Source organism: Mus caroli, unplaced genomic scaffold, assembly GCF_978045245.1.
Source record: "Mus caroli unplaced genomic scaffold, Mus_caroli_1 scaffold_6, whole genome shotgun sequence".
NCBI lineage: Eukaryota > Metazoa > Chordata > Mammalia > Rodentia > Muridae > Mus > Mus caroli.
The window spans coordinates 129,988,173-130,132,351 of record NW_028227261.1 but is presented as its reverse complement, the minus strand read 5'-3'; the positions used below and the strand labels follow the sequence as shown (position 1 = coordinate 130,132,351).

The 144,179-nt window shown below is 38.2% G+C and overlaps 1 protein-coding gene across 1 annotated transcript; it reads left to right on the top strand.

Moving 5' to 3' along the window:
- Window positions 1-34,252: 34,252 nt before the first annotated feature.
- On the top strand, window positions 34,253-138,736 carry Mms22l (MMS22 like, DNA repair protein). Its single transcript, XM_021160342.3, has 24 exons — window positions 34,253-34,823; window positions 35,581-35,706; window positions 37,470-37,519; window positions 40,131-40,218; window positions 40,315-40,495; window positions 42,708-42,798; window positions 44,680-44,810; window positions 45,746-45,859; window positions 54,351-54,527; window positions 57,396-57,458; window positions 61,971-62,090; window positions 65,880-66,106; window positions 68,878-69,387; window positions 107,394-107,587; window positions 112,466-112,616; window positions 115,913-116,061; window positions 116,952-117,094; window positions 122,027-122,186; window positions 124,038-124,207; window positions 126,926-127,137; window positions 132,091-132,254; window positions 134,750-134,846; window positions 136,139-136,306; window positions 138,484-138,736. The coding sequence occupies exons 1-24, from the start codon at window positions 34,666-34,668 to the stop codon at window positions 138,563-138,565; spliced, it is 3,726 nt and encodes a 1,241-aa protein (XP_021016001.1). The 5' UTR covers window positions 34,253-34,665; the 3' UTR covers window positions 138,566-138,736.
- The last annotated feature ends 5,443 nt before the right edge of the window (window positions 138,737-144,179 follow it).

The window sequence follows — 144,179 nt, the reverse complement described above, 5'->3', positions numbered from 1 at the left end:
AGAACTCTTGGTGATACCCATTTCCTAATTTTAAAGTTATCTACATAGGAGATGTCTTAATATTCACTGCTCATTTTTACTTTGTCTGCTATTTAAAAAAAATCTTTGCAAGCTTTTTATTCTGTCAGAATTAATTTGTCTATTCCTAAACAAAAATTCAAATCTTGTGTTAAAAAAAATTTTCCATCAGTCTTCAACATCGTGTCTGCCTGCATGTCACCAAGCTTCCCACCATGACAATAAATTAAACTTCTGAAACTAAGAAAGCCCAGTTAAATGCTTTCTTTTACAAGTTGTGGTTTGTCTTCATAGCAATAGAACACTGACTAAGTCAGCAAGACAGAGCATTGAATATGACTATCAGTCAAGAATTCATGGTCTAATTTCTAAAGTGTGGTAATGGTTGTCTTCATTTTGGACTTTTTGTCTCTATAGTTCCCCCTTGAGAGATCATCCGGGTCAAATTATTGGCAAGGGATAAACATCTTACTCTAGAACTTCTTTAGAGTAAATGGGACATGGGATATGGAAGCTAGTTTGTAAGACCATGAGGTATAAAAGTCCTGAGCTGCATTTTGTAGAAGATCATTGTTATCACAGGAGGTAAAGGACAGGATTATGACATTACTAAGAAATTGAGATGCCTTCTCTAGTGGAAGACAGGTGAGCTGATCTTAATGATTCACTGAAATGACGTCTTTTGAATCTTAATGATGTGTAACACTAAATAATACCAACCATACCAGATGGCTAAATAAGCAAGGGCCAAAGATACAAAATAGAATTAAATCAAGAAGAAAACAATAAAGGTAACGTGAGCATTCTAGATCTATTATAATTTTAATCTGTTTAGTTATAGAAGAAATTAACCCACTTAGATATTGAATGAGTTAAGTGAAAACACATAACACAAAAATTGCACTAGAGTAAGAAGAGTGGTCTTCTGTGGCCACACTCATCTAAACAGGGCTTTGGTCTAGTCGGCCATCACTGGAAAGAGAGGCCCATTGGACACGCAAACTCTATATGCCCCAGTACAGGGGAACGCCAGGGCCAAGAAGTGGGAGTGGGTGGGTAGGAGAGTGGGGGGGGGGTATGGTGGACTTTTGGGATAGCATTGGAAATGTAATTGAGGAAAATACGTAATAAAAAATATTTTAAAAATAAATAAATAAATAAATGAGTTCAAAAAAAAGAAAAGAAAAGAAAAGGAAAGAAAAGAAAAGAAAAGAAAAGAAAAGAAAAGAAAAGAAAAGAAAAAGAAAATCCTCAGTGAGAAGAAAAATGGCAACAGCAGGCTTGCTATGAAGAAAAAGTTTTATCTATTAAGAAAGAGAGCAGGAAAGGAAACCTCTTGTTTGCATTGGGAAGAATTTGAACATTACTATTTTGTACATGAGGAAAAAGAGACCTATTTAATCAGCCCACCCAGCTTTCCAGTGACATTGTGGGGTCTTCTGGAAGTCTAAGACTCATAGTGAAGAGGTTTGTTTTGAAGACTAGGGTAAAGTACAGGAAGTAGGTCAACTTTAACGCTGAGTGTGACAGTCCACACTGGGATGGAAATATTTTTAACACTAGATTTGAATTTTTATTTGAGAATAGATAAATTAATTCTGACAGAATAAAAAGCTTGCAAAGATTTTTTTAAAAGAGCAGACAAGGTAAAAATGACCCGCGGATATTAAGGCATTTCCTCTGCATATAACTTTAAAATTAGGAAATGAATATCATCAACTTATAGATTTGCATAGTTGTTGCTGACCCCTAAGGTCTCTTTCAAAGAGAAAGTGTAAATTCTCAATTGGTTTACTGCCTCTTTTAAATCTTATATTTTGGATTTTTTTTTTTTTTTTTTTTAGAAAATAAAGTTTGATCTTGTACAAGTGAACACGTAATTTTCTGGAGTTTAGCAGCCATTGGAGTATGTAGTAAGGTATGGTGGTTTAAGTGGCTAAAGTTGGTTTCTTGGAATGACTGCTATCTTTGTTTGGATTATTATTACTTTGATAACACCATGACCAAAGTAACCTGGGAAGGAAAGGTTTTATTTGAATTACATTTCCATATCACTGTTCATCATTGAAGGAAGTCAGGAGAGGAATTCAAGCAGGCCTGGAACCTAGAGGAAGAAACTGAAGCAGAGGTCCCAGAGAGGTGTTGCTTACTGGTGTGCTCCTCATGGGTTGCTCAGCCTACTTTCTTATAGAACCCAGGAGTACCAGCCCAAGAATGGCCCCACCCTCAATGAGCTGGGCTTTTCCTCATAAATCACTAATTAAGATAATGCTCCCAAATGCTTGCCTTATGAAGACATTTTCTCAGTTAAAGCTCCCTTCTCTCTGATGACTCTAGCTTGTGTCAAATTGACATAAAACTAGCCAGCATCCCAAAGGTTCTGTAGTTTGACTTATGAACCCAGTAACTATTCCCAGAGCATCACCCTGTCTTTCAGCCACATACAGTTAAAACTTAGGCATACAGTTAGAACTTAGACAAGATGGACGAGCCCTAAGAAAAACTTTTAGCACCTTTTAAAGTGTTTGGAAGGATCTTTTGGACTTGAGGATCTATTCAAACTTTGTGAGTTCCTGACCGTGGATTCTTTCCTTAAAAGCCTGGTAAAGAGGTATAGCTATCTGTGGTGGTTTGCATATGCTTAACTCGGGGAATGGCACTATTGGGGGTGTGGTCTTGTTGGAATAAGTGTGGCCTTGTTGTAGGTGTAGGCTTTAAGACCCTCATCCTAGCTGCCTGAAAGCCAGTTTTCACATAGTGTGAGCTTCAAAGCAAGTAGAAGTTAACCATTGTGGTAGAATGAAATGTAAAGGAAAGCACCTTAAGGATTAGAACTAAAGTCATATTAAAGAAAATCTGAATGAGGAGAGTATGAGAATTAAGAACTACTGGATGGAGTGGGTCATTTATCAGACTAATCTCTATTTGTTAGGGCTTTACTAACACTAAGAATGGAAGTATTACATGTATTAAAATTTTCAATCAATAACACTTGCTTCCTAAGTCTTTGAATTATAAAGATTAGTTCTTTTCTGTCTTAAGTAAGAAATGACAAAAATAAATGCAAATATTTTTAAAACCTGTTAATTAATAAATGGACTAATTAATTGAACAGTTAATTCCCAAAAATATACAAATGGTTGGTAAGTGTTTTACAATGTTCAACATCTCTAGCCATCACAAACATGCAATTTAAAACTATTTTGAGAGTCTATCTCACCTCAGTCAGAATGGTTACCATCCAGACAATAATTGACAACAAATGCTAGAGAGGGCATGGGGAGAGAAGCTATTATCTGATAAGAGTGTGATCTAGTATAATTATTGTGTAAATCAGTGTGGCTGTGTCTTACAAATAAATAACATTAGAACTAACATATGATGCCCTCCTAGGTCTATACCAAAGGACTCCGATTATATCTATATCCAACAGATAGATATTATTATCATTTTTTTTCATAATGGGAAGAAATGGGATAAGCCTAGATGCCCAATAATAAATAAGTTGATAGTGAGAAAGTAGGGCATCTACAACATGGACTTTTATTCAATCTTAAAGATAAATTTTGTAGGAAAATGGGTGGAGTTGAAAAACTGACTACCTGCTATAAAGTCAAAAGTGTCAAAGTTCCTATCTCCTTGTACTAAGGTCAAGTCTAAGTGGATCAAGGAACTTCACATAAAACCAGAGACACTGAAACTTATAGAGAAGAAAGTGGGAAAAAGCCTTGAAGATATGGGCACAGGGGAAAAATTCTTGAATAGAACAGCAATGGCTTGTGCTGTAAGATCAAGAATTGACAAGTGGGACCTCATGAAACTGCAAAGCTTCTGCAAGGCAAAAGACACCATCAATAAGACAAAAAAACCACCAACAGATTGGGAAAGGATCTTTACCTATCCTAAATCAGATAAGGGACTAATATCCAATATAAATAAAGAACTCAAGAAGGTGGACTCCAGAAAGTCAAATAACCCCATTAAAAAATGGGGCTCAGAACTGAACAAAGAATTCTGACCTGAAGAATACCGAACGGCAGAGAAGCACCTGAAAAAATGTTCAACATCCTTAATCATCAGGGAAATGCAAATCAAAACAACCCTGAGATTCCACCTCACACCAGTCAGAATGGCTAAGATCAAAAATTCAGGTGACAGCAGATGCTGGCTAGGATGTGGAGAAAGAGGAACACTCCTCCATTGTTGGTGGGATTGCAAGCTTGTACAACCACTCTGGAAATCAGTCTGGCGGTTCCTCAGAAAATTGGACATAGTACTACTGGAGGATCCAGCAATACCTCTCCTGGGCATATATCCAGAAGATGTCCCAACCGGTAAGAAGGACACATGCTCCACTATGTTCATAGCAGCCCTATTTATAATAGCCAGAAGCTGGAAAGAACCCAGATGTCCCTCAACAGAGAAATGGATACAGAAATTATGGTACATTTACACAATGGAGTACTACTCAGCTATTAAAAAGAATGAATTTATGAAATTCCTAGCCAAATGGATGGACCTGGAGGGCATCATCTTGAGTGAGGTAACACAATCACAAAGGAACTCACACAATATGTATTCACTGATAAGTGGATATTAGCCCAAAACTTAGGATACCCAAGATATAAGATACAATTTGCTAAATGCATGAAACTCAAGAAGAATGAAGACCAAAATGTGGACACTGTGCCCCTTCTTAGAATTGGGAACAAAACACCCAGGGAAGGAGTTACAGAGACAAAGTTTGGAGCTGTGATGAAAGGATGGACCATCTAGAGACTGCCGTATCCAGGGATCCATCCCATAATCAGCTTCTAAACGCTGACACCATTGCATACACTAGCAAGATTTTGCTGAAAGGACCCAAATATAGCTGTCTCTTGTGAGACTATGCAGGGGCCTAGCAAACACAGGAGTGGATGCTCACAGTCAGCTATTGGATGTATCACAGGGCTCCCAATGGAGAAGCTAGAGAAAGTACCCAAGGAGCTAAAGGGATCTGCAAACCTATAGTTGGAACAACATGATGAACTAACCAGTACCCCGGAGCTCTTGTCTCTAGCTGCATATGTATCGAAAGATGGCCTAGTCGGCCATCAATGGAAAGAGAGGCCCATTGGACTTGCAAACTTTATATGCCCCAATATAGGGGAATGCCAGGGCCAAAAGAATGGGAATGGGTGGGTAGGGAAGTGGGGGGGTGCTATGGGGGACTTTTGGGATAGCATTGGAAATGTAATTGAGGAAAATATGTAATAAAAAATATTAAAAATTTAAAAAAATTAAAATAAATAAATAAATAAAAGTCACTGTATTTCGGCCAAAAAAAAAAAAAAAATTCCCCACATTTTAACAATGAGAACATGACTACGTGATTGACAACCTGACTCAGTGACTTGTGATGCCTCATTCAAACATTTAAAGCCTAAGACCTAACAACCCATTTTGCCTGACCCCAAATGGGTCAACTGACACAAACTGCAGCTAAAATACATACTAATCAACAAGACAGAAGTTAGTGTGCCCTCTCAGATATGAACCTGTACAAGCATCTCATGGGGGAAGTTTAAATAACTACCTCTTTTCTGCTCAAAAAACTTCTAGTCCCCTTTGGTCATATGTTACAATTATTTCTGCAGCAGCTCACCAGCTGGGGATTGCTGTATCATTATTTTATTAATGACTGCCTAATATTTTCTTTTTCTGCTGCTGCTGCTGTTTTATAAATCCATTTACAACACACCTGTAAATGGTTTGTCACTTCTCACACACATTGCATTTTAGTGATCTCTATGGTAAAAAGTTAAAAGAAATGTTTTTAGGCATACACCAAGTGATGATTGATTTTTATGACTCAGACAAACTTCTTGATTTACCCTTAAAGTGCCTCTGCAGATTTTTTTGTGGAGAAATGCTTAGTTACTACTCTAATTTGCTTGCTTGGTTTTGGTCTAAGTTATTTATATTTTATTCTTTTACACATATATATTATTATATTATCTTATATTCTTATATATTCAGACATATATAAATTCATATATATGTATCTATATACACAATTATTCTGGCTATAATTTTAACTGTTTATGTGTATTTAGAAATTTATAGATTTCTTTTTTCCAACTTGTTGGAATATAAATATTTATATTATTCCCTGTACTAATCAACATGGAGTTTATTAGGGTCTGTTGCTGAAACTTCTTTTCTAATTTCTAATTTTATTAATTTGGGTCTTCTCTTTTTTTCATTAGTAAGTTTGCTTAGATGTTGTTCAATCTTGTTAATACTTTCAGAGAACTAACACCTTGATGAATTATAAGTAACATTCTTTTAGTTTCCATTAATCTGATTTGGGGAGGTGGGTTCGTTTTCTTTGGTATCTGCTATATTTTGGTTTTGTCTCGTTTTGCTTTTCTAAAGACTAACAGTACATTATTATGTTATTTTTTGTGATTTCTCTACATACTAAGAATAAAAGAAAATTTTTAAATGTTCCAAAGAGAAAGTGGGGAATATGCTGAAGTTATTGTAACAGGAAAGGACCCTAATAGCACAGGCACTAAAATTAAGAATCAATAACTGGCCTCATAAAACTAAAAATATTCTTTAATTTAAATGAAAAGGCAGCACACAGAATGGAAAAAATCTCCAGAACTAAATATCAAGAAAACAATCAACTCAGTTAAAAGGTGGGGTGTGAAAAGACACTGTCAATAAGACAAAAGGGCCACCAACACATTGGGAAAGGATTTTTACCAATCCTAAATCTGATAGGGGTCTAATATCCAGTATATACAAAGAACTCAAGAAGCTGGACTCCAGAAATTCAAATAACCCCATTAAAAATGGGGTACAGAGATAAACAAAGAATTCTCAATGGAGGAAACTGAAGGGCTGAAAAGCACATGAAAAAATGTTCAACATCCTTAATCATCAGGGAAATGCAAATCAAAACAACTTTGAGATTCCACCTCACACCAGTCAGAATGGCTAAAAACAAAAATTCAGGTGACAGCAGATGCTGGCAAGGATGTGAAGAAAGAGGAATACTCCTTCATTGCTGGTGGGATTGCAAGCTTGTATAACCACTCTGGAAATCAGTCTGGTGGTTCCTCAGAAAATTGGACATAGTACTACCGGAGGATCCAGCAATACCTCTCCTGGGCATATACCCAGAATATGTTCCAACTGGTAATAAGGACACATGCTCCACTATGTTCATAGCAGCCTTATTTATAATAGCCAGAAGCTGGAAAGAACCCAGATGTCCCTCAACAGAGGAATGGATACAGAAAATGTGATACATTTACACAATACAGTACTACTTAGCTTTTAAAAACAATGAATTTATTAAATTCTTGGGCAAATGGGTGTATCTGGAGGATATCATCCTTAGTAAGGTAACCTTATCACAAAAGAAGTCACTTGATATGCACTCACTGATAAGTGCATATTAGCCCAGAAAGTTAGAATACCCAAGATACCACTTACAAAACACAAGAAAATCAAGAAGGAAGACCAGCGTGTGGATACTTCATTCCTTCTTAGAATTGGGAACAAAATACCCATGGAAGGAGTTAGAGACAAAGTTTGGAGCTAAGACGAAAGGATGGACCATCCAGAGACTACCGCACCCTGGGATCCATCCCATAATCTGCCACCAAACCCAGACACTATTGCATATGCCAGCAAGATTTTGCTGAAAGGACCCTGATATAGCTGGTGTCTTGTGTGAGGCTGTGCAGTGCTGGCAAATACAAAAGTGGATGCTCACAGTCATCTATAGGATGGAACACAGAACCCACAATGGAGGAGCTAGAGAAAGTACCCAAGGAGCTGAAGGTGTCTGCAACCCTATAGGTGGAACAACAATATGAACTAATCAGTACCCCCATAGCTCATGTCTCTAGCTGCATATGTAGCAGAAGATGGCCTAGTCGGCCATCATTGGGAAGAGAGGCCCCTAGGTCTTGCAAACTTTATATGTCCCAGTACAGGGGAATGCCAGGGCCAAGAAGTGGGAGTGGGTGGGTAGGGGAGCAGGGTGGGGAGTGCATATAGGGACCTTTCGGGATAGCATTTGAAATGTAAATAAAGAAAATATCTAATAAAAAAAGAACAAGGAAAAAAGTGAGGCATGGAACTAAATTGATGTCTTCATTAGGAAATATAAATGACTGAGAAACATTTTTTTTAAATGTTCAACATCCTTAGCCATCAGGGAAGTGTGAATAAAACTACTTTAAGATTTTATTTTATTCTAGTAAGAATGGCTAAGATTTAAAAAAAAAAAAAGACAGATGCTGGGTAGATGTGAGGAAGGGGGGAGGAGGAAACTACTGTGATAGTGCAAACTGCTGAAGGTAGTAGGGAGAGCACAGGCTTATGGTCCTCAATTCCATTCCATTGATCTGATTTTTATGCCTCTGTGTGTTAGTGTGGGGGCGTCCAGATACTGTGGGTAGTGCCTAAGAAGGTTGGGTAAAGCAAACCAGTAAATGGTATTGCTTCATGGTCTCTGCATCAGATTCTGATTTCAAGTTCCTGCTTTGAATTCTTTCCCTGACTTCCTCTGATGATGAATGTGGAAGTCTCCTTACATTGCTTTTGGTCAGAGTATTTTATCACAGCAATAAAAACCCTAAGATAGGGGGCTTTCAAGGGAGGAGAGATAGAAAGCAGTAGCATAAAGTCTTTAAAAAGCCTCTGAGAGAGAGAGAGAGAGAGAGAGACAGAGACAGAGACACAGAGACACAGAGACACAGAGACACAGAGACACAGAGACACAGACAGAGAGAATTTAATGAAGAGCCCCTATAATAAAGAAGACAGTGCTACAGGCTAACAAATTAAGAAGCTCGGTGCCAGGAATAGGTTACCTCTTTTGGAGATGTTTGTCAATGAGGTTTAATAGACTTCCAAATATTGCAGGCTATTGCCAATGCAATTGATTACCTTGCTAACCTTGATGGCATCATCCTATTGTTAAAAGCAGCACACACTTGAGTCGTAGAGAATATCAAGCTGCTAGTCATCTGGATGCTTCATCTCTACTGGCTAGCTTCAACAATGCTACCAGGTGTGGTGCATGCTACTTGAGGAGAACATCATCATTCTTACCTAGTTGTGAGCCACAGGAGCTAGAATAAAGTGGCTTGGCAAGACATGACAACTGGTGTAATAGTGGCACAAACATCATGGGAGTAACCAACCTCTTTCTGATTGGATCTAAGACTCACTCCATGAGATGAAACCCATACTTGTCAAACAAAGAACCTGAGGCTAGAAAGGTCATTGGTCTTGGAGAAAAAGCTACTAGTAATCTGCTAAATGAACATAGTATTAAAAGAACTCACATTGACTTGTTATTATGCACATAGATTTAGTGCATCTATCAACCTTCATCACAGAAGTTTCTATTTGCAATACATAGCAATTAAAACAGAGACCCAGAACTTGGCAAGAGGGAAAGAAAAAAAAAAGGATGCAGAATGTTCAACTGTAAATGGGGTATCTATAACACGGTCTCTTCTTCCAAAGTTCAGAAATCATTGCAGAAGAGTGGGTAGAAAGACTAAGAGCCAGAGACAGTGCATGTACAAGAAAATAGTGTCCTCCAGGTACAAGGAAGCTACACATATGAACTCACAGTGATGATGACAGCAAGCACAAGCTTTGAGCAAGATCAATCTAGAATATATCTTAGCACAGAATGGAAGGTAGAGTGTTAGAAGACCCTACTACTAAGATTGAAATCCACCATGTCCAAATAAATTCTCTGAGCTTGGCACAAAATGGAGGAGTCTTCAAGCTGCTTCCTGTGTTCTGCCTGATCTTATCTGGAGATTATGTCTAGGTACAGGTGCCTGGCCTTATCTACAGGATGACCCTGCAAGAGCTGCATGGTTCAGCACATAATTCCCAACTTGCTGATGATGATAAGTGGGTACTGTGTTATGATCAATCAGGCCTACTAGCCTGTAACCCCAAAAAAACTCTGAGGAAAGTCTCAAAGCCCATGGCCCAAATTACAGGTTCAACTTCTCTCCCATAAGAACCTGCCTGGCAGGATCTTGGAATTCTTCATGTAAATGGAACATTCCTAGACCTCTGTCCTAGCCAATAATGTTCATGTGCTTTGGAAATCTCCACCCACTCCATGAGACCTATATTCACCCTGAATAAAGTTGAGCTGTTTTACTGAAGTTAATCCCAGAAGTCAATCTGTCAGTACTCACAATGTCTGAAACCCACCTCTCCACTCCCACAGGGAGAAGGGAGGATCATAATAGACAGGAAGATCTTTCCATACACAAGGAGGTTTTGAAACTGATAGCTGCTATGAGAGGGAAAGTAAGTTGTCTTTAAAGAATTTTGCTCCTGGTAAGTTGATCATGCTCCAGTGGAAAGCTGGACATCCAATATTATATGGGAAGCACATCTTGAACTTGGTGGATGAGAAAAGTAGAGGACACAAATCTGGGTAGACATGGCCTGGGGTGTTGCGGCCTGTCCGCAGTCTACAACACGAACGGTTCAACTGAGAATGGCAGTTCGAGCTGAAAAGAGAGGAATCTAGACGAGGCGGAAGAAAGAATGGGGCTAAGATGATTTTATGTTTAAAGCCCACCTTTTTAATTTTAACATTTAGTTATAAAGGAAGGGGGAGGGAACCCAATTTTCCGCCAAGTAACTCGGGATCTAGTAACAGGACAAACACGTGTGTGCCTCCAAACAGCTAAGCCAACAGGGTCCAACAGTGGGCATGGCAGCACGAATGAGCAGGAAACTCCACCCTTGAACAAGCAGGTTCAAGCAGGTGGAAAAAGGGAGACCACACTGGGGGAAGACCAAGAGGAGTCAGGAGAGAGGTAAATATGATCAAAACACATTGTACTCAATTTGCAGAACATTCTTTTTAAAAACTTGAAGTCACATGCCCCACCACCACCACCACCACCACAGAAGCTATGGCTTAAGCTTGAGTCTGAGCTTACCAGCAATTAGGATTCCTCCATTGTTTCTGCTTTAAGTCCCTTCCTTCTTGAATTTCTGTCCTGATTTTCCTCAGTGATGAACCATAACTGAAATAAGTCCTTTCTTCCCCTTAGGTGCTATGGTTAAAGTGTTTTATCACAGCAAAACCAGAACTCTAACTATAATACATATTGTGTTTTCTGTCAATGCTTCTTTCTTCTTAGAGGAGAGCCCACCCTCTGTGTACATTATATATTTCAAGACATGGCACCGAATTCTGTCATAAACTTTGTGATTCCTGTAGCACTGCCTTGTTGTGGCAGGGGTATGAGTGTTACGTCTTTTGCCTATGACATGTTTGCTCTCTCTAAAGTCTGTATGTCTTGGAAATCTATTGCTTATATACGGAAGCAGCAACTGTTCCCCACTGTGCTCAAATACTCAAATACTTGGTTTGAAAGAGTCTCTTTTTTAGAGTCTTTTTTTTTTTCCTTCTTATTTGGTTCTCTGATTCACTGGTTCACCCTGAGGCAACCTACAAATCTGACATCTTACCCCTGAGGGAAGCTACTTCTGAGAATTAGACAGACACCTTCTATTTTTTACTTGGCAATTACAAAACATAAAAGAGAAATGAATTTAAGTTTTTTGGACACAGAGGTGTTATGTAAGGAAGAGATATCATACAGATAGTAATAAGAATATTAATAACAGTGTAGAAGAATATAAGCAAACCCCATCATGAAGGGAATGAAACATGAGTTTGAGGCATCAGTTTCTCTTCTTGTACAACATCTAATCCTTTCCATAAGTAAACAACACAGTTTTCCATTCAGAGAACTATATTTTCTTAATTCTTAATTGTCTGGGGGAGATTGTCAGTTAAGACTGTTTATTCTCATGCCATTTCAGATGTGTGCAGACTGTTTTGTATCTGGGTGTCTAATCTTTGTCTTCTCTGGACTATGTGGATGAAGGATCATGTTAGGCTATACCTAACAAAAGACACACTAATACTGATGAAAAGTGGTGAGCAAAGAAAGAAGTCTGTGTATAATATGTGATAGCTACCACCACAAACAAGCAAAGAAGCCTTCACAAAATAATTTTAACTGTGCAGTACTCTGTTCAGAGAGAGTTTTCAAAATGATAGAGCAGATCCAAGTTGGTAATCACTAATTAAAAGTGAACATGTGTGTAATAATCATTTCCTGTTGTTGTGATTAAAGAACCCCAACAAAAAGCTAGGTAGTGAAGCAATGGGCTCATTTTAGATTAACGTGCAAGGGACATGGCAGAGAGACGGACGCCATTCTTGAAGTCAGGAAGTCAGAGAGAACACATTTTATCCACAGAAGGAGAGAAAGAGAACAGGGATGGCAGGCTATACAACTTCAAATCTTGCCTGCACTAGCAAAGTTCCCTCACTTAAACATCCATAATCTTCCCAAACGGTGCCACCATACAGCATCACCAACTAGGAACCAAATGTTCAAATGCATTAGCTTATGAGAGACATTTCTCACTTAAACCACCATAAAGGACATCTTATAAAACGTCCAGTTTAGAGGGGAGTTCTCAACCGTTATTTATCTTCAGCATCTAGGGTGGCCTTGAGTTTCTGATCTCAATACCATTTACTCCAAAGAGAGCCTTTCAAGGCTGAGAGTATCTTTTTTAAAATGAAGTTTGTTTTACAAGTGCAAGTGTTTTGCATATGTAGATATATAATGTTTTGCTGAAGCAGACACAGATAAAAGCATGTTTTGGTAAAGCAAGCACATGAAAAGACATGTGATAAAGGATTCTTTGCTAGTGACACACATGTATTTGTCCACCTTATATTGAGTAGTTGAGCTCCATTGGTCAGGACTCTATAGAGAAAAATGCACTGAAATTTTCAGGTGCTATGCTGGAGGCTTCCTACATCTTCCGTGGTCTCTCGCCAGTTGGCAGAGTGATGTCAGCTGGTACAAACTCATGTGTAGTTTTGCTAAGACAGACTCACCTGCTGAGGCAAGACACATGGTGAGGCAAGACCCGCAGAGGACACGTGATACTTGGAGGGAGTACAAATAAGACTCAAAGGTGAGTGATGGAGACTGGATTTGCTGGCATAGCTAGCTTGCAATGCTTCTTGGTTTTGCATCTTTGCTTCATTGAGAGAGGCACAGCTGAGAAGTTCTGGTGTCCCTGGTGGTCCTAATTCCTCCTTTGACTCATGACAATTAGGCTGAGGCCTAGCTGTTCCTGCTAGGTCATGCCTCCACTACTGCTATCTTGACACTACTGATCTGAACCGTTGGTATATCTGTGAAGTGTTTGCGAGTGGATCTAGCTGCCTCTGCTGACTCCTATGAACCGAACTGCTGATTTCCTGACAAAACAGATGGGATTTGCTCCAAAGAACAGGTCCAGTTCTCTGTATTTTAATAACCTTTTTTTTCCCCACAACCTCTAGTGGGTGGTGGGCTGTGAGGAAAGTTAAATCATTTAAGAACCATAATTAAAAGTAGGTCTTTGAAAAATTAAAGAGGTAGATATCTATCTATCTATCTATCTATCTATCTATCTATCTATCTATCTATCTATCTCACATGTGTGCCTGGTATCTGTGGAGGCCAAAGAGGGCATCAGATTTCCTAGGACTTGAGTTATAGACAGCTTTGAGCAACCATGTGAGTGCTGTGAACCAAACCCAGGTCCTCTGAAAGAGCAGCTAGTGGTTTTAACCATTGGGCAATCTCTACAGGTCCAAGAGCAGTAGAAACTCCTAGGATTCCATGAGGATGACCCGAGTGAGGACTCCAAGTAGTGGAGGATTTGGAGCCTGGCCCAGCCATTCTCTGTAACCAGGCAAGGATTTCAGTGATGGCACTGGGATACCAACACAACCACAATACCTACAATCCATCCGACCTGCAAGATGTGCTGGGGCAAAGGAGATGCAGAACTTGGCAGTGTCCAACCAATGGCTGGTTTAATTTGAGCCACAAGAGTGAACTCATGCCCAAAACTGACTGAACAACCAGGAGCTGGAAGTTAAATATCCCAGAAACCTGAGACAGGGAAAACAAATCAATAAAATTAGTCCTAGTCATCTTCTTATATACTCATAGATCAGTACCTAGCTCAGTTGTCATCAGAGAGGTTTCTGCACAGCAGATTGCAGAGACCCACAGCCAATCATTAGGTGGAAAGAGAGCCCAGATTGGATATTCCTTCCCTTTGAGCTCAGGAAACCTGGAGGAAAGGGGGAAGAAGAATTGTAGGAGGCAGAGTGGTTGGGAACACCTGGAGAACACACCTCACAGAATCAACTAAGTAGGGCTCCTATGAGCTGACATCACTGAATCAGCAGCAATCATGGATCTGAAAGGCTCTGCTCCACCTCTGTACATATGCTGTGTTTCTTTAGCTCGGTGTTTTTGTGGGATTCCTATGAGTGTTGCCTTCACTTATGTATGTCACATATGGGCCCGGTATCTGTGGAAGTCAGAAGAGGGCATCAGATGCCCTGGAACTGGAATTATAGACGGTTGTGATGTGCCATGAAAGTGCTGTGAACCTAACTCAGGTCTTTTGCAAGAGCAGCAAGTGGCGTTAACACTGAGATATATCTCCAGACCCAAGAGCAGCTTATGCCCGTGGGTATAAACAGAGATTAAGAAGGTGGTTGGAGTGTATATCAATTTAGTTAAGAAATTTAGTAAGAAATTCCCTACTTAAGTCATCCCCCAGGAACAGTTTGTCAACAGAACTCATAGGACCAGGCACATTTCCCTCCTGTGTTGTGGATCTCAAATGGGAGCAGAGGGTAGTCATTTACTCCCAACAGAGTGGTACTGTTGCACAGGTGTTCACATCTTGCCTGGCAGGTTTAGTTTGGTTTTGTTGTTTTGTTTCTCAATAAGGTCCAAGGCTGAGTAAGATCACTGATGTCATTTCCCCACTATGAGCCTTCATATTCATAACATCTGGGGCTTTAAAAACTAGCCATCAGGGAGGAAGTTTCCATTCGGTTCCAGGTTGCTTTCTCTTACCTTATGGCCAAGGTGTGTGCTTTCTTTGGCAGGAGTGTCTTGTCTTCTAGTTCTGGTGGGCAGCTAAGAGCATGATTGAGAATCGCTATTATTTAATGCAGAGGTTCTGCCCTGACCTGCTTAGCAGGAGTTGCCGCATCAGCTATTTTTGCTATCACAGCACTTGGCGGAATTACCCTTCCTCTCTGAGTTGGGAGTTCCACTTTTGGCTTGATAAGAGAGGCCTGTGCTGAGAAATGGAAACCTATAACATTGGCTGCTGGCATGAGGTGATTTACGTCATCAGTCATGTCTCAATCAATCCTCCAAAAAGGCGATACCTCCTAATAATGCCAGTCTCTATGAGTCTATAAAGGCTATTTCATTCAAATCACTGTAGCCATGTGATCTAAAATGGGAATTATTTTTCCCTTTCTCATTTGTACCCCTTTTGTTTCTACCTTTTGTTGTAGTGCTCTGAGACTTTGATCACTATATTAACTAAGAATGGAGAGAATAGCATCCTCCTTTTTCTCTAGGCAATGCTCTAAAAATTTTCCCAAATACTATAATGTTGGCTATAGATTTTCTATATATATATAGCCTTTATTATGTTGTTGTGTTCTTTCTGTTATTAGTTTCTTTGGGTTGTTCACAATCTTTTTTAGATTGATTTTATGCACAAGATTGTTTTGCCTGAATATATATATATATATATATATATATATATATATATATATGTGTGTGTGTGTGTGTGTGTGTGTGTGTGTGTGTATGTGTGTGTGTGTGTGTGTGTGCGCGCGTGCGCACTATGTGCATACCTTGTGCCTATGGAAGTCAGAGAGAGCATCAAATTCCCTAGAACTGGGAAACTGGGGACAGTTGTGAGCCAACATGTATGTGCCTAAGATGCATGTGCTCTTAACTGCTTAGCCATCCCTCTAGGCCCTCCTCTTTCGGATGAACTTTTCTGAAATCTTTTCATGGATTGATTGAGATGATCATTTCTGTTATTCTGACTACTGATGTGTTCCATTACACTTATTCATTTTCTTATGTTGAATTAGTCTTACATTCAGGAATGGGACCAACTAGGCTGTGGTATATAACTCTGTGTTTTTGAGCTTGGTTTGCAAGAATTTTACTGAGAATTTTGGTGTCACTATTCACCAGGGAAATTAGTCAATAGTTTTCTTTACTGTGTCCTTATCTGGTTTTGGTATCAGAGTAATGCTGACATTGTAGAATGGATGTGGTGGTATTTTTTCCCTTTTTGTTTTAGGTTAGTGCTGTGACTATCCTCTTTGCCAAGCAACTGTCATCTTGATCAAGAATGTTCCTTAAAAAGGAATATCACAGCCAGTCCCGAGCTACATTGGATGCAAACTCAATGGATTGTCCCAAGGTCACCCAGAGGACTCTCCACACTGCAGGCACCCTAGCACACCCAGGATCTTAGAATTACCGAGGAGAGTCAGCCTCCAGAAAGGGCTCTGACCCTGGGATTCAGGTGAGAGTCTTATATCCAGGGTCTCTCAGAGACCAGTTCACATAGGACAGTGCTTAGACCCAGCATAAGCAACAGAGCTTCTTGGACAGGGTACCTTTAGGCCTTCATGTTCAGCCAAGAGGTAGATCTGAGCTCCAGACCTCTATGCACCTTCCCTGAAAGAGGAGAGCTTGCCTGCAGAGAGTGCTCTGACCACTGGACTCAGAACAGAGTTGGACTCCCAGGATTGCTGACAGAGGCTAACAGAATCACAGGAGGAAAAAGCTCCAGCCAGAGACAGCTAGAACATCTAACACCAGAGATTACCAGATGGCAAAAGGCAAACATAAGAATCTTACTAACAGAAACCAAGAACACGTGGCATCATCAGAACACAGTACACTCACAACAGTGAGTCCTGGATACCCCAACACACCCGAAAAGCAAGATTCAGATTTAAAATCATACCTCATAATTCTGATAAAGGATTTTAAGAAGGGCATTAATAACTCACTTAAAGAAATACAAGCTAACACTGCTAAACAGGTAGAAGACCTTAAAGAGGAAACACAAAAATCCCTTAAAGAATTACAGGAAAACACAACCAACCAGGTGATAGAATTGAACAAAATCATCCAAGATCTAAATATGAAGTAGAAACAATAAAGAAAACCCAAAGGGAGACAACTCTGGAGATAGAAATCCTAGGAAAGAAATCAGGAACCATAGATGCAAGCATAAGAAACAGAATACAAGAGATGGAAGAGAGAATCTCAGGTGCAGAAGATTCCACAGAGGACATGGACACAACAATCAAAGAAAATGCAAAATGCAAAAAGATCCTAACTCAAAACATCCAGGAAATTCAGGACACAATGAGAAGACCACAGCTAAGAATAATAGGTGTAGATGAGAATGAAGCTATTCAAATTAAAGGACCAGTAAATATCTTCAACAAAATTATAGAAGAAAACTTCCCTAATCTCAAGAAAGAGATGTCCATGAACATACAAGAAGCCTACTGAACTCCAAATAGACTGGACCAGAAAAGAAATTCCTCCCAACACATAATAATCAGAACAACAAAAGCACTAAATAAAGAGAGAATATTAAAAACAGTAAGGGAAAAAGGTCAAGTAACATAAAAAGGCAGGCCTATAAGAATTACACCAGACTTCTCACCAGAGACTATGAAAGCCAGAAGATCCTGGACAGATGTTATACAGACCCTAAGAGAACACAAATGTGAGCCAAGGCTACTATACCCAACAAAACTCTCAATTACCATAGATGGAGAAATCAAAGTATTCCATGACAAAACCAAATTCACACAATATCTTTCCATGAATCCAGCCCTTCAAGAATCCCAACTCTAACAACAAAAATAACAGGAAGCAACAATTAATCCCAGCACTTGGGAGGCAGAGGCAAGCAGATTTCTGAGTTTGAAGCCTGTCTGGTCTACAAAGTGAGTTCCAGGACAGCCAGGACTACAAAGAGAAATCATATCTTGAAAAACCAAAAAAAAAAAAAAAGGGGGGGGGGGAACAGCAATTACTTTAACTTAATATATCTTAAATTCAATGGACTCAATACCCAAATAAAAAGACATATACTAACAGACTGACTACATAAACAGGATGCAACATTTTGCTGCATACAAGAAACTCACCTCAGGGAAAATTGAGCATATAATCGGTCACAAAAAAAAAGGCCTCAACAGATACAAAAATATTGAAATTATCCCATGCATCCTATCATATCACCACGGACTAAGGCTGATCTTCAATAACAATATGAATAATAGAAAGCCAACATTCACATAGAAGCTGAACAACCCTCTACTCAATGATAACTTGGTCAAGGGTGAAATAAAGAAAGAAATTAAAGACTGTTTAGAGTTTAATGAAATACTCAATGATAACTTGGTCAAGGGTGAAATAAAGAAAGAAATTAAAGACTTGTTAGAGTTTAATGAAAATGAAGCCACAACATACGCAAATGTATGGGACATAGTGAAAGCAGTACTAAGAGGAAAACTCATAGCTCTGAGTACCACCAAAAAGAAACTAGACTGAGCATACACTAGCAACTTGACAGCACACCTGAAAGCTATAGAACAAAAGGAAGCAAATTTACTCAAGAGAAATAGACCGCAGGAAATAATCAAACTTAGGGTTGAAATCAATGAAGTGGAAACAAAAAGAACTATTCAAAGAATCAACCAACCCAGGAGCTGGTTCTTTGACAAAATGAACAAGATAGATAAAGCCTTAGCCAGACCAACTAGAGGGCACAGGGACATTATCCTAATTAACAAAATCAGAAATGAAAAAGGAGACATAACAACAGAACTTGAGGAAATCCAAAACATCCTCAGATCCTACTACAAAACGCTATGCTTAACAAAACTGGAAAACCTGGATTAAATTAATAATTTCCTAGTACCAAAGTTAAATCAGGATCAGATTTACAATCTAAACAGTCCCTTTTCCCCTAAAGATATAGAAGCAGTCACTAATTGTCTCCCAACCAAAAAAAGACCAGGACAAGATGGGTTTAATGCAGATTCTAACAGGCCTTCAAAGAAGACCTAATTCCAATTCTCCTCAAACTATTCCACAAAATAGAAATAGAAGGTACTCTAATTCAATTCATTCTATGAAGCCATAATTATTCTGATGACTAAACCACACAAACACCCAACAAAGAAAGAGAACTTCAGACCAATTTCCCTTATGAATATCATGATATGCAAAAATACTCAGTAAAATTCTCACAAGCCAAATCCAAGAACACATCAAAATGATCATCCATCATCCAGGGATGCAGGGATGGTTTAAAATGCAGAAATCCATCAATGTAATCCACTATATTAACAAATTCAAAAACCACATGATCATCTCGTTAGATAAGGAGAAAGCATTTGACAAAATCCAATACCCATTCATGATAAAAAGTCTTCGAAAGATCAGGAATTCAAGGCCCATACCTAAACATAATAAAAGCAATATATAGCAAACCAGTAGCCAACATCAAACTAAATGGAGAGAAACTTGAAGCAATCCCAGTAAAATCAGGGACCAGACAAGGCGGCCCACTTTCTCCCTACCTATTCAATATAGTACTTGAAGTTCTAGCAAAATTAATTAGAGAACAAAAGGAGATCAAAGGAATACAAATTGGAAAGGAAGATGTCAAAATATCACTATTTGCAGGTGATATGATAGTATATATAAGTGACCCGAAAAATTCCACCAGAGAACTCCTAAACCTGATAAACAGCTTCCGTGCAGTAGTAAGATATAAAATTAACTCAAACAAATCAGTGACTTTCTCTACACAAAGGATAAGCAGGCTGAGAAAGAAATTAGGGAAACATCCTTCACAATAGTCACAAATAATATAAAATACCTTGGTGTGATGCGTAACTAAGGAAGTGAAAGAACTGTATGATAAGAACTTCAAGTCTCTGAAGGAAGAAATTGAAGAAGATCTGAGAATATGGAAAAAATCTCCCATGCTCATGGATTGGAAGGATTCTGTGATGGTTTGTATATCCTTGGACCAGGGAGTGGCACCATCCCTGGTGTGGCCTTGTTGGAATAGGTGTGACCTGGTTGGAATGGGTGTGTCACTGTGGGTGTGGGTATAAGATCCTCACCCTAGTTGCCTGGAAGTCAGTCTTCCACTAGCAGCCTTTGGATGAAGACATAGAACTCTCAGCTCCTCCTGCGCCATGCCTGCCTGGATACTGCCATGCTCCCACCTTGATGATAATGGACTGAACCTCTGAACCTGTAAGCCAGCCCCAATTAAATGTTGTTTTTTTTATAAGATTTGCCTTGGTCATAGTGTCTGTTCACAGCAGTAAAACCCTAACTAATACAGAAGTTGGTACTGGGAGTGGGGTATTGCTGTGATAGGCCTGACCATGCTTTTATTTGAAAGAATGTGGATTTTGGGACTTTGGATTTGGAAAGCAGTGGAATGCTTTAAATGGGGCTTAATGGGTCATCCTAGTAGGAATATGGAAGATTTTGTTGCTGGGAGTGATTTGAACTGTGTTGACCTTGCCCAAGAGATTTCAAAGGAGAAGAATTTCAGAATGTGGCATAAGGACTGGTTTTGTGGTATTTTGGTGAAGAATGTGGCTACTTTTTACCCTTGTCTGAAAAGTTTGCCTGAGGCTAAGGTGAAGAGACTTGGATTAATTGCATTGACAAAAGAAGTTTCAAAAAAGCCCAACAGAGACTTTGTTCTCTGGTTAAGTCTTATGAAGAAAAGTTTGAACAAGCATAGCAAGCTTAGAAAGGAAAAATATAAAATATATGGTTTGAGTATTAAAGGAGTACCAGGAAGTGAAATGGAGCAAATTCTTGTGTTCTAGGAGATAAAGATTAAGGGAGTGGGTCCTTGGGGCAAGATCCTACCCAGCTAAATTAGATCCAGGCATGGTGGTACACACTTTTAATCCCATGAGACAAGCATGCTGATCTCTACATTCAAGGTCAATCTACAGAGCAAGAACCAGGATAGCCAAGCTTAGGCAGTGAAGGATTTAGAAAACATAAAGCTAGTGATAATGTAATAATACAAGGGGATCATGTTCTAGTTCCTGTAAGCAGCAGAACTCGGCAGCTTCAGCCATGTGCCTCTGGCTCTAGAGTTAAGAATGGAAGGAACTACTGGGAAAATTGATGCTGGTTAGCTGGAGCTAAGGAATTAGCGGTGATTAAGAAGAGACCAGCATCACTGAGGTGAAATCTTCTGGAAATTGTTTTCTGGGAGCACAAAGAAGCTGTGTTCCAGAGATACCCAAGGTTGTACCTCATGCTGCGGCTGGACTTGGTAATGTGTAAGAGTCTCTCAGGTGGTACTGCTTGTGAAGGAATGAAGGGATCATGGAGAGAAGCTGAGGCTTAGCACTGTGAGAGGCCAGGGAAGCCCATTGGAGAAGGTGAAGCCTCAGCTGTAGTTGATGGCCCAGGATTGAAGGGGTCATGCAAAGGATTTGAGGCTTGGCACCCTGAAGAGAGCCTATGAGAGGCTATTGGTGAAGCCTAGTTGGAGTGGAACACCCCAGTGTATTGAAGATGTCAGTACCATGGGATGATCACCAAGAACAGCAGCTGTAATGGAGTGGATCAACCTGAGCATAGAGTGCTACAGAGGACAGAGATGGAGAAGTGATGCCAGCCCTTATGAGGAGTCCAAAAGATCAAGTGGAATCCCAGACATTGAAAGAAGAAGCTGTAACATTGAAACTGCCTTGGAGACTCAAAGATGTTAAAGATGCCAGAGCCATGGGATACATGCTGAGGAAAGCTGCTAACAGGGAGTGGAACCAGCCCAGGAGGAAGCAGTTTGTTGCAGTCAAAAAAGATGAAAAAGGAGTGGAGATCTGAAGATCACTTTGACATCAGCCATGGAGATGCAGAGTTTGGAGTTTGCCCAGCTGGTTTCCTGCCTTGCTTTGGGGATTACAGTTAATTAAGGTGAATGAATCTCAGAAGAAAGCTTGAACTTTGTACTTTTAACATTGTTGCAACTGCTATAGACTATGAGGACTTTGAAAGTTGCACTAAATGCATTTTGCATTATGCTATGTTTAAGTTAAGTATGGCCCCCATAGACTCATGTTTTTGAACAAGTCTATGGGGACCAGGGAGTGGAATGTGATGGTTTGTATATCCTTGGACCAGGGAGTGGCACCATCCCTGGTGTGGCCTTGTTGGAATAGGTGTGACCTGGTTGGAATGGGTGTGTCACTGTGGGTGTGGGTATAAGATCCTCACCCTAGTTGCCTGGAAGTCAGTCTTCCACTAGCAGCCTTTGGATGAAGACATAGAACTCTCAGCTCCTCCTGCGCCATGCCTGCCTGGATACTGCCATGCTCCCACCTTGATGATAATGGACTGAACCTCTGAACCTGTAAGCCAGCCCCAATTAAATGTTGTTTTTTTATAAGACTTGCCTTGGTCATAGTGTCTGTTCACAGCAGTAAAACCCTAACTAATACAGAAGTATATAGTAAAAATGGCTATCTTGCCAAAAGCAATCTACAGATTCAATGCAATCCCCATCAAAACTCCAACTCAATTCTTCACGGAGTTAGACAGGGCAATTTGCAAATTCATCTGGAATAGCAACAAACCTAGGATAGCAAAAACTATTCTCAACAATAAAAGAACCTCTGGTGGAATTACCATGCCTGACCTCAAGCTGTACTACAGAGCAATTGTGGTAAAAAACTGGTACTGTACTGGTACAGCGACAGACATGTAGATCAATGGAATAGAATTGAAGACCCAGAAATGAATGCACACACCTATGGTCATTTGATCTTTGACAAGGGAGGTAAATCCATCCAGTGGAAAAAAAAACAGCATTTTCAACAATTGATGCTGGCTTAACTGGCGAATATCATGTAGAAGAATGTGAATTGGTCCATTCTTATCTCCTTGTGTAGGCAGCCGATGCCTAAAAGATGGCGCTGGTCTCTGGTACACCATCACTGTAAACAACATCACTGCACAGGCGCTAGCCAGAATCTGGAGCCAACCCCTCCCGAGAGGGTGCATGCAAATTAAGGTGCCCGCAGACTGACCAACCCCAGGAGGACAAAAAGGTTTTCCCTGTGCTGGGGTGTATATAAGGAGTCCTCCCTGGGTGCCTGGGGTTCCCGTAGCATCAAGGCGTTCCCACAATAAAGCTGTTGAGAAGAATCCGACCCTGTTGCGTTTTCCTTGCCAGACGAGGTGGGCACAACAAATTGGTGGCCAGCAAGGGGACCCGAGGATCTCATGGATTCAGAACTCTTCAGCTGAGGAATGGCAGTACTGGTAAGTCTCCCAAATTGATTAAAAGGGGGGATATGTTTTTCTCGCCTATGTACCCAGTGTGGGTAGCTCTTATCATTGTTGTTTCATTTTTGTAATTTCTGGCCTCTGCTTTTGTTTGATAGAAGCAGTTAAGGCAGGTCAGAAAATTCTTACGGAACAACAAGAAAGTATGTCAGAGGAAGATACGAAACGCATAAGCAAAAGAAAGAAAAGGGGCAAAAAAAAAAAAAAGATGCCGGGGGTGGTGGCACATGCCTTTAATCCCAGCACTCGGGAGGCAGAGGCAGGCGGATTTCTGAGTTCAAGGCCAGCCTGGTCTACAAAGTGAGTTCCAGGACAGCCAGGGCTATACAGAGAAACCCTGTCTCGAAAAACCAAAAAAAAAAAAAAAAAAAAAAAAGAGAGAGAGAGAGAGAGAGAGAAAAGGAGAAGGGAGAAAAGGCAAATACCAAAGGAAAAGGAAATAATGAGAAAGAAAAGGAAATAGCAAAAATATACCCCTCATTAAAAGACTTAACAATAAATTCAGCAAGTTCTGACTCCAGTGACTCAGATGAGGAAGTTGACCTAGAAGAAGAGGCAGCTCAGTATGAGAGGGATAGGTATGATCCAGAATGGTCATACAAAACCAATCCTTTTAAAAAGGGGGAGTCGGCTGGCAAAAGAGTAAAATCGAAAGTGCCGACCACTCCACCTTTTAACCCTGAGTATACAGGAAAAAAGGAATCCACAAAAGCTGGTAAACAAGATACCTTATTTTGCCCAGAGGTTTGGAAGGAAGTTGGACTGACTTTCCCTGTCTTCTTAGATGGCCAGGGACGACAGTATCATGAGCCAATAGATTTTAAAACTATTAAGCAACTGGCTGAGTCAGTCTGTACATACGGGTTGAGTGCAGCTTTTGTAGTTGCACAGGTCGAGGCGCTTGCTAGATATTGCCTCACCCCGGGGGACTGGAATAATATTACTCAGGCTTGTTTGTCGTCCAGACAGTATTTAGACTGGAAGTCCTTGTCCTATGAATATGCAAACAGTCAGGCAGCAGCAAATTTAGCCACAGGACAAGATCCTCAGAGACATTGAGATGCAGGATTTAGGACATTTTGCTTTAGATCAAACAAATTATCCTGAAGCAGTCTATGCCCAAATAAATGAGGTAGCTACTAAAGCCTGGAAGGCATTGCCGAACAAAGGCACAGTCTCAGGCAATCTTACGAAAATCTTGCAGGGTCCCACAGAACCATTTTCAGATTTTGTAGCATGCCTCATTGAAGCAGCCACTAGAATTTTTGAAGACCCAGATACAGCTATGCCTTTGGTGAAGTAGCTAGTATATGAGCAATGTACTAAAGAATGCAGAGCAGCCATTATACCCTATAAACATAAAGGTTTAGAAGTATGGATGAAGGTTTGCAGAGAACTAGGGGGGCTGTTAACCAATGCAGGCCTAGCAGCAGCGGTAGTGCAGTTGGGCAAGTTTAGCAATGATGCTTATTATAAGTGTGGCCAAAGAGGACATTTTAGAAGAAACTGCCCTGAAAATGAAAAACGGGCCCCATTAGATAAACCTAGACAGCCAGGCTTATGCCATAAATGTAGGAAGGGAAAACAGTGGGCTAATGAATGCAGATATACAAAGGATATAGAAGGCCGACCATTACAAGCAGGATATGGTGGCACCAGGCCAAAAAACGGACAATGGGGCCCACATCCCCAGGGCCCTCAAATATATGGGGCTCTTCAGAAAGACCAGAAGAAACCTTGGCCGTCTCTCCATCATCCGAGAGACCACGGAGAGCCACTACTGACTCCATAGGATTGGACCTCCACTCCACCACCAGACTCGTATTAACCCCACAGATGGGGGTAGAGCCCATATATACAGATTTTAAAGGCCCCTTCCCAAAGATACTGTAGGACTACTGCTTGGTCGCTCATCTTCTGCCTTAAAAGGATTACAAATTATCCCTGGAGTGATTGATCCAGATTATACAGGGGTTGTGAAAATCTTAGTGGCCTCCCCCACTTTTGGCATTTCAGCTATCTCCAGTGGCATTTCAGCTATCTCCCCAGGAGATAGAATTGCTCAATTATTACTGTTGCCAAGTTTGCATATTTTCCAGCAAATAATAAAATAAGAGGAGAGAGTGGACTAGGTTCTACAGGTTCTCGGTTCACTTCCTTATCAATGGAATTAGGAGATCGCCCCATGTTAACTTTGGAGATTGAAGGACGATCCTTTCTGGGGTCGTTAGACAGAGGTGCAGATCGCAGTATTATCTCCACTCCACTCATGATTGGCCATCAAAGTGGCCCTTGCAAACATCATCTCAAATCCCCCGTAGTCTAGGTTATGAGACTGCTCCCCTTATAAGTGCTAAGGAATTGACTTGGAAAAATGAGGAAGGTAAGTCAGGGAAGTTTTTTCCTTATATTGTGGATATTCCTGTGACCCTATGGGGTAGGGATGTCTTAACCAAAATGGATCTTAGACTAACTAATGAGTATTCCCCCACAAGCCCGAGAAATTATGTCTAGTATGGGCTACACTCCAGGAAAAGGGTTAGGAAAGTCATTACAAGGCATGACTATGCCAGTGCCTGCAAAGTTCAAACAAGATAAAAAGGGATTGGGTTTTTCCTAGGGGGCATTGAGGGTGGTATACCCATTACTTGGAAAACAGAGCAGCCTGTATGGGTTCCTCAATGGCCTCTTTACTCTGAAAAATTAGTAGCTGCCAGAGAATTAGTAGAGGAACAATTGAAATTAGGACATATTAAACCTTCCCAGTCACCTTGGAATACACCCATATTTGTGATTAAGAAAAAATCAGGCAAATGGAGGCTCCTGCATGATCTTCAAGCCATTAATAATCAAATGCAGATTATGGGCCCCATACAGAGGGATCTGCTCCTACTTTCTAGTTTGCCCAAAGAGTGGCCTATTATAATCATTGATATTAAGGATTGTTTTTTCTCTATTCCCCTTGCATTGTGTGATAGCGAGTGCTTTGCCTTTACTCTTCCTTCTGTGAATAATAAAGAGCCTGATAAACGGTATCAGTGGATAGTTTTACCTCAAGGGATGGCAAACAGTCCTACTATGTGTCAGGTTTTTGTAGGAGAAGCCCTACAACCTGTCTGTGATGCATTTCTAAAATTAAGGCTAGTATATTATATAGATGATGTCCTTCTTGCCGCAAAGAATAAAAAAAGTTTAGATGAAGCCTATATTAAGTTAGTAAAAAATTAGAAATGAAACAATTATTTATAGCTCCTCATAAAGTTCAAATGGGAAATTCAGGAGAGTTCTTGGGTGCTTGAATTACTTCACATTTTATTACACCTCAAAAGATAGAATTACGTAAAGATCATTTGAAAACATTGAATGATTTTCAGAAGTTGTTGGGAGATATAAATTGGATTCATCCATATATGAGGCTATCAAATTTTGAATTAATCCCTCTTTTTACTATATTGAAGGGCGATCCACAGCTTTCGTCACCTCGTGCTCTCACCACTGAAGCCCGAGTAGCATTAGAAAAGGTAGAAAGGTGTTTAGAAAAGGCCAAGTTGTATAGATAGAAAGAAGGAGAGAACATCTTCCTATGCGTTTTGAAGACATTCCGTCAACCAACAGGAGTGTTGTGGCAGTCAGGTCCTCTATTGTGGATTTATCCTCATGTGTCTTCCAATAAAACCCTTGAATATTATCCCATTGCTGAAGCTCAATTAGTGATTTTGGGCATTAAAACATGTATTTAACATTTTGGAGCACCCCCTCAGAAAATCATTACACCTTATAATGCTAATCAAATACAGATCCTAAGTTCTTTGATAGATGATTGGGCCCTATTACGCTGTAGTTTTGATGGGGAATTAGATAATCATTATCCCAAAGATCCTTTGCTACAATTTTTTAGTGAACATCCGGTGATTTTCCCCCAAAGTCACAGCATCTAAACCCATATTGGGTGCATTGAATATTTATACAGATCGTTCTATAATTCTCAAAAACCCGTTCTTTTTCAATAAAATCCTGGCACCCCACAACTTACTGAATGTAAAATTGTGTTGGAAGTATTCAAAGCTTTTAAGGAATCTTTTAATCTAGTCTCTGATTCGACTTATGTAGTGCATTAGAAATTGCAGGACCTATTAGACCCACCAGCCCTGTGTGCACCATCTTATTAGAGTTACAAAAATTGATTTGGAAAAGAACACATACATTCTTTATTCAACTTATTCAAGCTCACTGTACCTTGCCAGGCCCTATGGCTGAAAGAAATGCCTTAGTGGACGCTAGCACTCGCATGGAATTTATTTTTCATGCCACCCCACTGGAGCTTGCAAAAGATTTTCATCAATTGTATCATGTTCCTGCTGCCACACTTCAGCAGAAATTTGATATCTCTCGAGCCTCAGCACGAGATGTGGTGTTACAATGCCCACACTGTGTACAATTTCACCACCCTCCTCATGTTGATATTAACCCTCATGGATTGATCCCTTTAAAACTGTGGCAAATGGATGTTACTCATGTCTCAGCATTTGGAAGATTAAAATATGTTCATGTTTCAATTGACACCTGTTCAGGTGTCATTTTTGCCTCCCCCATGTCCGGTGAGAAATCCCACAACATGGTTGGCCATTGCCTAGAAGCCTGGGCAGCTTGGGTAAAGCCAGATAGTTTAAAAACTGATAATAGCCCTGCATATACATCAAAACCATTCCAAACCTTTTGCAAAATAATGCAGGTTAGTCACTCTACTGGCCTTCCCTACAATCCACAGGGCCAAGGCATTGTGGAAAGAGCACATCAAACCTTAAAAGAACTCTTACAAAAACAAAAAGGGGGAATCGCCGATGGTCGGCCACCCAAAGAACAATTATCTTTAGCCCTCTTTACTTTAAATTTTTAAATTCTGGACGAACATGGTCGTTCGGCTGCAGATAGGCATGCCATGACGTCGCCTATCCTTAAACAGGTTGTCAAATGGAAAGATGTCCTAACTGGAAAATGGTATGGCCCAGATCCTGTTATTTCAAGAACCAGGGGAGCTGTTTGTGTTTTTCCACAGGGTCAAGAACACCCGATTTGGGTACCAGAGAGGCTGGCGCGAAAATTGCTCCTCCCAACAGAGATATAGATTGTAATAGTTCTGGAAGGACATGTTTTTTAACAGAATGTTGGCAGGGTATACTGATGTGGTTGGGAAACTTCCCACCTTTGTGCTTATAGTAGATTTTGAAATATTTGCCACCTATGCCCATTGGTGCTACTCACTGAGTGGTCCAATTTGAACCTCTTTTCCTCAAATCTTTGCTTCTGTTTGAGAATGAGTTCATTCACCAAGAAATTAGGATAGAGATGGTCAATATTGTCCACAACATAATTACACTTGGGACATCTATTATTGTCCTCCAAACTCTGATGAATACACTTGTAGCAAAAGCTGAGGCCACATTTTGTTATGTATGCCTCCTCAGTCATATCAAAGCAGATGGGGCTATCTCTTATTTAATAGACTTAGTTCAAGAACAGGTTGAAGAATTGTATAAAGTTGTACAAGCTAATTTCTCTCAGTCTCTTGAACAGAGTTGCCTCTTATCTGATTACCTTAAAGGAAATTGGTCGGCTAAAGTGGAACATTTGTCCAGAAAGCTGCTCCTCCAGATTGCCAAACTCAACAGCACTCAACTGGACCCTGTCACCTTGGGGGACTTCACCTCCTGGATCACCAATGCCTTCTCATTCTTTAAGCAACAGGCGGGAATGTTGGCCTGGGGGGGGGGGCAGTGGTCCTCCTGGGTTGTTTCTTTTGTATCTGGCTATTGTGTCAACTCAAATGAGAGCATGCTCAGTATAAGGCAGTGGTGTACCAAGCATTGATGGTGATTAAAGATGGCGCATCTCCCAATGTTTAGCTGGCCTCTTTAAAAAATTAAGAATTTGCCCTAGGTCGTCTGGCAGTTGTAATCACACAGATCCACGGTATCCAGTGATGGGCAACTTTCCTTATGCACAGACCAACCTAAGACTCGGGGCCTGGAGGTGATAGGGTAACCCTATGACGGGTAAGGCTGTGACATGAAAGGATTGACCTAAGACAGGAGCCGTGGCTGATGTACAGACTTGCCCAGATCTAGTCCAGCATCACATTATTAAACAAAAAATGGGGAGATGTAGGCAGCCGATGCCTAAAAGATGGCGCCAGTCTCCAGTACACCGTCACTGTAAACAACACCACTGCACAGGCACTAGCCCGAACCTGGTGCCAACCCCTCCTGAGCGAGTGCATGCAAATTAAGGTGCTGGCAGACTGACCAATCCCAGGAGGACACAAAGCTTTTCCCTGTGCTGGGGTGTACATAAGGAGTCCTACCTGGGTTCCCGGGGTTCCCGTAGCATCAAGGCATTCCTGCAATAAAGCTGTTGAAAAGAATCCGACCATGTTGCATTTTCCTTGCCGGATGAGGTGGGCACAACATCCTTGTACAAAGCTTGTGGATCAAGAGTCTCCACATAGAACCAGAGACACTAAAACTTACAGAGGAAAAAGTGTGGAAAAGCCTTGAATATTTGGGCACAGGGGGAAAATTCCTGAACAGCAATGGTTCGTGCTGTAAGATCGAGATTTGACAAATGGGATCTAATAAAATTGCAAAGCTTCTGTAAGGCAAAAGACACTGTCAATAAGACTAAAAGGCCACCAACAGATTGGGAAAGGATCTTTACCAATCCTAAATCAGATAGGGGACTGATATCCAATATATACAAAGAACTCAAGAAGCTGGACTCCAGAAAATCAAATAACCCCATTTAAAAATGGGGTACAGAGCTAAACAAAGAATTCTCTACTGAGGAATACTGAGTAGCTGAGAAGTACCTGAAAAATTGTTCAGCATCCTTAATCATCAGAGAAATGCAAATCAAAACAACCCTGAGATTCCACCTCACACCAGTCAGAATGGCTAAGATCAAAAATTCAGATGACAGCAGATGCTGGTGAGGATGCGGAGAAAGAGGAACACTCCTTCATTGTTGGTGGGATTGCAAGCGTGTACCACCACTCTGGAAATCAGTCTGGCGGTTCCTCAGAAAATTGGACATAGTAGTACTGGAGGATCCTGCAATACCTCTCCTGGGCATATATCCAGAAGATGTCCCAACTGGTAAGGAGGACACATGCTCCACTACGTTCATAGCAGCCTTATTTATAATAGCCAGAAGCTGGAAAGAACCCAGATGCCCCTCAACAGAGGAATGGATACAGAAAATGTGGTACCTTTAACCAATGGAGTACTACTCAACTATTAAAAAGAATGAATTTATGAAATTCCTAGGCAAATGGATGGACCTGGAGGGCATCATCCTGAGTGAGGTAACACAATCACAAAGGAACTCACACAATATGTACTCACTGATAAGTGGATATTAGCCCAAAAACTTAGGATACCCAAGATATAAGATACAATTTGCTAAATGCATGAAACTCAAGAAGAATGAAAACTGAAGTGTGGACACTGAGCCCCTTCTTAGAATTGAGAACAAAACACTCATGGAAGGAGTTACAGAGACAAAGTTTGGAGCTGTGACGAAAGGATGGACCATCTAGAGACTGCCATATCCAGGGATCCATCCCATAATCAGCTTCCAAACGCTGACACCATTGCATACACTAGCAAGATTTTGCTGAAAGGACCCAGATATAGCTGTCTCTTGTGAGACTAGGCCAGGGCCTAGCAAACACAGAAGTGGATGCTCACAGTCAGGTATTGGATGGATCACAGGGCCCACAATGGAGGAGCTAGAGAAAGTACCCAAGGAGCTAAAGGGATCTGCAACCCTATAGGTGGAACAACATTATGAACTAACCAGTACCCCCGGAGAAAGATGATCCAAATTACTGTTTTAGATTTCAGAGCTTTCATATCATCCTTAAGATATTTTGTAATTTTTTTTGATAGCTTGTACTATCAAACATATACCAAGGAATTTTTACATTTCATCTTTGCTCACTGCAGCCTTGTGTTAATACTTTAAAACACCCTCATCCTTTGAATTTCTGTAAAGTCTATACTGATAACTCTAATCCTTAAATTTGTTTTTTGGTGTGTACTTATAGGATTATGTGCTTGCGTTGTTTTATGTGGGCATAGGAATGTATGTATGGAGGCCAGAGGCCAACCTCAGGTGTCATTAGTCAAGTGGTTACTATATAAAGTCATTAGTCAAGAGATGGCCCTTATTTTTGAGACAGGGTGTTTCTTTGGGACCTGGGGCTCAGAGTAGCCTAGGCTAGCTAGCAGGAGTGTCCCTAGGATGCCTCCTGCCTCTGCCTTCCCAGTGTGAATACTACAATCATATACTCTTGCACCTAGCTTTGTGTGTGTGTGATGAAGGCAGCAATGAGGTCTTCATGAAGCAAGCACTTTACTAAGCCATCACCCTAGTCTCTTTTTTACTGGCAATTCATGTCTCTTTCTCCTTCTCCTTCTCCTTCTCCTTCTCCTCCTTCTCCTTCTCCTTCTCCTTTCCCCCCTCCTCCTCTTCCTCAACTTCCTCCTCCTCTTCCTCCTCCTTCTTTTCTTCTTCTTCTCCCATCTCTACTGCCATTTCGTTTTGATTACTTGGTCAGTCTAGTTAGATGGTTTGTTAACTGCATGTTGATGCTTTTGAAGAATCATTTTGTTTCATTTATTTCCTTTTTTGCTGGTTCTATCCTTTTTTATTTTTTTATATCTTTGGTTTGAATTAACTTAACTTCCAATATTTCAAAATGGATGTTTGCATCATTGAATTCTTCCCCTTCTAATGAAAGAAGCTCCCAATTTCACTGTAATTACACAATATACTTTGTATGTTTTCAACCTCTTTTAGCTTTTGAGAATGAAATGCAGAGACATATATGCTCTACAAATATTCTACCACTATACTTCACTGGTAGCCTTCAATCCTTTTTAAATAGATAAAATTTGTTTCATGATTCTGAATATAATCTGTTTTCATGTTCCATGTTTTCTTTTTAATTGTATAATTTTACTGTTAGCTTAGTCATATGCATCAATTAGATTCAACTGGGAGCTAGTACTATTCAAATCTTTTATAGCCGTATTAATTTTCTATTGTCAATTATTATCAATTACAGAGACAGTTCAATTTTCTACTTAAGATTGTTAGGCGGATGTGGTGCGATTGCTTGTAGTCTAAGCTACTTGAGAGGTTAACACAAGAAGACTAGGAAATTGGAGGCAGCTGGACAAAATACCAGCATTTCATCTTTACAAAACAATATTATTTGAATATTTCTGTTGTAACAGTATTATTTGTTATATTAATAAATATATAATAGCTATTTCTATCTATGGAAACTTATATTTAATTAAGTTCTTAACATTTCTATATCTTGTCAAAATTAAGATAAAAATAATTACAATTTTGTCTGATTCAAGGAACAGTCTATAACTCCTCTTTAGTTCTTTTCATTTCTGACCTGGACTACATACACTTGATAGGCTACACCCTTGCTTTGCCCTTCGGTTTGTTTAGGCCGACAGGAGTGAAACATGGGATGTGGTTTACTCCTTTCAGTGTTTTTCCTACTTGGCTGTGGTGGGACAGTTGTTGTATTTGTCTATTGTGTGACGATCAGTTAGGTGACTGCATCCTACAGGCACAGGTCTCTCTAGTAATCCGTGTTGAACCTTACTTTTCTGCTCAAGAATGATAATCAAGAATGATATCAAGAATGATAATTGTCTCTATTAGCTGTGGGTGCCTAGTCATCACATTTTGGGGTCCAGTAACCATGGACACACCTTTGTAAATGACCATTTCAGTAAGTTTCACCTTAATTCTCCTCTGTCATTTCTTTAGTTCTTCCCACTCCATGATGCACATAAGTTGAATTCACATAATTAACATCAGGTATTTAAACAAGCACAACAGACAAGAGTGTACTGGAATGTTGATGGGAGGAAGAAAAATGGCCGTGTGGTAAATTGTCTTAATTGCAGTGCCAACGCTAGGTATTCTCATATTCAGAAAACATACTCTTGACATCACTGTGGAAGAGACTTCATGATATAATACTCATCACCAATTATCATCAGCAGTCAACATAAAAAAGCATCAGGTCTCAGAGTACCTCAACTGAGCTGCACAAATACATCTACTACAGTAGCCCTACACTGCAGTGGGATTTTTTTTTTTTTTTTTTGCTTCATCCCACATGTCATTTGAAAATATGTTGTATTTTATGTAACATCTAAGAGTTAGGGTAGGTTCCCTATGAACTGGATGCCCGCAAGTCAAGCCATATAATTAAATGCAGCAGGCATTTGAATCCCCATGCCCCCCACCCCCATCTCAAGACAGTAATATTCGAGTCAACTTTAAAGAACACTTTAATAAGGAAAATGGATGGGAAAATATTTTTACAAAATTGTAACTCTTGTCCAGAGTTACAATGTATTGCAAAGGGAGCAAAAGTTGTTATGTCTGAGGAAAAAAAAGCCATCTGACTTAGTCAATGTGTCCCTTGTGTTCTGGGTCACTGCTGCCGAGCAGAAGGCATCCAACACAGGAAAGCCGGGGTGGGCCCCAGGGCAGGAAGAGGGTGGCCGGGCTGCGGGAGGCCGAGGCAGGCGCGGGGCCTGAAGCTGACCCCCGCCGTTCGCAGACCCGACTCCCAGGCTTCTGCCAAGAGCTGGCCACCTCGCAAACTCTCAACAGTACGGAGAACCGTGAAGAGCGAATCCCTGGACTTGTCCGGACCGACGGGCTCTCGCGAGATCTCGGGCCGCGCCAGTGAGGACTCGCGAGAGGGCGGCGCCAGAGGCGGGGCACGCCGTGGCGGGAATTTCGCCTGCTTCCGGTTTCCTCTGGTCGGCGCCGCGTTCCGCGTTCTAGGCTTGCGGGGGTCTGCGGTTTTTCCGCGCGCTCGCCCGCCCGGAACGCCGCGCTGGGACGGAGGGAGACAGAGGGAGGCGGCAGGGCTGCGTGCTCCATCCCGGGCCGTGCGGGGAAATCAGCCTGAGGAGGTGCGCGAGGGCCTCAGAACCCACGGCAGCCCGGAGGGAGCGAGGGCGGCGTTGGAAGTCTTGGCGGCTCCGGCGCCTGCGGGACGCCCGGAAGATTCTGGACCTGTTGCCTTCAGCTTCTCTGCTTTCACGTTGGTTTCCCCGGGTGCTGAGGGCACATTTTGGATCTCCGAGGTAGCTCCTTACTTTCAGCCTTTTGCAGCTTGTCTTCCGAGCCTTAACGGTAACTCCCCGGAACCGCGGTGGCATTGCAGAGCAGGATGTAAATAATGGATGGCTGTTCAGCAGCGTCGACCTTCTTGACTGACAGCTTAGAGCTGGAGCTGGGGACAGAGTGGTGCAAACCCCCCTGCTTTTCTTGCGCTTTTGACAACAGAGAAGGAAAATTCTCTGGAGAGTCCTACCTTGCCAGTGGCGCCCTTAAGCGGTAGGTAAAACAAACAAACAAAAAAACCCCCAAAAAACCGAATTGAAGGTCCCCACTCCCAGCAATGTTGATTATCACTAAGGTCTAAACGTAGGTGCTCAGCAAGCCTCGTTTTACATACGTTTAGTATATAGAAGAACTTTCTGGATAATTGATAATCTCTTAGGAGTGGGTAGCTGGATATTTACTTAGACTGGTTTCAGAGCAGCCTAGTCTTTTAGAACTTGTATTTCCTTTTAAGGGCAATAGTTATCTATAAGTTTTCAGTAGTTTATAAGTAGAACCTGACAGTTTTTGTTGCACGGGTTCTTTCCATCCCAAAGCATCGGCATACAGAATTCATAGACACATTAGTCGAATGAATATAACAATAAAATTGCTGTTCTTGAATTATTTAGGTAATGCCCTTTGAGGAAAGTTCATTAAAGAAAACCATTTTTTGTTGATTGTATGATTATACCTTGTTAATAACCTTAAACCACATTAGGTATCTATATGATGTCATTCTTCCTAATTCGGAATATTTGGTGTTGTGAAAACCCATTTTCTTGTCCAAAGATAAAATACTGTGACCTCAGACCACTTTGTATATTGCTTAGACTCCATTTAGATTTTCCTTTTGGACACAATGTAAGGTGTCAAGTAACCCCTTGCCCCGCCCCGCCCCCCACCCCCCTAAACACACACACACATATGCGTGTCATCATGGCATGTATAGTCTGGATTCAAATGATTTAAGTCATTGTTTTCATTACAGGTTAATTTTAAATCTTGATCCATTACCAACTAATTTTGAAGAGGATACAGTAGAACTATTTGGCTTCCAATGGGTTACAGAAACAGCGCTAGTCTATTCCTGTAGAGAGCTCTTTCATTTATTCAGGTATGTATGTGTCTATTTTTAACTCTAATGCTGTCTAGTTTTATATTGCTGCTTTTTCCACTACTGATTACAAAAGCAGGGAAATTGCTCATTTTGTTGCTTTGTTGGTGGTCTTACCAGGAAACACTCAAGCAGTTATGACTGATAAATAATGGTTTTAAGGAGTTGTTTATATTGCTTATATTGATAAACAAAATCCTTATCAATATATATGTGAGTGTGGGCACACATATGTAATTCTAGAGATCAAATCTAGGCTATTGTAAATGATAGGCAAGCATCGTACTACTGAGCACTGAATACCTGCACTGTGTATAATGTACATATTCTCCATATAACATATTGTATATGCGTTGTTTTTGTTTCTAAGACAGGGTCTCAGCTCTAGCCAATGTGTAGCCTAGGTCAATGACCTAAAACTTACACAGCCATCCTTTCTTAGTCTGTGATGCTGGAATTACAAGCATGAACCATCATAGATAAAGATTTGAACTACATTCCATGAACCCTCATAAAGAGATGTCAGTGTATCTTTGATGTAGTATATGCTGTCAATGTTTTTTTCTTTGTAGGTCAACACAATCATGTTTGAATGTTTTGAGTATCTGTATGTATTGTATACTACATGCATGTGTGGTGCCCTGGAGGTCAGAAGAGGGCATGGAATTAGAATTATGGATGGTTGTGGGCTACTACCATACATGCTGGGGACCAAATGCAAGTCCTCTGCGAGAGCAAAAAGTGCTCTTAACTGCTGAGCCATCTCTCCAGCCTTGTGTTATTTATTGAGAGAACAAACTGAGCAATTTTTCTGTAATTCTAAACATTGTAGTTGTAGTGAAATGGGTCTTTAAGAAAGTTTCAAGGCAAGTAGGAATGATGAAATGGGATTACCATCAGGAATTAAAACGAGGCATCCTAATATATATATATATATATATATATATATATATATATATATATATATATATATATATATATATATATAAATTTATGTATCTGTTTTAGTTTGCTTTTTGTCACTGTGATTAAAGACCATGACAAAATGCAACTTGTGGAGAAAAGGGTTTATTTGGCTTACTGGTTTCACTTCATCATCAGGAGAAGCCAAAGTGGAGCCTAGATGTAGAAACTGAAGCATAGACCACGAAGGAATGCCACCTTCTGACTTGTTCCCCATTGTTTGCTCAGCCTGATATATTATCTAGGACCAACTGCCCAGGGGTGACACCATCCCCAGTAAGCTGGGCTTCCCATATCATATACAATCATGAATCAAGAAAAGGTCCTTAAACTTTGCTATAGGCAAGCTGATGGAGGCGCTTTCTCAAGTTAGGGTCTTCTCTACAGGTAACTATTTTGTATCAAGGTAACTAGGTATTAATAAGGACAGTAATCCTTTTCATTTTCTGAACCACTATATAAGCTGTATGATACAATTTAACATAAAACTTAACCCTAGAATGTTTTATATATCTTAAGTTTACTGAAGATAGAAATATCTCATTGATATTGAAGCCTGATTTTCAAATAGTTTCTGAGATCTATCTTTTATAGATACTTTGTAAGTTTAGACATAATTGTATTTTTATGTATTGTGTATTTTAAAATTTACTATGTCTGAAGCTGACTTTTAATAAACATTACAAAGTGAATTATAACAAAGATGAATTGTTCCAGGAGTGCTAGAAACACAGGTCATATAATTGCTATGTGCTTTATACATTATGCTAAAGTTTACTCTCTCACATTTTTAAAATCAGGCAACAGATATTTAACTTGGAGTCCTTGGTACAAGTCAGCTGTGATTTTGGTAAGTGTAATATATATTATTTCTTTGGAGGTGAGGAGTTGGTTGGCGAACATATGCACAAGATAAAGGAGTTAACAGACCTCTTAGGACTCTTGATCTTCTTTTCCTGGTTTCTAATTCTGTTTCCTTTTGACATTTAATGGATTGCTGATTTAGAGGAGTAGTGCAAGTGCCTTGTGAAGGAACTTGAACAGCACTGTTTTTATTGTAGGCCAGCTGCTTCTCCTTGTAAGAATTTTAGTGCAATGTAGTATTTGGAGTCCTGACTTTGTAGTCAGCCTAGGTTTTAAACTCAGCTAATAATGTGTTTCATACGTAACAGTTCCTATTTTATTGATTAGTTTTTGTACAGTTTAAATGCCATGATGCATGCTTAGTGTTTATCTGTGTCTATCATAATGACTAATAAATAGAGATCGGCTGGAATATGTTTTTAGTCAAATAGGTTTATTAATTTATCAAAACATTGAGTAAATACACATGCACTTGCTGATTTGTGTAAGATGTAATAGCTATGGGGCTTTATTCTGGATTGGATATTGTTAAAGAGCGAAGGCAGTTAGATGAGCCAGCCACAGAAAGGAAGGAAGGAAGGCTGGTAGGGTTTTCAGTAATTAAACTGGGCTTCATAGCATGAAGACAAAGATGTTGCCTGTGGTCTATGATTGCATAGCATCTTATTTCTGTGTTCAGACATGACTATAAAGGGTTGACAATAACCACAGAGTAGTCCTATCTTATTTTATATTTAATGAAAATTGTTTATTTTCTGGCATCATAGTTCTAGCTGTTATCACCTGCTAGTTGTTTGTCTTGTTTTCATTTGGTGTTAGGAGTAAATACAGATTTTCATTGTTTTATTTTATTTCTAGTGGGACTATTTCATGCCAGAATGCAAAGTACTTACTGCCTGGTGCAGAGAGTTCTTGTTCTATCCCTTAAGTTCTTAGGTTTACTTTCAGTTGAGGCAGAGTTGACCCAAATATATGGGGTATGTGTTTAATCACTATTATATATAGCCTTGGTGACTGGTGACTTGTCCATCACTTTTTTTTTTTTTTTTTTTTTTTTAAATGGTGTTTTGAGACAGGGTTTCTCTGTGTAGCCCTGGCTGACCTGGAACTCACCCTTTAAACCAGGCTGACCTCGAACTCAGAAATCTGCCTGCCTCTGCCTCCCAAGCGCTGGGATTAAAGGTGTGCGCCACCACCACCCGGCCCATCACTTTTTTTATTGATCTGTTTTTATTGCTTGATTTTCTTTTGGTTCTGTGATACATTTTTCTGTTTATTTGAATATCTACTAATGTTACATAATGATATATGCTATGGATTTATTTCAACTTTCACCTCGCTAGTTGTTTTTTAGTTCTGACTTGCTATTTAATATTTTTATTCTATTACATCTTTCTGGAGTTTGTTTTCAATTTTGTGAGGGCTTCTACAAGCAGCCTAGGAAGAATCCTGGCAAACTTTTCTGATGTGTGGGAATTTATGTTTTTCAATTCTGCTAATTAAGAACTTGAACTGTCCTAACTGGTGTGCAGTTTTATAGAGTTGTTTCTAATGTTCTTTAGTCTAAGGCAGTGTGATCCTGCTTTTGGGATCCTTTTTTTCTAACTTTGATTAGTTGTTTTGCATATAGTAGCAATGTATATAATTCTTGGTGATGTGAATGATAAAAAATTGGGCAAAAAGAGTGTCAGGGATAGCCAGTCGTGGTGGTACATGCCTTTAATCCCAGCACTCGGGAGGCAGAGGCAGGCGGATTCTGAGTTCGAGGCCAACCTGGTCTACAAAGTGAGTTCCAGGACAGCCAGGGCTATACAGAAAAACCAAAAAAAAAAAAAAAAAAAAAAAAAGTGCCAGGGATGAGTTTAGGAGAATTATTGAAAGGTTATTTCATATAAAATAATTATAAGGAGTTTTGATTTCAGTATAAGTATAGTTGGTGGCCTTTTTATTCATTTTGACTTGAGAGCAACAAGAATTACTTCACAGGGCGAGAGAAATAGTCCTTACGCAGGTACTACTCTTGTGGAAGAGTATATGTCTCTACTGTACACCAATTTTGGGCAGCTCACAACCACCTGTCACTCCAGCATTAGGGGCCTCTGATGCTCTCCCAGGGTATACGCATGTACCCACACACAGTCATACAATTAAATTAAAAATGGTATCTTAAAGCCTGGCAGTAGTGGCACACGCCTTTAGTCCCAACACTTGGGAGGCAGAGGCAGGCAGATTGCTGAGTTCAAGGGCAGCCTGATCTACAGAGTGAGTTCCAGGACAGCCAGGGCTACACAGAGAAACCCTGTCTCGAAAAACAAACAAACAACAAAACAAAACATAAAAAATGGTATCTTAAAGAATTCATATTTTAAGCAAATTTTGCAAACAGATTTTAGCAAGGTGAAACAAAATCCTACCATGGGTTCTATTGTGGTATGAGACTAGAGAAGGTAGGCATTTCAAGGTATATTTGTTTTAAGCTTAGTAAAAACTTTGTTTTAACTTATCAGGTAGATTTTTAAGTTAAGCCTTTAAGAAATTTTGGCCATTGCTCTCTGACAGTATTTAAGCTCTCCTTGATAGTATCTGTTTCCTTTTAGGGAAAATAGCCACCTTGCACGCCAAAGCAGACAGTATTAGGCAACAATGTGTAGTGTTTCTTCACTACATTAAAGTTTTCATCTTCAGGTAGGATAACAGATGAGTATTTTTACCATTTCATTGATATCTGTGTGTATATTCGCACAGACTCTTGTGTATTTATTCTTTCTAATGACTTTTTAGGTGTGTGAAAGTACGAGAAGCAGAGAGCCCCAGTGTCCCTGTGCATCCCTATGAGGCTTTGGAAGGCCAGCTTCCCTCCATGTTGGTTGATGAGCTCCGTGGATTACTTCTGTACATTGGACACCTAGCTGAGCTTCCCAGTGTTCCTGTAGGAGCATTTGTAAATCAAAACCAGATTAAGGTTTGATTAGTTTATTGTTTAAATTAGCCAGCTTTCTTCTCCCCCAAGAAAAAGTATTATTCAAGAATAAGAAGAATTGGTACATGTGTGGCATGAAATGAAGCTCTGATCTGCTTATTAGTTATGTCTTTTTACTATATATATGTATGTGCCTTACCTCAGTCTCTCTAGTTACAAGAGATATGGGAAGAATTAAATGATTGGTGTGCCTTAAGTGTGTAAAACACTACCCTGTATCAATAGCTGTTCTCCATTCAACAGTGTAAATGCTTAGATTTTTCAAATAAAAATTAACATGTTTGAAATTTCTGTCATTCTCATTGATAAAGGTTTAGGCAAATGTCATTTATATGTTACAGTAAAATTTAAGAAAGAAAGTTTATTGCTCTTTAATTGTTTTTAAAGACAGTGTCTTATGAATCTGAGGTTGGCCTCAGGATGGCCTTGAACTTCTGATCCTTCTGCTTTTTCCTTCCCCTGTCCCCCAAGTGTTGAGCTTACGGAACAAGTTTATGAAATGCTGGAAATTCAGTCTTTCTCTGAGATTTTTGTGGACATTTTAATTTGGTAGACTTGAAGAACTAGTTTATTTGAGGTCTATAAGATATATATTAAATCAGGAGAACTTATTCTTAAAACATAAAATACCAAAATACTATTCTGCAATGAATTTTTTTTTTTTTTTTTTTTTTTTTTTTTTTTTTTGGTTTTTCGAGACAGGGTTCCTCTGTGTAGCCTTGGCTGTCCTGGAACTCACTTTGTAGACCAGAAATCCGCCTGCCTCTGCCTCCCAAGAGCTGGGATTAAAGATGTGCGCCACCACCGCCAGGCATGAAATAATTTTTTAAAAACATAAGATTTTTATATATAGCATATCATCTTACATATGGAGAGCATTTTAGCTAGTATTTCCGGCTGAGCATCCAAAATATTTGCATTAGAGATATTACTTATTAGATATTATATATTACAAATAGTTTCCTCTATTTCTTTGTTTTGTTTTTTTTTCCCCACCAATTAACCTGAATTTTCCAGATGATTGAGGGGTGTGTGTGTGTGTATGAGTGTGTCTGATGATATTTGTTGATTCTCTCTTTTATGACATGTTATTTATGCTGTTAAAAAGCACTTTAGTTTCTACATTCATAACTGCCATTCATTTCTTTTAAAAATATGTAGGAGGCAAGGTGCTAAAGAGATGCCTCAGAGGTTTAAGAGCTTGAGGTGCTCCTCCAGTAGACCTGGGTGTGAGTCCCAGCGACCACATGACGGCTCACAAGCATCTGTAACTCCAGTTCCAGGGACTCTGATGCCCCTTTTGGTCTCCAGGGTCACTAAGCATGCACATGGAGCATATGAATACATGCAAGCAAAACACTTGTCTACACTATAATTTAAAAAATTATGTAGGGAAATAGGAAATCTGCTAGTTTCTGTAAATGGACGTGAACACTACTAATGGGTTACATTTCCCTCATTGATTTGAGATGTCATGTTTATTTATCTCTTCCCTGTTCTGCTTGTTTTCTCTCCCCGGTCCACTATGGTATTGGTCTAGCATTTTAGTTTGTTTGTAATGACAAGGAAGAATTTTTGTCATTTTTTTTTTCTATGTTTTTCAGTGAAGCTTGTTAATGTAACTTTTTACAGTAATTGACAGGTGGTAACCCAGTGCACCTAAGAACTAAAAATTCAGAGTTTTGATTTCAATAGACTTGTTTGAATGCTTAATCATGGATTGAGAGATTAAATTCTTTAACTTTGTGAAGATGACCTTATGGGTTGGTTTGATAATCTGAAGTTCACTTTTTAAATCTCTTATTATTCCTATGCACTCACTATATATATATGTATGTATGTATGTGTATCACTTTAATATGCACTTTTCTTAGATAAGTTCTAAAGCGAAAACTATATCTTAAAGATTTCTTTGCAGCCCTGTGGCTAAGTAGAATCAGCAGTTGGTTGGAAGGAGTCTGTTCTGTCCAGGCTTTTCAGCCATCTCAAGTGTGTGCCTGTATCAAACCAGAAAGAAAAAAAATGTATCCTTTTAAGGATCTCCAGTGAAAGAATTCTCTAGTCAAAGACAAGTTTTTTCCTGAAATTTTGAATAGTTAACTTGGTTGTTTATCTGTGTGCATGGAGTTCTGTGTTGTGTAAAATACCTAGTGAAGTATGAGTTTTAATTCACACTTTATAATGTCATTTACAGCTCTTCCCTCCATCATGGCATTTATTTCATCTCTATTTAGACACCCACTGGCTGGTGTTGGAAATACTGCATATGCTGGGAGAAAAATTGAGTGAGTTTATGAATTTCTGTCTTAATTCTTTTTAAAAATCCTAAGGATTGATTGATTGGTTGATTCTTTTTTAAAAATCTTAAGATTGAACTATTAATTGGTTGATTGATTGATTCATAATTCTATAATGGAATTCATCAGTTGAGTATGCTGGCATATGGTGGTCTATAATCCCAGCTCATAGGAAGCTGAGATAGGAGGATCATGAGGCCACCCTGGATTATATGCTGAATTCTGGGTCAGCCTGAACTATGTAGTAAGACCCCGTTCAAAAGAAAATAAACAATTCTATTGCATTATAAGTATTTAGTGATGTTTAAAAAAAAGTAGATAAGAAGTGTTTGTTTATGCCTCTCTTTCACCCAAGGTGTCCATGTATCATTTAGCAGATTGGGGGTGCGTGCATGTGTGTGTGTGCTGAGACAAGGTCTTTGGGGGTTGGTGGGTTTTTTCTGTGTAGTTCTGGCTATCCTGGGACTCCCTGGGTAGATCAGACTTGCCTCAAACTCACAGATATTTGCCTCCCAACTGCTACATTTAAAGGTATGTAGCACAGCTGTCTGGCTGAGACAAAGTCTCTTACTGACTTAACCAGGATATGTCATTTTTGGCTAAACTGATTGACCAACAAGCCCCCAGAGTCTTCCTTCCCTACCATTGGATTATAGGTCCATGTTGGCCTTTGCTTGGGTGTTGGGGATCAGAACTAGGGTTTTTGTAGTGATGTAGCAGAATTTTAACCACTAAGATACTTCCCCAGCTCCCATTTAGCAGCTTTTCAGAGATCTATTTGTGAAAGTACCTGTGGTTCAGGTTTTCTAAGGTTTTCTTCAGATCGACTACACTTATTTAGCCATGTCTGTCTTTTAACAATAGTTTTTGGTTATTTTTAAATATTGTAAATAATATTTCCCAGAAAACACTCGTATATACAGCTCTAATCTGTATACATGTTCGATAATGTATTTTCTTAGACATAGAACGGAGCATTGAAGTTTTGACATTAATTATAGACTATGGATTATTTTCTTATATCTTTCAGATTCTTGCCAGTAATGGATTTATGTTGCTAATACATGGAAAGAGATACCAAATGGGTTTTTTTTTTTTTTTTTTGGCTTTTTGGTTATCAATTAATATCAACATCTTTATATAATTTTAATTTTCTGTTGTTTGCCTTGTCTTTTATTTTTGCAAATTTTCTTACTTTCTTTTAGAAGCTTGTATATATGGATAATAATCTTATATTTCAGATGCTGTGATATATTTTGTTCATTTGGTCTTTTTTAACTTGAGAAAAGAGTTTCACTTAACTATTTATTTACCCCTGGCTGACCTCAATATGTAGACCAGGCTGTCCTGGAGCTCAAAAGATCCACCTGCCTCTGGAGTGCTGAGATTAAAGACATGTGCTACCATACCCAGCAACTGCTGTGTTTCTGTTGTTGTTGTTTTGTTTTGATTTTGTTTTTTAAATTTTGCTGTTGGCATTTTAGTTTCCAAAGACAAGTGGTAACCATACCAGCATCAGTTAAAAAAAACAAAACAAAACAAAACTACAGTTTTAGCTTCTTTGTTCTTAGAGTTTTAGATGAGTACTTTTTTTGTCTTTTTCTTTTATTTTAAAGTGACAGCAATAATACTTTTCAAATATGGTCTCATTAATATAAAAGAAGTTAATTAAACTGAATATAGAACTGGAAAATTTTTTTTTAGGTAATACGTGGACCCAAAATTGGTTATTCTCAAATTTAATTTACTTTAAAAAAAATCCTAAAATTGTATTTTACTTTAGAAGAATCTGAAGAAGTAAAATAATTTTTTTTCTTGTGAGAGTTAATACAACCTGAGGTTTTAAAATAGAATTTATTTTATTTGCAGAACAAGTTGTTTATGGTCGTCAGTTTATTGGTCAGGCAGGTGACAATTTAACCAATGTCAGCCTCTTTGAAGAACATTGTGAACATCTTTTCTGTGACTTAATATGCCTGTCACTCAACAGATTTGACAAGGTAATGCTTTAAGAGTTATTAATGTGTTAATGACAATAATCCTTAATACATGTGGTTTAATACATAAGAATTTAAAATATGTTTGTTAATGTTTCTCTTGTTTTGTATTTGGTTACTAATATCTGGGAGCTAGATGTGGCAAGAATTTTGATATAAATATCCCAGTAGGCTGGAATTCATCTTACATGTTAATTTTTAAAGTGGTTCATTAAAATAGTAAGTACACATTAATGAGTATTACATATTAATAATGCGTTTTGGTAAGTATATACACTACATAATGCTCAAATCAGGTTAAATAGTTGAAAAATGTTTATCATTGTGGTAAAAACATTCAGACTGCTTTGTTTTAGCTTTTCAAAATACCTTTAAAAATATATAGTATGTAACTATCTATTCTCGCTGTATATACATCAGTGTCCTGGAACTGTTATCCCTGCCTAGTTGTAGGTTAAAACATGTTTACTTTGTTGTATATTAAATGTGAGTTTATTTTTAAATTTCTATCAGGTGTGTGTAAGTGTGTGTGTGTGTGTGTGTGTTAGTATGTGTATGTTAGTGTGTTAGATGAAACAGATACAATTAAGTAAACTGAGTGAGGTTCATTCCACCTTATACTCAAAACAGGTGTTGAATAATAATGTTAGGCTAGAAGGTACTTGCACCAATGTCCTTTCTACTTTCTTTATCTGCTATTACACTCCTGGGCCTATTTTAGTAGTTGTGACAGCTTATGTCTAACAGAATCTTAAAGCGTACTGATTGGCCGATGCTTAGGAAGTTTTCTTTTTTGTTTCTTTAGCTGAAAATGTGGTTGTAAAGGCAATATTTTTAAAAAGTTAGTGAAATGATACTTTTCTTAAATTGAGGAAATATTTTAACTCTTTATAGCAGTCATCTCTGTGGCATGTGAATAGCTCTGCTTCTTTTTGTAGGTTGTGCCTTCAGAAGCACTACTGATTAGTCACTACCCATGCTCCTGTGTTAAAGAATTATGGGCTCTACTTATTCATCTTTTAGACCACAGAAGTAAATGGTCTGTCGCAGAGGTAAGTTGGAAAATTGCTATTTACTTGTTGTGACTAGTTTATATGTTGAATTCCATATGTAGGAGAATGGCTGCCCACAGCATAGAATATTCTGCTGTCTTAGCCTGTATCTTCCAGAGAGTGGGCATCAGTGGAATAAATAAGGACGTTATAAGAGATTGACTAACATAGTTATAGAAGCTGGTCCTGGGATGTATGTGACAAACTGGTGACCCAGGAGAACTGTCTATATAAGTTTCAGTCTGTCCTAAAAGCCTGAGAGCCAGCAGATCTATTCTCATTCCACATTTGAAGGGAGGGGGAAAAAAATCACTACACCAACTTAAAGAAGTCTTTCTTGATCTGCATAGCAGCTTTTTAATTTCAGTAACATGCCTGGTTAAGTGGAGGGATTCGCACACATTAAGGAGGGCAATCCACTTTACTGAGTCTACTAATTTAAATGTTAACTTCAGAAAATGTAAAAGTATATATCCAGTATAACATTTAATCTGCTATCTGGGGATTTGTGCCTGATTAAGTTGACACAACAAATATTTTGTATTATTTATGTGTGTGTGTGTGTGTGTGTGTGTGTACAGATAGTAGAATGAGGAAGAATCCTGAAGTAATGATTTCCCTAATATATTGTGAAATGAAATGAGCAGAATGTAAAAGATGGTAGTAAATCATCTTTTATGTAAGAAACCAGAGAAAAGGGTGTGTGAGCACATGTACTGCTGTACTCAAAGAAATACTGGAATGGCAAGAAGCCATGCGCCTTGGTGAATTAAAACCATAAATTGCTGGGTGCTAATGTAGAAGTTTATCAGCAGTGGGGCAGCAATAGCCAGAGATAGATCTGCTCTATCTATCTCTGCCTAGTGGCTCGCTCTGCACTAGGGAGCCTGAGGAGTTATTTTCAGAGAGCTCTTTGAAAGTGAAGCTGAAATTCCAGACCTCACCTCAGAAAAGCATTTCAAGATGAGTCAGTATGAAGCAGAGTTAGAGGTTTTTCTGTTGTTTGTTTTGTTTTAAGATTATAATTATATTACTTCTTAACGCCAGGCCTTCTTAACTACCCCCTAACTGTGCCCCCCCCCCCATTCAGATTCACAGCTTCTTTTTCTTTAGTGTTGTTTCATATTTGTGTGTGTTGGTACTTTTCTCTGGGGAAGTTTTTTTTCCCACTATTACCGTTCCTTAGTTGCCCGTAGTTCTTTTTGTTGGGTTGAATCCTCTTGAACTTTCCTCCTTCCACATTAGTATGTCTCTTGCTGTCATCTACCATGTTGATGACAATGCATGGGTGTAGCTTCTCTGACACAGCAAAATTCCTGTTTCTCTCACTCTTGACAATCTTCATCACCACCATCCCCTTCTGAAAAGATCCCTGATCTTTAGGCGCATTCATTTGTTGTAGATGTTATCAGATTGGACTGGGCTCCATCACTTTGCATTTTTTCAGTAGTGTTTTTCTGGCAATAGTCTACATTTGTTGGAATGATAAGTTTCTTCAGCAGGAGTGAGAAATAGATGTATCTGTCGGTATAAGAACAGTTTTAGAATGTAGTTAAGTATTAACTATGGGGAAACTGTAGTTTTGTCTTTGATTTTTGACTACACTAGCCCAGAGAAGTTGGGTTTCCAGTACCAGGTGTCACTTCCTTCTGAGTGGGTCTTAAGTCCAATTTGAGAGCGTTGGTTACTGCCAGCATCAGTACTACACCCTTTGGTTATCATCCCTGTTGGTTGTTGTAGTACGTAGTTGCCATTGCTAGTAGAACTGTTGGTTGCTTCCTTGTGTTGGAAACTAGCATGGAACCTTCAGGTACCATGGAAGCTAGTCCTTAGGGAGGAGGCTTCCGGGTTAGATTGACCTGGGGTCTTTTGGACCCTGTGCCTCAAGTGTGTCGTGTCTTCAGTTTTAAAGGTGTATCTTTGGTGGGGAAGCAACCAAAAGAGGGCTTCTCATGTCTGTCATTGAGTTTTTTGTTTTGTTTTGTTTGGTTAGATATTGTTAGTCAAGATTCTCTAGAGATACAGAATTCATAAAATGAGTCTCATATAAGAGTGGGGTTGATTAGAGTGGCTTACAGGTTATAGTTAAGCTGTGACAACAATTGCTGTCACCTGATATGTCCATGAATCCAGTAGTGTTCAGCCCAAGAGTCTGGATGCCTGTCTCAGCTGGTTTTCAGTATATTCCAGAGCTCTTAATACAAGTGAAGGAAGAAACTTGCCAGCGAGAATGAGGGCAAGCAGGCAACGAACAAGAGCTTCTATTTTTCTCATGTTTATAGAGGTGCTGCCAGAAGGTTGGCCCATGTGTAATGTAGATCCTACCCTTTCAAATGCTTCACTTAAGAAAAATCCCTCACGGCTGGGCATGGTGGCTCACGCCTTTAATCCCAGCACTTGGGAGGCAGAGGCAGGCGGATTTCTGAGTTCGAGGCCAGCCTGGTCTACAAAGTTGAGTTCCAGGACAGCCAGAGCTATACAGAGAAACCTTGTCTCGGAAAAAAAAAAAAAATCCCTCACAGGTTTACCCAGATGCTTAGGTTTTAGTTAATTCTAGATGTTGACAACTGAGAATAGACATCACATGTCTACCCTTGTGATTTTGACATATAATCATATCTCCTTATGTTATGTTTAATTTCCAAATGAAAACAATAACAAGGTCATAATTATGTCTAATATGATATAACTAGCGATATACAACCACAAACACATTACATGTTTTAGAATAGGTGACAGTGTTCCTTGAGGGACATTTAGTATATTAAAACTTGAAATTGATAACCAGTGATGTTCTCTCAATTAATGTTACATTACATGGTAAAGACATCAGGAAATAAAATACAAATACCTGTGCAAACACATTCTTAACAAAATATTGTAGCATGGACTTTGGCTACATAGCTTTATGTTCTTAGTGGGTTGCGCTTCCAGCCACCTGCCCCACCCGCCACTCTTTGGATGCAAGAATGAAAGACACACACACATTAGCTTATTTGTGAAATGCCTTCGCTTCTCAAAGGCTGGGCAGTTCTAATCCTCCCACGGCTAGCATACTTTTTCCCTTTGGTACTCTGGGCAGCCCTTTGGGGAGCCGCTTTTCCTTTCCAACTACATTTTGGATGATCTTTCCTCTTCAGCTCTAAATCTGATCCCTCCTCCCCCCTCTCACCACCCCTAGTCATGGCAATTCTTCTCTCTCCTCCCCTGCATCCTCACTTGCGAAGATCTAAGAGTCCTGTTCCCTTTTTCCAGCCTTGGCTGTTGTCATCTTTATTGATTGATCAAAAAACCAATTGGGGACAAGGTCCTTCAGTGTTTGGACTTGAAGATTTCCCATTAAATCTGTAGACCAGGATAGTCTAGAACTCACAGAGATCACAGAGACCTGCCTCTGTCTCCCGTGTTCAGGGATTTAAGGCATGGGCTACCACCATCCGACTGTTTTTTTACTTTTTTTTTTTTTTAAATGCCTTAATTCTTTGAAGTTTATTATTTTAGATATTACGTCTTGGGATTTATCAAGGATATGAAGATCATTGGCAAATGTTTTTACAGGACTCTTGGATCTGGAGCAGAGACTGACTTTTCTAAGAAAAAAATGTTTTTTTCCTGAAAGATCTGAGATGTGGACTTGTTTTGTTTTGTTTTGTTTTTTGTTATTTCTGTATCTGATATGAACAGAGAAGGGTAGGTAGAAGAAAGGATATGTGGGTCATGTTAAGTCTAGAGGTTGACTATGGCTTAGGGGAATAGTGTCAAACAGATATAGACTAGGCTGGTTTGCAAGATCCAGATGTGGTCTAGGCCTGAATTTGGGTTTAAATCTGAGCATTTTGAGGAACAGGAGGAAGGTAGGATCATGTGAACTGACCGGGCTAGACATGGAGAAGGGTGTGTTGGATCTGTCTGAGTGGGTAGATTGAAATGTGCCGTGGAAGGGGCCTGGGAGTGGTGTGGGGAAGTGTAGTCAAGGTAGATCTTGGTGGAAGGAGGCTTCAGGGTTGCTTATGGTACAGGCAGCGTGGCTAGATTAGGTTTGAGCACTGGAAAGGGACCCACGCTCTATCTGGGCATTGTGGAAGGGAAGGATGTTCAGGATAGAGTTAAGTGGTGTTTAGTAGTTTGTTCTGTTGTAAGCATAGGCATTAGGAAGAGACACTTAGCCAAAGTCTACAAGTCACCCAAGAGCATAAGTGTGATCTTCTCAAGAGCAAGTAACCCTTAAGTATCTTAATAGCTATGTATGTATGATTTTTTAGACTTTGATATTACATCTCAATGGGTTGTAAAAGCAGCTTAAATGAGCTAAGGGTAGTTCTAAATGTGCATCCTTAATTTAAATGAGTTGATACAGTAAGTAGTTCCAGATGTGCTTCTACGAGATTACTGCTTTTAGAGTAAAACTCAAAGACACAGGGCTGGAAGTGGAATTAAGAAGTATGTTGTTACAGTAAGTACAACCTCAAGTTTCTAATTGTTGCTACTTCATAACTGTAATTTTTCTACTGTTAAGAATTGTAATGTCAAATATCCATGTTTTCTGATGGCCTTAGGCGACCCCAGTCATTTGACTCTCCAGAGGGGTCACGACCAATAGGTTGAAAACACCAATTTACATAGTTTTGTGAAATTCCCAGAAAACTGCAGGTTTATGTATGGGGAAGTCCAAAGCTGTACTCAAACATAAAACTTATTAAACTTTGTTCTTTTCTATTTTACCTTTCTTAACTTGAAATACCTCTACCAAAAAAGAAATATTGTCTCTATATTGGAAATATTCATAGCAATGTTAACCATGTTGGAACTTTTAAAATATTTCTATTTATTCTTTGAGTATTTCATATAATATAAATTTGAGCATATTCTTTCCTCTTCCCAAATTCCTTCCAGATCCCTTCCCACCTTCCTACTCATCCAACTTCATGTTCTTTATCTTAAAAAAAAAAGGTACACACACACTACCACCACCACCACCACAAGAGATCAATTTGCATTTTTTTACTCCTCCAAGCATGGGGCCTGCTCTTGAGTGCAGTTGATATACAGTGGTATTCGGCATGGGACTTTGTGTTGATTTGCTCTCCTCCGTGCTGGAATTCTGTCAGGCATGGGCTTGCACAGGCCTTGTTAATGCCGTCAGTGTCTGTTGTGCTGATTGCTTGACTCTAAACTGGCAGCAATCCTCAACCACGAATGAAGGTCTTTTTTTTTCCCCCCCCCTCATGTTTCCTTACTTTTCCATGTCTTTCTCCCCTGCTTCAAAACAATTTTAGTGTGGCTTTTCATATATCTCTAATTTTAGAATAATGTTATTGTTTCCTATGCACAAAAGTAAATGTGTTTAGAAAGTGACTGAACAGAACATAGAATTGAAAACATATTTCAGATGAATAAAAACACGGTACAGAGGTTGAAAATAATAATCTAGATAATGTTAGACTATGCCAATTTGACCATGTACTTTTACTGCTAAACAAAAATTTATAAAGAACTATAAACAACAGGATTTCACTAGTTAACCCAGGCTACCTTGGACATTGTCCTCTAGCTGCCTTAGCATTCTGATTACAGGTGTGGACCACCATGCCAGGCTAACTATCAAATCGTTTTTAGGACATTTTTTTCCTTTCTTTTTTTTTCACATTGTTATTTGAGAATTGGCAATTTTAGACCTATTTATAGACTGAAACTGAGGGAATCTTAAATGTATTGTGGGTAATATGATTCAAGTTTGTCACATAATTGGAAAAGGGTAAGCTAGTGTAAGCCATGAAATGATAAATTAGAATAGAGCTAGATATGGATGTGTGTTTGTGTACATACATTTCCTATCTTTTTCACTAGAAGTATCCAATTCTAAGTAAAATGGCGCAGATTGCTGGTATATACAGATTGGTTCCAAAAACAACCACTTTCTAGTGAACACCAGCGAGACTTGGAAAAATAGGTGGTTTGAGACAGGTCCATGAAAGGTGAAACTGAGCCAGAAACATCTTATGCCAGATATTGTTTGCTCAAAGCATGATGGGACATGTCTGAAGAATACAACACAAATAAATATTGTCTATATATTAAACCTGGGATTTCTATAAGACATAGTTGAAAAGGGTTGTAATCTATACAGTACCTATGCTGTACAAGTAGGGAGAAGGGATTCTTTTCTGGTAAATAGAAGTCAGGAAAGCATCAGAAAAGCAGTTAGTGTAGTTGTTTTAAATAAGATTCTTCACTGGTTGCTTAGCATAATAAACAAAAGTGAGATGAAGATAAGTTACGTCCAATTTTGTATTGGTTTGGTTTCTGTTTGCTGAGACAAAAATAGCAACATGGGTGACTGTGACGGTCTCTAAATTGCCTTCCTTCTACCTAAGTCTCTGAAATAGTAAATATGTTGCCATTACTTTGGAGCTTAAAATAAAATAGGATATGTTAGTAGTTTTATAAATATCTCCACATAGTATTTATCACTTACCAAGAAGGAAATAATCATAGATCTAAACAATCTGGAAAATATCACCTTAGCCACATAGTCAAAGTTAACCAGTAGTAGGATAAACTGATACCATGTACCTCTCATAAGATGCAGTGAAAGAATAAGAATGTTTGTGTGGCTTTCTTGCTCCAAATGTGAGGTCATCATGAAGAGACACCAGTCATCAATTGCTTTAAAGCACCAATGTTATGCATAGTGAAACTTAAGAAACTGGTGTAAGAGAGCCTGAAGTGACATGCTAACTTCAGCCAGCTTAGGAGTGTTTTCATAATGGTACCAAGGGAGACTTTGAGTACGGGCTGTGTATAATATAAAAGAGAGAAACACCAGTAGGAAATAAGGAAGCATTTCTTGGAGTAGGAAAAGGAGAGGAGTCAAACACAAAAAATAAAATAGTAGGAGAATAGTTTTCTATTTTTAATGAAAACTAATCAAATCAAGAAACACAAAGAACCTGCTTAATATAACTAAAGAAAAAGGCACCTGGTGTATTAAAGTGAAGTCAAGGGGTTAAAAAACAAAGAGATTAAAAAAGTAAGAAATATGCAGTGAAATTAGGGGCTGAGTGTGACATAGAGTGCTTGGATCCACTCCTTAGCATCACACATATCGAAAAAGTAAGCATTTGATGGCTAGCTGACTTTTTAGCAGCCTAGGAATCAATTCAGTGGAATTACTCTCTAATTGTAGTCAAACAAACAAAATTACTCATCAGCTTAAAAACCTCAACCAACAAAGGCAAAATAAAGCTGTTTCCAGTAGAATAACATTTAAAAAAAATGCTACAAGGGGAAAAGTGGGAAAGGACTGAAGTGTAGAAAAAAATATACAGGAAACAGTAAATAAGTGTGGACTATATAGTAGGTTTAAGGCCAGCCTGGCAACTTAACCAGGCCCTGCCTCAAAATGAAGGAAAAAAAAAAAAAAACATTTAAAAAGCTTGAATAGAGCTTACTGATAGGGCATGTACTTGGCAAAGACAAATTCTTAGGTTTAATTCCCTGAAAAACAAACTCTCAAATCACAGTAATATTAGCATATAAACTGGGTTGGGCATGAATGAGTTAGTTCTAAGAATGCAGTTATGTTTAAGAACAAAATAGTTGCTTTTCTTTTATAAGACATTTAAATTTATCCTGTTATTTATTTTTTTTCTATTTTTTATTAGATATTTTCTTCATTTACATTTCAAATGTTATCCTGAAAGTCCCCTATACCCTCCCCCCGCCCTGCTACCCTACTCACCCACTCCCACTTCTTGGCCCTGGCATTCTCCTGTACTGGGGCATATAAAGTTTGTAATACCAAGGGGCCTCTCTTCCCAATGATGGCTGACTAGGCCATCTTCTGCTACATATACAGCTAGAGACATGAGCTCTGGGGATACTGGTTAGTTCATATTGTTGTCCACCTATAGAGTTGCAGACACCTTCAGCTCCTTAGACAAAGTTTGGAGCTAAGACGAAAGGATGGACCATCCAGAGACTACCCCACCTGGGGATCCATCCCATAATCAGCCACCAAACACAGACACTATAGCACATGCCAGAAAGATTTTGCTGAAGGGACCCTGATATAGCTGTCTCTTGTGAGGCTATGCCAGTGCCTGGCAAATACAGAAGTGGATGCTCACAGTCAGCTATTGGATGGAGCTAGAGAAAGTATCCTGTTATTTTTAAGGTCATCATTAAATAGATTAGTAAAAAGTATATGCAACTGAAAAGAAAACATTCGTAAATACAATAAGTTTGCAAAGAGAACTACAGTATAAAGTTATTAACATAGTTAAGTTTTATAAATCATCTGTAAGGTAAAAGACACACACTTTCAGAACATTCTGTAGAGTGTTCATAAAAGATACCTTTAAAGCATAAAATACATCAGTGTTCATAATTGATGCTCTGTTTTGTGTATTTTAATAGGAAATACTTGAAGTCAAAGGTCATTAGAATAGTGTCATAATTTAACTGAATTATGTTCTTTTTGTTTCTATAGTCATTTTGGAATTGGTTGAATAAACTACTTAAAGCACTTTTTGAAAAGTCAAGTGACCAACGAAGATCTTCTGTTTCTCTAACCCAGGCCAAGGATCCATTAGGCTTTAGTTGGTGGATTAGTGTTCATGTAGCATCATTGTACCAGATTGATCGCCATGGTGTGTCAGACGAAACGGTAAGATTTATATATGCTCAGGTCGCAGGGGAATGATTTTCTTTTTGTTTTGTTTTTTCTCTATATAGTGTTTCTATAAACACCTCCTAATCTTGAAGAATTGAAAGTTAATGGTTTTATTGTTTGATAAATGAAAAGCAATTTGTAGAGGACTTGGTCTTCAGTCCTGTCTCTGCTCATAAGTACTTGTATGACTTTCAGTAAAACTTTTCTGATCCACTGTTTCCTTATGGGAAAAATCATGGTTTGCATTGCTCCAAAGTTTGCTTCTAGCCATAAATTCTCTGAGAGTGTCTAAGGGGAATCATATGTCTCCCAGAAATGAATCAGTGGGTTTTGTAGGTAATGTGTTGAGAGTGTTTCTTTTGGGGCTGAAGAGAGAAGTCAGTGATAAAGAGCACACACTGCTCTAATCGAAGACCCCAGTTTTGTTCCCTGCACCTACACTCAGAGGGTCTCTGCTGCTTGTTACTTTAGCTTCAGGGAATCTTCTGTCTTCTTAGGGCCTGCTGCAGGCAACTGCAATTGTGTACAACCCGCACACATATAAAAATATTTCTTTTGCATAACATTTCTTGAGGTACCTGCTTTTCTCAGTTTACCCTATTTAACAAAACTATCAAGTTTGCTTCAAAGAAGAAGACAGATTTTTATCTATTGTATGTATTATTTTGTTGGAAACATTCTTTTATGGTATTACACTTCCTTGTGACAGAAACCACCTAGTAAATATATTTATTTGTAACCCTATTTGAGGTTTGTGGTTTCTATATGTGTATAATTTCTGCCATTCTCAGAAAATAGAATTATACCAACATACCAGTGCTATAAGCTTGGACTTCTGAGTCTGAGGCAGGAGGATTGACACGAGTTCAAGGCTAGCTTAGGCTTCATTATGAATTCCAGGCCAGCTTAGCATACATAGTGAGTACCAGGTCAGCCTGGATTATGGAATAAGTCCTGTCTCAAAACTCAGCCCTCCAAATGAAACAGGCATGTTTCTAGGCCTCACCTCTGTAGGTCCTTGCTGATATATAATAGATACTCAAATTTTAGCAGTTGTCATAATTCTTTTTATGACCCATTTATTAAGTACTTTTCTGGAATAGGATGCTAATGTTTAATGTATTTTAATTATTGGAATATTACAGAAACATTAAGGGAATTAAAAAATTGCCTGTAATTCTCAAGTTGTAAGCATTTTTATTGCTCTTCCTGTTCAACTTTAATTCTTCTAAGAACACACTCCTTATTTTAATCAGTACATATAAATGTGGTAATTTGTCAAGTATTTCTAAGTTGTGATATATATTACATATATATTAGGCATTACAATTGGTGTTGATAAGAGGATTTATATAAAATACATTGTACTTTGCTTCAGGGAATATATGATTAGTTTATTAATGCTTATTGGAACTGTGATAACACTTTGTAGTGAGTGCTATATTTCAGTAGTGGTTGTTTACTTCTGGATAGTCCATGTGTTGTCCTGTCATTGCCATCACAGTATGTAATGCATTGGAAGATTTAATTTTGGCAAATTGTTTTAGCCTTCTGTCTTGTGGGCTTCAGGCCTGCTTACGGTAGGGTTGTTTCCTTGATTAAGTTAAAAATTATCAAGTTGGAAGCTTCCTGGAAGTGACATACTGCCACTCACATAGGTACTGGTAGTCTATTGGCAAGCATTTTATCTACAGTAGGGGAGGAAATTATATAAATGCTTCATTCCAAGGGTTAGAGGTCATAAAAGGCTACCTTAGTTGGTCACTACTATTGTTACTGTATTTCTTTTAGTAAGGAAGTACTGGTATGCAGCTAGCACCTTACGTGAAGCATTTTAAAAACATGGATAGTGAATATATCTTCTATTAATTAGAGCTCATATTTATAAATATAGTTATCTGTCAGTCTGATAGGAGTCTGTACCTTGATTGATTGATTGGCTGATTGACTGATTGAGATGGCCTTCCTAATAGCCCTGGCTGGCCTGGAACATGATTAGATCAGCCTCCCCTTGAACTCAAGAAATCTGCCTCCTGACTGCTAATATCAAAGGGGAGTACACCACAAACTATTGTAGTTTTATTTTGTGGGGGGACTCTAGCTTTGCGTTTTGAAATTTAAAAACTTTTCATACATTTTTCTGCATTAGAAATTATGTGATTTTTTTTTTTTTAACGTGCTTTTCATTGCTTCTGGCTTTGACTAGTGCCCACATATCTCAGTCTCTAAGAACTGAGAGAACATCCATCCTCCAGGCTTTCCTGTTAGAAAAGTGACATTTTGTGAACCTTTTTAAAGTCCACTGTAGCTTTCTTCCTTGCTGCATAGAGTCATGCATAGAATTAGAATTGCCAGATAGATGACCATTTGCCAGATGAAAGCATTATCCAGATTGGAGCAAAAAAGAAAATCCTTCCGACACATAATAATCAAAACACCAAATGTACAGAACAAAGAATATCAAGTTTTCTGTTTATGTAAAACTACATATTTTAATAAGGTAGATTATATTTGGGATATTACAAATGTAAGAAGGAGAGTAAGAAAGACTGTCATGTAACCTTAAAAATACATAATTGTTATATCATTTTTTTCCGGTTAGATGATATGTAACAGCAAATTAAGTATTTAAAATATGTGTAAGCCTATAGACATACTATTATAAAATATGTCCAGTATGGTTTCTATTAGATTAGAACAACTAGATTTATTTTTTTCCAGGTATATCAGCTAAGATGTTACTGAAAGAAATAAAAGACATTGCAAAGGTATTTTAATGATAGAATTTTACACTTGTATCATCATTTTAAATATGTACATAATCAAGAGTAATTGTTCAACATAGCTGCATTCTCTTTTCAGAAACAGATGGAATCCAATTGGAGCTTTATAGAAGAACTTTTGAAACAGTCCGTCACTATTCAGGTATGCAGCTAAAGCGAGGCAGTGCATGACTTCTGCATCTTATAGTGTAAATTTTATTTACAAGAGCTAAGTAAATATAAAATGATTTAAATGATAATTTATTACAAATCTGAGATTCTTTGAAGGGTCAACTAAGTAATTCATATTAAATCCTTTAAAGATTTTTATTTTTATCACTGAATTTGTCAGTTAAAGGACAAAGATAATTATCTTAGTTGGTGACTTTGAAAGAATGTATTCAAAATAAGTGGAAGATGCTTTGGAGTTATAAGCCATTCCTTGACTGTATGATAGCAAGCCAGGCGACATGATAAAGGAGATAGTTGGTGGTATTGGAAATGCAGCTCTATCCTCCTCACAGCAGGAAGGTGACTTGCCTTGCTGAGCAATTTGTCTTACAGGCTTGAATCGTATTCTCACTGATAAGGTCCTCGTTTCTGAGCACTCATTTCATACCTTATCATTTTTCTTTCCGCAGAGCTGTTAATGTAGTGCTTCATGGCCCAGAGGTCAGACTTGACCTCCTTTAAAATAGTTTTAAATGCACTGTTCATCTCATCTTTAAATATGTTGTAGCTCTGTAAAGTTCTATAATGTAAGTAACCCTTTATGGAAGGTTATAGTGTGGAATATTTTTTAATTTGGGGAATAAATTGCTTTTCTGTTAGTGAAGCTTATTTAAAACTGGAATTGACATAAATATTATAATGTAAAAATATGGCTTTGTGTGCATGTGCTTATAGAAGTGATACACACACACACATATGAAAATACCTAAGAATTCTTTGTATTCATTTTTTTGCCTGTAATTCCTCATCACAGTATTCAGAGGGAAATAGCAAAAATACTACAGAACACAGAGGTGTTTTCCACACCTGTCTGGAAACTATATGAGAAGATTCAGATCCCAAACCTCACATTTTCTAGCTAGCTGGCCAAACCTACAAAAACTGCTTAACCCTTTTTAGCCTATGTCTCTTAGAGGTAAAATGTAAACACAAGCAACATCGTGACCTAAGATTATCAGCACAAGACTATCATTAGCATTAACTACATTTTGTTATTCGCCAAAGAGAAATATCACTGTTAGCTTAAAAGATCACAACAAATGTAATAAGATTTACAATTTGACTTGTTAAGCACACACAGTTTAGTTGCCCACAAGGCCTTAAACCTGGTCTGGCAAATTATGGCATGCTACTCAACTTGGAATTGTAACTGAAAGCCAGACATATTAAATCTGGGCATGTGTCATAGGACAAACATTTGATAATGAAGTACTAAATGTTTTAGTTTAGTCACTATATGGAGATGTTAATTTAAGGACAAATTATCTATAACTATGGGTATTCATAACTGGCTAGATTTCTCTATACATAATTATCCAAAATCAATTTAAGATTTATTTGTAAACTAACTGGCAACTTACTACAGCATGCTTGACTAGATCTAACTTTGGGAATGACAGCATTTAACTTCAACAGCTCTGTCAAGATCTTTCTGCTCAAGAAGCATTATTATTGCATCTTGGTTTGCTCAAGTCACTGAAACCTCAGGCTAGGTAGACTGAGATGGTTGATCATCCAGCCTGTTTTTAAGGATTACATATCTTAAATCTTAAAAATACATTCAACTGGCACCATTAAAATGTTAGTGTACCTGTGAAAGTACATGTATCTGAAACTCAAGACTAGCGAAGGGGACCTAGAGAAATGAAAGAGCACACACTTAACCAGCAAGTCTTGAGTCTAATCCTTACATGTCAAAGTCTTAAATTAAAGAGAGTCAACATCTAAAGAGAAAAGGGTATGTGAGACATTCATTAATATATTAATTAAGGTATTAATTAAAAGCATATTTCTATGGAAAGGAGTTTAATGACAAATTGTCTCCTGTTGTCCCTTATCAATATGTGTGTGTCTATGTAACAAATAGTCTATGAAAAGACCTCAAAATTCTGTAAATTCAGTTTTATGGAGAATGTTTAACTATTAAATACAACAAAATAGGGAGGAAAGGCTAGGAGAAGAAAGTTCCAAGCACACTTGTAATTACAGCTTTACTAGGAGACTGAAGCTTAGAGTTTCTGATGCTGATGTCAAAACTGTTACTAAACACTAACACTAGCTAGACTTTACTGAAGTTAGTTGTACTTGGTTTGCACAAGCTATGAGTCATTAAAAATGAATTTAATTTTGAGTGGGGAAATTCAGAAGGGAGGGATGACAAAAATACAATATTCATAAAATTTTAAGAAAAAGAATGATTTAGTATCTTATACAAATAACAATGGCCAGTGTAAGGTATATTTCTTATTTCATCACTACTCCCTGATATCCTATATTCCTGAATTTAAAAATATATAAGAAGTGTTTTAGGTTACTAAACCAACATACTATAAGACAGAAAAAGGCAATTAAAATTATATAGGAAATATGAAACAAAAATACTTTTATAGTGGTTAGGGAAATATTTTAAAATAAAACTCTTAAGCTCCTGGTATTCTAGCAGACATCCCTGGTATTCTAGCAGACATCTAGCTCGTAACTGGTAAGGTTCATGAAATAACTAGAAACATTTATGTATATGTACAGTTAACACAGTGTATGTACCTTCAGTCATTTACAGTGTTTTTAGATATTCAGCTTTTTGATATGGAGAATGGCTTAGTTTTCATATATATATGAAAACTACATATATATATATATATATATATATATATATATATATATATATATATATATATATATATATATATGTCTGTTTTGTGGTTATGATCTTAAGTGAATATGCCTACTGTGTATTCCTATCATGCTGTGTTATTGTTGCCTTAATTGTCGGAAACTAAAGACCAACAATTCTGTTCTATCTGCAGTTTAGTTGATATACACATATTTTTTCTTTTTCAAGATTAACTTCACTTTTTACCTTTTAAAAAGGTTTACCTTTTATCCCAGTGTATGTTTGTGTTTGTTTATGTTTACTATGTGCATGCAAGTGTGTACAGATACCAGGGAGACTACTGGAGTTAAGGCAGCTGTGAGTTACCTTCTGCTTGTGCTGGGAGCTGAACCCAGCTTGTCTCCAAGGGCAGTGTGGACTCCTAAGCACTGAGGCTTCGTGCTTAATTGCTTACACAATTAATTGCTTAATTGTGTAAATGAACCGCATTGTCTGTATCCATTCTTCTGACGTGGGGCATCTAAGTTGTTTCCAGCTTCTGGCTATCACAAATAAGGCCACTATGAACATAGTAGAACATGTGCCCCTGTGGCATGGTGGGGCATCTTTTGGGTATATTCCCAAGAGTGGTATAACTGGGTCTTCAGGTAGATCTATTTCCAATTTTCTTAGGAACCTTCAGATTGATTTCCAGAGTGGTTGTACCAGTTTGCAATTACACCAACAATGAAAGAGTGTTCCTCTTTTTCCACATCCTCTCCAACCTGTCCCGTCACCTGAGGTTTTGATTTTAGCCAATCTGATTGGTGTAAGGTGGAGTCTCAGGGTCATTTTGATTTGCATTTCTGTGATCACTACACAGACTTTGAACATTTTTTTAGGTGCTTTAGCCATTCGAGATTTCTCAGTTGTGAATTCTTGGTTTAGCTCCATACCCTATATTTTGATTGGGTTGTTTGGTTTTTTGGTGATTAACTTCTTGAGTTCTTTATATATTTTTGATATTAGCCCTCTCAGATGTGGGGCTACTAAAGATTTTTTCCCAATCTATAGGTTGCTGATTTGTCTTACCAACTATGTCCTTTACTATGTCCTTTGCTTTACAGAAGTTTTCCAGTTCCATGAGGTCCCATTTAGCATAAGCCATTGGAGTTCTATTTAGGAAATTGCCCCATATGCCAATGATTTCAAGGCTCTTTCCGACTTTCTCTTCTGTTATACTGAGTATATCTGGTTTTATGTTGAGGTTCTTGATCCATTTGGACTTGAGCTTTGTACAAAGTGACAAATGTGGGTCTGTTTTCATTCTTCTACATACAGACAGCCAGTTAGACAAGCACCATATATTGAAGACACTTTCCTTTTGCCGTTGTATATTTTTGTTGTCTTTGTCAAGTGACCATAAGTGTGTAGTTTTATTTCTGGGTCTTCAGTTCTATTCCATTGATCCACATGTCTGTCTCTGTACCTAAATTCTTAAGATGACCCAGCTTTCTGGATTTTTGTACATTTTAATTACTATATCATTTCACATTCCTTTAGTTATATTTCCTTTTTTGTTCTTTGGGTTCCTAATATCAGTTTTCAGACATCTATTCTGTTTGGTTTTAAGTAACTGAATGATAAACTTTCCATTATCTGAATATCCTAGTGGTCTCCAGAGTTTTGTTCATGTCCAGTTAGATCTTGTATTCTGAAGGTTGTGAAAGGCCATGATTTGATGATGCGCATTCTTCCTCTTTTCAGTGGTAGGTTGTTCTGTGCATTATCAAATGATTATCATGTTAGCAGAACAATCTACTGCTTTATGACTTCAGGTTTATTTTTTAGGATAGTATACTAGAAGAACAATTACGAATGCATCTTCATTGTTGTTTGACACTTTGTGATTTCTGGGAGCCAAATATTTCAGTTGTCACCACTTTATGGGAGTACTATTCTAAGAACCTGGTAAGTAAACAGAATATGGATTTGCTATAAAAATTTGAAATTTAATAATATTTGACAAGCATTTTACGATTTAATTTTGAGAAATGTGAATTTTTTAAATACTAATTTTTGTTTGGAGTAGGATGTAGCTTGCAAGTATTTTATCTTTCATAAACATTGTCTATAGAAAACTGGCATATGGAATCAGCATTTGGTGTCTTTTCTCTTTTGAATGGGTAAGCAAAGTGACCAGAAGTATAGGATCATACAAATTAACAATCTTTATTTATAAATTAAAAAATAAAATTTAAACTTGAGCATTTAAAATTTTTAGATTTTTATTTATCCGTATGGGTATTTTCTCTGCATATAAGTTTGTGCATCATGTGTGTGCAGTTTCTTCAGAGGCCAGAGAGGCCATCAGATCCTCTGGGACTAGAGTTAGAGATGGTGTGAGTCACCATGTGGATGCTGGGAATTGAACTTGGGTCCTTTGGAAGATCAGACAGTACTCTCTTAACTACTGGGCCATCTCCAGCTCCCCTCACTTATTATAATATCATAATACTTAGGCTTTGACACAAATAATATTCACTGTTCACAATAAGAATCTTTGTACCTGAGTAGTCTTTAAGCTAACTAATAGCTATATTCATATATACACTGGTAAGGAAAAAAATAAAATAGCATGTAACAAGGCAGAGGTTTTTTTATCCTTCTAGGTGAACATAGAAGATTGTGATCTTTTAACTTGGCCTTTAAGTCTTTCTAGTCTCAGCTGGGTCTGGGCTGAAGGTGCAGTATAGACAGATACAGGTGTGGTATAGACAGATACATGAAGATCAAGGATTCCTCTTTTGGTGCTTCTGAAGGTGGTAATAGAATGACTTGGAGAGATGGAACATGAGTCTGATAGAATGGTAGCCTGAAGGGCTGAGGATTGAATTCTAGTTAATTCAGAAAGTATTAGAAACCTCCAATGTGACATCAAATATGTTTGACAATGTGGTTTATGTAGATAAATGAGGTACAGGTGAATTAGTAGTAGTAATGTACACAAATAATGTGAGTAAAAGAAATTGGATTTAGAAAGGAGAGGAATAATTAGGGAAATAAAAAGTTTGAAGACATTTAAAAACCTCAGTTACTTTTGTGAGTAAGACAAATGGGTTTAGGATGTTTGAATTTTGGGATAAATAAGATAACTTCTTTCTCAGGGTAGAACATGGCAATGGAAATACCATATTTTATTTGTACTTAGAGCTTATTAAATTAGAAAGTTTTGTGTGAAATATATAGTATAGGATGATTGGAAAGATGACAGATTTTGCAACAAAATGTGTCTAAGGTTAGTTAGGAGTTTTCTGTCACAGAAGGCTTGAGAAATAGTTAACAGAATGTCATAATCCAAGCTTAAGTAACACCATTGCCCAGAGAGTGAAAATTCCAACATAACAAAAGAAATGAAATATAGCATGAAATAACTAAATTCTAATAAACTGATCTATTAAGAAGTGCTGCAATTTTACAAAATCACCATCTTCTATGTTTAAGGAAATGGAGCATATAGACGATGGGCATTAGTGTTTGTTAAAACAAATTGGAAGAATCTGTTGGGAATCACTGGTTGCTGGCCAATCTGCCAGGAATCTGTCTGATCAACCTTTACATCACAGAAAGTGTGTGTCTTTTCATGAACTGCAGGAGGAGCTATTCAGTACTACTAGTGATAAGTTCCAGCCAAAACCTTTAATGTGATCAAGCTCTTTCCTGATATGATAGGTATCAAGTGAAGATGTGAGAATAAATCAGAATGCACTGTATATGTGTCTGAAATGGTCAAAGAACAAAATCAATGAAATAAAAAAGAATGTTAAGTGACCTTAAAGAGATACAAACAAGAGAAATTGTACAACTACTGACTTCCCCCTCCCCCCCCCCCACACAAAATGTATATGCTTGGTTGACCTTTGTACATGCATATTCATTGTAGTACTATGTGCAATCCTCAAGTTATAGAATTAGCTATGAATGTCCATAAGAAGAAATGCTGATTTCTCTGCCCCCATCTCTAGTTGCAATCTGGACATGGCATTGTAATGCTTATTCTAAGAATCTCTGACTCAAAGTTGTATAAACCTATTTATTCTCTGATTTGTCAATAAAAGCTGATCAGCCAATGACTGAGCAGGGGAGAGAATAGGTCTGGACTTTGATCCTAGTGGAAGGGGGACAAGGAGGGAACAGAAAGACAGAGAGAGGTTGGGGTGGGAGGTGGGGGTAGGGGTGAAGAGAACATTCAGCCAAGTCTAGGAGACACCATGGGAACATCCCTGGAGCGGAGCAGGGAGAGCCAGACCAATACTGAAATGCAAATATCTTAGGGATTTTGTCTGGGAGGTAGCCATATTAGCTCAGAGGATTAGAATAGATTATAAACTGCTCAGATATTATGATGTAAACCTTATTAAATAAATCTTTATAGTCTGTGACTCATTTGGGAGCTAGCCAGTATAAAGAAAAAAATTACCATGTTTAAAATATCACTAACCCAAAGACATTTGAAAACTTTGAATAGAAAGCCAAATCAAACAGACCATTTCAAAAAGGGAAAATAAACAATTGAAAAGATGCAAGAATAATCTTATATACACCTTCTATGTAAAATCACATGAAAAAGCTGGATAGAGGAATTTAATGTATATACACAATCAAGTTTACTCGACCATAAGGAACAACATTTCTATACTTTGGAAGTACCATTATGGTAGAAGAAAGAAGCTAGGCTTAGACAAATGTCTCCTATGTTCTATCATAAAATGAATCTAAATTTATCTAAAACAAGGTATCAAGGCCAGGCATGGTGACAAATGCCTTTATCCCAGCCCTTGAGGTGAAGGCAATCAATCTTTGTGAGTTTGAGGACAGCCTGGTCTATATAGTGAGTTCTAGGACAGCCAGGGCTACATAGAGAAATTCTGTATTAGAAAAAACAAAAAAGAAAAACAAAAAGACAAGGCATCAAATTAAAAGGAATTTTAGGGATAACAAAAGTAACTAGTCAGAATGGATGTAAAGAGAACTGAGTATGTGACAGAACACCTGTATGGTGGTTTAAATGAGAAATATCTTCAATATTCTCAGCCATTCAAATACTAGTATCCAGTTGGTGACTGTTTCAATAGGGTTAGAAGGTGAGGTCTTGCTGGATGAAGTTTGCTACTAGGGGCATGTTTTGAGAATTCAAAGAAAAGCACCATTCTCAGGTTTTTGTTTTTTTTTTTTTTTTTTTTTTCTAATTCCTGTTTGTGGTTTGGGCTCTTAGTGCTCGGCAGTGCCAGCCATCTTGCTTGCTTGCTGTGACACTTCTCTGCCATGTTCCCTAGAACCATAAGCCAAGTAAGACTTCCTTTCCACAAGTTGTCTAGTGTTTGTCACAGTGATAGAGTTGTAAATACAACATGCTATACATGTATGAAAATATCATAATGAAACCCATTGTTTTGTATAATGAAGATCTATATTCAGTGTTCGTTATCAAAAAAATTAAGTTACATAACAAAAACATTGAGAAACATGGAAAAAATAGGTTTTAGGGAACATAGCTTCATTGGACAAATCACCTGGTAAAAATACATTTTCGGAAAAATACAAAATGTAAGGACCCCTTCATGTTCTCTGTTTTTATGTAATTAAAAAAATGGGGGTATATATGGTAATTACAGTCTAATAAAATATATTTATAATTACAACAGGTCAGACTTTTATGAGCTAATTGGTGTTTTCAGCTTTCGTTTGTTTTTCATTTAGAATAGCTCCTTCAGTATTTCCTGGCTTCCTTTGAAAGGCCTTACCAATATTATTAAGCCTCCACTGTCGATGCTTACCGTGGTGAGGAACTGCTGTTGTGATAAACAAGACCCTGACCTCTATAAATCCAGCAGCAGTTACATCATTTTTCTTTGTATTCTGGCAAAAGTTGTTAAGAAAGCAATGAGAACCAGTGGCCCTCACCCTTGGAAACAAGTTAAAGGAAGGTACGTGCTATATAATATCTCTTCGTCATGAGTATTCACCAGTACATTTGACTGGTGAATTAATTTATGATTGGAGTTTTTGCACATTTAAAGTGTATTCCTTAACCTATGATGCCATTTTTTTGTCTTGTCAATATGTTATAAAGAGGAACAATATTAATATTCATAAATTAGAGGGTTCCAGTTTCTAACTCATCTAATTATTACTGAAAATTGCAATTCTGTGTATTAAATACCAGAGTATTCGGAACAGTTTTGGCTATAGTTAATTGTAATATTATATAATCCTTTGCTTTAGTTATTGAAAGTGATAGAATTCTATTTTTTAATTTTTAAAAATCATTTTATGGTACAGTGGTAGCTATTAGGTTCATGTTTGTTTTTTTTTTAGAAAAATATTTTTATTACTATCTTACTGTTATTCATTTATGTGTACATGTGTGAATGTCTGTATGTGCCTGAGGGTAGGGCATCCTTTGGAGCTGAATTAACAAGCAGCTGTGAGCTGCTGATGTAGGTTCTGGGAAGAGAACTCTCATCCTATGTAAGAGCAATATATTTTCTTAACCACTGAGTCATCTTTCCAGCCCCAATAAGGTTTTCTTTTGTTGATGTTGTTTTGGGTTTTTTTGAGAATGGGTTTCTTAGTGTAGCCCCCGGCTATACTGTAACTTACTCTGTAGACTAGGCTAGCCTGGAACTCACAGAAATTCATGTGCCTCTGCTTCCGTCACCCAGAAAATTGTTTAAACTTTTTGTGTTCTTTGAATCCAGGTATTTCAATGTTGCTTCCTTAAATGAGACTTGACCAGAACCTAATAGAACCAAATAGCTCTAATGGGGACTGTGCCTACTTTTCATTCTGGTTTGGTGTTCTCTCTCTCTCTCTCTTTCTCTCTCTCTCTCTCTCTCTCTTCTGTGTGTGTGATTGCATCCGCACATGCACATTCTCTACTTTTGAGGGTTTTTTTTTTTTTAATGAATATAATCTATTTTCGGTTTCTATGACTTCATGGAAACCCTCCTTTTAAGCCTTTGTCATGCAGTATAGTACTATCTGATACTTGCTTGTTTTGTTTGGTAAGAACTTTGGGGGAAAAATATTCTTGTTTCTGACATAAAGTTTTCAAAAATTGTTTAATGAGCTAAGTGTGGTAATATGCCCCTCTAGCATGTGGGAAGTATGCCATGAGAATTGTTATCTCATGATCACCCTTAGCTACATAGAAAGCTCAGGACCATCTAGACTGGATGAAAAACTTCTCAAACATAAATACTTCTATGAAAACTCCAATACCTTTAACTCCACTAATTAAGAAAATTATTATAATAAACCTGATAACATTAATAAGCCAATATTATATACTAACCACTGTAGTGATGATAATAAAAGAGAAGGAGAATTAAACAAGTCTTTACTTGTGGAGCATATTAATTCTTATATAGTTTCATTATATATGAACATACAATCTCTTGTATGCTTTAATTATTTATGTTCAAACAACCAAGTATAGAAACTACGAAACTTAGCAGTCTATGAGTAAGAAGTCAAGATGACTTGCTTTCCAGTTCTAAGCCCCTGAATGTTGAGGGAAATATACCTGAGCTGTTAGGTACAAAGCTGTTAGGCTTTGATGAGTTATTACATTTCTTAATGGTTGGCTTAGATTTTTGAGCGCATATACTTTACAGCTAAGTAAAAATTTCGTAGCTCCTCAAATTGTTGTAAAGTGCAAAATATAACCAGGTTTTTCTAAAGCGTAGATAGGAAAATACTGAAGAAAAGTTATGAAAAGTCAAAATTCCTATAGGAGCACTTGAAATTGTCCTTAAAAGAGTTTTCTGATGTTGAGACAAATGCCTGAGGTAATCAATGTTTACATAGGAAATGGTTGTTTTGGCTCTCGGTTTTAGAGTTTCAGTCCGTGAATTATTAACGCTGTTATGTTGGTTGAGGTATCGCATCCTCTTGAGAACACATCACAGAGCAACAACCACTTAACTTGCTGTCAGGGAACAGAAATAAAACATGACAGGAGGTTGGTGTATCAGTGCCCTAGTGCTACTTGGCCTCTCTCCTATAAATGCCGCTACCTCCCAGGGTTCTTCACTATTGAACAAATCTCAGGCATTTGTGGACAGTTTGAGATTCAAACTATAACTTATATTCTTTCTTATTGCCAAGAAGGAAAATGATGGAAATTCAAAGGCAAAGGAAAAGAGCATTTCTACCATCTTTGAGAAAAGCTCCTGAATCCCATGATTCAACCATAATGGTTTACTGTGTCAGTGGGCAATGGGAAGTAGACGGCAACATCAAACAATGAAGAGTTAACTTAAAATTTGACCCAGGGAAATGGCTCAGTGGATAAAGGATAGGAATTAGAATTTTTGTCATCTGGGTAAACTCTAGGTAGATGCAGAAACTGACACAGTCTTAGCCCTAGAAGAGCATGAAGTGGAGCAAGCTGGGTACTAGACTAGCTGAAAGATAAAACTCTATGTTCAGTGAGAAGTACTATCTCAAAGTGGGATGCAGTTGAGGAAGACCGTGATGCCAACATTAGACCTCTCTATGTATGTGCACAGAAGCACTTTCTACACGTGGGCTCTCATGTGGGTACACATGCATGCACCACACACACACACACACACACACACAATTAGCCAAAACTTTATAATAATACTGTGTTACAAATATCGGACGAAGATATCTTTAAATGGTAGATGTTAGTTAATGAAATAATCTTACCAATTTTCATGTTTTGTAGAATATATTCTAAATTTCACCAAAAAAGAATGGAAGAACTAACTGAAGTTGGCCTACAGAACTTTTTCAGCCTTTTTCTACTGTTAGCAGCTGTTGCAGAGATAGAAGATGTAGCAAGCCATGTTTTAGACCTCCTTCGTTTCCTCAGGCCTGCCTCCATGTCATCTCATGGAGCCCTTGTTTGGAAGGGTCAGATGGCATTTCTCCTGATGTATGCCCAGAAAAACTTGGACATTGGTGTTTGGGCTGAGAAACTGTCATGTGAATTCCAAGAGAAAGCAAAGGAATTCTTGGTATCTAAGAATGATGAAATGGTACAGAGACATGCTCTATGGACACTGCTTTGCATCTATATTGATGGTGTTCAAGAAGTATTTGAGACCAGCAGTTGCTTGTATCCTTCTCATGAGCATCTTCTCAATGATGGATTTAGCATGTTACTGCCAGCCTGTCGAGAATCTGAACTTAGGACAGTGCTGAACTTTCTACAAGCTGTTCTGGCGAGAATCAGGTATGTTTTCTAACAAAGTAGTGATAAGCTTCACTTTTCACATACTTATATGGTGCAAGTGTAGAAGAGTTTGTTTTACTGCTACATTGGCATAAATCATTAGTTTTTCAAACACTTAAATTTTTTATGCAGACACAAACAACAAAAGTGAACTGAGAGCAGCCTGGTGCGATTCTGGAGCCCTGCATTTAGACCTTCCTTCTGTGTTACCTCTCTGTAAAGTGTTAATTACCAAAAAAGGAATGTTAGTCTGAGCAAGATCATGAGTTCAAATTTTATGTGGCTTTTATAGAAATCTGTGGAATGTTGTTCCCATGGGGAGATATGGGCTATTATGTACTATTTTATTTTAATTTAGTATTTTTTACTAGTGTGTGTGTGTGTGTGTGTGTGTGTGTGTGTGTAATGCATGAGTGTGAGTGGATATACACATCTTAATGGCAAATATAGGAGAGAGCACAGCCCCTACTCCCCAAACCCCACGCAACCAGACCTCTAAACTCCCTAGGGCCTCCAGTCTCGTGAGGGTTAGGTGCATCTTCTCTGACCGAACCCAGGCCCAGCAGTCCTCTGCTGTGTATGTGTTGGGGGCCTCATATCAGTTGGTGTATGCTGCTTGGTTGGTGGCCCAGTGTCTGGGAGATCTCGGGGGTCCAGGTTAATTGACACTGCTGGTCCTATTAAAAGGTCTCCCTCCAAGGCTTCTTCCAGCTTTTCCCTAATTCAACCAAAGTAAATGATATTTATCAAAATGTTTGTCTGATTTATTGATGTCATATCATTTACCTCAGTGTCATTTTTGTGATTGACACAAAATTTTGTTCTTTAAAATTAAATTAGTAAATTATCTTAGCATTAACGCCAATCTAAAGGTTATAAAAAAGCTGCTTAAAAGTACCTTATGAATGTGGGTCTGTTGACGGAGACCACGCTGTTAGGAATTCAGATTTGATGGTAAGAACTGCAGGGGAAAAGTTCACCCTACAGTGTGGACTCCATGTAAGGTGAAGCAAGTTTACTTCTGTGTTAGTAAATTTTCTTAACTGGTTCTAGCTTGACTTTGACGTTTGCTGTTCTTGGAACAGAGCATGTGTCTGTGTGTCTGTGCATGTGTATGCTGTTTATTTTTTAGACCAGCCTATGAAAAAGGGACAAATTATATTGGTAACATATAATTTTGTATACATATGTATATTTTTTACTCTTTTGTAAAATTTCTTTTTAAAAATCTGACGTGTATGTGCATATGAATGCAGGTGTCAGTGGAGACCAGAGGGGTCCAGGAAGCCTAAGAGAGCATCAGATCCCCTGAGCTGGAGTTAACAAGGAATTGTGAGCTATCAGATGTGGATGCTAGGAACCAATCTTGGATCCTCTGGGAAGCATTCTTAACCACTGAGTCACAACTGTGACTGAGAACAAATGCCACAAAGAACTTAACATCTTACAAAATTGATGTCAAAAATAGAGCTTTGAGGGGATTCTGAGGTCAGTGGGAACAGAGTGAAGCAGCTGTGTACAGGTCTTTTAATGCTGTTACACTTTAGATTTGTTAACTTGTAAACTCTGACTCTTGGATAGTAATTTGGTCACATCGACATTAAAACTAATCGCAGCTTATGTAAAAGACTATGACTTGGATGTTTTTTTTTGTTTGTTTGTTTTTTTGTTTGTTTTTTTTTTTTTTTTTTTTGGTTTTTTTTCGAGACAGGGTTTCTCTTTATAGCTCTGGCTATCCTGGAGCTCACTTTGTAGACCAGGCTGGCCTCGAACTCAGAAATCCACCTGCCTCTGCCTCCCGAGTGCTGGGATTAAAGGCATGCGCCACCACGCCCGGCAACTTGGATGTTTTTATTTTAGCATTTGAAAGATAAATATTGGCAGCATAGACAGGCATTTTTTTTTTTTTTTTTGGAATATTTTGGTGGAAGTCCCCAGAAATCATACAGAAGTGTTTACTTTAAAAGGAAAGGGTGGGACTTTTTTTAAAAGTCCTCTGGTTATCAGAACATCGTGGTTTGTTCCTGATTTCTTAATCCAAAATCTATATTTTTTTGTTGAAGATCATTTTGTAGCCTACTCATAGCCTGTTTACTAAAAAAAATATAGAAAAGCTCAGAACGTTTTGGATAGTTTTTAAAAATTAAAGCAGAGGCACCTGCTCTCTCTGCTTTAGAGTTGAGAACAAAGCTAAATTCTTTGACTTTTGATTTAGGTAGGGAAGGTGGATTACATAGATTGATGATATTTATTCTTGGCTGCATCCCTGGCCAAGGAAAAGGATGAAATACTTTACCTTCACAATCTCCTCTGTTTTCAAATTCAGATGGGAATAAGGTATCAGCCCTTGCATAAATGTATGTGCAGTTGTGTGTATGTGCAATGTGAGTGTGTGCGGTGTGGATGTTGAATAAGTAACTGTTTAATAATTGTATGATAAAACTATAGAATTAAGACTACTGATTAAAGGGTGAAGCAGCTTCTAGGCTGTTAAGAAATAATAACTTCATATGCCACTTTCTGCTAACTGATGATGATGGCTCACCAGAATGTTCTTTATTGCTGATTAAGGGGCGTTGTGAAGACACTGACTTGGTTATGTTAACTAAATACCTGTTTAAAACTCCGAATGTCAAGTAGGTTTATCAGTCATCTTTAGCATTTTACATTTTCTTTATGAAATCACATTTCTAGTTTTCACTTTCTGTTATTTGAGGTTAATATAAAAATGGCAGTCTTTCATTTGTGGTTAGGTGTAGCTGAAAGCTTTTCTTTAATTATATCCATTCGGCCTGCTATAGCTAAGGGTCTGTCAGCATTTCCATTATAAACCTCTATTTTCAGGTTTTATAACATAGCTATGAAAATTAGCTCTGGGCAAAAACTTGACACATAAGGCCTCATGGGATTCTCCCTCCTCCTCATCCCCCTTTTTCATTTTTACTGATGTAAGGGTGAGTGGTTTCAAAATGCCTTTTGGCACCTGCAAATATCATTTTGAGCTAAAAAAGAAACAATAAATTTTTAGGCTTTGTAGTTGTTTGTTCTAACACTTAAGGGAAATTGTGGACTTATGAATTTAAGCTAAATGGATATTGATCAACTGACATACTATTTTATATTAAACAAGAGCCTAGTATCAAAGAAGTCTAAGGGTATTGAAGTACTTGCCTAAAACACTAACTGTTGAGTCTAAAAGTATATAGCTTAAAGGGAATGTACATTTTTTGTAATATGGCTTATGTACAACTTCTTAGAAGACTAAGCCTCTCTTTCCCGACTTCTTTCCCCTTTCTCCCCATGAGGTTTTTTAACTGTCTTGATAGAGAAGAAGGAGGAGTGTGTGACTAAACACGTGTATACATGCATACGTGAGTTCAGATACATACTTTTTTTGTTGTCTTTTTTTATTCTTGTTCTAGATTTTTTTTTTTTGCATTTTTTTAATTAGGTATTTTCTTCATTTACATTTCCAATGCAATCCCAAAACTTCCCCCATACCCTCCACCCCCCTCCCCTACCCACCCACTCCCACTTCTTGGCCCTGGCGTTTCCCTGTACTGAGGCATATAAAGTTTGCAAGACCAATGGGCCTCTCTTTCCACTGATAGCCGACTAGGCTATTATTTCTGTCAAATATTTTCTACATTTAATACTTCATTTTACTGGTGTGATATCATTTATTCTAAACAAGTTTTTTTTTTTTTTTTTTTTTTTTTCCTTTGGGGAGAAAACTAAGGGTGCCTGATTAGGAAAGTAGGTAGTACAAGAGGAGGTACTCTCTTGAGGGTCTGCTGTGCCATATACTATGCATGCTGATTCAGAAAAGTAAGGTGAACACTCTGGACAGCATGCAGGCTTCTTCCTATCATTAGTGTGTATTAATGAGGATGGATGGTAGCTAGAATTACTGAAAAGTCGTTTAGTACAAGTAAACTTTTAAAATAAACTGAATCATTTCTGTTTGCCCCAAATGCCACTGGTGTTTCATCATATATACCACTATGTAAATTTGAGGACAGTGTTATAATTGGGGAGAGAGCACAAAAGAGTGTTTCACAGAGAAGTATATTACCAGACTTTATATTTGAGAAATTAAGTCAAGATATGTTGCTTACTCAAGTCAGCCATCTCCCATGCAGCCTTGGTTGCTTCAGAGGTACAGTTATCTCTAAGTTATATCTAAGGAATGTAATATAAATATTAGTATTTAGGGAATGTATAAAACATAAACTATATACATACATTTTTATGTCATTAAATACTTCATATATAGTATTTTGATCTTATGGGGCTACAATTCTGCACTACACATATCTTACATATTTTATAAATTCATGTAGTAATACAAACTACATTCTATTAGCTTAGCAATCTTTGCTTTTTTGGAATTTTACTGCAGTTATGTACTTTTTCATATGTAGGTATTAGTGTCTGGATCATTTATTGTCAATAAGGTTTGCTATAATGCATTTTTCTACATCAGAATAAAATGGTGTTTTTTAAAGATCATGTAAGAAAAAACTATATACCCATATCTTTAACTGGCAAGGGTTTAGAAGCGAAGGTTTAAATATGTTCTTTATTTTGAATATATGTGTAGGAGTGGAATTGTTGAATCATGCTACTTAACTTTTGCTAAACTGTCTTGAAAGGACAATATCATTTCGTGTTTCTTACCTCCATATAAACAAGATGTATCCTATCACCAAGAGATCGCAGCCTCGCTAGTGTGGCTGCTGCATGACGTTTCCATTGTGATCTTGATGGGTGTGACATGCTGCCTCATTGTGATGCTGTCTGTACTTCTCTCGGGACTAATGACACTGGGCAGTTTTTCATGTGATTAGATAAATCTGTTCATACATTTTGCTCATTTTAAACTATTTTGTTATTGAGTTACGAAACCCATCAAATATATGATCTACAAATATTTTCCCCTATGGATTAATTTTCCTGTTGTATTCTATAGTATAAAAGCTTATGTTTTTGACAAAGACCTATTTTTTGTTGCTGTGGTAGCTGGCAACTTTAACTTCTTGAAGAAAGAGTCTGTTTATATGGTCTTAACCTCAGTGATGTTCTGTTGGGCATAGAAAAATAATTTATACATCTCTGTGATCTTCAAAGCCATCCACAGTCTGACTTTCCTAACATCAATTGTGTCTTTTTGTGAATCATCCTTTAATTAATTGAAACTATTACTGCTTGTATTTTTTTGTCAAAACTCAGTATTTAGACTAAAACATGGCCGAGGTGATAGAATGAATCTGTGCACTAAACCAGCTGACAATGTGTGAAAAGCATGATTTTCAAAAGATTAAATTCAATAATGTAATTGTTAAAACCAGAAGTCAGAAGTAGTTGGTGCTTCTCATGAGGGGCCTTCAGGCACCGTAGCAGAAAAAAGGGGGAAATTTGTCATTTAGAAGGATTTGAGGATAATAGAAAGATGATTTTACAAATTAGTACATAGAAGCTGTAGATGGAGTCAGAAAGCCTCATGTATTGAAGGAGTTGGTCAGTAGTCCAGTAAGCTAACAGGTGTGTCTTTTGTTTCTGCTTCTTGGAAAAATTCTAGCATGCTTAATAGTTACTGCAGGGAGTACATAGTATAAATGTAAGGGCGTAAAGGTTCATAAACCCTCCTACTCTTGTTAACAGTACAGTCTTAGGAAGGTACTTCTGGACAGTGTTTACTGCAGCAAAGGGCAGAAAAATGGGGCTGGAGAGAGAGCACAGAGAAATTGTTTGTATTGGGGTTGGATGATTAAGAATAGTTGTTGCTCTTACAGAGGACCCAGGATGGGTTCCCTGTACACACATGGCTCACAACCATACATAACTCAGATCCAGAGGATCTAATGCCTTCTGACCTCTTTGGGTATCAGGCATGTGTAGATATAGCACTCCTACATATAAAATCTTTTTTTTTAAAGGCAGAAAAATGGGCTGGAGAGATGGCACAAAGGTTAAGAACCCTGGCTGCTTACTCTTCCAGAGGTCCTGAGTTCAATTCCACATGCTGGCTCACAACCATCTGTAATGGGATCCAATGCCATGCCGTCTTCTGGTGTGTCTGGAGACAGCTATAATGTACTCATATAAATGAAAGAAATTAATCTTTAAAAAAAAAAGGCAGAAAAGCAGTTGGACAGTACTGACATGCCTATCTAAAACAATGGTTATAATAATCTTTTAATGCATCCAGCATATGGTGATTTTCTTTTATTATCATATGAACAATAATACCTTTTAAGCATCTCTGAAATGTATGCTTATCCAGGTATCTTTACTCTTGAATAATGTATTTCATTTGACTTGCTCTAATGTCCTTTATTGCTTTCAACTTTATGGTGTAAATTTTTTCCGCAGAGGATGCATATTTTAATGCATAAAGTTTTTATTTAACAAATTCACGTAATACTTCGTGTCCAGTAAAGTAGACATGTGTGATCTGATCAAATGAAATCTACTTAATATTTGTCCATATGTGTATAACATCAATGATAGACTGATAGGAAAAGGAAACTTAGGTATTTATTTAAGTCATAGCCATTTTGTATTCTGTTATTTTAGTCACCATTTTAATAGGTAATGGTCTGTATTTCTCATTGTTTTCTCTTTATACAGCAGATCTTGTCAATATGTACAGGGAAGGAGAAAGTAGTGCTTACGTAGTTACCCTGTAAATTTAAGGCAGAAATCTCAAATTCATTCTGTTGCTTGCCTCTTAAGCATCTTTGAGTAAAAGGACCTCCAGAAGATTTAGAAACACATTGTTTCTAATTAACTGAAAGTTTTGGTGATATTGAAAAGTAAAGCTCACCATGTTTATTGTATGTAAGTGAGTTGTTTGTGGCCATCTTTATTTTGTTTTCCAAGTAATATTATCAGACTATTCTAATACTTGAGTAGGGAAGCAGGTTGGGTAAGAGGGCTCTTGAGCTTCTTCATCTTTGAAAAGTAAATTCAGTTATAGTATGTTACATTTCATATTAAGTCCAGTTCCTAGTTTATTACAGTTTTGTAAAGTTTACATTTACAAATGGGACTTTAGATTTATATTTTCAAGATTATCTATTCAGGAAATCGAGAAGTTGACCTTATAAGGTTTTTGGTTTGTTGTTTTATGCTGTGTAATTACTGACAAAAGTTTAAAGTTATCAAAATTATGATGGGGGAAGTGGGGTGAAATATAGAAAATCTACTTTTCATGATAGCAAAGGAAAAAGAGAAAAGAAAAGGTATTGAAAGAACAGTGATGTGAGATTGAGAGCATTATGGGACAGGAGCAGAAGTGCTTCCTGGAAAGAAGCCACTTTGTTTCTGCTCAGTTGTGTAGGGAGGAGAATGCTGTGACTACTTTCTGTACCCTGGAATTTGTTACATTAGTCAGTGGTAATGCATTAGAAGATGCTGAGGTGAGGTGAAAGCATTGCTGTGTTATTTGCCTGAACTCAAGGTTCACTCTAAACTTTAGACCTCCCAGATCCTTGAAACATTAGGTGAAACTCAGTAATGAGCTTATGCGAAGCTATCTACAGTTTGCTTACACAGCACCATGTCAGGCTAATTATTAAAAGACATGTTGTCACAATACACATGAGTCATTTTTGTGACAGACTTGCTAAAGTTAACTCTTCTTCAACTGTGGGAGAGATAAAATCAACTACAATTGTGACTTTATTAAATGAACTAAACCCAGAGAAATTCATGAGATACACTGGCATTGTGACTTGGTTCTACAAGGGACGTACTCCCTGGAAGTTAGTAAAATTTAACGCCCACACATACATTGTTTTCACTGATGGACTGGTGTGATATCAGAGTGGGAAGGAAGCCAATCTCTTCATTATCCCCAGAATTATTTTTGGATTAATAGAGACGCAGAAGGCACTATAAATAACAGAAAAAAAACTAAATTCGTTATAGCTTGAGATCTACCTGGCTGAGCTTACTGTGTTCGTTTATCACTCCAAAGCTGTGGTCTTTAACACGTATTTTACAGAGAACATACAAGCACACATTTTATTCTGGCATATTGGTTTACTTTTGCCACCATATTGTTTATAAGGAATATCCTTATCTTTGTTGTCTTCCTGGTAAATAAGAATGAGTAGTTGCTCTCTTAAATTTTATTTATTAACATTTTAACAAAATTGAGAACAAGTAGGGAGTGAAACTAGCATTTGAAACTCTTAATTTCAATTGTTTCTTCCTTCCCTTACAAGATACATATTTTTCTCTCTTTAGGATGTCTCTTGTCAGATTTAAGGCTTATTTAAAATGAAAAGAAAGCTGGAGCAATTTTCTTTATTCCATTTCAGTCTCCTAAGGCCTATTTCCCCCTGGTGAGCTCATAGCAACAGGGGGGTTTAAGGGAATTCAGCTTTCTGCAAATTAATGTCTCACATCATGAAAATTCAGGACTTTTTTTTTTTTTATCTTGAAAAGTAATACAGTGAGTGCGAGTATTATTTCTTGCCAGCGGGTGGAAGATGAATGATTTTGTCACAGTTTTACTGCTTGATGAGCAGTGTCCTGAGGGTCAGGCTTAAGTCTGTGTCACTATGCTGCTCATTACTCTTGAGCTAAATAAGGGCTGATTGGATCTAAATTGCCTAGCACATGGGCCACAGATGAGCTCAGTGAGCAGGGGATGACCTGCTATTCAGTCTGGGAGTAACCCCGGTGTGCAAATGCAGCATTAGAACACCGTGGGAGAATGAGAGGCTACCGGCTGCTGCCAGCAAAAGAAATCGAAATGTAAAAACTCTTTGATGCTGTGATGTTAGAATTTGAAATGTAGGAAGTGACAGGTTGATGGTACTTATCAGCTTTGGCTGGATTAGAGAACAGTGTCATCTTGCTTATATAATGACAGAAGAATGAAGCGAGCAGCTAACTACTGTGCAGAGCAGAGCCACTGCTGTTGCCACAGGCAGGCATTGCTGCCTCCTACTGGCAGTTTTCCTGGAAACCAGGACAGTATAATGAAGAGAAAGCTTCCTCTCCTGGTTTTCAGAAATCTGGTGTGCTTTTTAAGGTGGTAAAAAGCTGCTAGTAGAAGAATATCAAAAACGGGGTGGAAAGGAGACTTAAAGTCTACTTGATACAGTAAAAGCAATAACCTGGGGAAATTGGTTGTTCTAGAGTATTCTAGTGAATCAAGGGTTTATAAAAGGAAAGTACTCAAAATATAGGGCAGAAATCCCTCTTGCATTCACCCTAAAATATTGTTCTTTCAGGAGACCTGGGGTGGGTGGGTTGATTTTGTATTTTTTATCAACACTACTACTTTACTAACAAGTAGTCCTTGGGATCTTACAGACTACTAAGCACAGCATTAACTCAGTTTGAAATATACCTGACAAGGATTCAAAGTAAAAAAAAAATCCTCTGATTATGTAGCATATGTTGCATATGCTTAGGAAGGAACGGTACAGAAGACAAATGCCTCTTCTATAAGCCAAATGGTCTAAAAAGCAAAACCATCAAAATCTCATACAATGCTGCTTTCTTTAATTTTACTTCTTCAGGTATGACTTAAAAAACCATCAGTATCAGACTCAAGTTTCGTGTATTGATCCAGGAAACTGCGACTAACTGGAAAAGCTACCTGTCACATAGGAGTTACTTTCGCTGTTTTGTTGGAGGCTATCATACTTTTCTAGGTCATTTGCATTTTAACCCAACTAGATCAAATATAACCAAATTAGTGGCTTTTAAATATACACGACCATTGACAGCTTCTAATATCAATGGCATTTTTTGGTATCATAATTAGTGTGTGTGTGTGTGTGTGTGTGTGTGTGTGTGCATATCCATGCGGGTATGTGTATAGTCCTGAAATCATGTACATACAAGCACCACTAAACAGACAAACCTGGTGTTATTTGTGTATTTATGTGTTTAAATCTGCATGTAGCAATATTACAGAAAAATGAGGCCATGAATTTGAAAGGGATGGAGAAGCATATTACATGCTGTAGGGAGAGAACATGGGGGGGGTTGCGGTGAGGATGAAAGAGAAGAGCCCATTGCTTTTTGTGAAAAGTTAATGCTTTGTTTGATTTTTCAAATAAAGATGCAAAGATGTGTGGAAAGTATTTTGTATCTAGGCATGCTCTTTCTACTGTGTAGTTACTATGTCACTTCCTGGGTGTCATTCATAAAGCATTGCAGATAAGACTTTGACATTCACTGACTTTGTTTGGGGAAGTTTTTTTTTTCTAACGTATTTTAAAATATAGGACCTTATGTGTACCTCTAAAATATTACTGGGAGCCACAATTTAATTAAACTCAAGGCTATGTATATGCTTATATAACAATATACATCCTATAATTTTTATTACTACATAGAAAGCATAAAGGAAAAACTTAAATTAATCTTTTAGTTTGTTTATAAGAAGAAAACTGCAATAGTAGAGGTGGCAGGCTTTTAAATATGTGGTGCAATGACTAAAAGATTGAGTAAATTAGTATTTCCAAGTGTTTATTTTTGTTTCTTTACCTGTTATTAGTGTGCCCAACTATTTTCTTGGGTTTTTTTTCTTTCTTTCTATAGCTGGCATATAAAATACTTTTTAATGTAACTTCAATTTTTTTTATTGCTTAAAGTTTTAAAATTTAAATTAAAATACAGTTATCATTTTCCCCCTTCCCTTTCACCCTCCAAACCTCCTATTTCCTCTCCTTTCAACACATTCTATGTATTCTCCTTTCAAATTCATGGCTTGTTTTTCTTTAATTATTATAGTTACATGTATATAAAAGCACATAAATATACAAGTAACACCTGCTGAGTCTACTTGGCAGTGCTTTTGCACAGCCTTTCGGGCTGATGCTTAGTATGGTATAACCAAGTAAGAGGCTCTTTTTGGGGGGAATATTAAGTTCTTTCTCAGCAGTCATTGGTTGCCTGTAATTCTTTGTCTAGGCTTGGAGCCCTTTGAGCCTATCTAGTTCCACATTAGCATCTCTGTTGCTGTTATCATTGTTTATGACTTGTTTAGGCAGCCATATTGTTCCAGTATTATGGTATCATGGGTGAAGCTTCCCAGTCATTTCTATACAATCTCACAGTAGACTTTTTAGTCCTCTGGCTTTTAACAGTCTTTCTAATTAATCTTCAGTGATATTCCCTGAGTCTTAGGTACAGAAGTAGTGTAGATGCATCTATTGAGGCTAGACACTCCATTATCAGTATTTCTGTGATTGACCAGCTATGGTTTTCTGTAATGGTCTCTCTCTGCCATAAGGAGAAGCATATTTGGTGAACAGTGAGAGTTAGGTTATCTGAGAGTAGAAGAATAAGTAATAGAACTTGAAGCATTTGAAAGCTATAGAGAGATTTCAATGATTGTCTTACATTTTTCTACTATCAAACTTCTTGTATCTTGAAAAGACTAAGTGATACAGAAGTATATATATTAATGGTAGAAAATGTAAGTCCTGTCTCCTCCAGAGGGAACCACTAGCAATACCGTGGAAATTATCATCTCTTTGAAATGTGTTTGTGTGTGCCACATGTGTGCACGTGCCCACAGAGGCCAAAGGACAGTATTACGTGCCCTGAAGCTGAAGTTACAGGTGGCATTTGTAATCTGGCCAACTTGGATCCTGGGAATTGAACTTGGGTTCTCTGCAAGAGCAGCCACCCAGCTTCTTTACTGCTCTTGTTGCTGCTTTTTGTTGCTGCACAATTTTTATTTTATTTTTTTCCTACTAACTCTTTCAGGTGAAAATCAAGCTTAAAAATTATACTATGAAAATTTAGTAACTTGATTTGTTTGTTTGTTTGTTTTTGAGAGCAGGTTCTCTGATGCTCTGGCTATCTCCTAGAACTAACAAATGTAGATTAGGCCGGCCTCATAGAGTTCTGCTAACCTCTGCTTCCCAAGTGCTGGGATTAAAGGCATGCATGACTATTCCTGGCTCCAGTCTTTTTTTTTTTTTTTTTTTTTGTAAACTGACAAGGATATTAAAAACATCTTACTACACATACATACGTGATAACACAACATATCATGAAGCTTCCATTTACTTAATCCAGTTAACATTTTAGAGCTGTATACATTTTTGTGCTCATTTTATTTTTTAAGATTCCATTTGCCTGAAATTTTAGGTTGCTTATTTTTTGTTTGTTTGGTCTTTTTGTTTGTTTGTTTGTTTGTTTTTTTCTGAGAAAGGGTTTCTCTGTATAGCCCTGGATGTCCTGGAACTCACTTTGTAGACCAGGCTGGCCTTGAACTCAGAAATCTGCCTGCCTCTGCCTCCCAAGTGCTGGGATTAAAGGTGCTCGGGAAATCTTTTTTTTTTTTTTAGGTTGCTTATTAACAGGATATTAACTAGTTTATTTTTCTGAGTTCCTGAAATATCCAGTGTCTTAAAAACCAGAGGAACAAATTTCTACTCAGGCCAATTAATGCTTGGATCACATAAAGGGTTTTGGAAAATTCTGTTTATTTTTAAAGGTCACAAATACAGATTTGAGGGGGTTTTTTCCTACCATTCATAATCTTTAGCAAATCATACAACTTCTCTAAGCCTCATTTTTCTAATTTGTAAAATGTACATAATTATATACTACAGAGCTGCTTTGAAGAATTGGAGAAAGAGTACATGACTAATGCATGCAGAATGCCAGTAGCTTTTATTGTCTTGACTGTTCCTCCCTGGCTCTGGAGAAGAAGTAAAGGAAAGACGTGGTAACTTTCCAAGAGGATTTTAAAGTCTCTCACTGCAAAAGTTTTGAGTTTCGTTCTGAATTATTTCAGTGCTATTCTTTGAAAAAATACTCTTCATATTTTAAGTAAACATACTATCTTATTACTCGGGTCATTTATGTTTCTTAGTACGTGGCAGGTAATTTTGCTTTTGGTTGTTTTATTATGCATGAGCCAGAAATTACTGTTTTTCAGTCAGCTCATTTTAATCAGATGTCCATCGGGTAGCTGTTATGGAACTTTGTGCCCTGTTGAGAGAACAGATATAAAAGCAGTCTACTGCTCTCAGTCCCCTGTCACCTAGGGAAACAGACATGTAAATAAATGAAAGGCATTCTGATTGATAGAATAATAGACAAATGCTGAAGATATTTTCTTTAGACTTCTACATCCGTTACAGAATTTTCTCTGAGATTGCCCTGTACCAAATGATGGATGTGATTATGTGTAAGACAATCCTGCTGTAGCACATAGCTGGCACATAAGCTCCAAGGGAGATACCAAAGTCTCTAGAAACTTACAGATCGAAGTTCAAAAGGTTTCCTAAATTGTTCTTGATCTCTTTTACAAATTCCTTTAATAAAAATAATTAGCTCCTTCCACATATGGAATTGTTTTAAATTGTCATGATTAGACTTTGTTATGAGTACACTTTTCCTGTTTCTCTCACACCCATTTTTTTTCTGTTCTCTGTCACTGTAATGCCCCTCTCCCTCTATATGCCTCCTGTTCTTGATCTTTTGATCACAGCATACTCTAATATTTTATTGTGAAAAAATAATCCGAAACACCATATTGCCTTGTGCACTTAAAAATTATGTAAATTATTGAACCAGAGGGGCTGCAACTTGCTTCTTTTATCTTGATTCTGCTGATGCATACATATTACTGGAGGGTGTGCATATCCGAGAAGTGACGGATTAAACTAGGACCAAGCAATACTAGTCTGTCATAGGAGGATTCAAGTTCTTTCACAAGTAATGAAGGAACAGGAGCTAGACAGTACCAGGGGCAGGCATCTAGTGCTCCAGAATGAGAAAGGCTGATGGCAAGAGAAGGAAGGGAGACATGGAAAGGGGGAAGTTAGAATTTGAGTTTTCAGGGAGAGTAAAGCTAACTTCTTATTACATGCCTCAGCTTTGAAAAGTATATATTCCTGAAAAATTCTTTGGGTAATGACTCAGTAATATTTATCTTGATGTATACAAATTTTAAGGGAAGCTTGTGAGATGGCCTAAGTAAGAGCATCTTGCAGAGGACCCTGGGTTGGTCCACATCAGGTGGTTCACACCACATCTGTAACTCTAGCTCAGTGCAATCCAATACCTTCTGGCCTCTGTACACACATACATGTATATAAATCAACATAGGCAAGACACGTATAAGTATAATTTTTTATGCTTTGAAGGGTTTATGAATATAAATATAGTATTAACATTATGTATACGTATATAGTGGTTAATGTTTGTTTACTTTGTTTGGTTGATGGTTGATTTCCTAAGGAAAAGTACATTGTAATTTAGCACCTATTTCTTGATTTTTATTTTATATTTCTGCCCATATACATGTTCGTAAGACTGGTGTATATCGTTTTGGACGAGTAGAAGTATTGGAATAGTAAAGAACAGACACTGCCTCTAAATATCTGTGTCTCTTTCATTGTTCTCTTCTGAATTCTGAAATCGTTGGAACATGACCTCGGTCCCTACCTGTGGTTTCCTATGTGCTGGAGACCAGTGATATCAGATGTTAGGTAGTTGCCAGGAGTGATGCAGTAAATCCACATGCTGTGTTTCCAGTGAGTCAGCAATGCCACAGGACTGTTCCGGGAGCATCGGTGTCACTTGTAACCACATCTCTGCTTTCTCACAGGGAAGCTTAGCCTTGTGCAAAAATTAAACCTGCTTTTATCTTCTCATCATATCTTACATTTTGAATGATATTCTGAATCTATTATCTAGAAAACTAGGTGTCAGAAATTTTTATCATTTAAACATGTAAACTTGCCTAGGAAGTAGGATGTACTTATTCCCATAAGAGTAATGGGTGAGGATACTGATTTAAATTTTCATATATGCATATTTTGTCAAACTTTTATGACATTATAGTTTGAAAATCACTGAAGTTAGAAAATTCTTTATTCAAACTGGTATTTCAGCTTTTCTGTTTTTAATATAAAGAACCAAAGTGAAAGAAATAGATTAAAATTGCTGCCTGTTCATATTAGCTATGGTCTTTGATATTAAATACTTTCTTCATCTGCTCAAGTAGCTATTAATACAGTATTTACATTTATTTAGGAAAGAGGCTACTGGCTTAAGGCTAAGGTAAATCTATATGAAGAAGTAAATTGAGGTAGGATATGCAGTGATCTTTTGTGCCTACTTTATACCATGGAGCCTTAGGCCACATCTCATATTTCTCCTCTGACTGAAGGATGAGGAGCAGATAACCAGCTTTACATTGAATGTGCTACTATTTTGAGGTTTTTATTTGAGAGTTGATGACTACAATATGATTTACACTGCTACCACAGTTAAATTTAACTCAGATTTAGTTTGTCTTCTACTTGTGTGTAACTGTTTCTCATTTTTTGCTACTTCTATAAAATAAATGTACAAGAGATAATGATATGAGGAAGTCTGCAAGAAGACCTAATAATGATCCAGGTATCATCAAGCATTTTTACGTTAGTCAGTAGTTAGTTATTATGAGCTATTCAGTACCTACAGAATTTATTTAAGGAATTTTGGAACAGCCACTTTTAAAGGATGTTTTCAGATAGAGACATTGATGATGTCTTAGTTCATTAGAAACCAGCTTATTTGCTTAGGCCTCTTGTGTATCAGAGACTTGAGGCAGTGTGAGTTCTCATTTTCTTTTGCTTTGGGGAAAAGAGATTTGAAGACACAATTATAAATTGTAACTAGTTAGGTTGACTGGTGAAAGATAGTGGGAAGATAAATGTCTTGACAGCCATATCTGGACTCATTGAAGAGATGCTTTGTAGGGTTGCAGAGATGCTCAGTGGTTATGGCACTTGATGCTCTCCCAGAGTACTTAAGTTTGAATCCCAGAACCAGGTGGGTCACAGCCACCTGTAACTCTAGTGCTGAGGGAGCTGAGGCCCCTTTCTGGCCTCTGGCCACCCACATGCATGTGGCAGGAACAGACACATTCACACATACACACAGTGACACACACAAGCAGGAAGATGCATAAGATTAAGAATGAGTCTTTTTAAAAATGCAGGGGAGGGGGGCATGTGCTACAAAGTTAAATGAGAGAAAATAAAAGGATTATGGCATTTAAAGTCCTTGAAACCAACTTAGGTATTTCTACACCACTGAATCTTACATTCTTTGTTAATCCAGTTCCTGATCTTCTTGCATTGTAAGAGAAACACATGTGAATATAGAAATATAGAGACAAGGGGCATGGCAGGAAGGCACTGTGGTTATCAAGGCTAGACAAATAAAAGTGTATTTGTAAGTGTTAACCATTTCTAAACTGCAAAAAGATGGTTTTGAAGTTGTAACTAAGCCCAGGTAATAAAGGAATAATAATAATAAACACAAACAAAACAAAACCCCCAATGTTTCCAAGATGATGGCTAGTTCCCTACTATCACAGAATGTTTAAGATGTGTTTTGAATAATATAGAAAATTTTAAAATTCTAACTAATTTTTTGACACAGTGTCTCAATAGAGTTTTGAGCTGGAACTTGGTATGTAGACGAGAGTAGCCTCAAACTTCACAGAATTCCCTTGTCTGCCTCCTGAATGTTTGTATTAAAGTGATGTACCATCACGCTTGCTGTAACTCTGAGTCTTTATACTTAAATATGCTTCTTACTTATGTTTAACTAATACTTCCTATGCTCTAGGAGGCTCTTAGTGATTTGTCTAAGCCTCTTCATCCTAAGCATGTCATTATCTTATTTTATCTGTATATAGGAAGAGGTTGCAATTTTCATTGACTCATGTGCTCCCATATTACTTTCTTTCTTTTGTTTTAGGTAACACACATTTTTCTGTGTGTGTGTAGGTACTCCAATAGTCTAATATACTTCTTAACTTTGATACCCCATCAAGCTGTGTATCTGGTGGTCCCATTTCCTAGCAGGGTTAATTAAGACTTAGGGCAGTGCATAGAGGTGTGATCTAAACCCAGCCAGTGACTGGAAAACTGAGGCAACCACTATGTAGCTCCAACCCAAAGAGAAGGTAGATATTCACATGAGCCCTCGGGGTCATTATCACTTTGAAAATACCCTTTGGAGATAGGATAGTGGCCTTTTATTGATAGTTTTATTTGTATGACAATTTAAAATTTTGTACTTAATATTTTTCTTTCTAAAGTAGTCACTTGTAACGTGTTTTAGGGACAGCAGGACATCTTAATTCTTAGGTGAATTATTTAAACTTGACACATGGCATTTGACCAGAGTTCTGCCTTTTCTTTTATCCGTAAAAAACATCGGCCAGTATTGTGCTTGGTGCCACCGAGGCTACCAGTGACTTGTTTCTAAACCACAGCAATTCAAAGCTGACTTGAGACAGTGATTTCCTCGGCTCTAATCTACTTACAGCAGACAGTTATTAGGATAGTTAGGGGACAGTTAATGAGGGAAAAATGATTGGAACCTTTTTCCCTCATCTTTTCGGAGTGCGCTTCAAACTTACCTTGCCTGTAATCTTGAAGTATTTCCATTAAACATTTCCTTTTTTACCTTTATTTTGAAGATCTCAAATTGCATTGTTTTGAGGAATATACTTTTAAAGATGTCTCTTGGCTTGGTCTTTAATTTAGCACTAGATTATTTCTATTTTGAGTAAATGGTGGAGAGAAAGAGCTCCAAGAAAGTATTAGCACAATTGGAACATAATTTATCACAAAATTCAATCTCTGACAAGTGATTTTCAGTAAAATTGTTCCATCTAAGACCTAAAAGACACTACCCAGGTTTTCTTCTTCCTTGTCTTCATCTTCTTCATCTATGTACTAATTTTTTAATAAACTCTAGGTAATGTGACCTTACTAGCTTTTGATTTTATATATATATCAGATTGAAAGTTTTTCTTCTTTCCGCTGCCGCGTGTTGGCTTTGGGTCACTGAGGAAATGCTTGGTGAAAACAGCTACAGAGAGAGCGTGCATCCAGGTTCACGGCTACTTTGCTGTCTGTCTAGTGTGTGTCTAAGACTGGAGCAAAGAAGCGGTGCGTGACAGCACAGAGCTGCTCTCTGTGGTGGCTACCAGGTGAACAACTTAGGGTGTTAAGAGCTCCCACCTAGCTTTGCAAAGCATACTACCAGTGACCCAAGCCTGACGAAGAGTCCATCTCTTCCAGTAACACCAGCAATCAGGAAGCAAGCCTTCATGGCATGAAAGATGTTCAAGCCTAAATCATGGTATATTCCCTTCAAAAACATTTAAATACTTAATTCTCATTTGAAAAAGATCAGATTGAAGGCTCTTCTTAACAAACTTTTGCCCCCTTTTTAATTACCTTTGATAGGTTAAGACAAATTATTATAGATAAAAATTCCCTTGAATTTTTTTGTCCTGCAAAACAAGAATTGGAGATCAGTTTTGAAAACTGCTCAGCGACCTTTTGTTAAGTGTGTTCTGTAAATTGTGCTTCTAGAAAGAGTGGAAAGTGGAAAAGGAAAGTGAAGAATTAAAAATGGTTCCAATAAAATGGTTTAATTTATGCTTCTGCAGTTAAGCAGTGCTCCTGGTTAGCAGAAATACCCTTCAGCTACACAGGATTTTGGAAGGTTGGAGGGCACTCATTTGCACATAAATAGCCATTAACTGATAAATTCCCAGAGGTCTCCTGTTGCATGTTAGTGGTTCTGACCTACTTAGCTAGCTTCAATTTGTTTTACAGAATTATTATAATTCTATGCTTAGTACTTAAACTTTGTGATTAATGCATGCCTCACAATACAATTAAAGTATAATTACACAGTTTTGCAGTTTCCTATCGTGTTATTACTACAAGGGTCTGGATTTTGCAAATATTAGAAGAGTTAAGGTTTGATATTTTTCGCTTTTACTGTTATTGTGTGATCATGTTAAATGGTACTCTTGTACATCTGAAGAATGGAGGAAAGAAGTTGGCCAAATAAATGTAAGGCTTGTTGGTGTTAGAAGGATCAGAATGCATAATAACTTTGGAGTGTTGTCTACAGTGATGTGTACCAAGCATTCTTGTCTATGGTTTTCAGAACTAAGAATCCTCATTCCATTTTCTTATAGAAACTTTGTCACTACACCATTTGCTGTAGAAGCACAACAAATACTCTGAGTCTATAGAGAAACAATAAAACAGAACATGGGAATCTGAACCCTAAGAGAATCAAGGTTTCTGTCTTTTATAAATGAGTAGTTTTTACTAGAAGGAGAAGGCTAAGTTACTGCTAGCCAAATCTAGACCATGGCCTATTCATTTTGAGCTTAAGAATATTTAAATGTTTTCAGTGACATCTAAAGTAAGATGTGGTACTCAGAACATAAGTGTTCCCCAAACCCTCAGGTTTTCCAGCTCCCTCACTGGGTCTTGTGCAGCTTTCTGAGGCATTGAGTTCAGCACTTGCTTCTCCTACAGTGCTGCTGTTCCTAGCCTAGCAGAGTAGAGAGCTCTTTAGTGTTTACAGAGTGATTTGTGACACGTCTGACATCTGTCTCTTTACATCCAATTACTATTCTCTTGTGTTTGAGTGTTCCTTAAAGGTTCATAGCTTGAAATTTACATTTTTTAAGAAAAAAAATTCTTAGTCATATCCAATATTAAAGTGTCAGTCCAATTGAAAGGGGTAGGAGTAACAAAACACTTTGATAATTTGAGACATTTAACACTTCAATTATTATGAATACATTAAAATTGTGTTCTGTTTAATGTAATAGTTAAAGAATTTTATGATAATCTTTAATAGACTGCAAAAACTTTTCCTAAAACGTTTTCTGAACATCAGTTTGGATGAGCGTCAGTAGGTTTTATCATATCCCGTGTCCTCAAGAAAGGAGGTGCTCCTATGATTTTGCAATATTTGAGTGATATTCGCCTATATTATATAGAGAAATTTACCATCATAAGGAATTTTAAACTATTTGTATTTTTATATTATGGATGCACATTTAGGCATTTTCAGGGGAAAACAAAAACAAACCCCCCCCCCCAGAATGTTCAAAGTAGCAGCCTTTGTGTAAACTTGATGTACAGTTTTTTTTCCAAAGAGAAAGTGGTTATCCTATAATGACCAGTCTAATGAATTCAGAAATTCATTGATTGTCCCAGCTCTGGGTAGATTAGTAGAGACTTGCTTGAAGGAGTGGAATTTATGAAATGTTTGCCTCATCCGGCAAGCTGGGCTGCTGTAATACAGCTGCCTCCTCAGTGGTTTGCTTTGATCCTGTGGAATGAAAGGACAGGAGGATCAGCTCAGGTCTAAATGAGATTACAGCTGGTTCTGCCGCTTATCTGGTCTATTGCCAACTAGTGTGGCTTTGCACGTCCTAAGGGGTTTACAACAGAAACTGTTTATTGAGTATCATCGGTTTACTCAACACAAGCAGGCTAATCCTTCCCAGCCTCAGCATGCTGTAGAATTGTGCAGGAGCCAAACCAAAAGCTGGTATTGCCAGACCCTCTAGAGCCCTTTGTCTCGCTCTATATTGATTTTTACCTGAGTTAAAGACAGTGAAAAAAAATAAAGCCAATAACCATTCCTATTGTGAGCAAAAGGTTAATCTTACCTAAAATCTTACAAAAAGCATCTGTTAACCCTAGAAGGGACAGCCTTCCTGTTTTGCGTTTTTAGTCAAGTGGGATTTTTTTTTTTTTTTGAATTTTAAAGAACAAGATAAGAAAAACAGTTTTAAGAGATCTTACTGGGCATTGAAAGTTAAGTACTTAAGTCTTCTAGTAGTGATATATAACACATGGCTTTGTAAATGGAATATGAGATAGCTTATTTCTAAATAAAAGTTTTTACTTTATATCCATTTTACATGGAATATTTTATTTTTTGTATTACCTACCAGGCTGGAAGCTTTCATTGTGGAAAATAAAACTTATGAATGAGTGATCATTTTTATCTAGTGGTATGTCTTGGTTAATAGTAAATTTCTGTAATATATAAGAAGTTGGTGGTTTTGGGGTGCTGTAAAGGCAACTTTAATAAATAACTCAATTTCCATTTTTACTCGTCAAGTTATTCAATCTTTGGAGTTTTTTTTTTTTTAATTACTAAACAAGTAATATTTACCTTGCAGAATTTAATCAAACTACATTAGAAAATTTTAGAAAGTAACACTGAATTAATCAGGTTAGTTAAGGCTACTGTAGTTGATAAGGAGCCCAAAGGCATTGAAGATTATATGCATTGGATCCTTGCCCTGATCTTAAAGTGGTGTTTAAAAGCTTCATGCAGCAATCCTAGCAAGTCCTCAGTGATGCAGATGAGTCAGTGGAAAGCTGATGCCACCTTTCAGCATGGTTCCTGAGGACTCAGTCACTTTGATTCTTTAGACAAGGTCTCTCCCTGGAATCTGGGGCTTGCTGATTAGGCACACTAGTTTGTCAAGACAGGGGTCCTCCAGTCTCCACACTCTCAGCACTGGCATTTTAAATGCATGCCACTATGCCTGGCTCTTTTATGTGGATGTAAATAATGGAACACATGTCTTCATGTTTGCACAGCAGACACTTTACTGACTGGAGTTTCCCAAGCACCTCTTGCAGAGCTACCTTTAGAGGTGTATGTTCTCAGATAAGTGGATAAGTTCATGAGTACTTTTCCCTGAATCTGTAGCAGTAAAAGTACTGGGGAAGCTGTGAGTGTGAAATTTATCCTGTGAGTTGGCCATCCCTACCAAAAAATCCAAAATACAACAATATTCAAAAATTTTTGATCACTGATACGATGCCTTAAAGTGAAAAATTTCACATCTCACTCATCTGACAGATTGTAGTTAAACAGAGGCACGTGCCTCAAAGTATAGAACTATGCCTGAAAATCATAGGAGCTAGCAAGATTGATGTTTTCACACAGATCCCAAGCATTGTAATTGAGAGACTCAACTGTAGTTTAAAATGTTTAGGAAGGCCAGAATGATAAACTTTTATTTAGGATCTATGGCCAAGCTCTATTTATGTCCCTTCCAGTCTGAGAGGACACTTCCTAGATAGGAGTAGATAGTAAATACTGATAACTGCAAGTGCTAAGGAAAAGACAAAATAGATTGTTTAAGAAGAGTACAGAGGTTCCTGGGTTTTCTTTCTCCTAATTGGTGAGGAACATGTATCCTCAGCTGCAGGAACGTTAAAAAATGTTACTATGGAAACATTTGGAGACTTTCAAAATGTACTGTGTGATGGAATCAGCTTAGACCGATACTTATCTTAAACACATAGTTTGTCCAATATTTAACCTAATGGGCAAGATGTGTACCGGTTGAAATGTAATATTTATCCAATCATCTCTGTTCTATCAAGCCAGGCTCTAAAGCAATAGGCTGCACTCATTCAGTAATAAATTTTTAGCACATTTGGAGATAAAAGCTGTTGGTGGTGATTGCTTAAACTTTTTGCTCAATCCTCTGAATGGCGCAAATCAAAGCATTTTGTCAGGCTGTGAGAAGTCTCACCTAGATATTGCTTCTTCTGCACATGGGTCACCATATAAATTACACTCACAGTTTATAGCGGAGCTGGTGCTAGAGTTAAATTGATGCCGAGTGGTGGAACTCGTAAAACATTTTCCTGTTAATACAAGCAGGCAGGGTTGACATTGTTGATGGTGAGGTCCATCTAATAAACCATTGGTTCTCACAGTGATTTTTACTGTGTTTCAGAGGTGATGATGATAAAAGTTTAGCAGTCCAGTAGTACTTCTAGAACGACAGAAAATTAGCTCCACTGTCTCTATTACCAGATACCAGGAAGGCTGAAAGTAGGGGTGACGGGAGCCTAATATAACCTCGTGTTCTGCAAGACAATGAATTACGAGAACAAACTGTTAATTCAATATTTACTTTTTTCACAAAGACAATTTCACAAAGGATGGCCTTTGAAAATACGTTATTATTGTCTTGTTATTTACATAATTAAGACTTTTTCCTTTCAGAATAATTATAAGCAGTGCAAGTTGCATTATCGTTTATTACCTTTTCTTTCTATGTTTACTAAACTTTCCTCCGAATATTCTAAGCTTTATCAAAGTGGTGAACAGCAACTCACTGTAAACAGTTTTCTCTCATAAGAGTAAATTTGGAGGGTAGGGTGTCCTACTGGAATTGTAATAATGGACACTTTTTAAAAATGTTTTGTGAACCAACGTGGTGGTGTACGGCTTTAATCCCAGCACTTGGTAGCCAGAGGCAGATGGGTCTTTGACTTTGAAGCCAGCCTGGTCTACAGACTGAGTCCCAGAACAGTGAGGTCTCTGTTACAAATAGAAAAACTTTGTCTCTGGAAAAGAAAAATATATTGCCAAGTATTTTCACTTTGTTCATGAAATTTTATGAAACTTAATCCTTAAAAAAGGACAAAAGTTTGCAGAGAAATTAAAATTTTATATTTTTAGGTGATATTTACCTTTCCAGTTCCATCTGTTTGCCTGAGAATCTTCTCTTAAAGTGCTGTGCATTCATGTTCAATTAATTGGTGATATTCTAGTTGGTTCCATTTACCACAAATCTTTTACTTTTGTTTTGTTTTTTGAGACAGCGTTTCTCTGAGTAGCCCTGGCTGTCCTAGAACTCACCCTGTAGACCAGGTTAGCCTTGAACTCAAAGATCCACTTGCCTCTGCCTCCTCAGTACGGGATTAAAGGTGTGTGCCCCCAGGCCTGGCCACTTCAGTAGTTCTTTCCTCAGTATATGCATGGTTTTGTTTGTTTGCTTGCTTGTATCATGAAATGGGTGCTTTAAAATTACAGACTCATGTTTTCATTGGTTCCATGCAGATGGCCCCTGCTATGCACAAATAGCATATCTCAAGCCCTAAGCGTGCAGAACCAGTTAAAAGGTTCATTTGCTGAAGAATTATAAAAGGAAATTAGTGATATAATAAAAGTCTTTGAGGCTCTCCACCCTAATCCCAGAGCTTTATGATAAACCTCACAGCACATTGACTTAATGGATAATCTTTTAGGAAAGCTTTCTCCCCATCCTTTCCTTTCTTGTAAAGGACTGCAGTAAAAGTGAAGAGTGCATCTCTTTAGAGGACTGTTTGTGTAACTAAGTGTCTTGAATGACAGTAATTTAAAATTGTGAAGTTTCTTTACAATTAAATATAACCTCATTCTAAGTCAATCTGAGCTGCCTTTTTGATGATTAAGTTTATACATTTGATTTTTCATATCTTTTTCTGCTTAGAATTAAAGTTAACTTTAAATTGCTGTATTTTGTATATTAAAGCTATAGATGGGTTTTGGGGAATAGTAGGTACTCTAGAAGAAATGTAAAATCAAGGGAGAAGAGAAATTGGATTGGTAAATGACGAGAAATTATTTGCTTCGTGCTTAGAAGGTAGAAGAGGGACAAGAGCTATATATGTTTATGCACATATAAAATGTCATAATCTCAAGGGAGTATAGATGGATAAAGCTTATTATATGCCCTAGTTGGACATTCTATCATACTGGTGACATTGTTATTTCCACTAGAATTTGCTTACACTTTTTCTACAAAACCTTTCTGAAGCATCACTTATGTTCTTTTTGACTCCTTCTTGGCTGACTTGTAATCCAAACTACTTGTCACTGTTGGATCTGATGATAGGGTTTTTTAAATCCATTAACAATTGGCAGTGGCCAATAGTGTCTCCTATAATTTACTGGTTTTCTTGAATCTGAGAGAAGTACTGAGGACGCAGAATGTTTTAAAGGTTTTAGAAAATTATTTATCAAAGGACACTGCTTTCCCAGTTGCATTAGATATTGTAATTATACATCCATACAATCTGTTGACATGGAATTGGATTTGATTTAAATGGAGGGAGGAAAAAGAGACCGGACATTTTCAATATTTATTGATACACCCAATCCATTAAGATAAATTATAGATGAAATTTTACTGCGATAGGGCCACTTTAGTTGATGTAGTTAAGAATTAGTCGGCATTACCATTAGACCCTTTCCTTTTTTGAAATATATTCCCACCAATTAGGAAAAGTCTTAGAAACAGAATTTAGTCTTAGTTTATTTGTATAAGAGGTGACCAAAAATATTTCAGTACATTTAATAAATTTAAAAAATGACTCCTGAATTTTTATTAAACAAACCATGTTCCCTCATCAGGGAATGTCAGCTAAAGATATAGTGGAATGATCCCATATGTCATTAGAGGGTAACAAAGCACTCTACCATTATTTTTTATAAGACAGCTGGTTTGTCCAAAGCCTCCCCCTGAACTCAATTTTAAATTCTCAATTGGCTGGTGAGGCCAGAAGGGATATTTACCTAATTTGGTTCCTGAGATGACTTCATTCAAATCAACAGTGATCACATGATCAAAAAGAATTGAGTGCTTCCTTTTCTACAGCTGTTTTCCATACTCTTTATCCTGACTTAAGACTGGAACAACAACCTTAGTCAGCTCAGCATCTTCCATTTCCTTGGCTTCTGTATAGGCAGTGCATTTATTCTCTGCACAAAATCCTACAGGTCATTAAACTTCTGGAAGTTCCTCCCCCTTTACTTTTTAGATGTATTATTAAAGGTGAATGCATTTTATTTTCCTATTCTTCAGAAAGGGCAAGTGAGATAGCGAGGCACACAAGCCTGGCGGCCAGATTTTGATTCTAGAACCCACATAAAGGTGGGTGAGAACCAACTCCACAAAGTTGTTCAGAGGTCTCCGCAGTTGTCCTCTTATAGCATGTTTGCCCACAGCACACCCAGGACGTACACAATAATAATAGTAAATATTGTTTTACAGAAATGGTCTTACTTATGACTACCCTCAACCCACAAGAACAAAGATGTATGTTGTTCTTCACTGGTGATCTAAGTACTGTTGTGTTCTAGACGCAGATGAACCTGAAAAGTGACCTCTCACCTAGAAGGCTGTTGTCTTAAACTCTGTTATTTTCATCTATTACCTTGCTATTAAGTTTGGAGAATGAGTTCATAGAAACTGAACCCCTAACTGAACAAAACTAGTTGAAAGCATTTAGAAATGAGTTGCCATGGCCTAGTGATGATTGTTTTGGGGGCTCCCTTTAGCAATCCACAAGTCATAATGTAATGTCACATTCCTGAAGAGTTTCTTACATTTATTTCATAGAACTTCATCTAGAGATCACTTGTTGCCTTAATTCATAACAATTGCTTGACACATCTTAAAGTAACATAAAAACAGAAACCTTACAATGTCATATAACACTTTTCTCCATTTCTTTGTTACATCCAGAGTTTACATATGAACATAAGTTAAGCTATTACTACAAAGACAAAATAACAGAAAGATAGTAATAGAGAAATGTATTCATTCTACTCAAGACCATATAGTAGAGAGCACCCACTACTAGCATTGCAAAATTAGCCTTTGCATTTAGCAAGCTATCTAAATGAGTAGATCCTTGCATTACAATGAGATATCGGTTGTGTAAGGTGGTTTTGTCTGGGTTGATTTTTTTGACCTTGATGACTTGTTTATTACTTAACTCCAGCTTTGAGAACACAAACTTTTGAAATCTCAAAGATTATTGGGACAACTGTATTTTAGCAAGGATACATGGACTTCATTGTAGGATTACTCATAAAAGGGATCATTTGATTACCCTATGTCTTTATATGTTAACTGCACAGTATTCTGGTAGCAGACAAATCTAACCTGATGTGCATAGCAGCCAGAGTTTGCCCTGCATTCCATTAATATTCCAGTTAAGTTTCTGTCATTCACCACTGCCATTTGTCATGTTAGTACCAAATTGTTGGTAATTCCCTAGACCAATAGTTCTCAACCTGTGGGTTGTTGATGCCTTTGGAGGTCACCTATCAGATATCCTGCATATTAGATATTTATTACAATCTATAACAGTAGCAAAATTACAGTTATGAAGTACCAATGAAATAATTTTATGGTTGGGGTCACCACAATGTTAGGAGAACTGTATTAAAGGGTCACAGCATTAGGAAAGTTGAGAGTCACTGCCTTAAATAGTATACAGTTTCATGTCACTTTGCTTTATTCATATTCTTCTTTTTTTATTAGATATTTTCTTTATTTACATTTCAAATGCAATCCCCTTTCCTGGTTTCCCCTCTGAGAACCTCCTATCCCCTTCCGCCTCCCTCTGCTTACCAAGCCACCTACTCCCTCTTGCTGGCCCTAGCATTCCCCCATAATGGGGATCCTTCACAGGACTAAGGGCCTCTCTACTACATATGCAGCTAGAGCCACGTGTCCCACCATGTGTTTTCTTCGGTTGGTGGTTTAGTCCTAGGGAACTCTGGAAATACTGGTTAGTTCATATTGTTGTTCTTCCTATGAAGCTGCAAACCCCTTCAGCTCCTTGAGTACTTTCTCTGGCTTCTTCATTGGGGACCCTGTGTTCCACCCAATGGATGACTGTGAGCATCCACTTCTGTATTTTCTAGGCACTGGCAGAGCCTCTCAGGAGACAGCTATATTAGGCTCCTGTCAGCAAGCTCTTGTTGGCATCCTCAATAGTGTCTGGTTTTGGTGGTTGTTTATGGGATGGATCCCCAAGTGGGGCAGTCTCTGGATGGTCATTCCTTTAGTCTCTGCTTCAGACTTTGTCTCTGTAACTCCTTCCATGGGTATTTTATTCTCCCTTCTACAAAGGATCGAAGTATCCACACTTTGGTCTTCCTTCTTGAGTTTCACGTGTTTTGCGAATTGTATCTTGGGTATTCCAAGCTTCTGGGCTAATATCCTATTAATATTTTTTCAATATTTTGAACTTTTCTGAAGTTTTTTTTTTTTTCAGTTACTACAACTTTCATGATGGTGCTGGTATTTCCTCTCCACGAAGCAGTCACTACACTCCTAATTCTTTTTAAGATCATAGTCCTTTGTATATATCTTAAGTGTACATTTCTTGAATGCAGGCATTATGGATGATGCTAGCACTCTATCAAGTGTCTCATGTAACTAGATTCTGGAGTGTATCTGTGAGCTTAGCTGCTGGACAGAATGATTCTGGTGTCTAAATTCACTCTTCTACTCGAGACAAAGTTAAAGTGTTTACATAGCTCTTTTTTTTTTTTTTTTTTTTCCTTCTGAATGCAGACAGTGATTGACATGATGGAACAAATGGTATCCCATTTTTACTTATTTTACTGTAATAGTCAGAATGGTCATTTTTCCCTCTAACCCTGTTTTACATGTTCTTTTTTAAGATATATATAAATTACACTTCTAAGTTTGTGGCTTATCATTTACTTTTGAGTTTATACAGGATTCTTACCATCATTTTTTTAAGACTTCACATGATCTCCAACCTAGTATCTGCTGTCCTGTCTCGTGTTGTACTTCAAACCACAGGGTCCCTTGTTTCTGACTCTGTCCATGCAAGGCTCAACGTCTCAGTGCTTCTGTCTTTCTCTCTGCAGTGTTCTTCCCCCTTGTGTCCATGGCATGCCCCCTTTATTCATTTGGGTGCTCTATTCAAATGTCAACTTTCCAAAGGTGTTTTTTTCATCATTGTTGACTATTAGTTTGAGTCACCCTCTCTCAACAGCCTAGAAACACCCACACGCCACAAATGTTGTCCCGTTAGCTTTGTATCCTGCCTTCTAAGAATATTTGCAATTTCTTTTGAATTGGAATTGATTAGATTTTATATACCTTCCTCCTCTCTTGATTTTCATCTGACTAGATGATACAGGTCTTCTTTTTATAAATTGTAAAACAGACTTACATGTATGTTTTGTGAGTTGGTGAAACAAATCGTTGAACAAAGTACAATTTGTTTTTATATACACATATGCAGTAGAGGAATGAAATCCTCCTGTTGAGAATTATGACTTTGTCACTAAGTATCAGCAATGGGGCTATTAGCTGCATGGCCATTTCTTCATCTATGGTAGTAAATAAACAGAACCTTCTCAATAAGGGAAGAATTACTGTGTTTCAGAGAATCCAGGTTTACTGAGATGTACACACACATGCACATGCATACAGACATGTGTGTGCATGTGAATGCCTGCCTGATTATAGGTGCTTGACTTTATTATCTAGTTTATTCCTGAAGGTACTCTTACTGTTCCCAGTTTAAACATTGAAGAAAGAGAGGAGTTGCCTGTGGCCTAACATCTGCTTGTTGGAAAATACAACCTTTTAGGACCCTGCAAACTTCTACTACTGAAGCATAATTTAAAACTAAATAGTAAACTTAAGCCCTTTGGAGGGTCTAGTCACTAATCACAGGGCCTCATTGCTTGGGGCCTGTGGCAGAACAACATATCACATACATTATGGCAAAAGCTTGTAGTGGAACCAGACTGCTCACCTTGTGGCTGAAAAACACAAAAGGAAGGACAGGGTCTTGTTAATCCCTTTTAAGGATATGTTCCTATTGACATTGTAAAGATCCTTATTCAGCCCTCTTCCTTAGACCTAGCTTCAACACCTCCCACCTCCTTGGGGAAACAGTCTCATGTTTTTATACCAGTAGTAGCTGGGGATGGTTAAACATCCATTTTAAGTACTCAGCCAGTTTTGCTACATGAAATCTTAGAGCCTATTACCATAGTCTTTGGTGAAATTTGCATTTGAAGTATACCCCAAAGACTGAGAGTTAGAGCTTTTGCCCTCATCATTCAGTACTATTGAGGTCTGTCTCTCTCCGCTTCTGACCACTATGAGAACAGACCTCCTCTGCCTTGTGTTCCTGCCATGACGGGATATTCCACCTCCTGCTAAAGCAACAGAGCCAAGCAGTCATGAACTGTACTTACTGAACCCATGAATCCAAGTATAGAAACATGAGGATGCTTGATTCATTGGCATTGGGCTCTTAGTTCTTTCTTGCATTGTTGTTTCCATCCTTGCAGATTAATTCATCTGGCCCTAGCAAAAGCTTAAATTATCACGTCCTTAACCTTTGATATCCTTATAAAATAGTGTATAATCCCCATGAATTTTAACTTTTGGTATATTGCAATGTTGCATCTAGTGTAGGGATTTGCTCATATTCCACTTTGTAGCTACTTTTAATAGTTTTGTATATAAACAAATACAGTATTATAACACTAGAAATATGCATTACTTATTTCAGTCATAAAACGGCATTTGAGAAACCACAGAAAAATGATTTTTATTTGGGAACATGGAATCTATTCTGATTGCATAGGTCTCAGTTCAGGTTCTGTTGCACATGTGCAGAATAGTCTGGTCTGTGCTTTACTGTAGTTAGAGTTTTCAATATAAAATAAGGTCAGCAAGAGCAATTAAAACTGCTTAGATAAAGACTAGTGCAGAGATTATAAGTCATCTGGAATTTGCTGGCTAATAATAACAGTTCCTCAGGTTTTTGTTATTTAAACATTTATAAAGAACTTGTCAATAAAATTAACCACATCCAACGTTTGTGCTTACTTTGTGGCCAAGAAACAACAAGAAAAGGAGAGTGGTTAATTTAACTTTTAAGGAAGGTTTATTTAATAATTAGAAGGAATGAGGAAATATTCCTTATATGAGGAAGTGCTATATTCTGGCATGTCTGTCTCCGGACCTATACTTTTTCAGTGATGTTCTCCTGACTAAATTACACTCACTAGGAATTGAAGCAATAGAGTTATACCTGAACTACAAGCTGTCTTGACTTACATGCTACATACCTGTTTTCACATATTTGATAGGTTACCAGCTCTGTAGATAATTGTGGGACTTTATATTTCTGTGTAATGAATGAAAAACTGAGTTCCAAATTCTAGGTCATAATCTGTTCTTCTTCCTAGACAAGTGTTCATTTATACACTTTTCTTCACAGACCACAGAGCTCCCTTTATTTCCCCCAAGTCATCTGTTGTATGTCACTCACTGTATACTTTATAGCTGGTACTGCTTCTCTATAGAATCTGTTTGCTCAAAGCAGTCATAGCTCTGCTTTGATCTCATCATCCACCCATGCTCCATGGAGTACTTGTAAAGTACTCCAGGATTGGATTTGTAAGACTGGTCTCTTGTTTATCACTTGTACGTCATAGCCTGGCCTGCACAGGTATTCTGAACAGAACTGAAACTGTGTTACCTCATTATCAGAGGCTGTGAAAGTTTCTGTTTACCTAGAGGCATTTGAGGTTGCTCTCTCCTCCCCACTTCCAGATCTTAAAGACAGGATTGTATTAGATAGTGGTTCTCAACTTACCTAATGCTGAGACCCTTTAATACAGGTCCTCTGGTGACCCCAACCATAGATTATTTTCATTGTTACTGCATAACTGTAATTTTGCTACTGTTATGAATCACAATATAAATACCTGTGTTTTCCAATGCTCTTACCCCTAGGGAGGTCATGGCCCACAGATTGAGAACTGCTGTATTAGATAGTTTTTAAGGTTACTTCCAGGTTTAAAACTTTGGGACTTAGGTTGTATGTTATTTTTGTGTAGTGAAGCAGTTAATAGTTTCATTTCACAGAAATGGAACTGAGAAACGCATCCAAGGGTATCTGAAGGACCCTCATTGTCTTTCTGCTTACCAGCACCTAATCAGTTGGATACTTGGAGTAGTTCTACTCAGTTATTTGAAACAGTGTTTTGTTGGTTTTTGTTTGTTTGTTTTTGTTTTACACTAATGCAGAGTTTTAAAGTCACCATGTTTGAAGTAGAGCTAAAAGAATCGTTCAGCCTTTGCAGATTTCCTGTCAAGTCCTACCCATCACATTACTGTGTCATGTTTGTCCTGTGGTAGGAGCTTCATCAAAAGTTTTTCTTTTCTTTAAATTGTGAAACACAATACATTTCTTTAAATTGTGAAATCAATGCATACCAAAAAAGTAATCTATTGTGTGACCAGTTTATCACAGGCCTGCTAAGTTACCAGGGAAGAATGCAGAGAAGAGCCACAGATTGTGTTTGTTGCCACTTCGGTGTGGTTGGGGAGTGGTGGGACATGTGGAATCAAGACAGATGAAAACGAGAAAACAGATCGTGGATGGTGGGGGAAGGGGAACTGAGTAACAACATGTGCAAATCCCTTTAGTGTGAGAAAAAGTCAAGACAGCAGAACTGAATGTGAATAGTGGGTGTGAAAGAGCGTGGACTTGTGAAGACTTGTGACTTACAAGACTCCCTTAGGTGGCTGTAAGAACCGTTAGTTACTGCTGCTCTTCACTCAGTAGAGCAGGAATTGGGAAGTCATTTCTTCCAAGTCACACAGCTCTGCTCTGCCACAACTAGCTACAAGCACATTCTCTTTTTGTCTCAATTCTTCATTTATAAGATTTGAATAATAACTGTTTCTGCCTCACAGGATGAGAAATAATAGTTGACATAATGCAAGGCTCAAAGTAAACACTATTAAATGCTAGGTGTTGCTATTATTTCTACTATGAAAGCTGCAATTTGAGTAACTTGACACTATATTTTATTATTTATAATGTAAGATGGTCTGGTTATTACACTTCCACATGTGTGTATCAGAATTATTTTAACCTATATGAAAATTGTCTTTACTCAAAGAAATTTCCAAGGGTTGAGGAAATTTATATCTTTTTGTTTTAGTTTTACCTTTTAGGCAGCAAATGGCTTCCTGTTTTCCCCCTGACGGTGGTGGAAGGTAGAAGGTTTGAAGATGCCTGTGGCATCTGGAGTTACAGTGTTTCCCTTCACAGTGGGCCTAGAGATGGCGCTTCCTTTATAAACTGCCTGCACTTTCCAATGTTCCACTGTCACTACTCCTTTATAGTTAGTTTTCCATTCCAGAAACTTTGATTTTAAAAATTACCCAAGACTGCACAGGTATTTTGAACTGGTGGTTATGTGCAGACATTTGATTCAGCCTCCATAATGTCCGATGCTTGCCGTTTCCTCTTTTTCACTGTGATTCCCTCGGGGATGGAGACATTATGATCGAATATTAATTCCCCTGGAAGGCAACAGACCTAGTAAGTCTGGACACTGGAGCTCTGAGTAGGAGCATTTGCAGGTTCTGGTTATGCAGCTTTCTCAGTGTGCAGTACTCAGATGCACATTCTCTAACATGCTTTGTGGGGGTCAGTGTTTCAGCTTTAATTAGACCCCATCTTTCCTCTACTCACTCTGCCTTGAAAGGAATACACCCTGGCAGCATTGGATATTTACATAATGGTTTGTGTTTTACCATTATGTATTCAGATCTCTGAGTCATATCCCTGAGGTAACCAGTAGATATTCCTGCTGTGTCATCATTTTTTGCTGCAGAGGTAAAAGGTGGGTCATATCTGTTGTCCTTTTCAGTACTGCCTTGAGTACATCTTTTCTACTCTTAGGTAATATGGAATTCTGCTATTTGTTTCAAAGCTCAGGGCCACCTTTGTCTCTCCTAGATCTTTTCTTCCTTGCTGAAATTTCCTTAGTCCACATAAGATGAAACAACAACAACAATTAATGTTTAATCATTTAAAAACATGTATGTTGTAAAGGAAGCATCTTTCTTCAGTGTCAGGTTTAGGCTTCAGTGGTCAGCCCTTAACCATGTGAACTTTGGATGTATTGTTTGACTCTTCTGCTGTCAGCTTCATCTTCTGTGATGAGCCATCTCATGGGTCTTAGATTTTCTTTATTTAGTTGACATGTCAAAACATGGTATTTATACATCTTGTGGGGTAACATGTTGTTATGCATGTATATGTTACGTAATGGTCAAGTCAGCTCAAGCACATCTCACTCTTCAGACATTTATCCTTTCTTTTGGTATAATGTTCAAAGTATTTCAAACTTAGAATAGTTTTTTATTTTGGGCGTGGGGGTCCTAGTAGAGATTAACACCAGGGCCTCGTGCATGCTAAGCACGTCCTCTACCACTGAGCTATGTCACAAGCCTCTAACTTTTGGAATATACAGTACATAATTATTGTGTATACTCATCTTACATTGCATAGCACAGCAGAATTTATACTCGCCTTTCTATACCTGGATTATTTCACTTAATGTCTTCTCTGTTTGTCTGAAATTTCATTATTTTTGAGGGAAGAAAGAAGTAGGTTGATGGACACACATGAATATCCATGTATGAAGGCTTGAGGTCAGCGTTAGGCGTCTTCAGTGGCTCTTCATTTTAGTTAAGGCATGGTCTCTCATTGACTTAGAGGTGGCTGACTCAGCTAGTCTGATTGGCCAGCAAGTCCCAGGGATCCTTCTGTCTCACTCTTCCCAGTGCTAATACTATAGATGCATGATCCTTCACCCAGGTCTTCTATGTAGGGGACAGTGCTCCAAACTTGGCTCTCCAAATTTGCTTGGTGTGCCACTAGTTTTATGTCAACATGACACAAGCTAGAGTTATCTGGAAGGAGGGGACCTCAATTGAGAAAATTTCCTCCATAAGATCCAATTGTAGGACATTTTCGTAATTAGTGATTTGTGGTTCCATCCTGGTCTTGGGTTCTATAAGGAAGCAGGCTGAACAAGCTGTGATAAGCAAGCCTGTAAGCAGCACCCCTATGTCTGTGTCATCAGCATCAGCTCCTGCCTCCAGGTTCCTTCCCTCTTTGAGTTCCTGTCCTGATTTCTTTTGATGATGTACCACAATGTGGAAGTGTAAACCAAATAAACACTTTCCCTCCCAACTTGTGTTTTATCACAGCAATTGAAACTGGGACACTGGACAAGAATTTTACCAACCAAGCCATCTTAAAGACCCAGAACTTTATTCTTTTATGGCTGAGTTATATTCTATCATATATATAGGTCCCATTTTCTCTTTTCACTCTTCACTTGGTGGACAAATAGGGTTGTTTCCATTTCTTGGGAATAATAAGTGATACTACAGGAAACATGGGAGTGCAGATGTCTCTTTGACATCCAGACTTCATTTCCTTTGGATTCATGCCCAGGCATGGGATTGCTGGATCATATGCCATTTCAGCTTTAATATTTTCAGGACCTCTATAATGACTGAACTAATTTATAATCACTCCTGCCAACAGGGTAAAAAGGCTCCTATGTTTCTACATTATCACCAGTGCTCATTACCTTCCTTTGTTTAATACCCTAGAACCACCTTTTAAACTAGGGTGTACTCTTAGTATAAATAGTAGTTTATATCTGTCTATCATGGAGATGTAAGGGTCCAGTAGAAAAACAAAACAAAACTGAATTTTGCTGTACAGACTTACAATAATATCTTTCCCTGTCTTAGGAGTTAATAGCAGAAAGAGATGCCTTGCAAATAAAACTTTACATTAAAACAGACGTTTGTTTGAGAATTTCATCTATGCTTATGCGTTTTCAAATCCATTTTATATTTCTCCCTTGCAATTCCTCCTTGATACTAGCCATTCTTAACTAGAATGAGTCATCTCACAGTATATCATTGTGGATTTAGTTTTTATTCCTCTGATGACTATTGATATTGAGTGTTTTTCATATGCCTGTTAGTTATTTGTATGTGGTCTTTTGAGGCATGTCTGAAATATTTTTAAGTGATTTTTGTTTTGTTAATAATGAGATTTTTGGATTGCATGCTAAACCCCTTTCAAATGTGTAGTTTGTAAATATTTTCTCTCTGATTCTAATTGCTTTAACTTGACTGTTTCCTCTGTAGTAGTTAGCATTTTAGTTCAATATTCCAGTTGTCTTATTTTTGGATTCCTATATTTTGGGAGGGGTGGGGCCTTATCCAAAAGCTCCTTGACTATTCAGTGTCCTGAACTGTTTCTTCTAGTAGTTTGTTTTAGGTCTTATATATAATTCTTTAATCCTCTTTGAAGTTTTTGTTTTGTTACTTGAGAGGGCTAGAAGACTGCTCCGCTCATCCACTCATGTTTTGAGGTAAGATATTGAAGTATAGGCAGAATAGCTTCAAACTCATGGTCCCTCTGCTGCATCCTCCTCATTGCAGAGATTACAGGTGTGCCCAGCAAGCAAAGTAGGTGGGAAGCTTGCAGAGAGAAACTGATCAGAGACGTTACTCCTTCACAGGGAGTAGGTTTGAGTGAGTAAAAAAATGGCTTGCAATCATACATTATTATTATTTAAAATCTATACCTGAAAGAAAAAAAAAACTACTAAAACCCAGGGTAAGGTGTCATTATTTTGGTTAGACTTCAGTGCATACTGTCTCTTGTGAGGCTAGGCCGGGGCCTAGCAAACACAGAAGTGAATGCTCACAGTCAGCTATTGGATGGATCACAGGGCCCCCAATGGAGGAGCTAGAGAAAGTACCCAAGGAGCTAAAGGCGTCTGCAACCCTATAGGTGGAACAACAATATGAACTAACCAGTATCCCGGAGCTCTTGACTCTAGCTGCATATGTATCGAAAGATGGCCTAGTCGGCCATCAGTGGAAAGAGAGGCCCATTGGACATGCAAACTTTATATGCCCCAGTACAGGGGAACGCCAGGGCCAAGAAGTGGGTGGGTAGGGGGCTGGGGGGAGGGTATGGGGAACTTTTGGGATAGCATTGGAAATGTAAATGAAGAAAATACCTAATAATAATAATAATAATAATAAAAAGTATTCCTGATCTTTTCTGTGTTACCAGGGGCAGTTGAAGAATTCTAGTAGTGCCTCATTCCCTTTATTCTAAGCTACTGGACCCAAATTGGTCTTTAGCTTCTAATGTAAATTGAGAGCATCTCGGGAATGTTTTTATATGGAAAACATAATAGATACTTAGTTTTGGGGTTTTGTTTTGTTTTAATGAGAACAGTTTACTTCTGTGAAGGTTCTATGCCCCAGTATAGGGGAATGCCAAGACCAGAAATGGGAATGGGAGGGTTGGAGAGCAGGGGGAGGGGATAGAGGATTTTCAGAGGGGAAACTAGGAAAGGGGATAATAACATTTGAAATGTAAATAAAGAAAATATCTAGTAATTTTTTTTAATTTTAAAAAAAGAGAGAATAGCTTTTTGTTCTTTCCCAAGGCATTTGTACACTTTTAATGTACTTTTAGTAAGATTAAGTGGTGTCCCGTGATGTGCAGAAATACAATGTAAAGGGACAGAATTTCCCAATATTATGTAATTTATACTTTGAATTTTTACTCCCTGGTATATAGTCATGTGACAGAATGTAGTCTTATAACCACTTTGTAGACTGACTTTAGGTACATGTCCTAAATAAACTGCTTGAAAGATCAAGAAGGCTACCTTAAAATTAACTGAATTGTAAAGTACTCTCCTTAGTTGAAAACAATTTCTGACAAAGGAAGCTTTGGGCCTTCTTTGGTTTGGTTTGGTTTGGTTTTGTTGCATCTCTGCTTTCTGTGTAACTGCAGAGAGCAAAGAGAAGGATGATAATCCACAGTTACTTCTGCTCTTCAGGTTGGTGTGGCACTGATGGAATCAGACACAGAAAATAGTCATACTCTACATTTAACATGACATTTTATTTGTTTCTGAGTGGATTGCTTTGTAAATGCCTCTCTTCCCAATCATTGAGAAGTTCTTTCTTTGCATAGATAGCCTGGGAATCTCAATTTTCTGCACCTATGTTTCTTAGGTTTCAAAGATGTTTAAATTTTGAGTTAACAAAAAGTAGTTAATGATAAATCAGAATTTAAGACACATTAAATTATGCTTTGTTAATGAACAGAATATTTTATTGTCTGTGAAAATTATTTCCTGGGTTCTAGTAGCCAAGACTCCATAGTTTTGTATGCCAGCACAAAGCTGCCTGCTTTTTTACACAAGAAAAAATGTTCAATTGGATATACCCTACCTGAACCAAATGTTCTTCTTACCTTCTTCCCAATATATCTCTGTTGAAAAACCCTCAAGAGAAAATGGTTTAAAAAACTGTTTTAATGCTTAGATTCTAAGTAAAATCACTTGACATACATGAATTGCAAAATGCAGAACCTCATTCTGAAGTTGCCTGTTTCTCATTTAGACCTGACATATTAAAAAAGCATATAATTAATGGTTGACATTAGTAATTAACATTAACTTCATGGTGTTTGATATGCCTTCTTCATTCATCCTTCAAATAACAAGAAATATATTATGCCTTGGCAAAAAGGTTTCAGTTATATAAATGCTCCTTCGGTTTTCACAGGATATAAATGTGAAAAACAAAAAAAATGTGTTAAAAAACAGTCTGTTTTCATTTCTTGAGTGTTAGATATATTTTTATTTCTTTTCAGGAGTGTTCATCAGCAATTGTGTCAGGAACTTCAAAGAGAGAATGTGGACCTAATTGTGCAGTCTTCATTATCGGCTAAAGAGCGCCCCCTGGCTGCCGTCGCTGGTGCACTGTGGAGGCATTTCTTTTCCTTTCTCAAGAGTCAGAGAATGACACAAGTTGTGCCTCTCTCCCAGCTTGCAGATGCCGCTGCAGGTCAGCATTAGCTGTTCACTGCTCATTGCTTTCTCCTGTTGCAGACTTTTGCCAGTATTTCCCTCTGTCTTCTTGATAACAGTCTCTTGCTTTATAACACTCATTAAGACATATGATGGGACAAATGGCATGCTTAAACTGGGTGTGTTTGGCTTGCGTATTTAATCACTGAAAAATTAAATGCTTATTTATTTAAAATAAAAGGTAATTTTTAGACATAACACTGAATGTTCACAAACTTTTCTTGCTCTCACAATTATTTGGAAAGTAAGGTAGCATTTGATTATATCTGGCTCAAGTAGTATGCTTTTATACTTTATGAACAGATAACTAAATATAAGGTAATTTGTATAGAGAAAAACAACAACAACCCTCCAGCCCTCAGGATAGAATGGAATGCTTAGAATGTTAGTGTTCTGACTTCACCTAGATTTTATTTTAAATTATAATTTTTATTTAAATTAACTAAATTGACCCAAAGACGTGTCCTTATGCGTTAATGGAATCATGTACAATTAGGCAAGATTTTTAGATATATGGACATTTTGGCAATTTCCTGAGAAGTCATTATACTTTTCTTCAAAGAGCTATTATGTCATAATGTGTTAAAAAGTTCTGGAATGGACAAGAGATTTGATTGTTACTAAATGTATGTAAAGAGAGTTCATTTAAAGGGTTTTTTAATGTATTTAACCATAATGCTTTAAACAAACAATGAGGACAAAACTCCCTATGGCCTAAATCAGTATTTTATTCTGGGATGGAAGGAGAAAGATGAGCTAAAAATGGCGGAATGAATGATAAAAAATGGATAAGAAGTTGAGCCTTGGAGCAGTTCAGACTTTATACAAACTACATAAGACTGTCTACACATATGGACAGAAGACAGTGGCAGGTCATGCTTTCCAACTAGTGTCGTGTCTGAGATAATACATATTGTTAGTAAGTTGAAATTTATTCTGTCATCCAGAATTTTAAAGCTAGACCATCAGCAGAAGCAGTTTTGTGTTAGTTTAGTTGACACTATCCTAGGTTCTAAAAGTAAGTGCCAAGCAAATTCAAACTTAATGGCATACAGTTCTGATTTGAAGTAGAATTAGGTTGACAGAAGTTATTTAAATACTCAGCTTTGCATGTACTAGGGATATACTCATTGGGGGGACCACCACAGACAAAAATACCCCATTCTCACAAAAGTTATGATCTAGTGAGTGATGGGGCCAAGAATAATTTGTTGCTGTTGTTTCTGAGAGTCTTGCTTAGTTGGTTCAGTAGTAGCTGTGAATGGAAGTCCAAGGATCTAGCAGTTACTCAGTCCCACATGGCAAGCAGGTGAAGGAGCGAGAGCGAGACTCCCTTCTTCCAATGTCCTTATATTGTCTCCAGCAGAAGGTGTAGCCCAGATTAAAGGTGTGTTCCACCACACCTTTAATCCCAGATGACCTTGAACATGGAGATCTAATCTTCTGGAATCCAGAGCCACTATACCTCAAGATCTCCATACCAAGATCCAGATCAGAAACTTCTATCTCCAAGCCTCCACATAAGGGTCACTGGTAACCCTTCCAGTTCTGGATTGTAGTTCATTCCAAATATAGTCAAGTTGACAACCAGGAATAGCCACTACACCAGTCCTGTGGGAATTGTGATCCTGTTGCCTCAGCTTCCTGAGTCTGGTTTACAGATGAAAACACCATATCCAGCAAAAACAAACCAAAACAGGGCAGGGGAGAGGGGAGATTACAGTTTAAACAGAGTACTCAAGGAGGCAGTGACATGGGGAGCGAGATCAGTGCTTAGGGAACTAGAGGGAAGAGACAGACAGAGGTGGAGGGCAAGAGTGAGAGGCAGACATGTACTTAAGTGATGAGAAGTCTGCCCTCTGCCTTCTGAGCAGCTGCAAAGACTTCCACGTTGATGTGGAGATTAGAAGTTATTGGTGGTTTTTCAGAAGAGGAACTACAGTTGTTCTGCTGATGAGGTAAAGGGAAGCAAAGAGGGAAATAAGGCAGTTGGAAAATTATTCAAACAACTGAAACCAAATTGGACTAAAGTTGTAGTGTAGATAGTCAGAAATGGTCAGATCTAAAGGAAGCAAAGATAAAACTAACAATATGTACTAAGCAAAAAAGGTAATGTGACCAGAATAGTTCATTCATGAAAGGTGTCTAGAGTAACTAGCAATTTGCTTATAAGAAGATTAGGAAGGGACTATGACAGAATATTGAAGATTCTTAAGTTCTTAGAGTGTTTTGGGTTTGTTTTAAGGTATTCATTGAAGTCTAAATATGTTAAATGAGGACTTGAATATAATAAGCAGGCTTCCTAGAAGAGCTCTGAGCTGGCAGTTTATTTGTAATCTATCTATGGGTGAATAATCTTTAAAGCCCAGAAACTGGCTAAGATGGTTATTAATATAAGAATGGATGAAAACAGAACACTGTGGATCAGTTCACAGTGTATTTCTGTGCATATTTGTGGCTCAAGAGAAACAAGGAAGGGCACTGTAGAGGAGTGCAGATAAGATGCAAACCAGCAAAGTGTGATGCTGTGGAAAAAAGGACAGGGACCTGCAAAAAGAACTTTTTTTGGATTGATTGATTGATTGATTTATCTTACAGTCCAGATTTTATTCCCCCAGCCCCCATCTCCACGAGGATGTCCCCACCCCCATCCCACCATACCTCCCCACTTCCTGGGGCCTTCAGTCTCTTGAGGAGGGTTAGGTGCATCTTCTCTGACTGAAACCAGACCTAGCAGTCCTCTGCTGTATGTGCGTTGGGGGCCTCATCAACTGGTGTATACTGCCTGGTTGGTGGTCCAGTGTCTGAGAGATCTCAGGGGTCCAGCTTAATTGTGACTGCTGGTCCTCCTACAGGGTCACCATCCTCCTTATTTGCCTGATGACTTACTGCTGAATAAGGTCACCCCTTCTAGTTCTTTTGAACTCTGGCTGGCTGGTTCAACTCAGCTGTTGTGGCTCAAACTCCTCTCCAAGCTGACTGATTGACTGGCTTCTCTCAGCTTCTCCTGGAATTACTCTGCTTGGCAAAACTGCCTCTGAACTCCACTCATCTGACCTACTCTGTACTTGAAAGAATCTAGTGGGGAGAATCATGAGAGACTGTCTTGATGCAAACACATGAGGTAGTTTAATGATGGAGCTCCAGACCAACACGGATCTCAAACAGGAGACAACAGTTGTCGGCCATGTGACTCAAAAGCTAGCGGTTTTTATAGAAAAGGGTCTGGGGCTGGGGGAGGAATTGGCACGGTCCATTTAAACATCAGCAGACTGTACGTGCAGATCGAGGTAACAGCAGAGCATCTGGTTAACATTTAACCCGTGTCAGAAGGGCGGGAGATAGGGAGGCACCGGGCCAGTCCAGACATGTCATTCTCTTTATCTTTATGGCCAAGCAGCCTCAGGAATGTCTTAACGACAATGGGCCTGCCCGGGCATGTCCTGGCCTGTTCTGCTATGTTCTCAGCCCCAGGTTTCAAAGCTCACAAACAACTCTTTGGGCTAGTTGACATAAATTACATGAATCATAGGTCTCAAGTTTTATTTCCTTTCATTCTCAGCTCCACTCGGTGGAACTGATTGATTCTTTCTCCCTCTGCCACTCTTTAAGTCACCTCTTTTTCCTGTCTGTTCTCCTAAGAGTTGGGCATATCTTATTTTTGACTCATTCTGTCTCTGTGATTCATCACTTTGTCTACCCCTTAATTAGTCACTTTCAAACATGACTGCTTCCTTCTACAAACTACTGTTACCCTAGAGATGGGTACTAAGGGCATGTCTGTATTCCAGCCAGAGGGATTGAAGGTGTGTGGGGAGTCTTTATTCCAACCAGATCGCAGAGATGGGTGGGGGCATATATGGTGTTTGGGGATGGGGGTGGGAGTTCGAATGTTTCTGCACTGTTGGCTGCTCAGCCAGCGAGTTCCAAGGACCCACACAGCAACACCAGGATTACAGATATGTACCCTGCAATCATGTGTGTGTTCAAGATTAGGGCTCAAGCTATCATGCTTACACAGCAAATTTTTCAAGATAGAGTCCTTAAAATGAAGTTTTACAGAGGTTATAATTGGTAATGCCAAGTCCTTTGGGTATCAACATGGGAGTATTTAAATATGGGGAAGGATAGTCACTGGAATAAAGGAATTCCAAATAAATAAGATCATGGCAAAATTGCTGTTGAAGAATAATATGAACCTGGGCAGCTGGAGGGTATACATCAAGAAGAGCATGTTACTGGTATAGTTTGATGTTGTATGGAGATTTAAAGCTAGATCTGTTAGAGAGGAAAGAGTGAGAATGGTTTAGAAGTAGCAATGTAGAGCAAGAAGTAAACCTACCTTGTGTGTGAAGTTGGTAGAAGGGAATGAGAGAGCTTCCTAGGAGGCAGTGCTTCAGTTGACCTGGGAGCATAGGTACAGACTGAACTGATGGGTTTCTAGATCGTGGGTTCTGAAGAAAGTGGGTGTCTTTAATCATGGGAAATCACTGTTTAATAGAAGAGAATGTTGGTTATCGGCGGTGAGCATGAGTGCCTGTGGCAGGTGGCAAGTCAACTTAATCAAAGAAGACTGGATGCAAGAAATACTTTTTGACTAGGTCTCTGAATTATAGTCAAGCACTGGCTTGACTCGAAGGAGCCATATCTGTAATCATATTACTGAGCTGGATGCCTTTAAACCTTTTTCAAGCTCTAAATGGTGTTTACATTGACAGCATGAATTTAGTTGTTTAAACTCAAATTACATTTTTGAATGTTACATTTTATTTGAGATTTTTTAAATCCTTGTAATTAGAGGTGAAGAGGTGGGGTTTGAAAATGTCTTACCTGAACTTTCTCTTTTTAAATCTAGATTTTACTTTGCTGGCAGTGGACATGCCAAACACAGCACCACCAGATCTTCAGCCACAGCCAGTTATATCAATAATTCAGCTTTTTGGTTGGGATGATATCATCTGGCCCCAACTTGTAGCAAGATATTTAAGTCATTTGCTACAAAATAGGTATGTACGCTTAAGTACCCTGGAAGGGTTTTTCTAATATAAACAAACGTTTATTATATATCCTTTGGCAGGCGACATTTTAACAATAGTAATAGCAGGGAGTATAAAACCTAAATTAGTGGTTTGATTTACACACACAAACACACACAAACATATATGTATGTATGTATGAATATATGTATGTATGTATGTATGTATGTATGTAATTGTTACAAGTTCATACTCTTAGCCTGCCTCATTATCTTAAAGTGACTTTGCTGTATTCCCTAGGGAGAAAAATTGTATAGATATAATTGCTGAATCAATAAAACACTGGTATATTTAATATTTAGACTTAATGACAACTTTAAAGACTTGATACTTGTGAGATCATGAACAAAGCACTTCTCTTAAATCATGCTGTTTAATCTTTCTGTATCTTCTGCCATGCCATACAGAAGCTATGAGGAACAACTTCAGTAATATATAGAGGTGTCTATGAAAAAATGAGATAAAGTTACTGTAGATGTTGTATAATGTGGGAACTTTATAAAAGCATCAAGATGAAGAGGATGAATTCACCCCGGCCTGTGAGATGGAGCAGTCCTTCTAGCAGCTGCCTGGCAGGGATGTGAAGTGATGTAGTGAGTCAGTTGTTTTCTAAGGACATCAATTAGCTAGCATCATTAAGCATGTGTTGTCTCATTGAGCTTTGACTTATAAAGTAAAAGAATTCAGCACCAGCTTTTAGAATTTCTTCTAGTGTGAGAATTCTCCAACAAAAGTGAATGTTTATTTATTGCTCTTAAGTCACTCACCTTTATTAACATGGAAGCCCCTAGGCCCCAAAGTAAAGACCAACTTGTAAAACTGAACCTTTTTAATTATATAATTTTAAGTGTACAGTTTAATATTTCCTTCCTTTGATGACTGCACATATGTAAGACTGTGTGGTGGTGGTGCTAAGAAACTTCCCAGTGGTAAGTTTTCTTGTAACTAACCATCACTAGTTACATAAGAAACTACTGTCCATGCCCCACCAAGACCACATTTGAGCATCTGTGTTTTTCAGGATTACTGGTAGCTTGGGCATACTTCCCCTATTGAGTTTGCCTCCTTGTGTCAAAGTTCCAACTCTCTTACATGCTCTTCAGTAACTGCACCCAGAGATGTGTGTAGGGAGAATTATGGGTCCTTTTTCGCACAAGTATTGCTTTCAGCTCAAATGTGTTACCTGGGCCCTCTTAAAAAGTTCGGCCCATTGGTCCAAAGAGCCTTTATACTTAGTAATGTTCTCATCACCAACAAAGAAGACTATAACCTTCCTCTTTCAAGCTTGCTTGCTTGCTTGCTTGCTTGCTTGCTTGCTTACTTGCTTTCTTTCTTTCTTTCTTTTTCTTTCTTTTTTTGGTCTCTTTGAATGAGACCTGTTCTCCTGCTCTCCTTGGTCATAGACTTTGGGCAGAGGGTTGCCTTTCTCTCTGGAGAAGGAACTCTTTTTTTGCATTCTTTATTTGTGTTTCCTCAGCATGGCACTGTTTAGGTAGAGCTTAGTCTTCAGGTCCATTGGTGTTTTGTTTTGTTTTTTTTTAGTCTTCCTTGAGTGTTCCTGAGCCTCTCAACACTATCTCTCTCTCTCTCTCTCTCTCTCTCTCTCTCTCTCTCTTATGAGAATACACATGATGGATAATTCAAAAGATTTATTTTGAAACATGAGGTCCACCTTAGAGATGTAAGACACAGCCTCTCTGGGGAGCAAAAAAGGTATCTGTGTGTGTGTGTGTGTGTGTGTGTGTGTGTGTGTGTGTATACACTCATGCATATGTGTATTTGTATATAAATACTAGTACTTATTTTTAAAATAATACTTATTAGTAACAGTTGAAGAAACTGAAACACAATGTTGTTAATTAGCTCTGATCAATTTGTGTTGTATTCTTTTAAAGGAAAACTTCAATTTAGAGTGTTTTAGAACTTTTAAAAATCTGATTTATGTCCATTTAAAAAATGGTTTTAAGCCAAACGTTAATGCTAACACTCAGGCAGAATCAGTGAGGTCTTTGAGTTTCAGGTCAGCCTGATCTACATATCAGGTTCCAGGACAACCAAAGCTACGTACATAGTGGACTAACACAGTTAGTTAACTGATTAATTAAACATTGTTTTAGGGGTTGGGGAGACAGCTGAGCGGATAAGGTGTTTGTTGTATGAAATGATGGCATAAGTACAGAATCCAAGTACCCAGGTAAAAGTGACCCTCTTTAACCCCAGTGCTAAGATATAAAAGTAGGTGGACTATATAGGAGCTTGCTGACCATCCCCAAGTGGCAAGCACTAGGTAAGAGAATCTGTTTCAGAAACTGTGTGGAAAAGCAATAAAGGAAGACGTCCCAATGAAAGCCTCTGGTTTCTCTATGTGAACCTGTATCAAAACAAAATGAGAAGACAAAGATTGTTTTGATGATGCATAGTGTGATGTTGAAGTTAAAACTATGCCCATCATTTTTATCCCCAGCAGCCCCTCATAGATCAGAAATTAGACTCAGCTATGTTTGGCTTAAGAGAAAGAGGTTTATGCCATTGTAACCACATAAGCCAACCCTTGAGTACATCAGTGTGTGATTATAGTGTTAGATAGGTTGCTCTCTGTACAAAATTAGCTTTAAGACTTACTGGGAAGGACCTCAGTGCCCCACCCTGCCAAAGCTCAGGGCAAACATGAATCTCTGTGAGTCTTTGCACTGATATTTACAGATTAAAATGCAGGTATGTGAAGAAAAAGAAAGAAAAAGGAAGTTTCTTTTACTTCCTGGAAGATAGTGTATTGGAATTTTGTGTGTGGTAATCTTTGATAGTAAGTGCTTATAAAGTGAAGAAGGAAGGATGAAAACACCATTGATTGGTCCGTCAAGAGACATATCTACAGCGATATTTGTCCTAAACAGCTTTTTTATTAGCCTCATCTACTAAATGCTATTGATACTTCCATTTTTTATTTGTTTTTATTGTTTGGGTTTAATTGCTTACCTATTATATTATCATGCCTTCTTGCCAACTTTTTTTTTCTCGACATAAGCCTATAGATACACTAACAATAGAAAGGGAAAAATAAACATTAGAATATTAGAAATGAAAACAAGGGTGTTTAACATCTTGTTGGTTACATCTGCAGCATCCATTTTCAGCATGTCTGAAGTACTGAGTTCATCTGAAGTCAGGGAAGCCAAGGGAGTTGTGTGAATGTGGTTTTTCCAAGCTCTGTTCTCTGGGGATCCCACTGCACTTTGGTTTTAATGTTCCTCAATTTGTTTTAGCAGCACAGTATGTGAAGCACTTTCTCAGTCAAGCTGCGTGTCTTCTCAGTCCTTAACGATAAGATCATGGGTCCGTTGTGTTTTGCAAATGCACATAAAACACCTCTCTGACCCTGACTTGCTGCTAGATGTGAATCCTGAACAGGCCGTGGGTAAGTGTCATTCATACAAGGCATGCAAGCAGATATCACATATCCAAAATATACTTAAAATTAGCTGTAAATATATATAAAATGTACTTCTGCAGCCTGTTTCTTTTATTGATACTTTATTGTTATTACATATGGCACATAGCCCTGCTACAAAGCTAAAGGAATTAATTTCCTTAGCGCTAAGAACCAAAACTTCTTCCTCAGGTGACAGGCTGCTTTTCCTCTGGAGAAGGGGATCCTGTACGAAAGAGAAATCTGAAACGTACTGAGTCCCAAGATAGAAGACTGCAGCTAGAGAGATCTGCCCATCTTCACAAAATATTTTACTTTTCTGTGTTACTATTAGTCACTGAAGATAATTTGTGCATGTTAGAATTTCCATGCAGTTCTGTTTTATATGTAATGGCTTTTTAAAAAGCTGTTATTTGTAGCTTCTTGTAAGTTTCACTGAGGCTTGCCGGGCAGTGGTGGTGCATGCCTTTAGTCCCAGCACTTGGGAGACAGAGGCGGGTGGATTTCTGAGTTCGAGGCCAGCCTGGTCTATAGAGTGAGTTCCAGGACAGCCAGGGCTACACAGAGAAACCCTGTCTCGGAAAAAAACAACAAGAAGAAAGTTTTCTCTGAGGCTGGCCTGAGAAGGTTGTACTTCTATATCTTGTATTGTTTTTTATGCCTCAATAAATTTTTGAGGTTAGGATAATTATAAGTATGACAAGTCTAATTTCATTTTTAATTTTGTGAAAATTTGAGTTTTTGTAGCATACTTTCAAAATTGAAGGATGTATTCCAGCATATGTATGTATGTACACTAGTATATTTATAACTTACATAAGATTTTAAATTGTATTGCGTATTTATTGATAAGTATGATCATTATCTCACCTTAATAGATAAAGAGTACATGGACCAGCTGGCTGAGATGACAAGGTTACTATTTACACTCTCAGAAGTAAAGGATATCTTCTCAAAGGCTCGAATAGAACATTTACCCAGCCCCGAAGATCCCAAACGAGCACTCATTCAGTTCCTTGAGGTATTTTCGTTACTATAATCTTCCAGATCAATTTTTTTTTTCAGAAAACCTTGAAGTATTATTAATTTTTTTCTATAAAATGAATTGTTTAACTTAAGTCATATCGTTAGTTGCCTGCTGTTATAAAATTTTGGAGTAAAGAAAGTGTTGCTCTCAAGTATAGTGTGATTTACTCTGAAGACAGAAATTCCACATGTAATGAATAATAAAAGTAAGGCAGAGAACGTGGAAGCTTTGCTTCAAGGCCACCTGAAATGAAATAATATCTTATTGTTAATGTTGGTGGGTTCCAATTCAGATACTAACTAGTATAGAGTCTACAGTCGTCCAGCTGAGTATTTACTGGCCCACAACAATTCTGTAAATACAAGCAGAAGCTATTTCATAGTAGGATCAGGACTTGAAAATCAAATATTTCTTTTGATTTTACTTTCTAATAATTTCCATTTAAAATTATAGTTTCAATCATTAATTTTAAAGGAATGTAATGTATGGTAGTGTTTATTTCATCCTAGCTGAAACTGTTGATGTTGGGATTATTGTGTTTTGTACATTATTCATAGCAAACGTAGGTTTACTTTCAAGCATGTTGATACTAACTACATGAAAATACGATGTTAAGTGTGTGAAAATAATTTCAACCAATAAATTATTTCTATATTGTTAACTCAGTTAATTCCACTGATTTCCAGTAATTTAAGATAAAGTTGTAGAAGAATTAGAGATGGCAGTCAGCCCTAATGATAGCTAATAATAACAAAATAATATGCAGATGAGAAATATGAATTGCTGTTGAGGATTTTATGTGACTGTTGAGTAAGTCCTGACCAACAGTTTGGGGTCACAAAGGAAGGTCACTAGTAGGTAGGTCTCCTCTAATTTAATCCAGCCGAAATGAATCTTTCTTTTTATCAATAAATCAATGACAGGTTTTTGCAAAATGCTAGATAGCATTATCTAGGACTCCTTAGGGATTTGAAAATCCTAATGTTGTCTTTGATCTAAAAGGGACTTTACTGATCTGAGAATTGAAGTTATACAAAGGTTAAAATAATAATACAAAATGTTAAATACTTAATGTCAGACTGTCAGTAGATTCATCAATAGTAGAAAATCAGAGTTTCTTGCTGTAAAGTATTTAGAATGTATCCTGTGAAGAAAGCAAAAGGCTTTTTTTTCTTTCCTCAGTAAGTCTTATTTGCTAGATAACTTTTTGGGAAAGTTAGCAAAAGTCATATACACTGTGGTTCATTTTAGGAGGAATGGAAAGCTGAGACCACTGCTCCTTAGGAGAGGTTTCAGATGTCCTCTTGTTCTCATGGGATTCAGCAGACAGCCTCTAGAGCCTGTCACAGACAAAGGATGGAAAGGAACAGGAGAGAGAGGAAAGGTACATGGAATGAAATCTGGACATCAAAAACAACAACAACAACAAAACAAAACACCCCAACCCAAAAAAGTTTCCGTGAGTCTTTTCCCAATGAAGTTACCCAGGACATAGTTATTTCTGCAGCAACAATTTGTGGCAAAACATCAGATTTTTGTTGACCAGAGAACCTTAGCACTGAGTGTCCATGACTAGTTATATACACTCCCCTTGTCTTACACTTTGTAAATTCCTGACTTAGAGAATGAAAGCAAGAATCCAATATAAAACCTACTGATTGTAGGTATAGTAAACCATTCTCATAAGAGAATCACAGCAAGAATTACTCCAAAACGTTAAAGCCCCAAATAGTAAGGCCCATTCTTAGATGTGGGCTTTTTTTTTGTTTGTTTAAGTAACATACTAATGTTGGGCTTAATGTGCTTTTTCTACATGGAAATAATAGTATGGTGTGGTATATATGTAGTTATCAAAGTACTGAGAACACATTATGGGACTAGAGAGATGATTCATTGAGTAAGAGTACTCGCTGCTCTTAAAGAGGACCCAGGTTTAATTCTGAACACCAACAAGGCAGCTAACAGTGTTCCCTTCAGTTCTGGGGGATTTACTGTCTTTTTACCTCTGAGAGAATTACACACATTAAATTTAAAAAGAAAAGTGTATATGTGTGTGTACATGTATGTTATCTATATATACATATACATATATATATATTTGTATGTATATATTACACATAATATATATTGTTTTAGTAGGGTTTCTATTGCTGTGAAGACGCTCAATGATCATACCAAATCTTAAAAAGGAAAACATTTAATTAAGGCTGGCTAACAGTTTCAGAAGGTTAGTCCATGATTCTCATGGTAAGAGGTATGGCAGCATTCAGCTAGACATGGTGCTGGAGGTGGAGCTGAGAGTTCTACATCTTGATCTGAGGGCAGCAGCAGGAGACTGTGTGCCACACTGGGTGTAGCTTGAGCATAGAAGACTTCAAAGCTCACTCCCACAGTTACACACTTTGTCCTAGAAGGCCACATCTACTCCAACCAGACCACACCTAATAGTGCCACTCACTGTGAGCCTATGGGGCCATTTTCTTTCAAACCATTACACATATTATGTATACACATATACATATTTCAAATACATATTTTTATCTATTTGAAAATGTAGAAATAAATGGTTTTTAGTCTGGTAGAAATTAAAGTTAAACATACTTATTTAGGTATCATGATCACAACTATTGAAATATGGTTTATACACTCCTGTGAGTTACTGATACCATCTCATGATGTTCTTTATCCCAAAACCATAATGACGTTTTCACAAATTTTGTGAAAGTGAAAGCATGAACCAGCACTATGGCCTCAGATTATTATATCTATTAAAATTTATACTTTTATAAATTAGAAAAGTAAAACTAGTTCATTAAGGAATAGTATTAATTAGGGAATAAGATTTAAATGCTCAGGAAATTTCAACCCTTCAGCTCAGTCTCCAGATGAAACTTCAGAGTGCACGTGAAGGGGCTTCAGTGTGCCAAAGCAGTACATTGATTGTCTCAAGAAAGAGCCTGTGAGCACACGGGTCACAAGCCGCGCTCACTGCTTTTATCTTGAAAGAAAACTGACAAAATGTGACTATTCAGACTTGGGCATTTGGCAGACATTTCTTTTTTTCAGAAATGAATGAAGTAAGTAAGCCTATCACTTCAAAGAAAACAACTGACAGTATCTGTTGCTAAAAAACAGTTGAGGTTTTCAAGAGAATTAAAATTTGGGCAATTTACATGAACCTTCATGAGCTGAGAGCTCCCTGATATTTAAAAGCTTTTGTGGGAATAGGACACTATCATTTTTTTCCCAGGATGGAAATGTCAACGTTGGGAAGCAATATCACTCATTAACTTTACAAATTTCTAAAAGTATTTAGCAACCACTCATGAGTAAAAGAATCATTCAGAATTCAGAGTTCTGAATTTTGTTTTATTGATGTGTTTTTGAGTCCATGAGAGTGTCCAATTTTAGTTACTGTTGACCTCTAAGAAATGTCACTTGAAAATTTGGGCATAATAGGATGGAAAACTTCCTATTTGAAACAGGAATATGAAACAAAGTTATTTGAAACAGCTTTCAAAATACTTTCTAGCTTTGTGTGTTTGTGAGATTAGACATTCTTCATTCATTGTGCCCCTACTCAGCACCTACCAGCACCGTCCTCTTTCTCTTTGCCTGTTTATCTTGACCTAAACAATAAAAGTTTCAAGATATTTGTGCTTGTAAGGGATAGGAGATCAAAAGTTTGTGAACTTCTGAGGAATGAAATTTTCAAATAGCGAAAGCCAAATAAAAAAAGGGTTGGTTACTAAAATACATCTCTTCTCATTTGCCCATGCCACTGGGCTTCTTTCCTCTTCCCTCTTCTTCATTCCACATCACCTACTTCTGCTTTCCCTCAAGACTGTGCTTCCTTGTTTACCTACCATAGTTAGACCTGTATTAGACAATACAGCCCCTTGCTTTGTCCGCTGATTTACCACTAGGAGCTGGTAAGGAAGATCACATTACTTTGGTGCTGTTTTGGTTTCAATATAGGCCATTGAAATCCTTTGTGAGCTCCCAGTGTGATCTGAAAATTTTCTAATCCATTCTAGGGTTACATCTTGATTCTTTTCTAGCTTTTTACAGCCTGCTTACATTCACGCTCCTCCCAAGCTTGGAGGGTTTGTTATCGCCTCTTCTTCCTCTTCTTACTGCCTCACCTCACATTTCTGTTGACCACTGCTTGGTTTGTCCCATCTTTAGCCTCTCAATCACATTTTCCTCAGTTCTCCACTAAGACAACTTAGCTAGCTAGCTAGTTGATGTCTCATTAAGAATATTCTTTAAGCTGTAAATTGTGGGGGGACATCAATTCATATCATAGAGCTGAACTAAGAGATTTTCCTTGTAAGAATTTGGCAATGCTACTTGCTCCTCTCCTGTAGGAATTTGAAGATTTCCAGTCATGTGAATTATGAACCAACCTTTTGGAAAGCTTTAGCTGACTATAAGCTTCTTGTATAACAGTTTGATGTTTCTTCTCTCTAATGATTTTGTGAATCTTAAGTCCTGTAAATAACTACTGATGAATTGTTTTTGTTTGTTTGTTTGTTTGTTTGTTAATTCTTCCATTGACCTTTAGTTATAAAAGGTTTCACTTCAGGTTTTTGGTTTTTTGTTTATTTGGGGTTTGTTTGTTTGTTTTGAGACATGGTTTCTCCTGTAGCCCCTAGCTGTTCTAGAACTCACTCAGTAGACCAGCCTGGCCTTGACTTCAGAAATCCTCCTGTCTCTGCCTCCTGAGTGCTAGGATTAAATGTAAGCACCACCAATGCCTGGATTTCACTTGTTTTAATGTTTGTGAGTCTTTATTGGAAATTTAAGAATTAAGGCCTAAGTATAAGATACATGTGTAGTGAGAAAGAAATAAAAAAGTTAGTTTTCAAAGTCTGTGTTGTATAAGACTTGGAATGTGTAAACCATGCTTTCCTCTATTTATAGGCTGTTGGTGTGACTTACAGGACTCTGCAGACATTTTCTGATAAATCTGCCATGGTCACAAAGTCCTTAGAGTACCTTGGTGAAGTATTAAAATATATAAAGCCCTATTTGGGGAAAAAAGTTTCCAGTGCAGGGTTGCAGCTGACTTATGGGATAATGGGTATGTATTCCATACATGTTTTTGCTGCATTTCCTTAACTCAAGCCAGTAAGATCTAAGTGGAAAGAAATATATAGACTACATCACTTAATTCTACGTGCAGGCATAAGAAAGCATAAAATACAGTGGTTTGCTGAAGTAATTCATGCTGGCCCTCATTTTTTTGCTGTGCTTTTGTTGATACTGATATTAATTATGATAATAGAATATATGTCCAAGCTAACTGCTGCAAATAGCCCATTTGAATCAAATTGTGAATACCCAAAACCACTAAGATGAACCTTCTGTTGATGTTTACCTACACTTGGCTAGAAGGTAGACTACCAGAAAGTCATCGCTTCCCTTTGTTGTTCCTGGTGTTCTCTGCATGAAGGAGGTCCAAAGAGGATTAGTAGAAACCAGTGACAAGGCTCCAAACCTTATTCCTCACACACTAAGTTTTCTCTTTTCCAAAGAAGTCTTTTTGTACTTGTTCTGTAACAACGGGGTTGATGTTTCTTTAGGAAGTCAGTAATTTGAATATCTTTGTTGACTAGAACCATGTTGCTAGCCAAAAATAGGAACTGAATAAAAGGAAATGAGAAAATTTTCCTTAGAAGTCTTACAGAGAATGTAAGTTTTGTGTTTTTGTTTTTTTGTGTTTTTTGTTTTTTTTTTTTAAATTTTACCTCTATGGCCAAAACCTTGTATCTATTCCCTTTAATCTTGTGGATGTATAAATAAACTTTATTTGGGCTGTCTGAAACCTTTTATCTTTGTTGTGAAAGATAAAGGAGAATGTGAAACTGTGGAAATGTGGATAATGTAGAAGGCACCGAAAGCAGTATTGCAATTCAGATTACTTAATTTTAGGAAAAAAAAGTGAGTGGAAAGATTCATTATCAGTTCAACAGTAAGATCTGTATTATTTTAACTCAAGCGTATGATTTATTAGTCTCTAAGAAAGGTTTCTGACATTTGCAGATTTAGTTTTTGCCAAGGTAAGTGGATGATTACAGAAGAATGTCTTTACATTACAGAGTACATGATAGCTGTGTCAGGAATCACAGAGTCCCGTGTGGATGGATGATTTGTGCATTTTGGGCAAGATTTTGCTTATGAGGGCTTTTCTTGTTGTTTTGCCTTGAACTGGTTTTGTGAACATATAGCTCTAGATTCTTTCCATCTGTCTATGTCTTAAATGTAGGAATGGGTTATATGGCTAGTAAATTACTCATTTGTTCATTAGAAATTAGAACAAATAACTTGCTGTTTTCTTTACATAGAAGACTTAGAACATAATGGAGAAAAAGCAAGTATAAAGGCTGGCGAGTCTGAGCCTGACTGAGTGTGTGAGGGTTAGGGTATCATAACCATAGGTGCAGGTGGGACCATTGAAACTCTCTGGTTCCTAACTCAGGATACTGCTCCTCTTTGTATGCAAGGCTGCTAGTAGAAGGCATTAAAACTACATCCCAGGTTAAAGAGAGTATCTGGGACTCTAATAATAGTTGAATAATTTCTGAAAAAGAGGAATTGACACACTGGTAGTACCTTCAACTCCCCTTCATAATTGTCTTTCTGAGGGTGTGAAGGACTGGAGAAAGTTGGTTTGGCTTTGATTTAGTTCTCTTTCTTTCTGTGTCATATGTCATTTCATTGTCCCTGTGCCTTTGTTTATTCTTCCCCTGTTTTCTTGGTTGAGATTATACCAGTCTCCCTTCAGTGCCCATCTCTGTATTCCCACTGGCTTGGCCTTTGTCTCGTTTGTCTTCCTTGTTTTTTTTCCCTGATAAAATGAGTTGTTTTTAAAGTAAGAAAATACTCTGATTAGGAAATAATTGTAACTGAAGCTGTTCCTCTTCTTTCTTAGGAATTCTTGTTAAATCATGGGCACAAATCTTTGCCACCTCTAAAGCACAGAAACTACTTTTTCGGATAATAGACTGTTTGTTGCTGCCACATACAGTGTTCCAGCAAGACAAGGAGTTGCCTGGACCCATGCTGACTGCAATTCAGAAGACGCTTCCTCTCTATCTACAGGTGTGCTGAGTTTGGAAACTGCCTCAAAGTGTAGTTTGAAATAAAGGTTTAAATCCCCAGACGTTTTAATCCCCAGAGTACATACACACCTATGAGGCATATCCATTGAAAAAGGTTTAAATGACTTTGGAGCTGTCTTTGAAAACAAAGGTGAAAAAGGCAGGATCCTAAATGTGAGAGCTGATAAAGGCCTTGGACGGAGCTGCTTACTGGCTTGTTTTATGTGGCTTGCTCAGCCTGATGTCTTGTAGAACCGAGGATGACTAGCCCAGGAATGGGATCACCCAAAATGTCCTGGGCCCTCATTCATCAGTCACTAGTTAAGAAAATGCCTTACAGATTGCCTTCAGCCAGGTATCACGGAATTGTTTCCTCAACTGAGGCTCCTTCCTCTCTGAAGACTCTAGCTTGTGTCAAGTAGACAAACAAAACCAGCCAGTAACATAACCAAGACAAAGGAAAGAGCTTTAAGAAAAAAAAATATCTAGCATACTGGGGAAAGGCAAATGGTTCTGTTGTGGCTGGAAAATCATTTAGGAAGAGACTTGTGATAGATTGCTTTATATTCAGTACCAAAAATGTGGACTTCATCTCACACATAGGAAGTGCCGGTAGATTAGGAGCAGAGAAGTAAAAGGTCTACTTGTATTTGAGAAAAATTATGCTGCTGTGGGAGTTAGATTTAAGACCCAGGAGGCAGTAGTTAGTTTATTGAAATACTAGAAGGTTTAAACTAAGGCAATGAGATTAGAGCCTATGTATATGTTAGAAACTGATGCGCTCTGATTAAAAATACATGCTAAATATGGTGGAAAACAGAAATGAATGCTTCCTAGACTAGACCAGTAGAGTCTAGAATGTGGTGCTGGTAACGAAACTGGGGAATTCTAGAGAAGCAGCAGTGAAGATAAAAATTGTGGAGTTTTTGTTGTTGTTGTTCTTTGTTTGTTTTGGTTTGTTTTTTTCTTTTTCTTTTTTTTTTTTTTTTTTTTTTTTTTGCACTAGACACTGTGACACATACCCGTGATGCCAGGACCCATGAGTTATGGGCCAGGCTGGAATACATAGAGAAAAGCTTTAGTTTGAAATAATATGGAATGTGTAAATAATGATGTCCCCTGGACAGTCTCAAATACTGATCTATTTCATTAGTGTGCAATACAGAAAGTTAGACCTTTCTAAATTTTGAGGCTCCCCCAAAGAAGCCGAGGTGATCGCGGCAGGTTTCAGTTAGTTAGCATGCAGTCTCTTCCATGGTGGACTTTTTTTTTTTTTTTAAAGCAAAGTTTTGAGATTTCTGAGAAGTTTTAAGCTGACTCTAGTTAAGTGTTTGTGATGGGATTTAAGTCAAAGTTTACTGTGTCATCAAGCACATGGGCTGGCAGGAACAAATAGCTGTGTGGGGCAGAGTGTGAGTACCAGGAAAGCTTGAGTGTTTGTCCTACACGTTCCTCTTAAACCTAGTTTACTTGTAAGAATTAGTAAGTAAATGTTTCTTATGTAATAAATTGAGACTTTTATAGAATTACCCACTTGACAGACCTGTCAGAAAACTGATCTTTAGTTGTTAAGTGTACTCTGTCCTCTTTGAGTGTATGGGATTCATCGCCCATCGTCTTCTAACTGTGCATGTTTCTTAAACACAGCACTCAAGAGGCAGGGCAAGTGGGTGCCACCATGGTTCATTTAGTTGTGTTCTGGCCAGTATTTCAGCAGTTCTGCACTGATTTTCACTACAAATGAACTTCCAGAGTTTGTTCCTGGATAAGCATCCAATTGTGGCTGCAGTGGAATCATAACAGACACGGAGAAAACTCTTTCTTTCTCCAAGGGAATGGATTTAATCATTTCTAAGTTTTAAATATGAGAGCATTTCACTAACTCTCGTGCACATGGAAGGATTTTATCAGTATACATGCACCAAAATACTGTGAGTTCCTTTGACTGCTTTTAAGCTCTTTATTTCTCTGAACCTCAGTTTCTTTGACTGTAGGATGGAAATGTAGTATTAACTCCTTTATTCCACAAATTGAAATGAAACAATGAATATAAAGCACTTGAATATAATATCACATAGAAAAACTTCTAAGATGTCCAAGCCCAAGCATCTGCATCCCTCTCCCATTACAAGTTGTTTAAAAAAAAAAAAGATGCTATTTCATTATATGATCTTTGTTTTTAAGCTTAAATATTATGTTCTTAGCCAAAATGGCCAAGTGATAAGTAACTGCCTTCCACCTGCCTGTGCCTCTGGGATTGGCGGTCTACGCTCTGTGGGATGGCCTTTTACTCTTTTACCTTTCTCTTTGATAGCAAACTGAGTTTTGATTTTTAAAGACTGTAAAAAAGACTGGTGGCACATGTATTTCATAGTTCAGAAATGGCATGTGTATGTAGTTGATGATCTGTAGTCAAGTGTTGTGTGCAGGAGAAAGAGAGGAAGAAACACATTCCGTATCTCTTCCTGATTGTTCACGTTACTTCCTTTGATCGTGCTCCTAAAATACATATACTTGGTTAGATTGCACACCATATGCATTATCCAAAGTCAGCTCTGTATGCCTTACCTATTCATGATCCCAGAAGTCCTACTTGACGGTGAGAAGGTACAATTTTACCACGAATATTAATGCTGGAGAACGTGTTAGTAAATTCCTAAACACTATTTGAAAGATTGCCTTTTAGCGTTTTTCTTTTTCCTTATTTTCCCCTGTATAGGGCATATGTATTGTATGCTGCCAGTCTCAAAATCCAAATGCCTACTTGAATCAGTTGCTGAGGAATGTCATTGAGCAGTACATAGGGAGGTTTCTCCCAACCTCGCCCTGTGTTTCAGATGTGGGACAGCATCCTGTTCTGTTGGCACTGAGAAACCCTGCCTCTGTTCCCTCGATGATGCCTCTAAGAAAGCACACTGTCCATGCCATAAGGTACATATGATTGTTACAGAGAGGTATGCGTAGAAGTTGTTAATATCCTCAAAATCTCAAAAAAAGTGTGGTAGCTTAGAAACAGTATTTCCCAGGAAACATTAAGAATGTGTCGCACTGAGAAGGCAACAAGCTAACATAATTATATCTTAATTTAATAAAGATGTATTTAAAAGTTTGTTTCTTAGGTCTGTCTCTCAGTATTCCACAGCATAGGTACAATAACTGTTTGCTCAGTTTCCTGCTGAAGACATGCATCTCTCTTCCTAATTCTGTCTTACTCCTCCTAGGAATAACATTTATATAAAGTCTTTATGTGCGCATGCATTATCATTTCTCTGGGAAGAATGATGGGAGAGTGACTGTTGGGCACTGTGACAGCTACATAGATGAAGAAAGAGTCCACCAGAATGGTTTAGATAGAACGGTTTTCTGTGCTTTAGATTAAAAAATTTTTTTTGTTAAAGTTATATTATGCCAGTTTTCACTGTATTTCTGTTACTTTCTTTATGTACATCCCTAAAGATACACATATATGGGCTAGAGCAAAGGCTTAGTGGTTAAGAATACAGGCTGCTCTTCCAGAGGACCCAGGTTCATTTCCCAGCACCCACCCTGGCAGATCACAGCTGTCTGTAACTCCAGTTCTAGGGAATTTGACACCCTTATACAGACATACCTTCAGGCAAAACAGCAGTGCACATGAGATAAAAATTTTAGAAAGAAAAAGAGAAAAGTTACTTAAAGATGTATTTTTATCAATTTTAATTACTATAGAATATAGTATGTCAATTGCTTTATGAATGATAACTGAAAACATGAATGCTGATATGCAATATAAAGTCTTGTGTTATTAGTTTACTGATTATCTTAATTATTTCTTGTCTTATATTAACACTTTCTGTAAAATCTGCTATCAAGTATGTCCTTATCAACCCAGAGGACAGACCAACTCCCTCTCCTAGTGAGCCCCGAGTATTGGCTCTCTATAAGAGTGCTAATGTTGACACAGTGATCTCACAAGGAGCATGGAGACAGGGACACCAGAAGCTCACTCACTGTACACCTAGCTGACACTTCCTTCTTACTAAAACTATTTTAGCTCAAACAGCTTAACAGCAACAGACTAATCTGAGTCCTGATTGTTACCTTCTTCATGTAGGTCACTTGAGTGTCTCTAAGGTTGGTTATGTGGGATCGCTTCCATTTTGTGGTGTTTCAACAAACACATATCTTAGGCATGGTTTTTCCCTCCTTGTAGCCTAGGCCTTCCTTTGTCCTGTCACTTATAAAATACCCGATACAGCCCTTTATAGTGTCCTATGCATGTTGGCTTCAGGCCATAGGACCTTGCTTTGTAGAAAACATAGTGAAAAGGAGCACACAGTATTCTCCCAACTCCCCAGCACTGAACAGTGACAGATGTGTGCGCCTTTCTTACCAGTTACCAAAACATAAGACGACCTCGCATCAGTTTTATTCTCAGTGACCTGCTGGTGCAATTTGCAGTTCCCAGCTGCATAACTTAAGGTCTTGGTGTAGAGAGATTGATTCTTCTGTAGAAATGACTGTTGTGAAGAAAGCATGAGGATTTTACTGACATGGAAGATCATTTTGAATTCTTCCAGAGAACCTGTGTTCAAAGAAAGGAGTTGCCCTATTTGCTAGATAAAATAACTTTTGTTGTCTTGGGGATAAAGTTATCCTCTACTGAGAAGATAGGAAGAATATTTCTAGAATATGGGCAATATCTGGGGTTATATATTTTTGGTTTTGGATCTTGGAACTGACAAGAAAGGTACACTCTCATCAGACTTATTTGCTCAGGTATAAGACACTCAGAAGTACGTGTTATTCCAATTGAAACAGTGCAAGGGTGAGCAGTTTACTAAAGATCAGTCCCCCACCTTGACTTCATATTTCAGCAGATGTAATTTAGTTTTTTTAAGATTTATTTATTTTCTGTCACATATGTATGTATGAGTGTTTTACCTGCATGAATGGAATTGAACCTCTTGCATGCCTGGTGCCTGTAGGAGCTAGAAGAAGACATCGTAGCCCTAAAACTGGAGTTCTGGGTAGTTGTGAGCTGTCATGGGAGCACAGCTCTGTGCAACAGGAGTGGGTCCTCTCACCTGCTGAGCCATCTCTACCAGTAACTGCTCAGGGTTGTTTCTGTTTGGTTGCTTGGTTGTTTTTTGTTTGCGCTAACCTTTTTATCCTTTAACCATTAACATTAGAATATTCTGTGATAGAGATTATCTTCCCTTTATCTTCATGCAGTATCTAACATTATATTATTTCTAAACTTTTGAGGTTCCATAGTAATATTGATTAATGGTATGTAGTATTAAGTTTCTGTGTTTAAATGCTACAACCTTGCTCTCTTTTGTTCTGTCTCTGTTCTCTGTCTTTGTGTGTGTGCAGATTGGGGGCACTCCTCTTCATGGAAAGGCCAGAGGACAACCAAAGAGGACATGCCTTGGTGTCATCTTTCTTTCTTTGAGACACTGGCTTAGATTGCCCAGGAGGCTGGGTTGGTAGTCCACCCCAGAGATCATCCTGGCTCTCCCTCTGTAGTAATGACATTACAGTATAAGCAGCCATGCCTGAGCTTTTATTTCTGTTTGTGGGATTGAACTCAGGCCCTTATGCTTACAATGCAAGTAAGTACTTCACTGACTAAGCTACCTCCTCAGCCTTTGCTTGATCTTCTTAATGATGGGATGTAAACATATAATTCTGTTTCCCTTGTGTTCCTAGAATCATGTTACTCAGAAGTAACAAACGTCATAGTTTGCTCATTTCACATTTCTCTTTTCATGTTACACTATGCTCGTTGCTGTATCTATTCGTTCTTTAAAAAAAAAAAAAAAGTTCTTTTCCCTCTTTTTTGTTTTGTTTGTGTGTTTTATATTGTTGGTTTTGCTTTTGTTTGTTTTTGTTTTCTTTTTGTTTGAAGTTCTCACTGTCACCCTGCCTGGTCTGGAATTCACAAATATCCACTAGTTTCTGCTTCCCAACTACTGGGATTAAAGTTGTGTACCATCAAGGCCAGCTAGATTAATTTTGACACTTCTCTGCCCTCCAATGTACATTGTCTCCTTTTGCTATGTAATGTGATCTACTCCAGCTATCCAGAGTTTGCCAGTTACCTTTTCTGGTGATGCTGTCCCTGTCTTCCACATGTCCTGCAAACCATGACCATGGTTTGGTTATTGCTCTTCAAGATGCTTTATACTCCCCTGCTTTAAGGCTTTGCCTCCGCCAGTCTCTTCATTAAAAAGCTATCCCTCTGGACTCAATCCTGTTTGTTCTTTATAAGCATGCACCTAATACCACAGGGTAGCATATGTCTTGTATGACCCAGCTTTCAGGTTCTGAATAATTTTTGTCTTAGTTGGATCTTTCATTTCCAGCAAGATTATAGTAATCTGTTATAGTGTGCGAGACATTGCTTGGTTTTAATATTGCTTCATGACAAATGGGTAAGTGAATTCAAGTCCCTATCACCAAGTTAAGCCCCTTGCTTCGTATCTCAGCTGGGCTTCTCAGATTTCTGTTGTATTTCATGTTTAGCTAAGGATGGGTTTATTCTTCTTTCCATAGTAGGTTCTAGTTGGCTAGAAACGTGTGTGGGTGTTTGCTTTCAATATTCAGCAGAAATAGAGGTGGGTTCCCGTGGCTCCTCTATTCTGCCCTTTTCTACTGTGTGATCTGTTTGAGTTAGGCTTCTTGCTCAGAATTTCTGATGCTTCTGTCCTTATGTTTGTCGAAGCACTACTCATATGGATTAATATTGCTCCCTTTTTGGGGTGTAATCATATCTAACTTGTTCACTAGATAATGAGTCTGTGGTTTGTTCTTTTTCACATAATTGTATATGCTTATTTTTAATTTGCTTGTGGTGTCTCCTATGTGCCAAATAAAAGTTTATTTGGGGGCATTAGTAATTAGCAGTGCACAAAACAAAATAAATACTTCTTCAGAGAGTTGATGTATCTAGGACTGTAAAATCTCAATCTGGGATTGAGAGTCACTGTGTATGTGGAACAAGAGTGATTCTGAAGTGTAGTTCCTTGAATGAATTTTAAGCTCTAGTGTTCACTGTGTCTCCTTATGTACTGTTAGATTTCAAACAAATATGTATATATATGTAATTTGAGTATTTGGGTAGTATTTGGGTTTGGGAATGTACCTCAGTGGTAGGAAGCTTGCCTACTTTGTAAGTTCATCAGCACAATTAAAAATATAGTGGGGTGAGGGTTAAATAATATTTGACCAACTCTGATAATGTCTAGATTTTTTTTCAAAAGAAACTCAACACTTGTCACACTTATTCATTTTCTGAACAGTGACCAGAACTAGTTGTAAGCAGTTAAGTGGGAAGCTGAGTCAAGGAGGTTATTATTCTTACAACCTCTCTTGAATTTTAATGTTCCAATTTATTGTACCCTGAGAGATGATATTCAATCTAAAGTTAGTTCTCTAAATTCCTACTGGAAGAAAGAAAGGTAAAGCTAGAATTGGAAGCTAATTCCTAGTATAGTCCTTTTATTTATTTAGAAACATAAGACCCCTACTAAATTCTAAATAAATAAATGTAAGGGGAGATTTATTTATGCTTATTTGACATTAGAGGAAATGTTGATTTGTGGCAAAACTGATACGGGATATGAGACATTTGTGGGAAGAGGAGAAAACAAGGTAGCAATTAGGTTTGGTGAATTCAGTTTACAGCTAAGTTTCTTTATATCTCTACTACCTTTCAGAGCACACAACACACCAAAATGGTCTTTGAAGTTAACATGACAGACTACCTACATTGTTTTTTAAAAATATACTTTACTTAAGGAATACATTTTTACAGTTATCTTTAACATACATGGCATTTGATTCTGCTCAATCGAGCTTCAAATAGAAGAAAAATAAACTAAAGTTGCTTCTTTTCAGGAAATCTTACCTTGAGTTCAAAGGGTCCTCACCCCCTCCTCGATTAGCATCCGTATTGGCCTTCGTCCTTCAGCTCTTCAAGGACACCGAAATGGGTGTGTGTGACCTTGAACTGCTCCTTCCTGGCATCCTGAAATGTTTGGTGTTAGTAAATGAACCCCAAGGTTGGTTTCATCAGTCTTGATTTTTGTTTGCTTTTTCTGTGTCCAGGCTAAGCAGCTAATTTTCTCGTGGGTTGAATTGATAGCTACTAGAGGTACAGGGTTATTTTCTATCCCTTAGTATGAATCATGGCTAAAGAATCAAATATCGACAGTGGCTGGGGTGAGGTGGGGAAAAAGAATCAAATACGGACACATTCAGCCTAGTTTATTTAGAGTTTTGTTTTAACCCCTTGAGGCAAATACTTTATGGGGTATTTCCTTTGATTAGGCTTTTTATGTCCTCAAAAAAAAGTCTGCAGGCTTCCTGTGATACCACATGGGACTTGTCAAATATCAGGTGGCGAGAGGTCAGTCTCTTCTCTTTAGTTGTCTGCTAGCTGTTTGGGACAAGCCTGGCAAGTACCTTTGATTCCAGTCCATGTCCTCTTGGTGTCATCAGCCTTAATTTGCACGATGACTCTAAACTGTGATGCTCGTCCCCCCTGTGACATGCTTTTAATAAGCTTGCTGAGAATGCAGAACGGGAATCCTAGTTCTGTCTTGATAAGCAGTTAGGTCATTGTCCTTTGTGTTTGTGAAGAGGGTGTGTGTGTGTGTGTGTGTCTGTGTTTTGTTACAATGTGATTGCCTTTTAACCGCTAAGATGAGTTTACAAGGTAGTCTGAGGGATCTGAGAGCAATCCCCAAAGTGGTGGTGGAAAGCTCAAACATATCTCACGTGGTTTGTCTTTTCTCAAAAAGGTTAACAGTTTTTTAAGTATATATTCATTTCAGTGTTTGTAGTATTCCTGTCTGTTCTTAGTCTGATTCAGGAAGAGTGCTCTATTACACTTCCGTACCGTGCTATCACTTGGTAGGAGGACATGCCCTCTGGTGGCTCCAGAGAGAACCTGGCTCTTAGAAACACTGTCCTTGTTAAACTTCAACATGTTGAAGTGCATCGAAAGCCTTGCACTTCTTCATTCAAGATTTGCTTCCTCGGAGCAAACAGCATTGCTGTCGTACTGTTATGGTTTGATTTCCTGTGGTTTCACCCAGTACATGTTATCCACCATAGGTCAACTGTTAATACTAAATGGAAAATTCTGGAAGGAATGATTCATAAGTTTTAAATTATATGCCATTTGAATAGCATTATCTACAGTGGATTCCACCAGCTCTCAGAAAACATGTCTCTGAGACAGAAGTAGATAAGCTCCCTTACCTAGGGGAAGCAGATGATAACTAGAGTGTAGGCTTTCTTGCTGAGATAACAAACGTGGTACAAACCTGACTCTGGCAATTCTTGCACAGCTCTGACAATACTCAAAATTGCTTCACTGTATGTCTATTTCCACACACTGAGTCATGTAAACTGCACCAGTTTGGAGACACATTTGATGGGGCCAAAACAAGAGTTTCCAATCTTCTGCTGCATGTGGTAGTGCACACCTTTAGTCCCAGCACTCAAGAGGCAGAGGCAGGTAGATCTCTGTGAGTTCAAGGACAGCTTAATCTACAAAATGAGTTCCAGGACAGCAAGGGCTGCACAGAGAAACCTGGTCTCAGAAGGAAAAAAAAAAAAAAGCATGCTAAGTTTTCTACACACTCTGCTCAGGTGTTCTATTAACACAGCTTCTATTAGTCAGCTTCACATTAGCTTACTGAATAACAAAGTATAGGAAGGTTTGCTTGCCTCTGTTTTGTAAGCTTCCGTAATTGGTTGGCCTGATTTAAGGTGAGACAGTGATCATGGGGTACACACATGGAGGCAGAATGCTCACCTGCCATAGTGGAAAAGAAGAGGCATGCTCTCCTCTGCCCTGAGGGCTGGTGACCAGTAGCTAACACATAAGCCTGCGACATATTTAAGATCCAAATTACAGCAGTATTTTTGCACTGTATGTTCAGGTACACCATTTTAAAGAATTTAGTTAAATAAATAATACAAAAGTTTGGCTAAGTTGAAGCAAAGGTACATTAGTTGGGCTAGTTTGCTACTTAAAGGTTTGTAAGGGATAAAAGGTGTGTTGCCGGGCATGGTGGTGCACACCTTTTAATCCCAGCACTTGGGAGGCAGAGGCAGGCAGATTCCTGGTCTACAGAGTGAGTTCTAGGACAGCCAGGGCTACAGAGAAAACCTGTCTTGAAAAACCAAAAATATATTAAATAAATAAATAAAATCAATATGTCTGCAAATCTATGTCTTTAAAAAGACTCCCTTTTGTCTGTATGCATCTGTAAAATAGGGTAGAATGGATTTTGAATATGGATACCTTTCTAAAGGGAAAACATCTTCATATGTATTATTTCAGCTTCGAGACTCAAAATAGATTTTTAAACTTTTTAGGTATTCTTCAGAACAAACAAACTTAAAACTATTTCATTTGAAAACTTAAAAAAAGCATGCACATACTTGAAGAAAACAACATATTTTTCTAAATCAAGAGTGTTAAAAATGAAGATCCAGATGGTCAGTTCAGACACATTGTGTAATCCTATCATCTTTCTCCTAGTTAAAAAGCTGGCCACAGAGAACCTGCAGTGCATGGTACAAACCTGCCAAGTGGGGTCAGAAGGAGGACCTGCCACCCAGCTGACTTCTCTGTTTAGGTAACTAGAACACATGCCAACTGGCAAGGAGACGATTGCCAGCCATTTGACAGCCAACATGCTTTTTAAATAACTAATTATCCAAAACATAATGTGTTACTACTTGTTTACAGTGTTTCAATTATAGTATTTGGGGCAGTGGTTTTGTTACGTTGTGTTGCTTTGTTGAAAAAGTAAACGTGCCAAGGAAAAAGGTAAGCTAACTGACTTAAAATTCCTTGTGTCTTCAGTGAGAGAAAGAACCTTGAATATAGTTGAGAAGGAAGAAACAGAAGCAAGTGTAAGTTCCGACAGCAGGTGCACAGGCATTCGGGGTTGCCTAACTGCTCTTGGGGATGCTGTGTAAAATGCCTGTCCCTGGTCCTCCAACTTGCTTTACACACTAAAGTCTCAGAAAGCTCCTTAGGTTTGATTGGAGTCTTCTCTTAGGGCAGAGTCTTTGTGACGTTTCTTCCTCAGGGCTCTGCCAGGTAGCTTTTGTGAATCCTGTCATATGTCCCTGTCCTGGCACAATATGACACGAGGTTTGAGATGTTCCTTTTATTCTGCATTGAATATTTGGTTCCTGGTCTCTTCCTCTCGCCTCATAATTGGTGCTTGTCTGCTGTTCTTAGTTCATTTCAGTTATAATCACTTTATGCTAGAAAATTCCAACACCATGGGAGGAAAGAAAAGGTTGAATCTTTGTTATATATAATTTTACTAAGCTACTTGGCTTTTATTATATTGTTTGTGGAATGTGAAAATTTTAGAGGTAAAATTTTATTTATAAAGACTTTATACTTATAAGGTTTTTTATTTACGTAAAACGTGTAAAAAGATATGAATAACTTTATAATAACTATCGAATAATGCAAACATGTGATAGACTAAAACAGTGACTAGGAACCATGACCCTGTTTACTACTGCCTTTCACACTCCCATCCCAATTTTGAAGGGGAAAATATCAGGAAAAGTCCTTAGAGTTACGTTTTTTTCTTTTGTGAACCACCTGATTCACCCTCTAGTCATCTTTTTGTTCTCCAAGTGTCCACAAGCTGGCCTGGTGATACAAACCTGTAATCCCAACATTCTAGGTGACAGAAGCCAGTGGGTAGTGTTGAAGGTGAAGCCGGACTATGCAAGACTACACTACCTCCAGTAGTTAAGCAAACAAATAAGAAGGCCTGGTCTCTCAGTCCTTATGAAAGAATGATCCTTGTTGTGTTCAGGTTAGAAGTGATTATAATGTATTCAAATGGCCCAAGAAATTGCCTCAAGTTGATTCTTAAATTGTCTGTTTTGCTTTCAGGCAGTTCATCCAGGACTATGGTGTGCAATACAGTTATCAAGTATACAGCATCCTAGAGACAGTAGCGATGCTGAATCAGCACGTTGTCATCCAATTGATTCCTACCCTCACTCAGTCTCTGAAGGATTCAGAGCTCAGATGGGGCCTCGGCAGAAATATTGCACAAAGGTATGTTTGATAATTATACTATTTTGTGTACCATATAATGCATGCTGTATCTTTTTATTAAAATGCTTTATTGCCCATTTAGGAAAATGGGATATTTTCTTTGGAGATGAAAAGTGCTTCAGTGCTGTAACTGTTGTTAGTTCTGTAATGCTTGCATGAGTAGACAGTGTGGCTTAGCAGAGGTCACACATCATTACCATGTTCCTGCTGACATGGCCACCTCAAAGCTGCACATCTTGGTGGTGCTTATCTTTTCACAAAGCACAGTGTCCTTAGGGAGAGCTGGATTTGGAAGCCTCAGGTGACTTGTCATATAAAACCTGTATTGACAGATCATAACTGCCCAGTCTGGATTTGGCTACATATAATAGCTAGGGTGTTCTGTTCTGTTTTGTTTTATAATCTTATAACCCATCCAAAAATATTGCTGGCTATATAGATAAATGCATCATTGTAAGAAACCTATGGTTTCTAAAGAGACTATTTAGAGGAGTCAGTACGGAAACTGTTAGAATGTCCTAAGCTGTTACAGAATGGAATACATCATTCACATTGCATATTTGACCAAAAGCAACTCATGGATGAAAGGGTATACTTCATCCCTGAGGGAAGTCAGGGCAGGAGCTCAAACAAAGCAGAAACTCCAGAGGCAAGAGCTGATGCAGAGGCCATGGAAGAGTGCTGCTAGCTGGCTTGCTCCTCATGGCTTACTTTGTTTGCTTATAGAACCTAGTACTACCAGTCCAGGATAACTTCACCCACAATGGGCTGTGCCCTCCCAAATCTGTCCCTAGTTTAAATAATTCCTTACAAGCTTGCCTACTGTTGGATCTTATGGAGGCATTTTCTCAATTAAGACTCTCTACTCCCAGATGACATATATTCCATTTTTAGCTGAAAAAAAAATTTTTTACTATGGTATTCTATGTCAGTTTATCTACAGACATCCTCAATTTATAACATTAGCTAAGTAAAAGAGTCCATCTTTGCAGCACAGAAAATGAAAACTTTTAAAAGGAAACTTACAAAGCTCACATCGCTCTACAGTGGCATATCTCTTCTATAGGGAACATGGCTGGCCTCTCACCATTTTCTACAGAGAAAACATTAGATCGCTTCAAATCACAGCTTAAAGAAAAGGTGCCTTCTTCATACCATAAAACATGCTCTGGCAAAAACTGCCAGCTTCTAGCTTCTGAGACTTTTCCTGAAAAGGCTAGAGTTTCCCTGTGAGCTCTGCCCACTGGACTACAGTGACAGCATTTGCTAATGTGCTACTTGTAGTGGTAAATAGTTATAGAGTCCGCTCTGCTCCAGCAGGTGTGTATGGCTCTGCACCCGCCCAAGCCCAGGATTCACGAATAAAAGACACCCACATAACCTTTATATTTTAATATGGCTTAGCCAGCTCAGTGGCTGGGCACTTCCAAACCTCCCCGTGACTAGCACGCAGTCCCATCTGGTATTGTCGAGTTAACACTTTCTAAATCTATATATTGTGACTGTTGCTCTGTTTCCTTCTGGATAGCCCTCCCATGGGACCACGTTCCCTTTGCACCTACAGCTACTTTTTGTGGCAATGCATGTTCACAAAAGGACTCATTTAAAAGATTCGGAATCCCACAGGTATTTAGACTAATGAAAGAACTTCTAGGTAGAATATTTAAAGAATCTCAAATAGTGGATATGTTAATGGACCATAAAATTTGGTCATTGTAGACCCTGCCACAGCCTTCTGACCAGCTTTGGCCTCTTGGAGCCAGTCCAAAACAATCTCAAATACAGATGATTAGAAACACCATTTTAGTTTCAAACTGTTAACAATAAGGAGAAGGTAAAGAGGAAAATAAGGCCTATGCTGTTGTGACACTGACCTGTCCTGGGGTAATGCTATAGTCCATAATTTTGTTGGTGAACCATGTCCCTATTGTAATCATGCCATTGTTATATCCTTAAGCAGTGTGCCATGAGTATATTTGCTATGGATGGGAACTGTATCATTTCAGGTGGTTAATGAACACATGTGTCATTTTGTACATAAAGTTACATGAAAATCTCTGCATGTACACCTGACTTTACTCATTAGATACATGTAGCATTATCTTTAAGTGTTGTGTTAAATCTGTTATAAATTCATTTATAAGTGCATAAGTGAATTTTTTTTCATCCTTAAACAGGGAAGCATATAGCAGACTTTTATCTGGCCTGGGACAGGTAGGACAAGGCGAGAAGCAGAGATTGGAAAGTGACAAACTGTGACGCTGCTGCTGCCTTCCTGCCTGGGAGCTCTCTGTCTACAGCTGCTGTGGGCCACCCCAGCTGCTACTGTGATTAATTGTGTACTGTTGTATCACAAATAATTCCCTTCATTGCCTGCAAGTAGGAAGTGTGTGTGTGTGTGTGTGTGTGTGTGTGTGCATGAGGAGTGAAGGCTAATTAGTAACTGTATAATAGGACATAAGGAATGCTGTAAAACTGCTCTATCTTGAAGAGATTTTTAACTAAATTAAAGATTTTTTTGAAACAAAACAGCTCTCTGTGAATACTTATTACCCATTGTATACTGGAAACCTGCTTGGTGACTTATTTGCTTTTGTTACTTTTTTATCTTAATAATTTTTGTGTTCATGCCTCCCCACCCCTACCCCCAAATTACTGGCCTGTTCTGTTGTACTGTTTGAAGGAAAGTATCAGGATGTGGGGCTGCATGTTTGTTTTCTTTGTTATAAAGCAAAGTTAGCAAGTAAAACCTTTATAAAAACTAAGTAGTAAATAAATGTGCACTTAACTCTTAGGAAGCACAGAGATCTGACTGAAGGATTTTACACACTGTTTATGTTAACGTTTTAAAGTATATCAATAATACAACTATGTGTACATTCTATAGATTGCTAAATTGTTTTTTTCTCTGTTCATCTTCCAGAATTGTTATTAGAAGGCTTATCAAGGGAGAGGAAATACAGGGACTTTAAAGAAATAATTGGTATTCTGGGAATATCTCAAGGATACTGGTAAAGAAAGTCTGACCAGTCTGTTTGTTTCCTTGCTCTTATAACTTAGCGTCTCACAGAGGCTGTGCAATTCAGTTGCTAGGCTTTGTCCTTTGTTCTCTCCTCTGTTTAACTGTCTCATGGACGCTAGGCACTGCACCTTCTGGACCTTTCTGCGATGCACATCACTAAATACAAGGAGTTCCAATAGAGTTGCAACCAGTTCTATGGCTAAGAACTTGCATAGGTTTCAAACCAGGTGTTTATTCTAACTTCTTTATGGACAAAAAAGATCAGTAATCTTTTTAATTTCACAGTGTTATAGGAATCCATGAGGTAATGTATATGAAAATGTCTGAGTTGATTAGTTTACTGGTAGGATAGCTCTGTTATTCATAACAATAAAAGGAGAGTGTGGGGTTCTTTGAGTGACAGTACCTGCTATAGGCTCATGTATTTGAGTGCTTGTTCCCTGGCTGGGAAATATAGGAGAGAGCCTTGATGGAAAAAGTGTATTATTGGAGGTGGGCTTGGGAAGTGTAAAGATTTGCGGTACTTCAGTTAGAGTTTTCTGCTTCCTGCTCATCGTTCAAGATGTCTCTTAGCTTCCCGCCTCTGTGGCCATGCCTCCCCACCATGGACTTACCTCTCTAGAACCATAAGCCAAAATAAACCTTTCCTTTCTTTGAACTCCGGACCTTTGGAAGAGCAGTCGGGTGCTCTTACCCACTGAGCCATCTCACCAGCCCAACCTTTCCTTTCTTAAGTTGCCTTTGGCATATGGTTTATCACAACAACAGAAGAGTAGTTAAGTGTTCCTTCCAGTTTTCCCTCCCCTTCCCTCCCTTCCTCTGCCCTCCCCTCCCGTCCCCTGGGATTGTATTCTTCATTCCTGTTCCCCTAAGAAAACACCTCAGCCCTGTAACTCTAGCTCAGTTGTAGAGTACTTGGTCATCTTGCAGCAAGGGTTTGGTCCCCAACTGAGTAAAAACAATAAAAAAGTAAAGTAATGGTGTTTTTAAAGTAAAATGCAAGCCGGGCGTGGTGGCCCATGCCTTTAATCCCAGCACTTGGGAGGCAGAGACAGACGAATTTCTGAGTTCGAGGCCAGCCTGGTCTACAAAGTGAGTTCCAGGACAGCCAGAGCTACACAGAGAAACCCTGTCTCGAAAAAACAAAAACAAACAAAAAAAGTAAAATGCAGTCAGCATTCTCTAGTGCTTTCCTAATTCTTATCTCAAAGATCTTTTTTATGTTGTTACTTTTATGATATGCAAATGGTCTCTTTTTCTCCCCAAATCAACTGTTATTACTTCCAACAAATGGATTCAAGGCTATGAAAGACTGCATAGCAAAGCATCTCCTTTCATTGAGACAGTGACTGGTCCAATGCCAAGTCATACTGTCTGCCACAGCAGCTAAAGCAGTGTGACTTCTTGTCCTTGGGTTGTGAGCCTAGCCTCTAAGAGCTGAGCAGTCCAGGAGTTGTGATTTCTCTAAGGCAACTCAAAAAGGCCATTAAAAGGGTTGGGGATATAGCTCAATGCCAGCATGATTTGTATGAGGGCCCAACTTAAGTCCCCAGCACACTCAAAAAATATATAACAGAACGTCACATAGCATATCAACATGGTGTGGCACATGGGAGAGAGCAGAAGTGACCGCCTGTTCTCCAAGGCCATTTTCAAAGGTATTTTACAGAGAAGGTATCGTTAGTGGCTCATGCCTCCTGCCTCTGAGTACAGAACTAGGGAAGGCTGATGCAGGAGGACTCTCACTAGTTCACACCCAGTTTGACCTGGACTGAGGCCTATCTCAAACCAAAGAGAAAAGGCTAGGGGAGTGTTTTAGAGCATGTTGGCTAGGGTTTGACACTTAAGAATCTTGAAGCTGCTACTAAGTTGCACATTTAGAGAGCTAAAGAAATTAAGATCTGTTTTTGAAAGTAAGTAACAAGTGTTGGCTGCACAGGTAAATGCATATTCCGGAGGCATGAAATCCTGGATAAAATCAGGGCCTGAAAACAAGGTAAGCAAGAGGCCAGCGATGTGATGGGATCCCTGGAGAAAAATCTCGTTCTGTCTGTTTCAAGATAGATATTTTTCTTCCCCTGCTGGAGATGGCCCTGTTTACACGAGGTCATGCCCATGTAAAATGCCTTTCTTGTTCCCTTCTCTGTAAACTCTTCTCTGGCCCTCCTTCACTTGCCACTGTGCTCATGCCTCCTTGCTGCATTCCTGGCCTTGGCTAGATCCCTGCTTCCTTAGAGTTCTATGATTTGAATGAGCATGGTCCCCATAGGCTCCTGGGTTTGAATGGTTGGTCCCATTTAGTGGAACTGTTTGGGAAGGATTAGGAGGTGAGAACTTGTTGGAGAAGATGTGTCACTTGGGTGGGCTCTGAGGTTTCAAAAGTGCAGGTCAGGCTCTCCCTGCCACCACACTCGCCACCATGATGGGCATGGACTGAGTCTCTGAAACTGCAAGCGAGCCCCCCATTTAAGTCGTTTATTTCAAAAGTTGCCTTGATCATGGTGTGTCTTCACAGCAATAGAACAGTGACTAAGACACAGCCTCTTTCCACAGAGACTGCTTCCAGCACCATTGGAAGAACTCAATTCTCTTCTGGTTGCATCGAAATGTGTTCTCACTTCTCATCGTCTTTGGCCTCTGTGACATTTGATTTTCTTTTTCTTCTGTTCCTAGTCAAGGATGCTTCCTCTTTCTGTCTACATTGTATCTTGACAGCATGTAATAGACCAGACCAGCCTGAATCCACCTTAAGATTATAAGGTCAAAAGAGGTTCATTCATGTTTAATGTAAAACCCAAATTTGACCATGTCTTGACCCATTTTCTGTAATTGGACATGTTCTACATTCTATACTCTGACCTCCACCCAGGTAAGATATTATGCCAAATAATTTTGAGATATTAAGCCAGATTCCCACACAACCTAAATTCCCCCAACCCTTGATAACCCCCTAGCTTTGCAGCTTTGGGGCTATATAAACCCCACTTTCTCTTTTGTTCAATGCAGTTCTTCCAAACCCCACTTTAGGGAGATAGCCCTGTACAACACAAAATATCATCCTGAGTGAGGTAACTCAGACCCAAAAGAACATGCATGGTATGTACTTACTAATAAGTGGATATTAGCCAAAAAAAAAAAAAAAAAAAAGTACAGAATACCCAAGATACAGTCCACAGACTCAAAAAGATCAACAAGCTGAAGTGCCCAAGTGAGGACACCTCAGTCCCACTTGGGAGACAGAAAAAAAGCAATCATAAGTGGAGAGGGAGGGAGGGAAAGTGGACAGGGCAGGGGATGGGGCGTAGGAGTGGGGAGAGGGAAACCTGATCTGGTATTGGGTGAGGGAAAAGGACTGAAGCCCTGAGGGCCAGCAGAAAGAATGGGAACAGGCAACCTCAGGACATAGGAGGTTGGGGGGAGCCTCCAGAGTGCACCAGAGACCTGGGAGATAAGAGACTCTCAGGACATAAAGGGAGGGACCTTAGATGAAATGCCTGATAGTAAGGGGAGGGAAATTATAGAGCCCACCTTCAGCAGGAAGACAGTACATCAAGTGAGGGATGGAGTTGCCATCTCACAATCACATCTCTGACCCATAATTGCTCCTATCTGAAAGAATACAGGGATGGAAATGGAGAGGAGCCTGAGGAAGAGAAGGTCCCACAACAGGCCCAAAGTGGGATCCTGCTGAAGGGGAGTTCCCAGGGCCTGACACAATTACTGAGGCTATGTAGTGCTCACAAAAAGGGACCTATCATGACTGCCCTCTAAAAGACTCAACAAGCAGCTGAGAGTCAGATGCAGATATTTGTACCCAACCAATAGACAGAAGCATCTGACCCCTGTTGTTGAATTAGGGAAAGCTGAAAGAAGCTGAGAAGGGCGATCCTATAGGTGGACCAATGGTCTCAATTAATCTGGAACCCCAAGATCTCTCAGACACTGGACCACCAAACAGGCAGCATACAATAGCTGATATGAGGCCCCCAACACAAATACAGTAGAGGACTTCTAGGTCTGTGTTCATTCAGAGATGATGCACCTAACCTGGAGGACCCAGGGAGTTTAGAGGTCAGGTGGGGTGGAGAGTGGGGGCATCCACGTGGAAATGGGGGATGGGGAGGAGATGTGGGATGTGGAACTTTTGGAGGGTGGATGGGGAGGGGTGAGGAATGGAATATGGAGTGTAAAAAATAATTTAAAAATAAATACTAAAAAACAAAATTTCCATCTCATTTGGTAGGAATAACACATCTCAGGGTCTCTCTTTCTCTGTCTCACTTTTTTTGTTTCCTGATCTCAGTGGTAAGCTGTGTCCTTCACCTGTCTTGGTATTACTTTAGTAGGAACTGATCCCACAGTCTCATAAACCCCCACGTCATCATTTCTTCTTGAATCTCCTCCCTTCTGTCCTCTCTCGGCCTCCCTCCCCTGAGACAGGGTTTCTCTGTAGCCCTAGCTGTAGTCCAGCCTGGCCTCCAAATTAAGAGATCTACCTTCCTCTACCACCCAAATGCTGTCATTAAAGGGATGAATCTTGTCTCTTAAACCTATTGGTAGTGCTAGTTTTTCTCAACTTCTTATTCAGTGCTTTAAAATCCCAGGGCAACACAACAAGCTAGCAGTGTCACCTGTTTTCTAGACAAGAAAACTATTTTCCTAAGACAACATAGCCCTGAAACCTCAGAGACATCTTAGACCTTCATTTCCCCCTGCATTTGATAACCAGTAGACTTGAATGCATCCAACTTTTTTCCCTTCTCTCTGTCTCTGAAAGCTGTTTCCTTATCTCTGGTCTGTTTTCCTATAGTTTTTCCTAAAGCAGTTCTGGAATGAGTGTTTTCTTTCATT

Excerpts from the sequence above, each read along its gene's own strand:
- Mms22l (XM_021160342.3), top strand. The coding sequence starts at position 34,666 with ATGGATGGCTGTTCAGCAGCGTCGACCTTCTTGACTGACAGCTTAGAG. Across the intron at positions 62,091-65,879 it reads AGTACTATTCTAAGAACCTG|AATAGCTCCTTCAGTATTTC; the intron begins GTAAGTAAACAG and ends TTTTTCATTTAG. Across the intron at positions 112,617-115,912 it reads AGTCATTTGCTACAAAATAG|CACAGTATGTGAAGCACTTT; the intron begins GTATGTACGCTT and ends TTGTTTTAGCAG.